The following is a 144,179-nucleotide window of genomic DNA, read 5'->3' as shown; positions in this document are numbered from 1 at the left end:
ACTGCATTTTTTCCAATCTTTCCAGCTCATAAGGCATCTAACCAGGTAGAATCCCTTTTGTGATTTAATCACAGGATTATCTAATTACTGGATTTTGAATGCGAAGCCAATCATAACCCAAATTATGAATTCATTGTTACTTTAGCTTGGTATCTGTACAAGGCTGAGTAAATCTAAACTCTGGCAGAAGAAACATACTGAAGTAGAATCAGTTGCAGCTACTCTCTGAAAGCCAATGGCAAAGGGCCAGCTTCCAGATCGTGACACACAGATGGAGAAGCGCAAGTTCATGGCATATTTAAGCTCACAAAAAAAAAACAGAGAGAGAACTGGAAAAGGGAAAATACAGAATAAAAATGTCATGAGCAGTAGAACTTTTCAGGTTTCTTGCTAAGTAAGTGCAGTCCAGCAAATCAAGTATAATCTGAAGTGCGGGTTCACTAGTTAATAGGTTAAGTAAATTCTTGGTTCGAAATTCCGCTAGGAACAACAGTCATTACGCACTGTCACCTACTGTAGTTGGTTATGATCTTAATAGAGGAAGAAGACATGAAGAAGTGGAAACAGACATGAGAATTTTCCATGATAAATTTATCTCATAGAACAGGAAGAGCTGCTACTTGCTACAGATTTTTGGCTGAATACTTTTCCACTTGTCTTTTTTGCTATTTCATTCCATACACACAGGAAGCATTTGCTGCTGGAGAAGAAAAAAATATTATTTATTGAACTAAACCAACATTTCATGTAGTTTTATGCCCTTTCCTTGGTAGTGGTCAATATGAGCTACCTTACCCTGAAGAGGATGGAAGAGGTAAAAAAAATCCCAACTAAAAATTCTGAATAGCAGACTCAATAAAGGAAACTCTGGCTTAAGCTCAGGATGAATATGCCCGGATACATAATTATTTATAATCATTTAAATATTGTACCCTATTAATATTTGTCAATTCTTTCCAGTTTTAGTTCTGGTAGTTTGATAATATTGAGACCATTCCAACTCATATATTTCAAAAGAGTATTTCACTCCTGTACAGCACTCTCCTAGTTCACTAGCACATGAGTTGAACCACTTGAGAAACAGGCTGCTTTCCATATGCTACCAAGAAAATGTGATATCATACATGAATTATATTAAAAATCTAGCTTTGAAGAGTTCTTTAATAAAGAGTTAGAGAACCATTACCACTATTTTTTTCAGATAAAGTTATTTTGGCTCACAGTCTAGTCTAATATTCCAAAGCACTCGTAACTACAGTCTGCATTTGAAGAGCAAGCTATTAGCTCTCTGTGTAACAGCTAGCTGGGTGTTTCAGTTTAGATTCCCAAAGTCAGATGCAAATCCTTCATGTTGCCTCTCTTCCTCTTGACTGCTCTGCTCAGATAAATTTCCCCATGATGACCACTTTTGTTATGTTTCCTACATCAGAAAAGAAGCATGGATTTGTAACATAAGCATAGAATCATAGAATCATAGAATCATAGAATAGTTTGGGTTGGAAGGGACCTTAAAGCAGTATGTCTTCAAACCAGTTAGTCCAACATAGGCAGTCATACAACTGGGTTTTGCATCCTATTCAGTGTTAGTGTGTGGGAGAGCTAGAATAACCTCCATTCTTCTGGAATTGTGAAAAATTAGTGGCCTACATTAAGTATTTTATCAAATAGGCTTTGATAAGATGGAAGGATATTTGACTAGTTCTGCATCTGAACTCTCCAGCAGAAACATCTCACCAGCTTAGCTCACATATTTCACAGACAGTACAGGATGAAATGTCATGAGGCTGTACTGGGTCATATGTGAGGTTTCCTGACTTAATTCACTTTAATTTTTCCTTCTTCCCTTCCCCTAATGCAGTATGCTCCAGTAAACCTAATATCTGACTTTCATAACTATTTTGAAAATTATAAATATCTTTAGCATGAAGCGCTATGAAAAGTCATTGCATCACAAGCCTTACAAAGAGATGCTGAAAAAAATCTTTCATTAAAAGTGCATTAGGTGCTAAATGAATCTACAAAACCACACTCAGAGACCCATATATTGCCCTTATGGGGAAAAAGATATATAAAGTTTGTGGCTGGCAATCTGTTATTTAAATGGAACATTAATGTAATAGAAAGTATCTGCTTGTATCAGCAAGACTACCATCATAAACTTTACAGAGTAATCTCTTGCTGTTAATAGCATTTCACAGAAATCACCACAGACAGCAGAGAAAACATATCCACTGTAGTTATACACAGTAATATGCAATGGATAGTCCTTGGTCTTCAACAAATTTAATGCAAAATTAGAGAGGCAGTTATTGAAAAAGTTCAGCACTTGATTTGATTCTGGATCTCAGAGCCCAAAAGAAAAAAGATAGGGTATCAATCTGATCCAGATTTTCTATTTTGTCTACAAAAACTGAGAACTCACCAACACTGAAATCTGGTACTAAGTATATAAGAGAAGAAAAACGTTCTCAGACATGGAGTGTGGTTTCTCCCCCTTATGTTAATGATATGGAAATTAGGTTATACTTAATGCATTAAGATGTGTAAATTCCATAGAAGTTTCTGAGCCAAATCCTTAACTAGTGTAACTCAGATACAGTTCATACTTAAATAACATCAAATTAACAATACGAACTACAAGTGAGTAAAACCAATCACAGTATGAAGGAACAAATTACTTGACTGTGTCATTTCACTTACTAAATAAAATATGAGGTTTCAGCAACTTTAGCAGAAGCAAGGCTCCAATAGCAGTTAGCAAGATGCTTCTGGAAAAAATATATTTGTTATTCTCTTGGTCTCTGAAATAATTGAAGATTTTTTTGTCTTGATGTTGTTTCACCTTCTACCACTGTAATACCCACACAGAAAAATAGTGTGATGTGTGAAGGTTGACCTTCATAAGTGAATGGTAGATAAGGGCTTTTCTGACCACCGTGAGGTCAGAATTAGTTCATGTTTTTCTGTCTCCACATCCCAGTACAAGCCTGTGGTGTTTCACTCTTAAAAAACACTGTGATTCATTACAAATATATTTTTCTTCCTTTCTTACTAATCGGACCTAAGTAATATGGACCGAGCATGTTCAACCCAATGAAAGAGAGGAGAGGAACTCTCCATAGAGTCATTAGAATATTTATTTTAGATAAAATAAATAGATTTATTTTAGAAGATTGAAGAAGCTTCATCACATTATCCTTCTCTCTAAATTGGAGAGATATGGATTCAATGGGTGGTCAGTATGGTGGATAAGAAACTGGTTAGATGGTCGTATTCAAAGAGTAGTGGTCAATGGCTCAAAGTCCAGATGGAGATCTGTGACTGGTGGTGGCCCTCAGGGGGTCCGTACTGGGACCAGTGCTGTTCTATATCTTTATCAATGATATTGACAGAGAGATTGAGTGCACCTTCAGCAAGTTTGCGGATGACACCATGCTGAGTGGTGTAGTTGCCACACTGGAAGGATGGGATGTCATCCAGAGGGACCTGGACCGACTGGAAAAGTGGGCCTCTGAAAACCTCATGAGGTTCAACAAGGCCAAGTGTAAGGTCCATCACCAGGGTTGGGGTGATCCCCATTTTCAGTACACGATGGGGGATGACGTGCTTGAGAGCAGCCCTGCAGAGAAGGACTTGGGGGTGCTGGTCGATGAGAAGCTTGACATGAGCCGGCAATGTGCGCTCACAGCCCAGAAGGCCAACCGTATCCTGGGCTGCATCAAAAGAACCGTAGCCAGCAGGTCGAGGGAAGTGATTCTGCCCCTCTATTCCTGTCTTGTGAGACCTCATCTGGAGCACTGTGTCCAGTTCTGGAATCCTCAACGTAAGAAGGAGATGGAGCTGTTGGAATTGGTCCAGAGAAAAGCTACAAAGATGATCAGAGGGCTGGAGCACCTCTGCTATGAGGAGAGGCTGAAAGAATTTCACTTGTTCAGACTGGAGAAGAGCAGGCTTAGAGGAGATCTTATAGCGACCTTCCAATACCTGAAAGGGGCCTACAGGAAAGCTGGAGAGGGGCTATTCATAAAGGCTCATGGGGATAGGATGAGGGGGAACGAGTATAAACTGGAGAGGGGCAGATTTAGACTAGACATTAGGAAGAATTTCTTCACTATGAGAGTGATGAGACACTGGCACAGGTTGCCCAGGGAAGCTGTGGCTGCCCCATCCCTGGAGGTGTTCAGGGCCAGGCTGGATGGGGCCTTGGGCAGCCTGATCCAGTGGGATGTTCCTGCCTATGACAGGGGGGCTGGAACTGGATGATCTTTAAGGTCCCTTTCAATCCTAACTATTCTATGATTCTATGATTATAAAACTTGGGCCTATTGACACTTCCAGTATGACAGTATCCCACTGGAAACAGCAAGACAAGTGATTCTGGAAACAGGAAGACAAATGGTTCTCAATCCTTCCTTGGAAGCTCTTCTCTGCATTAAATTAAAAATATTGGTCATTAGTTTGAGGTAGATTCTTGGAATTCATATGGCGTAAAAGACAATGAATTAAAGTCCTTGAGAAAGTATTTGTTTCTTAAAGTAGAGAGAAACTGAGAAGGGACATGAGACGGGGAGCTCCCCAAAGGCACTTGTACATGGGCTGTCCCCTCTTGTAGTCTTTCCCTATTACCTAGCTGTTTGTCTTTGCTGCACACTGACTGTTATAACTCTGGGTATTTTTAGGTAAATATTAGATCAAAGTAATGGATGACAGAATTTACCAACTTATCTCTGGGTTGTGAACCCATCTAGCCCTCTGGGTATGAAAAGTTAGGAATTATGTAGGTTAGTACTGCAACAACAGAAATCCTCTTGAGAATCTACCCTCACTGTTTCAGTTCTGTGTAGCCTGAAGAAGGGCACAGGATAGGTTATTCTGCAGAACAAAACACAATACAAACAATTTTTTTTGCCATGTAAATCAGTGCTGCTTGAGACAAGAGGCAAATTGTAGTCTCTAATTGTAGGTTGTCAGAACCAAGTATGTTTCCCAGTTCAGTGTAACAGGGAACAGTAATAACAAACTGATCTCACATCTAAAACCATGACTTACTCTCTTCTTTTCCTGACTTTGAAAAGACTGAAAAGCCTTTCTCTTATTAATAGGGCATACTTTTTTAGATGTACAAAGTACATATTTGACCAGAATATTTCTGGATTAGATTCCAGGACAGCCATAAATCTACATTAGAAAATATCTTCACAAGCAGCTACAGTTTGATTGTACAAAATGCCTCCAAGTAAAACTTAGCAGATTATGTTGCAAAATTTTAAAGGCTAAAATCAAATCAAATCTAATAAAAAACAACTCAGCTGCACTTCCTGGAGGGAGGATAGGCAGGTGGTTCACTTATATGACATTTTACTTTTTTTCTAGGATATTCAGAAATATGGATGCAATATAGATATGCTCGCACTCCAAAGCCACTGAGCACTTGGAAAAGCCATATATAGTAAAAATTTAATAAGCACATTGATATCTTAGGAACCTAAATTCCCCTTTTGAAAGTGAGGCAGGCACTGACAAGCTTAACTCTTCTAAAAATATAAGTGACTCAAGACCATAATTCCCCAATTGTAATGCACGTAACCAATGTGAATTAAGCTTTTTATCTTTTAAGGAACAGAATTATTGCAAATGGCAACTATTTTTCTACTGATATTCAAGCAAATAAAGAGACTATGTACACTTTCTACAGACTCTATTTTTATGTCCAAATCTGAAATTATTTTATCTTCGAGTTGGATAAAGGTAATTTTTTTCTGTCTTGCAATTCAAGAGAGATCACTTCCACTGCTGTGGGCAGTTTGTAGTAGACTTCTCAAACAGCATCAAAACAAAAGCAGAAAATATAAATGCTTATTATGAAAATGTTTATATGTAGAACAGGGGCAAATATTTTAATTAGGGTTTTTTTTCCATGAGAAGAGATTGCTGGAAAAGGAAGAAAGTAGCAATACAGGTGTTCACACCTCTTGGTAGCTGGGAAAAAGAAAGGCAATTTCAGCTTCTTCCTATAGACCCATTCTAGGTAGTTTGCCAAAATCTTAGCGCAAAAGACCCATTCCCCTTCCATCAGGTAAGGGGGCAGCAAGGGAAGCAGTGCACTCAAATCCATTATTTCCTTCCCTTGCCAAGCACTGCAATAAATGGTTCAGCTCGCTGCCTCCTCAGCCTCAACAGGAGCCAACTGTCGGTGACTCGCCTTTCAGTTTTGCTTTTTCCTTGCATCCAGAAATATATCTTCAGTGCCTTAATTTCTCAAGAAGATTTTCCATCAGCTAAATATTTAAAAAAAAATTCCCCAGACATTTTCTAACATTCAGCAATCTGCTGAGTTTTAGAGCAGATGATTACTTATTTGAGCACAGGCTTTTCTTTTTCTTCATTTTTGTACAGTGCTTTGCACAATAGGGGCCTGATTATAGTAACGTTCCTTTGCCTCTAAAGTCTGCAGCTTGAAAGGATCATTTCAGAGACTTGGGCATTTCCATCTGTGCCAAGTCACTAACAAGCTATTATTTTGAAAAAAAAAAATTCCAATCATAAAGTACAAAAATATTTAAGGATCTAGCAGATCACTAAGGATCTACTTGAGACAATGATATAAATATATAACTCATGGAAACCAAACCTGTTGTGTGAATTGACACTTTGTTTCCAGACAGTATCAGACATCTTGTCTAAAAGAACCGCATTCATCTAACCTGTTGATGATAACCTTTTCCCATTTCATATAAAACATATATCATGACAATCTCATATGAGTATTTATGCCTGAATTTGGAAGATAGATAGTTAGGACATGATGTCTGCAAACTCAAGAGGATCTCTAAAGCACTAAGGTACTCAGCCATAAAAATACACAGTAAGGGACCTTAAATTTGTAAATAAATGTTATTGAAGAATACTCCTGAGAGCAAGTGTGGAAAAAAAATGGTTGTCAGTAGCATATTTTAAATCAATGATCTGCCACAGTATTGGAATTTAGAGATGCTTGTGTTTGCCATGCTTGTTTTGTCTGATCAGAGCCTTTAATCTTAGCTGTTGCTGTATTTCAAGCTGTAGATTAAACAGCCTGATGAAGACTGAAAATACCTCTTCAAAATGCACTGCAGGGTTTCTCAAAAATGAACCAACAAAACTTTGAGAAAACTCTGCTGTAGAATGAAAAGCAAGAGAAAACTCTATGCATCACAAGCGTAAAGATATTTTGACATCTGGGAAATAGGAGGATAAAAATGGAGGGCAAATAATTGTCTAAAATTTAGACAAGAATCTGTGCACAGATGTAAGATTTCCCAACTAAAAGTAAATATTTGTCCTTTATTAGTTCCCCCTCCCTCGTTAATCCATTTTCTACAATGGCGGAAGGACAACTAAACCTGATTCTTTGCTGTGGTCTTCACTAGGAGATATAAGGGTCACTTACTTCAATTGCAGAAAATCACTTGGTGAAAGTACATAGCAAAATTTTTCTGTCTCAGATGAAAGGCTGGAGGTTAGGGGAACAGAAATTGATGATGATCTCAAACTGATGGTTTCATGGTAAGGAGACAAATAGGAAGTCTTCTGTAGCATCATGCTACCAGAAAATTAGGACATTCTTTCTCAGGAGGGTTTTCTGATACTTTATTATTGGTGACATTTCTGTGAGTACCCTACGTGCAAAAGATGGAGCACTGCACTATAAAGCCTGTCAGGAAAACCAATCCCAACCAATGTTGATTTCACTTAAATGTAGCAACATGGAAAAAAAGTGAGCACCTTTTTTGGCTATATATGGAACTTCCTTAACAGGAATGGTGCTCCAGAAAACTTTTTTCCCTCTTTTTTTCATTTGCTACACCTGTAAAATAAGACAACTGCCAGCATGCAGCAATCAGTACTGCTTTGTAAAACAGATGAGGAAACAAACCTACTTGCGATAGCAGAGAGCTGGAACCAATGATGGAGTTTTCCTTCAGTGCTGCATACCTACAGATGGTCAGAAAGTATTAGAAAAGGAAGTCTTATATGTTTTATTCCTTTTTGTATTTACTTAAACAGAAGAAGTTTAAAGTTTCAAGCCTTGTGACCCCCATCAAGAAAAACTTCAATAAAATAGGAAAACAACTTGAGCATTCTGAATGATGTACATAACATAGTAGGTAAATTACAACTTGGCACCTCGGAGAAGTATTGTGAAAAAGCAATACACCATCAATCGTGCCTATAGACAAACTGAATTACAAAGCAGCCAGGACAGCATCTGCAACATCCTTCTCTCAAACAGCTGGTCATTACCCAGGGACTGAGCCCGCTCGTCACACACATCACAGAATCCTAGAAACATGGAATCATAGAATGTTTTGGGCTGGAAGGGACCTTAAAGATCATCCAGTTCTAATCCCCCTACCATGGGCAGGGACACTTCCCACTAGATCAGGCTGCCCAAAGCCTCATCCAACCTGGCCTTGAACACCTCCAGGGATGGGACATCCACAACTTCCCTGGGCAACCTGTGCCAGTGCCTCACCACACTTACAAGAAAAAATTACTTCCTAATAGCTGATCTAAGTCTCTCCTTTCATCCTTCACATCCTTTCCCTCCACTCTCTGATAAAGAGCCCCTACTCAGTTTTCCTGTAGGCTCCCTATAGCTGCACTGGAAGGCAGCTATAAGGTCTTCCCTGGAGCCTTCTGTTCTATAGGTTGAAGCCTAACTCTCAGCCTGTCCTTGTACAGGCGGTACTCCAGCAACCTTGTGGTCCTCTGGAGTCACTCCAACAGATCCACGTCCTTCCTGTGCTGAAGACACTTGTGAGCTCCCTGCAGCAAAGACCTCCTTGTTCTTCTATGTATTTTTACTACAACACACTGAGCAGAAAGCAGCCTCACTTATGACTGAGGCTCTGGGATTCTCTGGTGCAATTATTAATAAACAAGCCCACCAAACAGCATGGCACACAGCTCCCACATCCTTCACGGCCTCATCTGGAAACAGAACCCACACTGTATACGATGAGCAGCCTTCTCATCATTTCCCTTTTCAGCCTGAGAAATGAGACAAGATTAGATAACTACTAGAATTTGAATTATTAATTATGGCACCCTCTCCTGGGTGGAAAACTGGTTGGATGGCCGGGCCCAAAGAGTGCTGGTAAATGGAGTTAACTCCAGCTGAAGGCCGGTCACAAGTGGTGTCCCCCAGGGCTCGGTACTGGGTCCAGCCCTGTTCAATGTCTTTATCAAGGACCTGGATGAAGGCATTGAGTGCACCCTTAGCAAGTTTGCAGATGACACTAAGCTGGGAGGAAGTGTGGATCTGCTGGAGGGTAGGGAGGCTCTGCAAAGGGACCTGAACAGGCTGGACCGCTGGGCTGAGGCCAATGGCATGAGGTTTAACAAGGCCAAATGCCGGGTCCTGCGCTTGGGGCACAACAACCCTATGCAGTGCTACAGACTAGAGCAAGAGTGGCTAGAAAGCTGCCTAGAGGAGAAGGACCTGGGGGTAATGGTTGACATCCATCTGAACATGAGCCAGCAGTGTGCCCAGGTGGCCAAGAAGGCCAGTGGCATCTTGGCTTGTATCAGAAACGGTGTGACCAGCAGGTCCAGGGAGATTATTCTCCCTCTGTACTCAGCACTGGTGAGTACATATATACTGTGTTCAGTATACTATATATATATATATATATATATATATATACACTGCCTTCAGTTCTGGGCTCCTCACCACAAGAAGGATGTTGAGGCTCTGGAGTGTGTCCAGAGAAGAGCAACAAAGCTGGTGAGGGGGCTGGAGAACAAGTCTTATGAGGAGCAGCTGAGGGAACTGGGGTTGTTCAGCGTGGAGAAGAGGAGGCTGAGGGGAGACCTCATTGCTCTGACTATCTGACAGGAGGTTGTAGAGAGGAGGGAGCTGGCCTTTTCTCCCAAGTGTCGGGGGACAGGACAAAGCTGCACCAGGGGAGGTTCAAGCTGGACATCAGGAAAAAATTTTTCACAGAAAGGGTGATCAGGCACTGGTAGAGGCTGCCCAGGGAGGTGGTTGAGTCACCTTCCCTGGAGGTGTTTAAGGGACGGGTGGACGAGATGCTCAGGGACATGGTTTAGTGGCAGACAGGAATGGTTGGACACGATGATCCGGGAGGTCTTTTCCAACGTAGTGGTTCTATGATTCCATGGTTTCTACGATTCCTCATCCTCGAGCCACCTCGGGACTTTTAATTATTTCAAAACAAAAGGAAAGGTTTAGTTTGACGCTGCTAAGCGCGAGCCTTATGTGTGCTATGTTAAGAACGAATCTTAAAGACATCCTTCACCACCTCCCCCCCCGCTGCCAGGGAAGGGGCGAAGCCAGCCCCGGCCCCGCTCCGGCCGCGGGCTGAGAGCGCCCCCTGCCGCCCTGCCTGAGAACCCACCCGAGCCTGCCGAGAGAGGAACTTCACCCACCTGCATACAAGCATAGACTCATAGACTCCTAGAATGGCTTGGGTTGGAAGGCGCCTTATAGCCCATCCAATTCCAACCCCCGCCTTGATCACAGAATCCTAGAAACATGGAATCATAGAATGCTTTGGGTTGAAAGGGGCCTTAAAGATCATCCAGTTCCAATCCCCCTGCCATGGGCAGGGACACCTCCCAGCTGACCAGCCTGCTCGAAGCCCCATCCAACCTGGCCCTGAACACCTCCAGGGATGGGGCAGCCACAGCTTTCCTGGGCAACCCGTGCCAGTGCCTCACCACCCTGATCGTGAAGAATTTCTTCCTGATGTCTAATCTAAATCTTCCCCCTTCCAATTTAAAACCACACCCCCGCATCCTATCACCACAAGCCTTTGTGAAAAGTCCCTCCCCAGCTTTCTTGTAGCACCTTTCAGTACTGGAAGCTGCTCTAAAGTCTCCTTCTCTTCTCCAGGCTGAACAACCCCAACTCTCAGCCTCTCCCCAGAGCAGAGGTGCTCCAGCTCTATCTTTGTAGCCCTTCTCTGGACCCATTCCAAGAGTTCCCTATCCTTCTTATGTTGAGGATTCCAGACCTGGACACAGTACTCCAGGTGGGGTCTCACAAGAGTAGAGCAGGAGGGATGTTGAAATATGCATATTTTAATTTTATAGATGCACAATTTCATATTCTTGCACACGCTCTGTGATTTCAGAGTCACTCACTGAACCAGCCTGCCAGGTACCATGTGTGCGACCCCAGGTGCCCAAGCTAACCATCACTGCTGAGGAAGCACAACCTGAACCTGTACTTCAGAGATCCCGGTTAGCATCCAGCTCTTCCCATGCTCATGCAGACACACACTCACTGTGTTTTCTTTTGAGTTTCCCGCCTGCCAGGAGAGGATTTTAAGTAATGCCTGCTTTATAGAATCATAGAATCATTAAGGTTGGAAAGACCTCTAAGAGCATCGAGTGCAATCATCAACACAATACCACCATGCCTAAAGCATGTCCTGAAGCAATATATCTACACAATTTTTTGAACACCTCCAGGGACGGTGACTCCACCACTTCCCTGAGAAGCCTGTGCCAATGCTTCACCACTCTTTCAGTAAAGAAATTTTTCCTAATATCCCATCTAAACCTTCCCTGGTGCAACTTGAGGCCACAACCCACAGCTTCACTTGGGAAGCATGATGGAGACCCTGCTTGACCTGGAGGGCTTTGTAGCTGCCCCAGTCCCACTGCCCCAACAAGGAGCAGGGCAGCTCGGGGGACTACGGCAGCCCCAGTCGCAGGCACCTTGGTGGGGATGGGCTGAGGCCAGTCTGGGACATCACCCAGTCTCATCTTGGTGGATAGGTTGGTGGGGAGACAGGCATAGGCAGGCGGGGATGATGGTGACCTCCAGACCCTGGCAAGTTTGCTTTGTGTCTTCTGAGTCCTTAGGCTTCAACATTCCTCCCAGCTCTCAGGTTTCTTTACTTTCCTGCATTTATAAAAGGAGAGGAAAGGGATTGTACTCATCTGGAGATGGCAGGGGAGACAGGCTGTGGAAGAATGGCTTGGTGAACGAGGGCATGATTTAATAGCAGTGAACAATCCAGGGTTTGCTGTCTGTGGCTAGGCCTGACCTTGAGATAAGATAAAAGGGAGCAGAATACAAGAATGTGGAATTCAGCGCTGGAAAGTCCCAAAGAGTCATGAAGCCGACGAGAACTTTGTATCTGCCCCTTTCGCGTGCTTGAGAGCATCTAACCAATTATGTAACAGCACAAGGCGCGTGAACAGTATGACATAACCAATTATGATTTGTTTTGTTAGTGCATGCATTATTAGGATAAGTATATAAGGAGTGTTAAGTGTGTGAATAAATTAGAACGATCATATTCATATTGAGACTCCATCGTTACTCAGGGCCGGCCTCCCACTCTGACAACAGGCTCCCATGCAATGTGGAGGGCAGGTCTGCATCGCCGTGAGTGCAGGGCTGGTTCTTGATTACTAAAGCTGGCAGATAGACCACTTGCTCTTTTTGCCTGCCTAGTATGCAAATTAAACACTTCCTTACACCATCCACAAAGAGCTTAAACAAACCCTGAAATGGATTAAGCAGCTAAGAAAAGGAAAAATTCCTAAATTTAGCAGGATGGAATGAAGTTTTTAAAAATATGAATAAGAACCTTAAAGCAGCCACAATAAATATTTAACTGCACCATCTCTAGACTGCTCTGGTGCCCAGCAAAGCCCATAAATTAACATCTCATAATCAGAAATTTTTAGCACTTATCTCATGGCACAAATTTGTATTGAAATCATCTATTTTAGTAGTCATGCTTAAAGCTGTCATTTTGTTTCTGCTGCAGATATATTTTATTTTTTTTAAAATATGAAAAAATAAAAGCATGGTTTTATGGAGCAATTATGCAATTATGCAACTTCAGAAATAATCCCTTAATTAGTTTCCTTGGGATGACATCAAGTACCTAAGAAATAACAGAGTAAAATAGAAATTTGGAAGGTCTGAGTTCTGACAGGACTGCTTTCACTTATTATAAAAAGATCAGAACAAATTTCCCAAAATGTTTAATGTCAGTACTTGCAGTTCTCCTTTCACAACAGCAGGAGAAAAAAAAAATTGTCTAATGCCCAAAAATGACATCTGTGAAAAAAATCTGTGCTAAAAAGGATGAAAAGAACATCTAGTACAATTTATTCACAGAAATGCCCTTAATAGACTAAATTTACACCATAAAACCCTTTCTCTAACCAGTTTGTATAATAAAGAAAATTATGTTATTGATACGAGTCTTAAAGCAGCTTTTGTGTTGTATAGTAAATCACACTCATGCTATGCTTAGCAGATGGACACATTTCTGCTACGTGCTAGGGACTATATCAGTTATCCAGTCTTATCAACACATTCCTCCCTGTCATCTAACTTTAATTTAAGGGCATCACTAAAATCAGCAGATGAGATTTAAAAGGTTGAGAAACAACCAGATCACCAGAATGCTCTTTTGTTATGCAGCCCATCTCAGATAGCCCTTGCCACAGATTTGAAACTGGTGCCGCAGGCAGACGGCAACAGAGTGAATTTGAGTCGCAGCCATCTTCCCAGAACAGCATTTGAAATTTCACTTGAGGAGGCATCTCGTAACATCAACGAAATTAACATTTTTACCATTATTGACACTACAAGATTTATTACTCCCTGTTCAATTTAAAAAGATTCCCTGGGGAAATTTTTAAGGGGTGCTTGCTTTATTAGGTGTTATTGAGTTGGACCATTTGACAGCTCGTGGGGAAAGTCTGAATAACAAAATCCTTGCTAGAAAGAGATCAAGAGACCCCTGGTGAATGATATGGATGACATCGATCTGATTTTAGCATGATGCATTTAATTTCCATTCTTAAAAGAATATAGTGCATTAATTTATAGAATGAATGGTAACTATACGAAATGTATACACAAAAGAGTCTGACTAGGGCTGCGATAGAACCTGGAGCCCTCCAGTGCACGTAGCTCTAACCCCCCAGTAAGCAATAAATTTCAGCTAGATTACTATATAGAGCTGGATTACTGCAGGGAGGAAGCACTAGGGCTGAACTACTACACTTCGTATTCACAGAATCACTTCATTAATGTATTATAGTGGCTGTGAGTTGGGGAGAGGAAGAAAGACAGGTGAGGAAGATTTCTTTCTTTTTAAAGCTCATTAATAACTCTCTTCCAGCATAAATATAAAGAAACCATGAAACATTCCTGTATAAGCAGGATGTTGAAACAATAGAAACGCTGTGGCAAATACAAAGACAGGATGAATTAGAGTCACACAGTCATGCAGTTTAAGAGCTATTCTTGGTGTTGAAATACAAAAGACAAAGCTAGCTAACAAGTAACAAAGCACAAGGTTAAGCACTGACAGACTGGAATTATTTTTTCTGAGTGGTTATGAGAAAAACAGAGAGGGTCTAGGAAAGCGGAGGCAGGAAAGGCCATGAGTTTAATGAATTCACCCAGACACTAGAGCATTTATAGAACTATGCACAAAGATATCAGCTTTCTCTAATATGCTGATAAGAACTTTTGGGAAAGCAGAAGTGCATCAAGTTTACCTGATTACATCACCAGCATTGTTTTCTAACTGCCACAAGCCATAAGTCCCTCACTTTAGATTTAGTCAATAGTCAAAAGTTACATTGCTATTGTCAAAATGGTTTTCACTCTCCAAAGAAAGGGTTGGTGACTATTCCTGCTATCCCCAGAAACAATAGTTATTGGAGGGACATAAGATTTGAGACGGTCAAAATCGGCTTCATTGAATCTTGAAGTAAAAGCTGAAGATTCTTCACATGAACTTAAAATATGTCCTTAAAAAATGCCTCAAAAAGTCTGAGGTGTTTCAGTTACAGAAGTCTCTGCTGTATGGGCAGCAGCTATACATATTTTTTGACTAATAACTGGACTGAGATCTCTCTGCTGTGGTTCCAAGCTAGCTAAAAATTACCTAGCCTCATGCATTCATTTTCTACTCCCCCTCAGAAATCTGTATAGTCATGGTGACCTGGTTGATCATCCCTACAATTCCAAGTTGCAACCACTGAGAGCTGAGAGGCTGAAAAACTACTATGTGAGGGAAGCAGAGGGCTTTTATTCAGTCGCTGAGCATTTTGGAGCATATCAGATCTGAATTGTCTAATCCTAGAGTTCATCCAAGGCTTAATATGAATCAATAATTAACCCCACATCTGTGGTACATACTGGGCTTTGGCAAAAAAAAGTGTGCCAGGCAAATATTCTGATTATACAAACCAAAGAAAGCATGTAATCTGTTTCTCCAAGCACACCAAGGTGCAGGAATAGCATTTATCCCACTGTTTTTCCAGCCATCTATACTTTACTGCATACAGCTACTGTAATTATACTTAATCCTCTCTGTGTTACATATGCTAATGTAATTTTCCGTTCTGTGTTTGAGTCATTCATAATTCACTCCTGCCTTTCTAACAGAAAGCTTTATGCCTGTGGGGCTGGAACATACAGTTGGTTTTCCAGTATGCCAGATGAATGGCCAAACCAGTAGATTACAGTCAGCTTTCTTAACCTTGACTCTGTCGTCAACAAGTCTATAAACCAAAGCAGTTTTAATAGCAAGAAGTACCATGGGGCAGGAGATATGCATAAGCAGTAGCTCTAAGTCAACATTTCTGGTGATCTGGCATTTCTCCACTGACAGGTTGATATCTTTGTCATTGACCTACACAATTACCTTGTGCTAATTTTCTCTTGTTTTGGCCAGAACAAGAAAAATTCTTCTTCTAGAGCAAAAAGAGTCTCAGTAATAGTAAATTTCTTACTAAAAGCATCGACTTATAATGACTAACATTAGCTATTGAAAGTCAGTGTTAGACTGTCAGTTTGAATGATATGTCTGTTGTTCCAGATCTGAGACCCAAATAGTCAGTGGCTAGGAATCTGTAAAAGATAGCTAAAATAGACAGAAAAATTATTGCTGTGTGTTCCCTAGATGAGAGCTTTGCATGTCTACTTACAGAAGGAGCAATTCAAGGGAGCTCCATGAGCTACTGCAGTGCAATTCCATTCCTTACACACTGTCATATGTTGTGAAAGCCAGAGACAAGGCACGACACTTCTTGAAAACTTCTTTTAAAGTGCTTAGCAATGAAGGAAAGAAGATTAAACCAAATCAAAAGACCATGTTCAAGAGCCTAGCCACAGATGATTAAACCTAGCAAATTGGATGATCATATTACCCAGCTACAGACATGGGTATGGTACAGCAAGAAGTATCCTGCAACCAAGGAGTGGCACTTAAGATCAGCCTCACTGAAAGAATGATTGATTGCAAGCAAAGAAGAAAGAAATTACACAGGATAGCTTTTTCAGGGGACAGTATTCTTCTTTGTGCTCTTTAAACCCAAGACAAAGCCTCTGGGGATGCGAGATGCCAATTTAAAAGAAATGAAAATGATTTCTAATGTGTCATAACAAACCTTTATATAAAAGCATTTCTATTTACGGTGTACTGCCTGTAATGCCTAAAGATCTTCTCAGTTATATTTGTTTTCTGGTTGATTGTCCTCATCTAAGAAAGAGATACATTGCTATCTAAAAATGAATGCTTCTGACAGGCTTCTTCTCTTTTCCAATGACACTATAACAGTAACAAAAATCTCAAGCCATTAACTTCAGAACAAATTTTGTCTGGAAATGGAGAAACTAAACATTTTAGGATCAGGTCCACCAAATTACACCATCATTAGATTCTAATAGATAAATATTTATTCGCCGTGAATGATATTGTAACATTTCCAAAGGGACTGCATCTGTAACAAAGGACGACAGTAACAGCAACAGCCCACAGTCGACTGATGCCGAAACATTTTAAACATTCAAATGTAAAATGTCAAAGATATGCAGAAAGAGAGACAGGGATGCATTCAAAGGTGACATAAAATACTTGCTGCTCCCCAAGGGTAACTGCTGGACACCAGGAGACTACTGTGACAGCACCTATCCCCCAAATCAGCTCTGGTTTAGACAGCAGGAAATCTGGTTTTGTTAGGAAGGTAAAGGGAGAACATGTGGCTCTGTAGGAAGAGCAGGTAGCCACTAGTCATGGAAGCAGCAAAAATCCTGCAGTTGTCATACCCTCATTTCCTTCTTAAGGGAAACCCTGCAAAGAGGAAAGGTTGTTCTGAGCTGGCTGGGAAGTGAATAATAAATGAACGTGAAGGTTGGAGGGAAGGCTGATTAGGGGAGGAATGGAAGAAAGAGGGATATCAGAAACAGGTGGAAAGGCAACCGGTCTCGAGGTGAGTAATAAGAGTTGGGTTGTACCAGAGGGACATGAAAAGAGAACAGAGATGGAGAACGCAAAGGCTCTGGGAAGTTTAGATACATACCAGAGGAATCCTCAGTAAAGATAAAGTTTGGGAATCACTCACACAAAAAAAAATTGTACAAGATAAAGCAGTAAGCCTGCATGAATTATTATTCAGATTACACATCATTTTCACTCTGTGTAGAAGTGTGAGACTGTAACAGAAAAAGTACAAAATAAGAGTTGCCAAGTGTGAAGGGAAGTAGAGAGGGGAGAACTTGTTTTTCTTGGCTATTTTTTTTTTACATACAGAGAGGAAAACATTTCTACTCTGAAATATTAAGAAAACAATTTAAAACCCACAAAGCCTCCATTAAAAAAATAATACCTTCGGGATTGATTCACAATATTACACTTGCCCAGGTAGGATTGGGATAGCTTAATGGAGACTGAACAGACTCTTTTGTATTAGGAAGTACTTCTACTATTCGTGATCTTTTCTATTATACAGTATTTCAATCTTGCTCTTTCATTTTGCAAAGATAGGCAAATAAGAGCATATACTATACTTACTACACAATTACAACAGTCTGAGAAAATTCTCGGGAACATTGTGAAATACCATTTCACGTATTTTTGCTTTGGAAAGCAAAGTTTATGTGAGGGAAATTTCAAACTGCATGCTAGGCTAGGTCTTCTGATTTTGCACACAGACATTTTGTTAATACCTACTTCTCCACAGGTATCACAGAATTATTAAAGGCTTGTATATGATTTTAACTTGGATTGCTTTTATTTCAGAAATTAACTCTCTAGAGCTGTGTCAAGGTTTAGCCCTGGCCTGGCTTGACTAGCAACTACATACAAGCAGTTGTGTGTGATCCTCAGTCCTCAGAGAAGCAGGCTCGTGGGCTGGAAACTAAAACTAAAACCGAAACATCTTTAATTAAACAATAATAATAAGGAAAATACTATCAATAAGAAAATAATAAAATATATACAAATATAAGAAATCCCTCTCCCATGACTACATCGCCACATCACTGCAGAGCAGGCACAGGGAAAAAGTCCCAGGCTGAATGAGGCAGAGGAAGGAACTGGACTCAGGAACTGGATTCAGGAACGCATGGATCCAGGATCAGGGGAAAAAAACAGATGAGGTCCATATTAGACGCCATCAAAGAAGAGAGCTTTAACCTCTCAATCCCTCAGTTTTATACCAAGTATAATGTACATAGAATGGAACACTTTGTTGGTCAGGTTTGGATCACCCATCCTGTCTGCTGCTCCCTGCAGATGTGACCCTTTTTCACCCCTTTCACTTAAGGCATTCCACCAACTTAAGGATGACCTTCATCTCAATAGGGATAGATGTAAGCAGTGGCCTTTCTGCATACCAACACCCCTGTTTTCACTTTCTACTAGAGACAGACGCTGCCTGAAAACATGCAGTTAACTTTCAGAAAATGAAGCTACTTAGATGAGGCTAAACTGAAGAGTTTAAACAAGTTGTTTGCACATACATCTTGCTCTGTGGTTTGTCTTACTGGTTACTTTTCCTTCTCCCAACTGTACTTTCAACATCTAAATCTGTATTTTACATGAATATGCCTAATGATCCCTAGCTATTAAGTATACCTGTCATATACAAGGATCATCACCCTCCCAACTCATATCAAAGTCTGATTCAGGCTCTATACTGGGAGACAGCTAAATACGCCCCTTGCCATCAGAAGAAGGCCTTACTTCGAGTCATGTACGCAACATAGCAGGCTAACTAGAAGTTGGTTTGGAAGTGAAGCTTCAAAAGGACAAGGTTGACAAGCCATATCAAAGCAGTGCCTTTTGAATTCACAAGACTGAAAAATTAGAAAAGAATTAGCAGAGTACCTTAGGGTTTTATACCTGGGAGACATTAAATTGTATGTGACACAGCTCAGATTTTAGGATAACCTAAATAGGTACAAGGTGGGAGAGATCAAGGTACAAACTTAGGTAGGAGAGAAAATCTAAGCTAAGGTCAGGTTACCCTGTCAGGAGTTAAACACAATGCTTTTATGGACGATTGTACTAAGGCAATTGTCAATCCCTTGCCTCCTCCTGACTTCTGCTGGTCACTTTGCATTTTGAAACAGCAAAATGGGGCTCCAGCCAAACCGTTTGTTTGGATTTGGCTGAGATATGTCTACAACCTGCTGAAACAACTGATTTCACTGGCAAATTGATAGTAGCTTGAAACATATCACTGGAAATTCTTTGTTGCATGAAGCTAAGCTCATTTGGCCACATTTACAACAGGGATAATGAAACTGAGGCAAGTCTCTGGTGAATTTTTGATGCAACTCGGACAGGCCTCTATATCCTGACATACCCCTCATCTGCTAGCTAAGCAACTTCTGAGATGTGTAGTGTAAAAACATGGAACAACATTCCTATTGTTAATAATTCTATTATTGAAATTTGAGTTGATATACTATGACTGGACCGTTTTGATCAAAAATGATGAGTACTGACAATTGGAACTGTTCTGAAAAAGCAGTTGATGAAAATGGTCATCCCATCACTGTCTGGGCCTGTTTTTTTGTCTGAATTAAAATCAGCAGTGAAAGGGTCAGGCAGTTTCAAATCTAGCTTTTCATATAGCATGCAGTCATGGCAATTGTACTTAGTGCACCACTTAATCACAGTGGGGAACATAACTGTGTTTCAGAGCTTATTGTGAGAGAAAAGCAATAGAAGGAATCACATCATTCTATGTGTCCACTCTAAAAAAATAAACAATGGCACCACCAACAACAACAAATTAGTGAAAGCTTATAACAGGTTTATCAAAATTTAAAAGAAGAGGTCATGAAGCAGCATGGGGAGCTGACTATATTTCAGAATAGGATTGTATAAAAGTTGCCGGTCTCTGGAGGAGGAAGCTCTCTTGTATGATTTGGTAAGATGTACCATAGTAAAAGAATACTAATAATCAATTCTCTACTGTCTGATAGCACCATTAAAAAGATTAGCGTTAAGAAAGGTGGATTAAATCAAGTGCTGCAACTGCTATTGACCCTGACAACATTTGCAATTGTGCTGAATTAGAGAATAGGAGCCCCAATCTTGAAGCAAAGCACAATCTTGAAAATGAATTCAGAGCAAAGATTATCAGATGTCTGATTAAAAAGCATTATAATAGAAGAAGAAGAGAACATGAGTTCTGGGGCATGCAGATAGAAAAACAATGATGGACTCTTAGACCCTTAGCATTCCTTAAGGGCTGTGGTATGGAGATGTTAAACCATAAGCAAACAGTCAGAAATATTTAAAAACAGCATGGATGCTTCTAAGTGCAAGGTAAAGAGAAATGCTCAGTCTGATTCAGCTTTCATTTGAGTACGACAGGAAATGTGTGGGGAGGATATCAGTTTTACAAATAGAAAGGGAGGGATGAAGCTTAATAACTTCTTTACTCTGTGAAAGTACAAAGGAAATGGAGAAGAAAGCTGAAGAAGGCCAAGGCAACATTAGAGGATACAGATGGTGCCTCATTGGCTAATGATTGATAAGAGAAGTGACTACAGACAGTTTTAAAAAATGTCATTCTATTTTAATTCTCAATATGTCAGATCCAGGAAAATTGAATCACGTCAGAAGCCACAGACCTATTACTAAAAGGCCAATTTTTATGAAACTTTTCTTCAATAATTTTAATGGAGAGATTAACTAAAGCCTGTTCCATTAACTTGAGTCAGGCAAGTTTTAGGAGAACATCAGACAAAAAATGGACTACAAACTGTTGTATTTACAGATACTGCACAAGACTTTGCTTCTATTTCCAAAGATCACTTGGAAATGAAAGAGTAAATGACCTTGATACACACAGTAGTAATATAATTCAAGACTTCTTTCAAAACTTTGTGTTCTGACCTGACAAAAGAAAGAATCATTTAATTAAGTCTTAATTAACGTAGGATGGATCAGGAAAAGCCAGTATTACCTCTCCTATGTAAAGTCACATGAAGTCTTCTAATGCAACTGTTAGAATGGATGGGACAGGGTATAAGGGCATTCAGAGTCAGATCACTACACTTGCATATCCTGATGATGTGGCTTCTTCAGTAAGTCATGGAAGAGCATGGAGGAAAATACTGTGATTACTGAGTCTTTATGCAATTTACTGGTTTTAAAATCCAGGTCAAAAAATGCCATGTGTTTTACACTAGCTCAGTTCTTGATTCATGCACAATTTAAAATTGTGAAGCACGGACCATGCCTCTGTGAAGCTGAGTATGAGTGTGCTGGAAAACTGAGAAAATTAAAGACTAAATTTGATCCAAGAAAAGGAAAGGTTATTCTAGTCTGAAAGATCTGGCTTGAAAAAAAAAAAAAAAAAAAATTATGGGAATTCTTGAAACAGAGAACTACTAACATATTTGCAGTACCAGAGTTTATGAACCAGAGCACACAAATATCACTTTCTCTCACTTACAACAGAGAAGGCTATCAAGGACCATGTGCGTGTTCATCTTGTACATTTGATGATGAGGGTACGTCCAGTAATTTCAAGCATTCAACGGGTGTGCTAACACCAGCTCTCTTAGCAGACTGTCCACATTATATGCTCATTAATAGGAGAAGTAATGAATTCAACAATCAGGAAAAATCTTCACAATAAATACAGTAAGACTTGATGATTTCAGAAAGGATCCAATTAGGAATTACTGGATAAGCATCTACCATGGTACCTTCCTGTCTCTTTTCACATTTGAACTGAAATGTGAAACAGTAGAACTTCTAAAATGACGGAAACAAGAAATGACAAATGAGACTCTTCCTCAGATATTATGCACTTGAACGGATATCCAAGAAGGCATAGTTAGAAGGCACAACTAGTTTGTCTTCTGATAAACAATACAATTTACAGTTCATAAGAAGAACTATATTACAGACAATAGCAATGATCTCAAGAAAAGCGATTTGACTTTTATAAGAGATGGCACAGCTCCTCCTGCAAATTCAGCAGTCTGAATTAACATGCTGAGAAGCATCCGCTGAAAATGTGTTCAAATAGCAGACTTGCTCCGCAGAAATTACAGAATTATGTGCTACCCTATTTGTGTTACGCTTTGGCTTTCCTACCTGAAGCCAGAGCTAAACAGCAAAAAAAAGAAATTCTATTGTTAACACTGGTGGCCCTCTTTGAAACCAGATGAAACAAAGAAGCACCTTGCATTTTGAAGGCCTTTATCTATTCCCCTGAAATTTTACATATACTTCCCAGGTAATGAACGCTTTAAACTGATATTAGATTCTTCTTATTTATTGCTTCAATTCTTTTTCACTCTGTTCCCCACAGACTCTGTTTTTTGCTGTACAGAATGCGTACTTAAATTATTAAATTATATTGATTTAATCCTATTATTTGTACTTCTTATCTTACTTTGAAAGTACTGATTTTTAGATACATCTTTTACGCTTAAATTTGTCACTACTTTTCACCTGATCTTTCCAATTCTGTTTGATGTGGCTGAGGGTGCCCAAGTGTTTGATGGCTCCTGCTGCTCCTGGATGCTTATCATGTTCACAGAGCTCACACAACTAATCTGTATGCTCAGCCTGTGGCTGGCATGGACAGGCCAGCTGGGGCAGCCCTGACAACTTTGCACAAGGGCTCCCCTGGGTGGAGAGATAAGTGCTACATCGTTCAGACAGGATCTGGGGTAGGGATCAACTAGGGCTAGAGATTTGGGAAAGGCTGGAAACCATACGGTCACTATTATCTCACACGATTGAGTGGAAAACCTGTGAAAATGAGACGGAAACTGAAGGGCTGCAACAACCAAGAGCAATCAAGTCCCTTATCAGCTTTATTAGAATTAAAAACAAGACTGTATCAAGTGGTGCTGGATCAAGACTGATGTAATCCACTACTTAATTTACCTCTTATGAGAAAGGCTTCCTTCCAGCATATATTAGTGTTACTATATCCATCAGGGTACAGGTCAACACAGATATCCACATCTCCTGATCACAGCATCTTGAAGCACAGAGCTGGTTTGTAAGATAACATTAGCCAGTACACAGCCCCAAAAATCCAGGAAAACCTTTGTGAGCTTAGGTAAGGCTGATTATTGCAGAAATACCTTAGTCACCTTCCGTTCTGCCTATGACCATCACACAGACCTCCCTAAGGGAGGCAGCCTGACACACCCGCATCTTGCTTGGGGTCTAGGACAACTCTCTGCGGCTCACTCTTGCGGCCAACTCTCCATGGGACACCTCTACATAGCTGACTCTCTACTGCAACAACTCCACGTAGGAGCCCCAAGAACCTGGCAGTGAGTGGTCTGTCAGATGCAACTGGTCCTCCCTCCCCAGTGTATGCTGAGCTCTGCAAAGCCCCTGAACATCAGAACAAGCTCTTTCCAATAACTCAGGGCTCTTCATGCAGAGTTGTCCCTGCAGAGAGCTGGCCATGCAGAGATCTGGCTGTGAAGGCCAGCCTTTTCCATCTTATTGCTCCTATAAATGCTATTTTTAAACTTTTTCTCCTCTCTGATTCTTTCCTGCTTCCACAGAAAACTGAATATTGTTTTCTTTCCTAGCCCACCTATTTTCACTAGTTTCTGCTCAAAAGTGCTACCTGCAGTCCTACACCTAGACCATTCTGTAAGGTCAGAGGCCTTTGCAGCTTCTTCTCTCAGCTTTTGCATGGAAGGATGAGAACAGCACTGCTAGAAAATTAGGAAGCTGCATGAGCTTGTGAAGGATGGAAACATTCAGCCAAAGCATTGTAGCTAACATCAAGAGTCTACCCAAGGAGATGAGGTAAAACAAGATGCTGCAGATTGATCATTTGGTATCAGAGATGCTGACATAGACAGACGCTTCCTTTGTTTAAGTTGTTTATAGGGATGCTCTATATGTGCACTGCAATGAATGGAAGCTTTGAAAACTAAGCTTAAGTCTACCAAATACACAGAGTTTAACAGTAATTCATGACAGGCAATGTGAAACATTCTCTTAAAGCTTACAATATAACCACTGTTATTCTTCATGGAGAACACTACAAACAGCAGAGAAGAATACAGTCACTCAATACTGCCCATAGAATTCAACAACAACTTGCGCTACTATTTTTATCATTGTTACCAGTCTGCCAGCTAAATAACTTCTGCTGGAATAATTTCCCTTATTAATATGCATACTGAAGGGCTTACATTTTCCTAGAATTTTTGACAAAGCTGCTAATCTCTTGATATAATTTTTATACAGTTTGTAATAAAATATGTAATCAAAATATGTACAGTTAAAAATGTACATGTGAGAGATGCACAAGACATTAAAAGCTTTGTACAGAAATGATAGTTAGCAAATTTAGTTGTGATGACACAGAATATTATTTATGTGCATCTCATATAGCTGCAGTTTTTTGTTAACTTTTTCTTTTATGGTATCTTTATCACTCAATTCTGCTTTACTGGCTAAGTTGATTAATGCACACTGAACTGAACTGGCTTTGTTAATATTTTTCCTAGAGCTACTGAGTTCCCCACAACATTTCAGTGCTCTGCCTTTTACACATCAGCCTCATTTACTCATTCCGCAGTCCTCTGCATTTAAAAAAATAATATAATTCAACTTTATTTAGAAATAAATTCAAAGGATGAAGCTTATTTAGTGTCACAGGAGAAAACACTTCCACCACAAGAGGGCACTAAACGCTGAGAAACTCCGTCTATAAAAGGACAAGACAGAAAATTCATGATTTCACTAGAAGCACACAGGAATTTACAAAGATGATGCAACTTCTTATCTTAACGTTGTCATTTAAGTGCCAGAACTGATGCAGTAGCCTTATCCCAATCCTACCACATTCAATACTCTTTTATGTGAGTATACCTATCAGTGCACAACCCATCAGAATTAAATACTGATCTTCACTCATGCTGTTTAGGAGCAGTTTAGCAAAATCAATGGAACTGTATCCACAGAGATATGATGAGAGTGAAGAATCATGCCTCAGACATAGTTAGCGAATAGATTTTGTACATATTCAAGCGTCCTTAAGAATGTCTCTATCTGCAGGAAAGAGACGCATTCTTTCTACTCCCCAAAACACATCAAAGTAATTTTTTCTTGTGGTGTTTTTTTGTGGTTTCTTTGGACTTCTTTTTTTTTTTTTAATGAAGGCTTTGATGGCAGCTGTAAACCGGGAAATCCAGTAACAGGGAGTGTAACTGCAAGATTACAGAACTAAAACGTCTGACTGCTTGAAACTGGATACAGGCTCCTGTTAGGAATACCTTGATCTATAGCAGCTCTCTCAAAACCACTGTTGCTCACGCAGAGAGCACGAAGCTGGTGTCCCCATCTCAGGCTTTCTTCCTCCAGCAGCCAGCACCCTTGGGACGTGGCTGGGCTTAGCTGGGACCACGCCCATGCAGTTTCCTTGCCCTGAGGAGAGTGCAAACCACACAGTTGATTTAAGTACTATTGCAACTGTGTAGTCATTCTGGCCAAGAAAAAAGGTAGATTATAGTCTGTAAAGTCATCTGTTTGTTTAGACATCATAGGTGTCACTCTTACCTGCACTGCTTTCTGCAAACAGCTGTTTTAAAAGTGACAGGGTAGGAAAAAGTTCATCATTGCAATGAGCAATGATGAACTTTTGCATACTATGCAAAACTTTCTACTTCCTTTGAGAAGCGTTTGCATTCTGCCACCTTGTACCGCAGCCCTTCATTTTTCATTTCCTGAAGGCTTTAGGGCTGTGGGGCAGCACACACAAAGATTCAGCTGTCACAATATACAAATTCAAATGCCCATCCTATCAGAAAGAGTTGCTGTATTTCCTAGCGCCTGACCCAGTAGTGGTCAGTAGTGGTAGTAGTGGTATTCAAGCAGTTGGGTTTAGCCTTCGGAACTGTGTACAGAGGGAGAGGAAGAGTTGGATGTCAAACAGCCTTTGAGCAAAATGCAGGAGTTTAGGGAGCCCGTAATGAATCTCCAGACAGACCTTCTGGCCTGTGGCTGTTACATTCTTTTCTTTACAGTGGCAACCTTCACGCACTTCCTCACCTTCCCCGTTTTCTGCCTAGCTGCTCACTCCCTCCCCACACCTACCCAAGCCTGCGGGCTGGTGGGACAGCCTTACAGCAAGAAAGACTGAACCACCCACACTCGCAGTAATTGACCTGTGATCTCCCACACTCTGGGCATGTGTTGAAACTTTAACTGATGTTATCGCCTGGGATACACAAACTGTGCTCCTTTTGTGATAATGGAATGGCATTTTTCATATCACAACACTGGATTTGGGCATCTAGTTTCCACCTGAGTGTCACTTTACCTTTCTAAGACTGTTTGGTATCTGGCCCTACTGGTCTCTACAAGATTCATTTCTATTACTTATACTCTAAAGGGCTAATTCAAAGACAGGGAAAGAAACAGGTTAGCTCTTCAACTAGACAGCCTCAATGGCCTTGAATTGGTTGACAAAAGCGCACTCCTGAAGATGTGGGAGGCAGCAACATTTACTTCTGGGATGCAGCCTGCGTGTGCTGAAATCTCAGAGCAAAGCAACCATCCATGGGGTTGTTCAGCCACCAGAGGAGAAAAAGCAGGCTGAAGAGGCTGGGAAAGAGATATATTACTTCCCTTTTGCTTCTGTTCCAAAATCATGTTTTGTTATTTCTAACTTGTGCTCACAGTCTGATTTGAAAACTTTCTAAAACTCTGAATATACATATACAAGTTTTTAAAACAAAAGGAGTGTACGCAGTACACACCTTCAATCACAGAAAGCTGCTGCACCTTCTGAGACTTTGGCATAGGTATGTGACAGGCATAGCGCAAGGAATCCTGAAGGCATACCTGATTTGAACAACTTATAAGTAGGTCTCCAAGTAAATGCAAAAACTTTATATACCAGATTCCTTCCCAGAAGACAGATAGTAGACAATTAATTTTTTTCAGAGCATCTAACTGATAGACACAGAAGCCCCATTTTCCACTTCATTTAGGACTCGGGGTCATATTTTCACAGATCCTACAGTGCCAAAAAGTTTAGACAGTCCTCTAACAGCGCTTTTTAAAGTTCAGATCTCAGGCTGCAAGTTGTGAGTTGAACAGGCCTTGGGGTACCTTCCTGAAATAACAATGGGCACAGAGACATATTTGAAATCTGATCCTCTAATCCCAACAATTCTCTGTGTTTACGTAATTTTTTTTTTTTCAATATGAAGGCCTGTAAATCAGTTTCACGCCTCTGAAAAAACTCATCATGGAAAGGAAGACTTTATAAGGGCTACAAACTACCTGCTTTACTGCTGAATTTCCTAAGTATAATCACTGCTAGTAGTTTTTGGTGTTACTTGCTACCAGACCCACAGACCTCTAGGTAATTTTGTTATTTTTTTGGTTTATATATACACTGTATTAGAAACACTGTTTGAACTCTAGACCACCAAAAACTATGGCATGCCTGATTATTGGATTGATTATTTCAGGAATAAAATGGTCCTGGCATTGTGTGGTTCCTCATTTCCTCCTTTTTTTCTGGCAGTACTTGTTGCTTGCATTGAGTCACAGAACTGAAAACACAGAAAAGAAAAGATCAGCCAGCTTACCAGGCTCACCTGACTCATTGTATTGCCTTATGACTGATCAGCACTGAAACTACATGGTGCGAGGGATAAAGGTCTGTGCCTTTTGACAGAAACATGGCCTTGGATTGGTCAAGCATACCGTGAAACCACCAAGTCAAAGAATGGCTGCTTAAACTCTGAATATACAAGAAACCTCAAGGATGAGTATTGCATGGACCTCCTATGTGCCTGCCATGGACACGAGGCCTTCCATAGATAGCTCCTTCTGGGATAGCAGACTTTTGTCCCGTCCCTAACACAGGCCACCGTGTAATTTACACAAATTCAGTGTCTCAACAAACCATGAGCCTGTCCAATTACAGAGGTCTCCAAAATCATCTTTGGCATCCTAGATGTGGTACTTACAGAGTTTTCAGTATGGCTGGCTTTGCCACCACACTTGCTGGGTGGAGCTGAGAAGACTGAGTGTGTAATTAGAAAGCAAAACCCAGCAAGGGTCACTGCAGTTCTTGCTGATCCTGGCTCCTGCTGAATACTGGCTCTAATTGCCTTCTGTGGGCATAAAAGCATTTATCCAAGATACATAATGCTGTGAGGAAATTAAAGGCTTAGAAAGTACAATTTATAAACTAAACCTTGTGGCCCGTTGGATTGTATGCAGGTACAAGCTGTTTAATGGCATCCTTTGATGTGTCATACCAGTCCTCTTTGTGCCCGCTGCATGATGAAATTAAAACCCAAACTCAGCATTTCAGATTCTGGAAAGCAACCAGACACATTTTTAGGTCTTGCTCCTAACTAAAAATATACTTCTTGAAGCAGTAATGCAGCACAATATGAATAAAGGCCTAATACCGCATTTAGAAATGAACACCAGCCCAGCATCTCCACTGAGTGACTTTACTTGGTTAACTTTATGATTAAGAAATCTTGTCATGAAACCACTGCTGCATTACAGTTGCCCAAATAACAGAACTCCTTATCAGTCTGGTGCATAAAATGGTTACTTAGGCCGTAAAAGCACAATATGCCAAAAGTTAATCTGAAAGAAGGCCTAAGATGATATTAATGAACAAAAAATATTGAAATATATGTACTGAACAACAGCCTGTTGGAAACTACCTCAGATTATTGAGGGGAGGGATGAGGAGATGGGGCTCTTTGAGATACGGAAATGATGCCAGCTCCGGGAGAAGGGACAGCAGCTGCAACTGGAGCCTCACATCCTCTCCAGCACCCTTGGGCTCTGGTCCTGCAAGTTGGCTTCTGCTTCAGAGTTCTCGAGGAAGCCTAGACTAGAGTCAGCCAGACTGATGGACTAGTTTCCTTTCCAACACTTGGAATGTCTTATATGTCTTTTCCCACCTTCTCATGCTTCATTTCCCTTTTCTCGGGCTTTATTCATATTTCTTTCTCTATCTCATCTACAACTTATAAAGAACCCAGGATTGTTAGCCAAAACAATGCTTTTGCTAGCTCTGAATCTGTAGTCTGGACAGCAAACAGCACTATCATTTATTGCCTGGGACCAGTTTAAATTTGCCCTGGAGAACTGCTGTTCTTAACATCCCTGCAAGGTCAAAAGTAAGATCAAATTTATACTCATTAAAGAAGAATCAGTGACTATACTGGTTTTGGCAAGGATAGAGTTAAATTTCTTCATAGTAGCTTGTATGGGGCCATGTTTTGGGTTTGTGATGAAAACAGTATTGATAACACAGAGATGCTTTAGTTATTCTCTGAGCAGGCTAGGAGTGCAGGAGAAGATAGGAGGGGACGTAGACAGGACAGCTGACCCCAAATGACCAAAGGGATATCCCATGCCATATGATATGCTCAGAAATAAAACTGGTGGGGGTGGAAGCTGGCAAGAACTGCTGCTGCTCAGGGCATTGGTCAGTTGATGGTGAGCAGCTGGTTTCTTTTGCATTGTTTTTCTTGTTTGTTCCTTTTTTCTCATTTAAAAAAAATATTAAAAGTGTTTATATTAATTCAGTAGTTTCCTCAGTTTTCATAGAATCATGGAATGGTTTTGGCTGGAAGGGACCTCAAATAGCATCCAGTTCCAACTCCCTCACCACAGGTACCTTGCACTACATCAGGTTGCTCAAAGCCCCATCCAGCCTGGCCTTGAACACCACCAGGGAGAGGGCATCCATGGCTTCTCTGGAAAACCTGTTCCAGTGCCTCACCACGCTCACAGGAAAAAAATACGTCCTAATATCTCATCTAAACCTCTCCTCTTTCAGGTTTAAACCATTACCCCTCATCCAATCATGGCACTCCCTGATTAAGAGATCTTCCCCAGCTTCCTTGTAGCCCCCTTTAAGTACTGGAAGGCTGCTATAAGGTCTCTGTGAAGCTTTCTATTCTCTAGGGTAAACAAGCCAAACTCTCTCAGCCTGTACTTGTACAGGAGGTGCTCCAGCCTTCTGATCATCTTTGTGGCTCTCCTCTGGACTCACTCCAACAGGTCTATGTCTTTCCTGTACTGAGGATTGCAGAACTGAAAGCAGGACTCCAGGTGAGGCATCACCAGTGCAGAGTACGGTTTTAGTCTTCAGATTCTTCCCCCCGCAACCTACAGCATGGGAGGAGTGAACTGGAAGCTACGTGGGACTTCAATGCCAGCCAGTGCTAAACCACAATGCTGACCCACAAAGGGAGTATTCCTCTATCTCATTTTGCTTCCCCTCTTCTCTCCTGGGAGATCAAAATGATGCTGAAAATGCCAGCAAATTAGCTCTCCAAGACTCGTTTTGGAATTTTATAAAGCCAGCACCCTTTATCAGGCCTGGGCAACAGGAGGGAGTGATCTCCACCGATTGTGTGCAATGAGACAAGAGCTGGGGACAGAATATATTTCCCACTAAGGTGCACATGCCAGAAATCTTATGCATATTATATTACTTCCCAAGGTCTAATTGTAACGTTATTATGAGCTTCACAATGGTCAAAACTCTTACTAATTTGAAGTTTTGGAGCCAGCTCTCTGTCTGACCTTGCATTTGAGATAGGGAAAGGCTGCAAACAGAGCTCATTAGAGAAGAAGACATATCTGTTCAGCACAGATCACACTTCACACAAGACATTATCTTCAAAGAATGAACAGTGTCTGGAAAAAAACACTGCTTTAAAGAAAACTATCTATCAAAAACTATCTAAAGAAAACACTATCAGGGGAACATTCTGTCTAACTTTCAAAAAAATATAATTCCTTAGATCATAGAATCATTAGGTTGGAAAAGACCTTAGAGATCATCAACTCCAACCATACCTATCTACTACTACTTCACGTCCCCAACCACCTCATCTACCCACCTTTTAAACACCCAGGGATTGCGTCTCAATCACCTCCCTGAGCAGCCTCTGCCTGTGCTTGAGAACCCTTTCGGTGAACAAATTTTTTCCTAATGCCCAATCTAAACTTAAATTCAAAGCTATTCCGCTTTCTGTAACAGTAACTACTTCTTGGATGAAAGTCTTAGAAATGATGCAGATAGGAAAAACAAAACAAAACAAAAAAAAAACCCCAAAACAAAACAAAAACCACAAACAAACAAAATAAAAAAAAAAACCACAAAGCAAGCAAACAATTTGTTATATATAAACGAAGAAATCCAAGTGTGCTAAAGGGCTGCTTTTCCAAAATGCCACCAAAGACTGGGAGATGCAGTCAATAGTCACTTTTGGGGTGCTGTCCCAGTTCGTTTATGGGGCATTTCTCGCTACGTAGCGGAAAAGCAAAGGGTTTAATGCACGTCTTACCCTCCTCCCAGGAGGAGCATCCCCGCCCGTAGCTCCCCCGCCCCTCAAAGATCACCGCGCCCGTTCGAAGGCGTCCCCCGCTTTCCCCTCCTTTCCCCCGTCCCCCACTCCAGACTCCGCCTCTGCGGGCAGTGCGCATGCATGGGGCGGCAGCTCAGCTCCTGACTCACCCCTTCTTCACCCATCCGCTCCCAGGAGGAATTCCCCCCCCTCCCCACCTTCTTCTCCCCCCCTCGGGCGAGGAAGAGAGAAAAAGCCAACGCCATGAATCGTTTGGGGAAGAAAGGGAATGAGACCTTTATCGAGATGGCTTTGTCGGCGGATGGTAGGAGGCAAAAAGGGAGGGGAGAAGGGGGATCTTTCCCGAGCTTTGTTCCGCTTGGCCCCGGGGAGGGTGCGGCTGGGATTCCAGCCTGGTGGTGACTTGGAACCCAGGGAGGCGTTGTGGGTGGGAGGGAGGCAGAGGAGTGTCCCGGGCGTGGGGAGGTGGTCGGGGGTCCCAGGGTTCAGCGGGCAGGAGTTTGGGAAGTGGGGTTGATCCCTGGTACCTCCTGAATCTGTCTTGAATCGTCCGTCTTCCTCAGCGGGCACCGAACGCCTTTGGGTTACCCTGAGCGTGGTTTGATGGTGTCTTTATAACCCCCAAATAAACCTTGGGAAAAATGGCTCCTGCGTGAGCACACAGCTCAGAACAAAAACTAAAGATAGCGCTTGTTTCTTACTTCTAAACAGGCTTCAAATGCAAAGGGTCTCTTTACCCAGCAGCAAACTTTTAGCCTCGCACCAAGCCCTGGCTGAGTTCAGGCTGATAAACCATCGCCTTCCATTAGCCGACACTGTCATTACAAGGAGGTTCATTGCCCAACAGCAAACTTTTAGCCTTTCACCAAGCCCTGGCAGGGTTCAGGCTGCTATAAACTACAGGCTTCCATTAGCAAAGGCTTGCCATTACAAAGAGGTTCAGAGCAGGTGAGGTCACCCGGCTTGGGAAGGTGGGAGCAGCCCCTCTCCTGCCTCGCTCCATCCAAGATGCAGCGGTACCCAGCAGCGCAGCCGGTGGGTTTGTGTTGCGGCCTTGCTGTTTTGCTATAGCCAGGTTACTGTTTCCAATTCACGTCAGTATATAATGGAATTATTTATAATAAATGTGGTAATAGTATGATTTTGTAAAACAGCGTGGTGCAAGTGCTGCCTCTGTGTTTATCAGCGGTTCACCTGGCAACGTGAATCAACAGAAATATCTTCGGAAAGAATGTATAGACGTTTAAAAAGAAAACCACAGACCTAGAAACATATCTTTATGGGAATCATGCTTCACCATCAGTTCTAGAAGATCTTAAAGCAAGACAGAACCACTAAGAGCTGCTGGGTTGGCCTCTTGGGTTGTTTTCCCTCACAGCTTGACTACACTGACTCTTTTAGAAAAACATGTAATAACATTTCAAACACCTTGAGCACTAGTGCAAAATGATAATTTTCAAAGTCTGTGACAGTCTTGTTTCAAAATCTGACAGCAGCTAATAACTATGAAAACTTATCGAGAAGAAGCTGTTTGTGGTGACAGCAAGGAGCGCTGTGCCCCTGCAGCGAGGCAGACAGCCACAGCAAGTGTCAGACAAGCATTTGCCCTCTTGGTGAAAGCCGGGCAGAGCTGGCAGCCTGGCTCAGAAGCAGATGGGTGTCGGAGGCTTTTGGCCAGCGAGGCATTTCCAGAGTCTTGTGGGGAGGCCTGAGTCATTGCCCGTCCCGCTGCCTGTGGGCAATGAAAAGGGCTTTGGACTGAGCTGCCCTAACTGGTGGTTGTTCTGAAGTAATTTGAGACTAAAAAATATTTATGAAAGATGCACCATTTAGGAAATGATGTTAGAAGTCAGGTTTGTAAACGTTCTGCAGCATTCAGGTTTTTTTTTAGCCGTGTTATTTTATAGTTGGAAACATCATCGAATATAAGGGGATTTAAGGGGTTTTAGTGAACAAAGATGAACACATAACTGTCTGTATAAAGCCTTGCACCAGTTCAATTCATTTTTTTTAATCAACCACTTTTCTAAAACAGAAACAAATGGAATATGAGGTAAAGTGAGTAGGCGTTTTAAAGTTTATGTTAATTTGTTGTCCAGAATCTCTCAATGTTAAGAAAAAAATAAAATCTTTCTTAAATACTTGAACCATTCTTAAGATGGTTTAGGAACGTTAACAGCATGCATAAATTCCCACTGGGACTTCTCATAGATCTAAACATGGGGTTTGTGCTTTTGAGGAAAAGATATAGAGGTCTGATGTCCACCAGCAGAGTCTGTGTGAGTCACTAGGAATGAGGCAGAAGAAAAAACATCTGCTAACTTATTTCCCTTAAAGATGTGTTCATATTTAGATAGTACGTGTACATTTAATTCCGGTTTACTGCTGCATTTCATTAAACTTGAATGCTGAGGAACAGGTTGTGGGGGTTAAAAACTATTTAGCAGTAGTAGAAAGTTTAGCTCGCAGTCTGTGTTTAGAGACTGTGTGCAAAACTTCTACCTTGAAGGAAGCTTTCTGGCTTCCTGTTGAATTACACCCATGTGAAGTAATAACTTCCATTTTTTGTGTGCATGATTTTTGCTTTCTATTTGAAGATGCATGGCTTTTGCCTCAATTATTAATAACTAAGAGAAGTGACCTTGCAAAATTTGAGTGTAAGTATCAGAGAAAGATGATCACAGTATGTTATTAGGAATGTTTCTTTATGTTTATGCTGTCTTTCAGCATTTTTTTTTCTGGCATGAAGTGTTAATGCTTGAGTAGCTCTGTTGTGAGATGTATCCCCAAGACTCTGGATCTGCTGGAAACTCATAATTGGCACCATGCCATGGTTTTACATATGCTACTTTTGTACACATGGTTCCTTTTTCAAAACTTCCAGGAGTCTGATTTGAATTCAAAACACACTAAGACTGGTCTAAACTGAAATGCTTACTTCGGTTGGTTGTCATCTTGCTTGTATTCCCTTTGAGAAAGGCAGCAAAACACTGGAAAAAGCTGGTGGTGTGACTTGCAAATGGTGCTTGTGCCAGTGCATTGCCTTCTCGTAATCCTTCAGCATTCAGGGCCAAACACTGCTGTTTAATAGACTGATACTTCACTTATTTAATCAGAATTGTTATGATTCGTACTAGTAACATAAACTACAGGCCTCTGTTCAAAACTACATCCGTCTCTAATTACTGGAGCAATGTATGTAGTAATTTCTGATCTATTTGTGGAAACATTGAATGGGGTATCGTGTTCCCACAGGGCTAAACCAAAGGGTTTGTTGACGTGGAAGCTTTTTTTAACGATTATTCCTAGGTAATAAAATAAAAGCTCCAAGAAATTTAGACAGTTTGGAAAATACAAGCCAGGGGAGAAAATACTGCTTTAGAGCAACCAACATGTAGTTCCTGAGTGGAATTTCTTTGCTGGCTGCGATGCGTCACTGTGGGAGCACAGTGTAAATACAGGCTGGTTATCGGAACGTAAACCTCCTTTTAATGGAAAACTCCAGTTTGGAGAAGAAAAGCCTGCTTTTGGAAACTGATCCCAACAACATGATAATATCGCCTTATGTGTTTTCTTTATATATATGATGCTAAATATGGATTTTATCCAGAGGTTGTGTCAGTTTTTTAGAAAAAAAAAAGTTGCTCTTGGGCTAGTGACTGAGACACCACTTTCCTTTTAGATGAGGAGCCTGCCTATGAGGTTCAAGTCACTTTTATACCCTCTCCCTGCAGCCCGGTGAGTGGCAAAGGGGAGCAGCTTCAAAGAAGGGATTAAGAGTCTCTTGTGCCTTTCAACCCAGTGGCAATTATGTGGGAAGTTTAGGTCATGCTTCAGAAAGCTGGGAAATACAGCTAAATTCCCTCAGGTAAAGAACTGAGCGACTATTCTGCCCAGCGCAGGTTTGGCCTCTGTTTAAAAAAAAAAAGCATCATGTTTCTGCTGAGAAAATGAAAGAAAATGCTCTGCAATTGTTTATTCCTTGGAGGGCTTCCTGGAGGAAGGGATTGGATCCAGCTATGGGTAGAGGTTCTGGCTTGGGAATGCCAAATAAACACTAAGGAGCCAAATGAAACTCAACTGCAGTGTAAGGCAGAGAGATGTTCTCTCAGCCTTTCCCTCGCAGGCACCTTCCAGCTGAGGTACTGTCTGGTCTGGGGTCCCATTCCGAGATGCCTTATAGGACTAATGGCAGGGCAGGTTTCCAGTACATAGAGGTTTCATTTTCTTCTTCTTTTTGTGTGTTTGGGTTTTGTTTTGGTTTTTTTTTCTTTTTCCAACTAAGAATTTAACTTTGGATATGAGTAAAATTCAGTTTTGAAAGTATACCTACAGCTGGAAACTTTCCAGTCTTTGCTGCTGGTCAGTGAAATTGTGTCCTAAGTATGATGTCACACCCTGGAAAGCTTTTGTAGATAATTCTTCTCAAATTGCAAACAAAATTCAAAGTTAATTTTCTTTTCAAGCTTTTATTTAGCAGGTGCATTAGTGTCACTGAAAGCTGTGTTGAAATACAAAGTTTTGCACTTTGGAAAGTCTCTACGGAAAGGAGATAACTGTATGATAAAATGGAAGGGCACTTTGGTATCTGTGTAGAGATGATTAGTAATTACTGTGACTCAAGGAAAAGCTGTGATAAGATACTGAAAATGTGCTTTTAAAATTATGCCGAGAACTTTTGACATATACTCTGTAAAGAAAAAAACAAAAACTAACACCATTGTCTTCCTATTTAGTATTCTTGATCTAACTAGTGATTTGTATATGTACATGGGGAAGAACTACAGTCACCTAATAAAAACACATAATTAAGAAGCTATAGTTAATGTAAAAATGTGGTGAGAGTTGCTGTGTCAAATGCTGAGTGGCAAGATAAAATGCAGTGAACTTTTCCACTACTTTTTTTACTGTTATCTGGGCATTGAACTGAGGAGCAACGTAGTTGCCAGGTTATATTTCATTATCTAGCAGTATTTTCATTCTGTTTTCACATGCATAACTGCATAAATGGACAAAGGGGAAGGAAGATCCTTGTGTCCTATTGGTAGGGATAGTTCTTGCAATTCTAACATGGTTCTGGAAGGATTTTGAGGTGTTGGCTATCTGCAGAAAGCAAGTTAATACATCAGGAATTATTTATAGATTAAACGTTGTGTGTAGCAAGAGTTAGTTCTAGGTTGGAACTTGGTTACTTGGATTATACTATAGAGATCTGTGTTTTATTTGAAGGGCCTCCGGCAAGAACCTGTCGTGTTCATTGCTTTAGTCTGATGGTTGCCAACCGAAGGTGTGCTTGCGGACTAGTTGACTGCTGCTGATAAAAAGGCCAGAATAAGGCAGGATGCCCGAACTGATGCTGGAAACTGCAGGGCTTGTGCAACTGTGCTGACATGCATTGTAAGCACTAATTACCTCTCTTAATGTAACGTAATACAGCTCTTAACTGAGTAGGCTAAGGAATATAACATGGAAATCTGTGTGTAATTCTCCAAACAGCTGAGAGAATGTCTTGATTCCATAGCTGCCGTGCTAATATTGTGATAATCCAATAAAGGCTTCAGAATTGATTTCTATGTGTTCAGCATACATCCACGTGTAAATTTTGGTCACTTTTTACACCACATCAATACAGAACTAGCACGTACTCTCACACATTGCAGGCCTGCCTTCAGTCTCTCTCTTTAGCCCTTGCTTTCATCATTGGTTTCTGCTAATGTAGGGTTTCTGTTTTTGTTGTAACTGGTGCTCAAGAAATAAGGAGAGAAATTTTCTTAGGTCCTGTTTGCACAGTTGTAATCTGGGGTTTTGAATAGGTTCTTTAGATTAAAGAGTTATGGGATTTGCTCTATTTTTTTTCCTTTGTAGTATAGTTGTCTGTTACAGATCTGATCATTAAGAATAAATTAAGAATAGACATTTGATGTTTCTTGTGTTTAAATATTTCATTCTAGGCTGCTGTTTCAAATCAGACTTCTTTTCCAGTGCACATGGATTGCTCATTTCCACATAACAGTATAATATAAGCAGCTCATTATTTCATCTTGTTAATTTGTTTGGATCTTTTGGTACAGTCAGAGCCATTCCCCACTGGCTCTCAGTGAAGACCAGTAGAGGTAGTGAAGTTCCAAATGCTATTTTTTAGGAAGTGAGAATATATTTGGGTGAAGTGCAGTCTTATAATTGGAAATCCCAAGTGATTCCCATGTCTTCTTTAGCAGGCTCCCAAGGGTAAATGTGAAATTTGAGGCCTTTGGCAAGATAGCAGAACCCCAACAAGCCGTGTGGGTAGGGCTCGTGATGCAGATGTCTGGCCTTTAATTTTCTGCGCTAGCCCTAAGTTAGAAAGGGCCTTTGGGGTTTGTTATTCACAGCACTTTTCTTAACTATCAGGTAGGCAATCAGAGAGCCTGTGTTTGCATGATTTATACTGTGCCAGAAATATATACCATGCTAGTGAGTAGGGACTGGCAGATGTGGTTTTGAGGCCATTGGCAAGCTGGATGCCTTTGGATACTTCAGTCCTGTTAATTGACTGATGCCTACATGGAAGACTCTAAGTGATGGGAGCTGTGGTCCATTGCCACGCTCATTTTCTTGATTGATGGGAACTGTTTCTTACATGACTTCTAGAGTTATCCTGCCATCTTTAAAGTAATTTGGGCAGAAAACATGAAGTCTTGCAAACTCATACTTCAGGGGGAAAAAAAAAATTATGGATTTGTTTACAAAAAGTCTTTCTGTAGTGGGATATGTTTATGTTGTTTAATATGAGAAAATTAAATACTTATCCTAGTGAATACAGTAGCAAAATTCTCAATTGCACTTTTCCTTGGAAACGTAACCAGAATAGTATTGAATGAGTTAGAGCATGAGGATCAGGAGGAACAAAAAATTACAGATGAACTTGGCCATCTGAAATTACATGTCCAGATAGCATGAAACTGTGGACTACTTCCAGCGGACAGTAAATTCAGGGTGTAGTTTTTAATATACTGCTTTTTACTTTCTTATTAAGTGTACAAGACATATATGTTCCTGGTTTACGCTGAACATCTTCCCACCATTTTTCACTCTTTCCATATCATTAGTTCCCTGTTCATGTAGTATCTGCGGAAGATCTCATACAGGGATGGGAATGTGTTGTGTATCCATTGAATAGTACATTGGACCCTCCACAACTGTTGAAAACTTAGAGATGCTGAAAGAAATCAGAGATTGTGTTGCTTCAGGATTACATCAGATTTCGTTGGAAGTTGGAGAGATGCATTAATAAGTGATGCTAGAAGATTTTAAGTGCTCCTCTGGGAACACTAGGAAATTGAGCCTATACCTAACACTTTTTGATGTGCTTGTAATTCCCATGGGCTGTGATGAAAAGCAGCACTGTGGTTCTACTTCCTTCATCTTTTCTTGAAGGACATGTGAGTGCACCTGGCTCTTCCACATACCCTCAAGGCCATGGCTCGATTGGTCTGCCTCTGCACCCAGGTAGTGCTGATGAAATCTGCCCTTGCACATACAAGCCGTCAAAGCCCAAACAAGCACAGCCACAGTGCTTCATGACTTGTCAGGACTCCTGCAGGCCGGTATTTTACCAGGCTGCTCTTCTGAGGTTTATTTGCCATCCTATTCCCCCTAACTTATGTGCATCTACACAATTTAAAAATACCTGACTTTATCCAGTTATCACTGGTCTGGGCTTTCTTTTTTAATTGCATTTGAACCAGTTAATCGGTTTACATGTGTCATTCTGCAGAATGATACCCAAAAGGTATAAATAGTAACTTCAGGGCTCACAGCATGCTTTAAGTTTTGTCTGTACTGGTACATACAATATGACAATGATTATTGCATGAACCACATCAAAATGCTGTTCAAGTTCTGTGTTACAACACTATGTTTGTGGTTTTTCGCTAAAAACAGATTTACACAAGTTTTTTTTCTCTCTCTCTTTTTTTTTTTTTTTAAAACCAGTGCCTTATAATCAAAAGGGGAGGTTTCATGGTTCTTTAAAAGGAAAGTGGCTAAGGATAAACTTCAAGTTCTGGTTTAAAACACACGTTTACTTTACTAGAGATTAGAACTGAGGACTTAAGGTCTTTTCCAAATGCTAAATGAGATTTTCATAGGAGCGAATTTCTCTTCCATGTATTTATGCCTAAATAAAATAGTTGCTTATCCTTTTACTTCTCATGTGTGATAAATTCCTGTTCTCTGCAACTGCTTGTTTAAAAATAAAACACGTACTGAAAATTAGTATGAGCAGCCTATACTGAATGCAATCTTTTCTTTAAGAGAATCATAAAATTCTTTGTAACTGTTCTCGATAGATTTTCTTCGAGTTACTGAGAATTTAATGTTTTCATTATTAAGAAAAGGTTTAAAATTTTAGGAGCACTACTGAATGTGCATAAACCACCACTTCAGGCATAATCTTGAGTTTGTGTCTTTGGCTCAGCGGTGATGTTATTACCCTTCAGATGATGCCAGGTGAAGTAATAGCACATATTTTACTTGTGCAGGAGCCAGCAGACTAGGTGGGTGATCCAGCTCTGGGAGGATATGGTCAATATACAAATAATTTTAGTTAATCAGTCATCTTAAAGCTATGTTTTTCTTAGATATGGAAGCACTCACAATAGTTATTATGAAGCTTACTTTGAATGGGTGACCTTATTCTGGAGAGATCTTTGTCAGTATGCATTTTTGTTAAGTGACTCAGTGTTGACTCAGACTCCTCAGCAAAGATGCAAATCATTTAGGGTAGATTCCACTACAGCAGGAATCCCCTGATGATCTTTTGGGAGCAAAGGACTGTAAATAGCTCATTGATAAATAATCATGTTTTAAACCAAATTATTTTTCCTGTCAGGCAGGCCAGGTTATTGAATAATTGAGATGGTAACTTCAACATATCTAGGAATAAAACTTTCTTTCATTGCTTGGTCAGGATGAATATTGGAAAGTTTTATTTGTAGTGCGAAGTAGCTGCCTCATAACAATTGCAATGTAAGTTTGAGTTTTTTTCCTTTTCATTTTACTCGCACCATCAAAATTTTGCTTTAGGGATATATGTAGAATCATAGAGTCATAGAATCTCTATGTTGGAAAAGACGTTTTAAGATCATCAAGTCCAACCATACCTATCCACCACTAAATCATATCCCTAAGCAATATATATGTATAATATATACCTATACCACATATATGTATAAACTGGTATGCCAGAGACATTGGACATGTGCAGAAGAGTATGACAAGTCTGAAAGTTGTTTTTAACTGCTTGATTTTGTTGACTGAAAGGGATACTGTGTTTAAGAAAACTGTGGAAATAAATGGAAGCAGTATTGTGGCAACAATAGTGAAAGTAATGGCAGGACCAGTAGTAACACTGTCTTACTGCTGCAGTTCATCAACATCTGCCTGAGAATCCTGGCTTTGACATGGCATTTGGCTCTGTCAAAGGTCTTAGGTGTGCAAGTACAGATGATTTTCTAGTTTAGTAGCAGAATGGAAAATTTTGTTCCCTGAAATTGTCAATTCAGCTGCCACTTGGCTTTAGAAGCATTTAATAAGCTAACATTTTTCCTAGTAGAAACATATCTGACAAGAGCTCTACTTGATGCAGATGAATGAGAGTGAAAGGAAGAAAAACTTAAGCCCTTTCTCTGGCTCTGTTTTCTGATGCAGACCTGCTCTGAGCTGTGCCAGTGTGCAGCATCTCCATACCAGCTGGTCTGTGCCTGGCTGCACCTTCAGTGCAGCAGCATCAGCCAGGCTTTTTGCCTGCAGACCTCGGTTTACTGTGGGTGCTGAAGTGACATAAATCATCATCTCCTAGGGAAATTGCTGGCTAGGTACTGTTCAGGATGCTAGAGCATCCCTGGCTGCGCCTGTGCTAGTAATTAAAAAAAGGCAAGGATTTTTCATTGGCCTTAGAGGACGTCGCCCACTCCAGCCATATCCATGTGGCTAAACTCCTTTCCTCCCCACGTGGGGCAGACTTCTCTATACTGTTTTGGAGAGCAGAATTTGGCCTGTGGTGTCCTCCAGGGTGTGTTCCTGCTCTGTCTGGCAGAGGGCTAGAAGCCAAAAACTGTTCAGGAAGCGTGCACTGAGTTGAGTGAGCAGTCCTGTGGTTACACCCATGTTGTGGACCTTTTATTTTCCAAGTTGAGGCACAGCTATTGTGACCTGTGGTGGGTTGCATTTATATCCCAGAGAACCAGCAGCTCATTTTTGGTGCAGATGGATACATTGCTAATCCAGTGGTGTCACTGAGCCTTGCTGCTTTCCTTGTACCAGCCATCAGAAAACCGGGTGCTACTGGAAGCCTTGATTTATGACAACATCATTACGTTTTTTGCAACAGTACTGAATACATTTACCTGTGTTTTATGAGAATTTATAAATAAATTTAAGCAAAACTTGTCAAAATAAGCAGAATTTATTTTGTTCTGCTTGTTTTCTTGCAGGTGACTTTAATTCTTAATTTTTTAAAGTCTGTATTACCATTGTTGTCATCAAAGAGAATTGGTACGTAGGTTGTGCATGTTGTCTTCGTTTGTCCAAGTTTAAATACATGACGGCCAGTGCTACTTGAATAGCTTGTGTGCTGATTCTGTGCATTGCAGATACAGTAGTGTCTTGGGAAGACTGTAAGCATATTGGTGTCCAGACCACTAAGCATTTTTGTCTTCCATTGTGGGAAGAATAGGAAGATTTTGAAGGACAACTTTTTGATTCCTGAAATATTGATCATATTAAAGCACTTCTTTTAACCAGTGAGTCCAGATGTTTAATGAAATTCCTTTTCTCTTTTCCCAATTTGTCAGTTTTCCCATGTAGAAAAAGAAAGTAGTTCAGGCACTGCGAACAAAGTTAAACTGTTGTCACATGACTGATCATTTTATTACACAAGAAGCTATTTTTCGTGCTTGTTACAGAACTCATAAGATTGCACTAATAGAAGTACATTTTTTTGTGGGGCAAACTGCTTATATTCTAAGAGCACAAAACCAGTCTTGATTGTATTCTCCAGTCTTCAGTTCTGAATGTTGGTTTCTGTGAGCTGTTTTAGATTCCTGTTGATCTGATCATCCGGCTCTGTAATTGAAATGGAAATGGTCTGTAATTCTTAGGGGTGGCCTACCGAAAGCTTATAAGTGGGTTGCCCTGTGGAAGGTTATAGTTCGGAACAACGTATGTTAATACTGTGAAATTATAGGCCATTTGTAGCTTACTTTCCAATAATATGCAAACTCCCAAAGATACATATGTTTAAGGAGTTAGAAGTAGCTGTGTGCAGAACTGTAAGGCTATTGGGGATGACGGCTAAATCAGAAAAGAGGCATTTCTTTCAGCTAGGAGGTGTGTGTGCCCATGAAAGGCCAGTGATTTAAATAAATATTAAAATTACATGTCTGAAATATTTTTAAGGATTTTTTTTATAGTCATAGTGGTGTTCTGGAGTTGATTTTGAACAAATAATTTGCAAGGAATGATTGCTATTTGTACAAATGAATTCTGTATTGAAGGGCCACTTGTGTTTAGTAGATGTCCTCTTTCTTTCATCTTGGTGTGTAGATTTTTCTAGATCTCTTTACATACAATAGAACATGTAGTGTTGAAGAAAGAAGCCATTCCCTTGAATGTGATGGTTTTATCAGAATTATTTGGTTTATTCCATATTTAGATATGCAGTTGTAATTTCTTGAGGAGTCTTTAAAGGTGTGCTCTTGGCTAACAGAAAGTTGACAGTTGGACTTGATGATCTTAGAGGTCTTTTCCAACCTTAATGATTCTATGATACAGTATTGTGTTCTCTGTGCTGCTGTTGCGGGAAAGTGGCATCTTTGATTTTGTTGACAAATAAGGTGCCTGCGCTAAAAGGTGAATGTTGGTGTTTCAAGAGGAACCTGCTCTGTGCTTTTTGTGCAGGTCACAGTCTCTGGTTTACAGGGTTTATTCTGTTGTTGGATATGTAGTGGTTGTCTGTAAAGGACAGAGAAGAATTACTAAATGGGTTCATGTTAAAGATGGATTTTACTTCTGGTTCTTAGTAAAGTGTTTTTTCTTTTAAAGATGACACGGCGATTCTCACCGAGTTCAAGCGATCACGGTCAGAAGGTATTGTACTAGCTGGTGTTACATCTTCCTCCCTTTTGTTTGTGTCCTCTGTCTTTTTTTCCTGCTACTGCAGAAATCAGACATAAGTTCATGTGAATCATTGATAATGACAAAGGAGTCAGGCTTTTTTGCAATGTGATTTGCAAGTCAATTCTTGGCAATCTGTGGGCAGCTCTCTTACTTAAGAACTAATTGGGCATCCCCATTCGTGGTGCTTGTTGCAGTTCTGGGTTGTGTCTCCGCTGTACCTTCCTACATGACTTGGACATGGATTTCCTCTATGGCTCCTGCTTAGGAACCTGTTTATGTGTGTTTCGAGGAGTGAGTGTATTTAGTATGTTGTAGTTCTCATTTAATAAATGTTTTGCGTTTTCTTTTTGCCTTCCTGTGTGCTGCTCTAGGGTTATTCCCTGGGATCAGAAGTATGCAAATTGCATAAGTAATGAGTTACTGGTACTGGAAGAGCATCTAAAATGTAGCACTTTGAATCCTGCTTGTTCCTGAGGCTAAACTTTCACCACTACAGAAAGGGTAATACAGGAAAACAGCAAGGCTGGGTTTGGCTGTGAAATCAGTTCAAGTCCTCTCCGCATTGTAGGCAAATTGAATGTTATGGCTCCAGGGTGCCAGGTTGCTCCTGCTATGAAGGGTTGTGTGACCAAATGTTTGGGCTTTCTGCTCCTGGGCTGGCTACCTTTGGCCAGAGCTTCAGCAGCCACCCACTTCCCAGGGTGGTAGGCAGAGTACGCAGCAGCGTGTGATGGTGATGGACCCTCTCTTTCACAGGCAGCGAGTGGTCTGCTGTCCTGGGCAGCTGCCAGGTTTGCATGTGCTTAGAGCCAGTCCTGTATGAAGGTAGACACTTTGCTTAGGAATGTTCTTGGAAAAGCAGTTTCTCAAGTAGGTTAATCTGAATATTTTGATAGCTATGTTTTGAGTTACGACTTCTGTGTTCTTATCCTTTTCTCCTATCATGTGCCATTTGTTTCTCATACATGTTGAACATTTGTGCTGTGCAGGGAGGTGAAGTGAATTCGGTTCTGTGCTGAAGTTGTTCTTGCGAACTTTTTCTGTGTTTGTTGGTCTGTTTTACAGCACGGTCTCTGTAGCATTTATGATACATTCAGGTAGGCAGAACAATCCCAAATTATTTACTTCCACACTAACTTTTTAGAGATCACTCAACACTGATCTCATAGCTTATATCAGCATATGCAAACAGCTTTCTACAGATGCGTGAATAAAGTATGCAAATCGTATCAACTAATACAGATTTTGCAGGCATCATTTGCTTTAGCAAAATAGCATGCAAAAACTTTGGATGTCTCAGCATTCAGAACCTTAATTATATGTTATATACCATTATATTCTATTGCTCAGTTCCTCATCACATCGTATATACAGTTATAAATTACAGAGACTGTTTTCTTTAAGTGAACTTAGACACAGCTGAGAACATTTTGTTTCCTCTATTTTTGTTTTCTTTAAGTAACTTACTGTAGATTTTAGAAAAAACAGTTTAGATGCCGCCTTCATACAATTGTGATATCAAACTTTTTCAGGTTACTGAAAAAGAGAGAGAGTAGGTTGGTTTTATTGATAGGACTAATCTAACCATAGTTGTCTGACAGGGGTACAGTCTAAGCTGTGCTAGTCGGTCCAGCCTAAGCTATACCCATCAACACTTCCTTGCTGTTTGATGAAGAAGGGGGTGTGATAAACCCTCTTTTTGGAAGAAAGAGGCAACTTTATTAGATGCCTGCTCTGGATTCTGAGGAGCTGTTTACAAAACTACTTATCCATTGGTGGTAGAGTTACTTAGATGCCTGGTTTAGGAGACTGGTCTGTCTGTCTAATCAGCAGAGTTCGTTGTTTACAAAACTTCTTGAAGCAGGAGACTCGCTTATGTGCTCTGAATTGCTCTCCAGAGGGAATTGTTGATCAAATAGGTTCAGAGCCACAAACCCAGCAAACATCTCAGGATGGTTTAGGGATGCAAAGATACATAATGTGTTTTTTCCCTATAGTGTTACCCATTTAAGTTACACTGTCCTTGTTGGACTGACTGTATTTGGAGGAAAGTCATGTCAGAGTTCAATACTGTTGTTAAAATGAAGGTGAGGTTTTTGTTCCGTTGGTTTTTTTTTTTTTTTTTTTTTTTTTTTTACTTTCTTAACAGCAAGAAGCTTGGTAATTTAAGTTGACATTGCTGTTCTGGACCTGTCATCATATCTCCATTACGTGGGCATATGTGATCTTGAGGTTATGAACCATTAATCCTTTAGCAACAACAAAAAAAATCAATTTCTAGCAAGTAACCCAAATGATAATTGAACTTCCACTACTGAGGCAGCAAAGCTCCAGGCGTGAGACTCTCATCGACAGTCATTTATCAGACATTTGGGAGAAGAAAGAATTTGCCAACTATGTGATGCTGACAGATTTTTGTCTGTCACATTTAAAAATGTGTTTCTGTGACTGCAAGGTTACAACCAGGTAATACAGACTGAGTATATTGTGTCTCTCAGTGTTTTTTTCCTCCCAAGAACCATTCTTGAAGATTTTGTGTAGCTGACCATAATTTTCCAGCTTTTGCTTTTGCTTGTTCATAATTCCATGCCTTCAAGGTTCACTTCATTTTCAGATGCATTCCTTATTTTAAAATATGATTTTATTTATGTGAATCTTTCTTCGAATGTTCCTTAGGGGAAGACTGCAACGGACCTTTATGTGAAACTGTTTCAACTGAAGGATCAGAAATCCCAAGCAGCTCTGAGGTAAGGTCCAAGATGGTGTTAACATGCTACTGGCAAGAAGAAGGAGGAACAGTAGCTGTGAAGGAGAGAATTAGTTTCAAAAATATTTCATTTAGATTGTCTTATACTTTGTTTTTTGTCGATGTGAAGATTTTTTTTTCTCTAGTATTCTGAAGGAGCAAAACCATGAAATTAACACTGATACTCATTGAGTCTTATAAGAAAGAGACTTGGAAGCGTTAGTGCTGCAACACGGTAGTGGTAGTAGAAAAAAGTATGGGCTTGACAGTGTTTACAGTATGAGTCCTGAAATGAGAATCACTTAATGTTTTGGCAATTGAAAAAACAGAATGCTTTTGCGCAAATCCAACACTTTCTTTTATGCTGCCTATTATATTGCTGGCTTGAAGGGAAATCCAGGTACTCTTTGCTTTAGGAGCTTTTTTACAGTGCAGCAGGAACAAATGAAGATTTGAGTTTTAAATCCTGTTCCTTGCAACATGTGCAATCCAGATAGCATCATCAGCTATTCATTATTTCGTAGTACCTCATTGCTTAATATGTACAGTAGCTTAGATAGTGGTGTGTGGTTACTATTCAGTTAAGAAACAGATTAAAAAGAATATAGAAAATTTGCATACTTGAAATGGGTATTTTATTTTAATTTCTATTGTCTGATTTCTTTATTATGGTTATTATAAACTTAGAGGAAGATAGGAAGAGTGTCAGACATGTTAAGCATCAGAGTCTGAAACTCATTTGGTGATATTTTTGAGTGTCCCTGAGTAGATGGAGATGAGCTATTTCACCAAAGCCTGAAAGAATTCACTTCATGACTTGGGACTTATGAAAAGACAGGAAACATAGGAGAAAGGGTGCAACACACATGTCTTATGTATGTAGAGATACGGGATATGAATCTCAATTCAAGAATAAAAGATTATTGATAGCGTAAAAAAAGAGGCTTTAATCTTCAGCTTGTTTTTGACTGGGAGGTAGTCTCCTTATGAAAAATGTATCTGGTTATCCTCCAAAAATCTCTCCTTGGTAACTTTATGCTGCCTTTCCTCTTGTTTTTTATTTATGCATGTTCCTCACATAATTATTTTTCTTCACAATATGTTCATAAATATCCCAAAGTTTTGTCATACTAGCAACATGAGTCTGCCACTGACTTGACAACTCTACATGTTTTGTTTTATTTTCCTCTCGACCTCTAAAAAGAGACAGCTTATTTGGATTTAGATAGTATATATCTCCAGATCAGCCAGTTTTCTGATGCTTGCTTACATTTAAGTTGGTAGTTTTCTGTGCTTTGCTTTGTCCTATGCCATCTCCCCTAACACGGTTGCATTTATCCAATTTTTGCTTTCTACACATTAACCAGACATAAAGTTACACAGTTGCTCTGAGTCTTCTTGCCCAGTTTCACACTCTTATCAGCTGTGACAGTCTTAGTTCTTGATGATTAATTCCCTAGATATTCAGGTTAAGTCTGTCCTTAAAGTTTTTTCCATTAGTTCATTCCAACATTAAGATAGCCTTGGTTATTTTTTTTTTTATTCTATGAAGCTGATCCTTTATCTTCATGTGTTAGCACAACTTCAGTTTTCTTCTCTATACACTGGAAGGATTTCTTTTCTCTCAGTTCTTTCCTAAGCTGGCTTTTATCATCCTTGATGCTTTCCCATAGGAATTGATCAAGGTCATCTGTCCTGGTATGAAAGACAATCCATGGTTTCTCCTCTTTTCACGAAGACCCTTTTCAGCTCAGGTCAACATGCTTTGTTGTTGTTCTGACAGCTAGCACTTTTCTGTTTTATAATTTTACTCTAGTGATGTGTAGTTTTTGTGTTACTCAGTTTTGTTCATGTGATTGGAAAATATGAACATTTGGAAGTCTTATAATTCTAAACTAGAAATGGAATTAATTCTTAAAAGATGTAGATCGAAGTGTGGAGAGCAGAAAACATTAACTATCCGTAATTCATTGGCATTATTTTCGTTTGTAATCTATAAAGGAATATGTGATTTGTACATAAGAAACAAAACAACTGAAACAAAAATGAAGGTGAAAAAGCAGACTATAGTGAAGCCTGCCAACACATATACAAATGTTGGATGAAGTCCAGGACTGAAAAAGCAATTGAGTCTCCAGTGAATGCTGCATTTGGTCCATCCTTATGTTTTTTGCATTTGTACTCTAATCCAGTGCTTCTTCCCTATAACTTTTCATGCTTGTTCATTTTTTTCCATGCAGAATGGCGAGTTTTAGAGTAGAGAGAAACACAGAATCATAGAATGGTTTGGGTCGGAAGGGACCTTAAAGACCACCTAATTCCACCACCCTCTGCGTGAGCAGGGACACCTTGCACTAGGTCAGGTTGCGCAAAGCTTCATCTGGCCTGGCCTTGAACACCTCCAGGGATGGGGCATCCATGGCTTCTCTGGACAACCTGTGCCAGTGCCTCACTACCCTCACAGTAAAAAACTTCTTTCTAATATCTATTCTAAACCTCCCCTCTTTCAGCCTAAAACCGTTCTACCTCATCCTGTCCCTGCACTCCCTGATAAAGAGCCCCTCCCTGTCTTTCCTGTAGGCCCCCTTTAAGTACTGTAAGGCTGCTATGAGTTGTCCCTGGAGCCATTATTAAAATTATGCAGATATATCAAATCAGTTCCAAAATCTAGCAGCAAATACAAAAAGGCTTCTCACAGGTGTAGCTACAAAATACAATCTGTGGAATATTTTGGTGAGAGAGTGTTAAAGACTTCAGAGTGGATTTCAAAGCACAAAAGAGCAGCCCACCACTGCCTTCACCACTGCCAACCTTCTTTATTCTTGATTTTCTTCTCAACAAAATTAGACTGTTTGAATGTTTCTGATAAATACTGATAGATTCTTGGTTTGGGGATCATGTGTTATCAAGATAGGAGCTCCTTCATGCTGTACATGCATAGACTTCGGCATATAATGAAGAAGTGTCTCTTTACTAGAGTTCTTGCACTTGAAGTGTGCAGGAGAAGGTTTGACCAATTTCACGCTAGTTAACTCCTGTGACTTGAGCTAATTAATTTCAAACAGTTGTATTGAGACCAAGGTAAGTTTCCTAGATTAACAGGAAGGGATTTCACAAATTGCATAGAAATGCACAAAGGACTCGACCAGTCGTGCGTCGCCATCTCACAGTTTAGTGTTTCACTCAATGTATTAAAATTTTATCTCTACGTGAAGCAGTATGGGCTTCATATGAGGACCAGTGTGTGACTAACCCCCACTTTTACATCTAGTCATGGAGGAAATGGGGAGCTGTGGGTGGGAGGATTATGAGTTAGGGAGATGGAGGAAAAGTAAATGGACAGGGGCCAGCTTGGACGGGGGTGGGGGTAGGTGTGAAGTGTAGAGGTCAGGAACTGTAGGGCAGCAATGAAAAGCAAGGTGGCACTTTCATTGGTGTCAAATTTGCACAGTACTTTATATGGCAGGTATTTTCAGTGATTAATTGTAGGAAAACTTAAGCTTAAGTGTCTCAGCCCGTAGTTCTCCACAAATAGTGCAGGTTTTTCCACTTGCATCAGTGACGTGAGGATTAAACTTCTAAACCCGGTTTAGACTATCTTAGGGTAAGAGCACAGTGCAGCTATTTATATTTGCACTGTTTCTCATGTGGATTCCTTGCCAAAAAACAGATTGATCTTTGTGTTTATGGGAATGAAATCTCAGAAGGACATTTTTATCTTATTTAGATAAGCAAGTACTCAGAGATGGCATCATTAAGAAAGAATGTAAAGATGTGTGCATGCATTATTGGCAATGTAAACAGAACAAGAATACTGTGTTTGTATCACAAAATTACAGGAGTGGGTATTGAAAACCATTATTAATTTCAATAGCAAAGCCTGATCTTAAAAACCCTTTCTCATGCACTCACACAGTTGTGGGCAAGGACCCCCGAGAGCTTATGGACATGTCTTTGTAGGATAGCTGTGCTCTGCAGTCCTCTGCTGTTGGTATTCCTGTCATTCATGTGTGTAGTCTACACAGAGGACGTTGCAGCACCCTCCAGGCTGACAAACGGGAGAATAATAAGCACCCAGATCTTGTACAATTATAATTAGGGAGGAGCCTCAGCAGGCATGGATCAGAACTGGATGCTGGGAAGCCCTTACTAGTCTCATCAGGCAAAACAACTACAATTACTGCTACCAGTTTGTCTTGTCTACACTATGAGATTAATTATTTGTCTCCTTGCATTTGTTTTCATTCAGTGAATGTGGTATAATTTCAGTTTGTATTGAAAAAATAGGTAAGGAAAGGGCATCACATTTGTTCTGAATGCAAGCAGAGCCACCTATGCTCTCTATGTTTTTTCATACTAAACATAAGTACTGTTAAAAGTTGTTCTTCATCAGCTTGTAAATGGTAATCTGTGCCAAGTTGTTTAGACTTTATTTTTTATAATGGAAATGCTGAGGAATACTGTGTAGTTCTTATTAAAAATTGATACTATTAATATTTAAAAATCGGTGTAGGCTGTATAAAAATCAGTGCTGTAGACTAGAGAACCAGCTCTGAGGAAGTTCTTTAGACTCTAACTATCCAGACTGAAAATCCAGCTATTGGTCAGAATAGCTTTCCAAGACTTAAACCAGAAGCTATACTGTTTCTTCTGAAATAGCCTTTTATTTTAAAGCATCCTTTGCATCATTGCTAACAACATTGTTTTTCCCGCGATGCCACTGGCAGGGCCTAAACAGCACTGAGACTACTTTACTCATCCCTGATCATCAAGTGGTAAGCAGTAAGCAATATTCATGCTTCCCTGCATGAATTTGTGTGGCGTCTTCTGTACCATATGCCAAAAAGTCCCTCACCAGAAAATTTTCCAGTTTCAAGTAAGCCATCCTTCCAAAATGAATTGTTTTTCTATCACATAAACATGCATGTGGTTTTTGAGTTGATTAAGTGATGGCTTAGATGATAAATTCAAGCAAATCAAAAGGGTAATGGATGAAATTGAAAAGTTAAGTATTGGTGGAGTAAACTGGAAAGTTTGCTTTTCTTTCATTGTTTTGGTTTGATGGGATATAGGGTATATTCTCCCTATGGTGTTATTAACAGATGTGGGGTTCCTTTTTATCATAATAACCTGGAGGGCTCTCTGAGTCAGCATGATACTTTAAAATATTTAAAAGAGGAAGAAACAAACACTTCCCTTTTAAATGTAACCTTTTTTTTTATTTATTGTAGTAAGTAACAAGGAAAGGCACAAAATATCCTCTCACTTAAATTCACAGACAAGATAATTGTATTAATTGTCAAATTAGAAGTAACCATTCTTCTTTTATGGAGAAAAAAAATTACAAAAACTCATTTAAGATAACCAAAGAAGTACATGCTGAGGTGTAATAAATTGTCTGCTTGCTTACATTGGGCTCTGGTGTCTTACATTAACAAATAGGCTCTCCTGGCATATTTTTATTTTTCTTTGTTCTATTTTTTAATGTGTTCTTTTATCCAGAGAGGCTTTTTTTCTGTGCACTCGAACTTTGGTGCAAACATCTTGGTGTCTTAAACTGCTTTGACATGCATGTTTTCAAGCTTTCAGGGTTTAATGTGGTTCAAAATTGAAACACAGGCGTGGTAGAGGTGCTAACGTAGCTTGCAAGTTTTAACTATAAGAAATCTGTGGAGTTTTGTGCTTCTTTGAATGGGAAAGGTTATAGCTTTGTATGCAACTTTTTAGCCTGCATGAAGTATAACTGAAAGTTGGGATGTGTGATGTTAAGAGAGTTGTTAATATACTGCTTTGAAGTGGGTAAGCACTTCAGTTGCGTGGATTCCTCCAAGGAAGAATAATGAAGAGAACGTCATACAATGGAGAGCTCTGGTATAATGGGTATTGAGCTTACTGAGCATAAACCAGGAATTTTCCTTTTGGGTTTTCAGTAGAGTGCCTGTATGTTTTTGTATGTTGTGTAAATGCATTTTCAGGAGCTTTTTGCTTTTGAAAGTAAATTTTGTCAAATGTTTATACTTAGCACAGCAGTACTTTAATCAGCATGTTTTTCCTATAGCTGTAAGCAATTATGGAGTATTTTGTGTTTTGATTCAACTTTCAAACCCTGATATCTTCGTCCACTCTTGTACTCTGAAAATTTTTCTACAGGGGATTGTTAATACATAAATTAACCGATTGCTTTATAATATAGTTATTTTGGTTAGTTACATTGTTTGTGTTAAAAACTGATTTGCCTGTATCATTATTAAAGTTATGCAGTAATACAATAAATATGTGATTTCTAGACTATATCTTGTAACAAAAAGCTTTCAAATGAATTTTATTCTGTAATTTCAGGCAGTTTTCTTGTCTAGTAATGCAAGACCGTGATAACATAGATGTGCTGATGGGGGATCATGTTATTGATGTAACTTCTCAGCATACCTGTTAGTCATAACTGGAGAGTCTTATTGTGCTTTAACTGTTGTGAAGCTTATCTCTTGGGTTGGTCCATCTCAGACTAGTGCTGGTTATTGCTTTGTTAATGAAATTGCTGCGCTAAACCACCTTCCCACTCTGAGATACAAAAAGCAGAAGGTGAAGGCCATTGAGGTCTGAACCTACAGTCCCAGCTCTGTGAGGTTTGACCCTTGTGAAACCTTGAACTCTGGGAAGATGAATTTGGGAAGGGTGTTTCTGAATATCCCTCTAAGAAACTTGCAGTTTTCTGACTGAGTATTAATCTGAAAGGTATTTCTCTAAGCCAAGTTCCTCTCTCTTTGAATTATGGATGTGGGGAGGGCTGAGATATTTAGTAACAAGGTGTATTTGGAGGAAGCTCCCTTGCCTGCAAGGAGAGATCTGTGCTAAGTGGCCTGTAAGGACATAAATTTCCGGTTAGGTGAAGGACCAGACATGGAAATCCCTTCGAGTCCTGTGAAAATATGCAGGATTGAGTCATTCGTGCCTGGTATAAACTGCAAAATATATTTGCTTTTCAGACACTGTGATATCATTAGCCCACCAGAGACTAGCTGACTGTGTTGACCGTGGTCAACTCTCTGTGTGCTTTGGTGGATGAGCAAGGCCACGGAAATGCTTACTGCAGCCTCTGTCCCTCAGCTTCTACTCCAAGTTGTTTCTCTGAAGTGCTTTCTGTTGCAGTGTCCAGCGGTTGATGCCACATCCCAGAGCTCGGTTTCCCCTTTCCTGTTGGCGGTGACTGGCTTGTTTGCTTTGGCCCTGCAGAAAGTGCCTGAGCCACCTCTGGGAACGAGGTGCCCAAGGCCTGCTCGTGGAGTATTTAGCAGTGAGAGAGAGTTTTGGTGGATTTGAATGTAATGTGCGACCACCAGCCAGCATTTACATGCTTTACCCAAACCAGTTTGGGCTGAACTGAAAGTGGGATGTTGCAGCCTTACTTCATCTTGAGCGGTGCTTTGTTTCCATACTGACATCTTGGTCTTTCCTGTAACCTGTCCTGTTTGACACAGGATTTCATACTGCATGACTGTAGTCCCTTTCTAACATGAGGGTTACGAGTTCGGGTACATGGAGAGTTGTTTGATTGAACATAGTCCAATACTCTGACCTCTGCTGGTTGTCTAGACAGAAGTTAGCAGTTATGGGGTAACTAGAAATGTTAATATGAATCTGTATGAATCCAGTAAGTTTTCACTTATGTAGCCACATGAAAAGAAAATATAGCTCTTCATGATAGACCATTGCAGCGTTCAACTGACACATCTGTCCACAGGCAAGGAAGTTGCTTAGTTCACACAGAGATAATGAGACTATTAAAACTGGGACATTACTACAGGAGAGCAGGAGGGCAGTATTTGATTTTGAACAAGTAGTTTTGGTAAACTTGCTTTGTAGCTGGTGTGTTTGTTCAGCTTTTTGGCAGTGTTGGTAAATGCAGTAACACCATTTCATAGAATCATACAGTTACTTGGATTGGAAAGAACCTCTGGAGGTATCTTGGCCAGCTTCTTCCTCTGGGCAAGGCCAGCTTGAAAGTTGGATCAGGTTGCTCAGTCAGGGCTTTGCTTGGTGAAGCTATGTGATCTCTGAGGACGGAGATTACGCAGTCTCTCTGGGCAGCCTGTTGTACTGGTTCCTGCTTAACCACACCTTCACATCCAGTAGGAATTTCCATTGTTGTAACTTGTGGATGTTACCTCACGAGTACGCCTTGGGGCTTCATCTCTTCTATAATTCACCACTGGGTGTTATTTAATTATTCAAAAGCTTCTGCCTGCTCTCTGTGGTTCATTGGGAAGTTTAAATTCAGTTACTTGTATTCCAGAAGTTACACGTCAGAGAATATCTGCTCTAATGAGGTGTGACTTCATTTAATAACTACAGGTTGTCTGAGATCAATTAATTTGAATACAGTTCTGGAACAAACTGTTAAGAAATAAGATGTGCTAATCCATAATGTTTTATGATTCACTGATGCAAACAATGCAAATTAGTAACATTTTATGTATTTTAAACCTGTAAGAGCACATGTACGAACAGAATTGCATGAAAGTGCAAGACTGAGCTTGTTTTTCTAGTGAAATCCAAATGCAGCAAAGTGGAAAGGAATAATTTATGGGTTTAATAAGTAGGCCTGTCACTATTCATGATGAATAATCCTATTTACGGAAGGAGAGGGAAGTGATAAGTATTCCCCTTCTCAAAGCAGATCCAGCGATGACTACTGCATCTTCTTAAGTTGGTAGTCAGACCTTTAATGACTGAGCAGGATCCTGATACATCATTAGGAAATGAGCAAGCTTTGATGGCACTAAAGATAAAGTATCACTTCAAGTGTATGGAATAATCTAATTATAACTATGTTACAAAAAGAATTTGGGACACTCCTCTGTCAGGAGCTTCTTTTGAAATAAATATTATTTATTGATTTTTATTTTGTGTTTGCGTGTGTGTATATGGGTTTTCTTAGTTCACTACAAAAATGTCTGTGGTTGCACAATCTCTGTTGTTTAAATTAGCGATTGGGGTGGTCTGTTTTTAGGCCAGTTCCCAACATTGCAAATTGTTAGAATGTACTTTGGGGTTCATTCACTGTAATGCTGAATTATACAGTTGTTGCTGTGTAGGTGCTGGCATAGTTCTGTGCACTATCCTAATTTGGTTAAATTAACATCTAAACAGTTGTGATTTGCTTGTAGTCACAATTATATTGACAAAAATCCCAACGTGTAAGCACAAAATAGAATTAGAAAAATGCTATTTCTTTTATTTGCTTCTGCTGGATTCCATGATTTTTGTGAGCCCTTCAGTCTTGCGTGATTATGTACTGCATTTGGAAACAAAAGCATTTTATGAGGAAGCTGCCGTGATTTCAGCTTTATAAAGCAGTCTAATTTATTTGCTTAAGTATTTCTCAAGAAGAAAAACAACAAAAAAACCCCAGCAAAATTGCCAAAGAGGGAAGGCAAAGAGAGGATTGCAGCATTTTCAGGAAATAATTTCTTTTAGCTTTTTTTGCATTACTTTGATTTGCAACACTGTGCTTTGTGGCCTCCCTGACACTAGGATAGCTTCAGAAATACAGGAATTCTCCGTAATGCATGGATGGTCCAACTAGGCTATTGTCTCGCTTTAGCAGTTACCAGTGTGCCTAGTTAAGACACATAAAGTTGTACAAAACTATTGAACAATAGGGATTTAAATTTTTTTTTTTTAATTAAATTTGGGCCTATTTGAAGATAAACTCATGTCTTGGATTATGTAGGTATCGCTGATTGTAATTTTGTCAGCTCTGGAGTTATGTGGTTGCTGTTTGTCTTTTTATGTTCCAGCGGGTGCTACGTGCGCTATTCATTCACCAGAGCTTGTTTTGTTACCTTTGCATTACATTTAAAGAAACTTTTTTATTGTTCTGTTTTTAAATCTGCTTAAGTGCCCAGATGATGTCAATTAGCATTATAGCAGTCATTTATAAAACACTTGAGTTTGTTATAAAAATGGATGACAGCACAGCTTTGCCTTTAATAAAAAGCCATTGCTTAAAAATAAAACGCATAATGTTTTTATAGTGGGTGCTTGTGTTTTTCCAGTAGTTGGAAGCTTTTCCTGGCTTTTTTAAGGACACAAATTTCTTGCAAACTTCAGTTGGGAGGAATGTGCTCGAAGCAGTTGGTTTGGGTCTTGGAGAGGAGGAGTGGACTTGCTAACTACTTGTTGGTTATTCCAGCAGAGTGGAAGGAGATATAATCTGTTCCTGAAGCGACGTCTCAGGGTAAAACAGTGATGAATGATACTGCAAGTGGCTTGGATGGCTGCAGTAATAACATGCTTCACTGTGTGATGCCTTTTGTTAACTGGGAGCAAGGCTCATGGTTATAAATATTCTGTGCTTTCTCAGAACTGTTTCACATGCATCCTTGCATGGTTTAAGGGGCAGAAGACAGAGACATAACCCTATGACTTATTGGTTTTGCTTCCTACTGTAATGAAATGGGAATCTGATTCAGTCTTATACCAATACGCTTTTTCTTATCAGTGTATTAAAAAAAAAACAACGACAATACCAACTTTCTTTGGCATGGAGTTGGATTTAGAATGGAGTATTAGCTTCCATGGAAAGTGCTTTGCTGTATAAACCTCTAGTCCTGTAAACAGTTTGGTAGAGCTGAATACCAATAGGATGACAAGTAATATTACCTACTATTATAACTTCCCCGGGAAAGTGAGGTAATAGTCTTACTGGCTTAACATTAATTGCTGTAGCCTAATCAGTGAAAAAGATGAATGCTATTAATGTGACATTCTGGCATGCTGAGAAATGAAAATATGACCTTTAATACACCAATTAGAATACCAATTACCCTGTTGAATTGATACCTTTAATTAGATATTTTTTTTCCCCTCAAGAAAGTAAATACTCAGTTTTGAAATATCATGCCTGTATTGTTTATGTGCCGGTTTCATACATGGTCATTGTTGGAACATATGTCTCTGTGATGGTTGTTTTAGTGAATCTTTTTATGTAAAAGAAAATGCATGATATTTAGTTTGCTACAGGCTTTGAGTCGTTGAACTGTGCCTCAGCTGCCTATTGTGTAGTGTGGTGCTCTGACTAACTGCTGAAAAATATCTTGCTGTAAAATAACGCTTGTGTTCCTCATTTATGACACACTGTGTAAAGACTGAAAGAACAAATGGTAGCACTGTTCACACATATTGCTACACTAACGTACATTTATTGTTCATGTTCATTATTCTTCATGTGTTATTTACCTGTGGTGTTTGTGGATATAAGCAGTTAATTTTGAAATTATTGTAAGTTGATATAGCCCTTGTTAAAACCAAGTTTATCTTCAGCTGTGAAGAAACTGAAGAATTGAGGCAATTTGAGGAAACTTCTTTGATTTCTATTATGTTTTAGAGCAACAACAATACTTGTTTTTTTTAATTGTATGCCTATATCTTCCACAGATTGATAAAAGACATCAAAGCAAAGATTCTATTTTCTTCAGGGATGGTGTCAGGAGAATTGATTTTGTTCTCTCCTATGTGGATGATTTTAATAAGGAATGGGAAAAAAAGTGGGTAAGTTTGTCTTCCTGAGGTCCTCTTAATTCTTATCTATCATAACCTGAATATACTGAGCCTTTCAAATCACTACACTCCATTAAAATAGTACTCAGCTAAAAATTTATAGCTTGTGAAAATGCCATTCCATGTGCTTTCTGTGTTATTTTCTGTTGTGCATCAGACACAATTTCATTAGATTTTTGGGCCTTTGTTTACTGAATTGATCACCCTCCATTACTTAGGCTGGTCAAGATGTTATACAGTCAGTGCAAAGTAATCCAAATCATTTGCTTTCTTCGTTTAACAGTCTTATAGTTAGCTGTAGCTTTGGTGAAATATCTGTAAGTAGTGTTAAATGCATTATCCGAATGAGATTTAACAATAACTTTTTTTTCCTGCCCTTTGACTTCAGATGGAGCAGAAATAGATTCTTAGATCCAAGAATCTTTTTTTTTTTTTTAATATATGCTGAGTAAAACAAACACACTCTCTGAGCTTTTCCATGTGCTCTACATGCTCTCTACAAGTGTATTCATTCTTCTAGAAGAATATTTAAAGTGTCTTTGATAAGAGACCTCAGATGTAACAGAGCATGAAGTACAAACTGTCTCTGAAGTGCAGTTAGTCAGAATCCCCGAACTTCCCAGCAAGGCCTGGTTACCCGAATCGTAACTATAGGTCAGATGGAATCAGTAAATTATTTGTATTTGTTGCTTGCTCACACTGACACTTGAGGTCTAACTTAACTAACACGTAAATTCAAGCTATTTAAAAAATCCAGTATTATGAGATGCAGTCAAGGCAAACAATAAACTTTATCTAAACCACAGTATTTTTAAAAAATAGTACTTGTAGGGATTTTAATTATTTTGTTTTCTCTTTATTCGCTGCCTTCTTTTGAAGCCAGGAGAGATTACATTTTTAGACTAGTCTCTCCAGTATATATCTCCAAAGTTTGTTTATAATACAAAACATTTTAAAAAGGAGAGCAACACCAAAAAACCTTCATTCTCTTGTAATCATATTATTCTGAAAGATAAGGATATTTGAAGAAAACTAATTATACCAAAGCATATGACAAAGTCGTGGTAAAAAGTGAAGGTCTGTGAGGCAGAAAACATTTCTCATCTATATCTTGTCATATAAAGTGTTTCTGAATTAAAAATGAGTATTTTCTTTGAACAAAAACTACAAGATTGGGCTGTTCAAAACATTGCTTACTGCTTTCATTCCTTTATGGAGGAAATACTGTTTTCAATAAGGGCTTTTGCTGCTTATCCTTGCATCCAAATATGATCCAGTCTACAATACAGCCCCTGCATCTTATTTTTGTTGACATTAAAAAAGCAAGAATATCTGTTATTGTCTCTGTTTGGTGTTTTTACCAGCTTAAGCATCTGACAGGCAGCTTTGCTCCATGAGCCATGTTCAAGAGATTTGATTGGGTGACACGGGTTATATTATAGCTATGCTACCATAGGTTTATATAGAAGCATACTTTTTCAAACCAACACTGACTCTTTGTCAGACTGTATGGAAAGGGACAACTCTCCGTGGTGGTCAAGTCTCTGCGGGACATCTCTCAGTGAGACACCCTACGTGGCCAACTCACTGTGAAGACAACTGCACAGGGAGCCCTGAGCGCCTGGCTAGAGCCCCCACCAATGTTCAAGAGCTTTGAGGAGGTTAAAGTGTGCCAGGAGGGGAAAGACTGGCCTGCTTGCTGCAAGGTGCTCAGGATTCCCTGGTTAGAGTTGTCTCCATGGAGAGTCAGCCATGTAGAGGTGTCCTAGACCCCAGGCTGTAATACTAGCTGGATTCTTTCTCCCATAAAACAAATCACATGTTAAAAAAAAGATAAATAAAAGGAAGAGGAGACCAGTCAATGCAGAGAGAAGAAAGAAGCCCATGCAAAATATGTGAAAGCTACTCTTAAAATAAACTTTTCCATTAGTCATATTACAATAATGTAAGGAAAGAAATGGAGACTATTTAGGTAATGTTTCAAGTGAGAAGGAAAACGAGGCAGGTGCTCAGTCTAGTTGCTTGTTTGTATTGTTCACAGCAATTTTCTTCTTGTTGCTTTATGGGTCATTAGAGGGTAGGAGGAATCTGCCAGACCAGAGACCATGTACACAGGTGTCCTTATTGGCTGAAAGATTCACATGGGAAAGAGCCCAAGAGTTAGGAGCTAATATTGCAGTAGTTCTTTGAAGTAAAAATGCATTTAGTTTGGATCTCTGTTCTGCAAAAGGATACATCATCTGTATCAAGTTTCATGAGACTTAGTTCTGTATATATCTATTACTTGGAGAAGGGTTTATGGCCTCATGGAAGGCGTTTGGTCTGTGGTGCTGTAGATTAGCTCTGCGGTTGCAGGGCAGACTGTCACGAAGACATCACAGTTACAGTGCGTCAGTTTTCATACAGTTCCTGGGGAATCTACTAAGAAAATGAAATTTGCCCTATATTTATGTCCAGCGTAGACCTTTATGCAGTGAATGTGCCCTTAAATTAATGCAGACTTCTTAGCATGGAAGTACTGTGCTGATGTCTTTCTGGGAAGATTTAAATAATGATGCGCTGCAGCCCTTGGAATTCATCTGACATACTGGACTTGCTATCATACAGTTGTCACAGGAAAGAAGTGTGCATTTCTTTTACTGTAGTCAATGAGACAGCAAAATGTAACAGCTAAGAATAGAAATATTCATAGGAAGAGAACAACAGTTGTGACAAAGGGGGTTGTTTCCTTGTCTCAAGGAAACAGCTTTATTCTGCATTTCTAAGAAAGAGATGAATAATTTCTTTGTTTCAACATGGCCCTGATACGGATGCAAGAGACAGTCTGTTCATCTTCTCCCTTTAGCATTGTGCAGAACAAATACATTAACTGCTTTGATGTTCCCGAGAAACTTTCCAGCTTAAACTCTGTTTTGAGCTTGCCTTCTATAAGCTATGTGAATAAATCCTAACCACAAAGTCTGGGTAAGCAAAAGTTTGGATTACATTTTTGTGAGACAATACTTTATTATCAAAGCCTCCAGCAGATAAGTGGAAATACTTTACCCACATATGAAATGCATGTGAACATGGAAAAATCAATATAATTTTAAAAAATATCTAACAAATCATTCATGTATGGCCAAGACGTGATGTTTGTTGTCCATAAGTGTGTTTCTTCACAAGAACCCCCAGATCATTAGAACTCTGGGATCTCTGTGCAAAGTAACTTGTTCCTATGTTTACTGGAAGCAAGTGGTCCCCAAACGCAGTTGGATGTGGACATACAGAAAGGAATTTTATTTTGTCCTTTCCCACTGTTCATCATCTCAGACAGAAAATTCTGCTTTCTCACAAGCACCAGAGAACCCAAAGTGAGGGAGCCAGAGACAGCAAAAAATTGGATGCTTATTGCTCCTGCCGCACTCTGCTTCGCTGCCAACCGTGGGAAACCATGTCCCCAGCTATGCAGGAGCGGCTGAACACTGGCCTTGATCCAAACTGGGCACCTGTCCATGCTGCTGTATGGCAGCTTAGCTGGTACTTGCTGAAGGAAGGCATTTGGTGTCTCCTGCGCTTTGGAGGGCAGACAGAGCCCCTTTTCCAGCCATGTGGGCAGTCCCTGCAGCGGTGCCAGTCATGTCAGGCCCCTGCTGTCTTGGCTGCAGGTGGGCGAGAGGTTGAGGGGCCTTTCCTAAATAAACTCCTTCTCACCTAAATGTTCCTGTTAGGAAGCTACGTGGGCAGCCTGAGCTCAGACGGAGCCTATTAGTCCTGTGAAGGGAATTCTGTTTTCTCAGGTCACGGATAAGAGTTCTTATATACTTTACAGTGGCATGTGATTGTTCCTAAAGGCTCTATTTATTTCCAGTTATCCTACACATGACTGTAATTAAAATAAGCCTGAGCATCCTGGTACGTAAAAGGCTTTTGTAAGGTAGGAGTTCCTTGTGTAAAGGAAGGGAGAAAGTGAGGAGCATGGTTAAAACATATTGCATGGTTGCCTCAAAACTATTTTATTCCCCTGTTTATTGATTGTTGTTACTAGCAGTAACAACATAACGATATTGTTACCAAGAAACAGGTTTATAACAGTTATCTGTCTTCCTTAGATACCTAATCATGCAGTGTTGCGTCTGCATTGGGCGTATTGGTACCACTGGACTTTGGATCTTGCTTTGTTAATCTTATCGAGATGGTTAGATACAGCCAAGCAAATGTTAGATGGTAAAGTTACCGTTTACGAATATGTGGAATATCCACAGCCATGTTTGGAGAGGTGAATGCTCTACTAGCTTCTTTCTTATGTAGGCCTAAGTTATCTCAGAAAATGTAGTTTCATTGTTTTGCAGATGCTTTGGAGGGGCTTAAGGAACATACTTAAGATGTAAAGAAGGGCGTTAGCCTACTATTACTAGTCTTCGCTTATGTGATTATTTGTGTTGCTTCCTCCTGTGACTCCAGAGTGGCATCTATAGCAGATTCCCTGATATATGCACCAGGTCTAGCATTTTAGATTTGGGACAGTAAACCTAAAATTGCTACAAGTACGTATTAAAACAAAATGGCACTGGTCCAAGGGTACATTTTGTCTATTTGAAGCCTTTAATGGCAACGTGAAGATGTATATTTTTCAGTATTTGGCTAGAAAGGGAGGGAAGTTGGGTATTTTTGCAGCAAATTGATTTCTTTTTTAAGTTGGTCATTTCAAGTAACTGGAACGTACGGTAGATTCACCTGGGTTTCAGACAAGGTGGCTTATGGGAAGAGAGCAAAGGTGGTAAAAAGTGTAATTGCAGTTAGAGCACTGCAATTTATCGCACTAAATATACAGTAAGGAATGATCAGTAAGATGCAGCCAGACCCTTTGGCTCTGGCTGTTATTAAGCTGCACAGCTGGAGCTGGCTGGTATCTGAGACTCCTCTGAGCTGACTCGCTTGACTCTCTTCCAGTGTTTGTTGGAAAAAGAAAGCATGCCATCCACCTGTGGAGAAAATGTAATCCAGAGTAGCACATAGCTTTGGATACCAGGCTTGAATGTCAGCTTTTGTATAGCACTTCCAAACGTAATCATAAATCATCTTTTAGTTGTATTGTTCTCTATTAGATCAACAGGTCAGCGAGCAGGAGTTCTCTGATGTGTTTATACAGGTGCAGGTGGAGGCAGGTGTGTGGGATAGATTAATTTAAAAATAGTGCATGGAGTTGCACCACCATCTGCTAGAACTCGGAAATTATCATAGTTGAAAGTTTGTCTAGCCCAGTGCCTAATTTAACATCTAAGAATATTTGGCAAAATCAGATGTGAGAGGTAAAAATGAAAAGCCCCTGACGCACCAGAATGTATTCATACCTCTTAACATAGATCTCAGGGCCATTAAAGCATTATTCTGTCTGTACTCGTAGTTTATGCAAACTGAAATGCAGACAGGGTAGACTGCTCCTCAGATGCTCAGGAAAAGGAAATTGTATGAGAACTGCAGTGTTTTTTTCCTTAAGTGTGTTTGAAAAATGTCATTTAAGACCTTTCAATAGAGAAAACATCAGACAGCATTGCAGGTTTTCGCTAGAGATAAATTGGCAGTCTGACTAATGCTTTCTAAAGAGGATAGGGCTCATTATTTAGCTTAACATGTCATTGTTCTAGCAGTTCTTCAGCAAATTTTATATCATTAAAAGGAAATTAATTCAGTCCCCCAAGAGGAACAAATATTCTACAAAGAAGGAGGGGAAGAAAATGATCTGGCCCAAAGACACGATGTAAAAATTACTTGGCAAAATAAAGTGACCAAGAAGGGTTCAGGGTCACAAACTCAGCCATGATGCGCTGCCACAGGCAGGTTTGTTTATCTCTGCGCAAAGTTCATGCTGGCTTTATGCAAGCTAAGTATATGTAAGCTTACGTGTGGTGATTTCTTAGTCCTATCTATTTTTATGGTTATGGTTTTCATGAAGCATACTGTTTGAATAGTCTATAATCAGTACGTTAACATCTGTATCAGGCATGATTGTTAAACTGGTAAGTAGATGTGGCCGTAGGCAATCAGTTTTCTGCGTGCTTCCAAAATTTTTTTCATGTAGTTTTAGCATTCTCTTAGAAACACAGCTAAACTTGAACAATAACGCGCGGACACACACACCAGCCTCCTTAAGAGTCAGAAAGTCTCAAAACACATAACTTTATTGAATTCTGTAGTTAACAAGAATGGACAGTTTATGAGCCTATTCCTAGTTAATAAATAGGTTTCATGTTGCTGGTCACTAGGTTGGCCATCACTTAGAATTGGTTAAGTATCCATCAGCTGGTTTCTTTCTCTTGATCTTTCTTTTACAAAGGTCCTATAGCATTAATGGGGGGTCATCAGGGCAGTAATGAGGAGTGAAGCTCAGTGAAGTCATTAATAAGTGATCAGTTAGTTGCTAACTTCATCATTTAATAAAGTGTGCTTATTTCTCTTCAGGAAAGAAGAAAAGAATTTGAGAGCAATCTTCAAAAGGCTGGTTTGGAACTAGAAACAGAAGACAAGAAGGTAAAAAAACCGAAGAAAATTAGGAGCAAAGTAATAGGCCTGTAAATTACTAATTAATGTATAGTGCTTTGTTTCTTTGATATAAATTATAAATTATTCTACCAGATTCCAGCGAGGTATGGCTAATCGAAGTGAAACAAGCTTAATGTGTCTGTTTGAGTTATTTTTTCAGATACGCTTGTAAAAACCGTAAAAGCAAAGTGATTTTGATTCAGGAGGAAGTTATGACTTTTGATTTTGCAACCAAAAGAAAGTAGTTCCAAAATAGCTGTGGCTTCATTTAAACCCTTGTAAATGGGAAGTGTGCTCACAGCTGGATTTAATCCCACCCAACAACTAGTAGTGTGTTTGAAAGTCAGTGAATGGATTAGTATTTGCCCACTGGGTATTGTAATTACAACAAGGAAGGACTCTGGTGTAACAACGTGAGGATATTTGATTAGTGTTACTCTTGTTTGGTAAGTGGAGAACATGGGATGTTGACTACTTCTTCAGTCGGCATGCTCTTTGTTTTTTTTCTGCCAGAGACTGACCAAGGCAAAATAACATTTGATGAAGATCAGACTCTGGAATAGATGGGTATTGAGCAACACATTAAAAGTACCTTCTGATTGCCATTTCCTCCAGTATATGCAGAGGAATGCTAGAACATATACTGTGGGGTGAGGCCTGTGATAAGATTAGCCCTTATCATAACTGTGAGGCTGTAACATCTTAGCTCTGATTGATAACTGTTTTGTGAGGAGTCCTGTATGCTCCTCTCTGCTGTGTGAATGCTCTTCTCTGCTGTGTGAAAGCTGCCCCCTCCAGGAAAGGGAACAGCTTGACAGTTCAGCGCAGTGGCCTGCAGGATGCGCGGGCTGCCAGGTGTGCAGCTCTTCACAACAAAACCTTGCATTTCCAATGATCTCAGTGTGTAATGAGAGTTTTCAGCCCTCGGTGTAGAAGATTAGTGTACTTTAAAAGTTCACAAAGGCTTTTCAGTAGTGCAAAGATTATCTTCATGAACAACCAACCACTCAGATAAGCTTTTCAGTTAAAAAAATCTGTAAAAAAAAAAAAATCCCCCTACCTTCCCTTCTTTTCTTTTTTCAAAAATATGTAAAAGGCAATAAATTTCATCTAGTGACTATTCTTTTAAAGCTTGCAATTAAACACAGTTTAGTCTGCTATCTAATTTATCTTTCCTGGAGCAGGAATCTGAAGATGGCAAGATTTATTTTGTGAAGATCCACGCCCCATGGGAGGTTCTGATCACTTACGCAGAAGTGCTGAACATTAAAGTTCCTATCAAGGAAAATGACATTCCCTCAACGGTGGAAAACCCCCTGGACTGTATGCTTACTCCATTCAGGCTTCCCGAGAAGGTGATGCACCCTGAACCAGATTATTTCACAGCCCCATTCAGCAAGGATAAGCAGGAATTGTACCTCATTAATGATGAAAACACTTTCTTCTCACCGTCCATGAGAAACAGAATAGTACGTATGTGAATTTGTCTGTTTTTATTTACATGTAGATTTACATGGTCATGTAGGAGTATTCATGCAAGGAAAGAGTGATATCTGTGGGTAAATACAAGGAAACCTGAGTGCCTGTGCATCTTTCTTACAAATCTGGAGTAATATTTGTTGAAATGGATCTGCTGGATGTCTACAAGGCAAGTGTGCCCTCAGTGGTTTCATACAGGTTAGGAACTATCAAGAAACACCTTTTCCTTTGCTTGTTGTCCCTGCAGGTTATACACAGTGCACAGACATTATAAATTTCTGTTAAATCGCCTTAAAGTAGAAAAGGTCTGAAATTCTTGTGTTTGACTCTCAGGTTAATTATATTCTTACACGTTGCCCATATGGAACAGAAGAAGGGAAGAAAAAATTTGGAATAAAGAGACTGCTAAATAATGGCACCTATTCAGCTGCATATCCTCTTCATGATGTAAGTATTTTAGCTTTCTGCTCCTTTGTGCCTTTCCCAGTGTTTTTACTCTTTTACCTGCTGTGACATTTGCTGTTTCCAGCAGAAATGAACATGTACTCAAACCCTTCCATTTGTCCCAGTAATTGATTCTGTTTTATAACACACAAGACGTATCTGCCAGCCCTACTATTTGGCTTTTATGTGCTGAAACATTTCTTTCTGTGGATTAGTTTCTAGGATATAGTTATGTGTCAGCCACATAACAGTATATTCCTGTAGTGTCTATGATACAGATTATGCAATAGTACATTAGAAAGATTGTAACCAGGAAGGAATAGTTACTTTAGATGCATACCTTGAGCAGTGTGTGTGTGTGCAGGGTGTATACATACACATACTCTAGTCATACAGTCGTGCTTACTACCGGTAGGGAGGTAAATACTCCTGGGATCACACCATGTCAGGACTGAAGTCGGGCGAGTTGCCTGAGCAACCCTACAGTGTGGGGTGATCACTTGTCCATTTCATCTAGGGAGCTTTGGTGACCAACTGCAGTACTAGAAGTGTGGCAAGCATAGTAAATACTGGTTTTTAGTTTTGCTTTAGGGTCAGTTTTTAATACAAAATATGTGGATTTAGCCCTAGAATCACATATTCATAGAATAGTTTGGGTTGGAAGTGACCTTAAAGATCCTCCAATTCCAGCCCTCCTGCCACGGGCAGGAACATGTCGCACTAGATCAGGCTGCTTAAGGCCCCGTCCAACCTGGCCTTGAACACCTCCAGGAATGGGGCAGCCACAGTTTTCCTGCCAACCTGTTCTAGTGCCTCACCACTCTCATGGTGAAGAAATTCTTCCTTATGTTACTATATTTTACATGTTGTTTTTTTAGATTCTTTTTCCTACTGAATTATATGTTCAATTCATTGCTTAAACCTTAAATTCTCTCCTTGTTTTTAATATTTATTTCAGATTTGTCGCAATGCTTTAGTGAATTTAAAATGCTTGTTTTTATCTGTGAATTCTACCACAAAATATTTTCAAATACTTCATATTGATTGATATTTTTAAATGTTCTAAAATATCTTTTCCTCCCTTAAAAAATGAATAGAAATGGAGTATGGACATTCTTTAGGTTTTCAGAGGGAAAGTTTAACTGATCAGAGTCTAGGCTGTAGGAGACTAGTCTTGGCTGTGAAGCAATTTTTATTGTTGGGACTACCAAACGCACAGAAAGTGGTTGTACAAAAATCTCTTCTATACAAGTACAGCCAGCTTTAAATGCTAAGAAATGGTATGAAAATAATCCAAAATCATGAGGCGCTCAGAAATCATTGTCTAAAAAATAACTATTTAACCTTTTAAACTATTTAAAAGATGCAAACTTTAGGTTGTTTAACTTTCTTGCTTTCCATTAGAAACCCATTTTCATGCTTTTCTTTGTGATGGAGAGGCATTGAGGAAAAAAAGGAAAACCAAGATCACAAACTGAATATTTGACATAGTCAAATATTTCTAAAGGCAGAGTTTTGCAGCAAAATAAAATTACGAGAGATGTCAGGAACTGTGGTTATTTTGTGCTGTTTAATTTCTAGAAAACTGATGAAGTTTGAAAAATTTCTCAGTATTTCACAGGTAGGTGCATGATAGTGATTAACACCACTAAAGTTAATTAGTGTCAGAATTTCATTTTGCAAGTCCCTGTATTACAGCTGACAAACCACAGCACAGAGTATGTTACAGTGCGATGGTTGAAGGCAGGAAACACCTTTAATTTATATTCTGTAGTTTACATGTCTGGGCTTTTTTATTGGGCAATGAGAGCGTGATTCAAAAGTACAGAACGGGATTTAAATTTGCATTATTTTTAATGAAGCTGGAGTAAAGTGGTGGTTTTCTTCTTTAAGGAAGCGTGAACTTCTGCAATGCAACTTCTGCAATAGCACGTGCTGCACCCCAGTATAAAGGAACAAACCATTCCGTGCAGTAATCTGCCAGTGCAGATGAGTATGTCAAAGCAGCACAACACTGGTGCCACGTAACATAATGTGGTTATAGTAGAATTGATTGAATGTCAGAGATGGATAAATGTTTTCTGGAAGTGTTTATTATCTTAAAACATTGCATACGTAAAAAGAGTTCTATTTAAATAAAGTGGTGAAGTAGAGTGCTAAGTTTAGATTCAAATTAGTTTAATTGGCATAATCTTAAGAGGGGTGTGTTGTCATCGTCATTGATGTTCATTTATTTCAATGTACTATTTGAATCTGTTATTGAGGTGTTTTCCTTTACTTTGATTTGCTTACAGTGCCAGTACTGGAAAAAAGCCAATGATCCGAACTGTGACAATGAGAGATACACACTGTATATGGAGTGGGCCCGTTTCTTGCGGTTCTACAAAGAACAGCCTTTGGACCTCATCAGGTAAAATACTGCCTGTGTTTTATTATTTTTACTTAGTTTTCACTGTAATACGAGTGCCCATTCATTTCTGGCTTGATCATGCTGGAAAATTTTTACTACTTTTAAGATCTGATGAAAATCAGATACTTAATTGGGCACTGTGTCCTTGGAGGGCGCAACACAGGTTTTTACTAGCAAAGGGACAAATGTTTTACCTCATATCAAGCCACTTTCAATCTAGCCAGAGCTCCTGGGGTCAGGTATATGACAGACAGTTTGGCTGTAGAGGAACACAGTGGCATTTTTTTTACCAATATCTGCCACAATTTTTAAAGACTGATTTGATTTTTTTTGAAATGTCAATAGAGGCTTTTATCAGAGACTGATAAGATCAGTTCCTGAAGCTTGACTCCTAATGCAGTACTAAACCCAAATTTGAACTAACCTTATCCAAGATTTCTTTGATTCAGGCCATATGACATAACAAAACCATTACTTTATTCACGAGTTACAGTTGCCCTATTGTAACACAGCGGGTTGTAATTCTGTGAATTAGGCTGTGTATTTCTGTCATTCTGTGAATAACTGTGGGATCAGAACTGTTGTGCCCATTTCATTTGTATAATTCCTTGGAAAATTGAAGAAGTAGATCTTCATTTACATTATGCTGTGGGAAGGGGACAGAGTGATTTTTAAAGCTGGAACTTCTACTGAGAGGAAAAAAGGGTCAAAAGAGGCCATATATTTTGTTCATTCAGCTTGCTTAGTTTTCACAGCTACCTTCAAATCTCACCTTCCAGTGTACATCAGTGCATTTACTATTCTGTTAAATGAGAATTTTGCCAGCTGTTTTGTTTTGACTCTGGCCACTTTTCTCTATTGCAGTCTTAAACTTTGTTTTGTATTCCTATTAATTCCTTCTTTTTTTGCATTCAGGAAGTACTATGGTGAGAAAATTGGAATCTATTTTGCCTGGCTAGGATTTTACACTGAGATGTTATTCCTTGCAGCAGTTGTTGGCTTAATCTGTTTTCTTTATGGCTTGTTTACAATGGATGAAAATATGAGCAGGTGAGTGTAATGTTGAAAATCTTCTGGGGAAAGCTAAGCGATGTGAAAATTTTGTTCTTGCACAAAACCAGGTAACAAGCTTTTAAAGCTTGTCAGAGCACACAAATTTATTCTTCAGCTGTCTTTATTGACAGAAATGGTGGTGGACAGCTAATGCAGAACTTCTGACTATTAATTAGTAAGACTCAATTTGTAGATGAAAAGCATTTTATTGCCTTTTGGCAGTAGCTTTCTATATTGGAATACCCGTGATACATAAAGTCCTAAGAGTACCACTGATACCTCTCAAAATTGTTTGTTTCAATTGTTTATTGTTACCTAGTCTTTTCTATTCTAATCTGTCTCGCAGAGTAGTTTGTTGACCTTTTTGTTTAGGTCATCATGTGCACTAGCTACCAAAAGCGTGAGTGCAGTACAGATCAGCAGTGTTCTCCTGTCAAAGAGGGATCCAGTATCTCGGAAATCAGAGTTTACTTTCTTTAAAATAAGCATTGTATTTGTTTCTTCAAGGATCCCAAGATTTATTATATTCAGGGATTTGGGGAGGTTGGAGTGGGGAGAGGAAAAAAGGTTGACATTTAATTTTTCATTCTTTCTTATAAGAAGTCTTCCAGAATATATTTAGCTTTAGGTATAAAAGGTTAAAATTCTCAGCCATTCTATTGAATGATGTCATTATGGGACTTAAATTTTAGCTGCATTCGGAATTCACCTGGAAACACTGCTATACATGTTCAGATTTCTCTGGTTACTGCAGGACTGCCATAGGATTTTAAACTTTGCCCACTGTAGTAGCTAGATTAAAGTAGCAAATTCTACAGTAGACAGCAAAGCTGAATTAATACATCTGCTATTAGAAAAGGTATTATGAGCGCATTAATAACCTGAGGAGAAATAACATGGTTTATATCTCATCTGAAAGCCGGGCATATGCAGCGCAGCTCCTTGCAGGCTTATGATTTATTACTGATAGAATCAGAAAGCCCGGACCAAGTGAATTGCTAGTTCTCCTTCTTGTGGTAGCTGCTACATTAGTTTAACCTCACTGACTACAGATTAACACCAGTGAATGTGACAAGACTTAGTGTCTTCTCTGTTAAGCTATGAATGTTGAACTTTGAACAAGGAAGCTCTTAATTTTTTTTTTTAAAAAAATAAACTTATTATAGCAGCTCCTAAGACGTTATGAAAACAGATACTGTACAATGGTTTTCTCCTCAGCAAAGAAATCTGTGATCCTGCAATTGGAGGAGAGATCATCATGTGTCCTCTTTGTGACCGAGATTGTGACTACTGGAGGCTAAACACCACCTGCGAGTCCTCACAGGTCTGTATTTGGTTCTCCAGCCACATCATTGTTATTAATACTGAAAACTGTTTCGGTATTGACCTGTTCCTGTCTATTCTGTTGCAGTATTCACATTTGTTTGACAACGTGGCAACTGTTTTTTTTGCCATTTTCATGGGCATATGGGGTGAGTAAATTTCATAAGTTTTATGTCAAGCAATAAGGAGATCTTTGCAAAACTGCTAAGCAACACTCGAGGTGGGAAGAAGGGGAATAATGGCTTTGCTTTAATATCCTGCCTCTGATGCAAACAAGGTGAAAGAATAAAAATAATTTAAAGCTACAGAGGAGTAGGGCTTAACCAAAACCATGCAAAATCTAGCAGGTTTCTAGGATATCGTAAGCATTGTATTCTCTATCTTTATTTGTTTCTTCCCTTAGGAACCTAAGATAGATTGCAGCCTTATGCAGTCCTCGTGAGAGACATCTCTACTTAGCACTGCAAGTTATCAGTAGCCAATGAAGGCGTAGAGAGCTTTTGTGTCCTTTCACTGGGTAGTTGTACAGCACTGCCACTTTATTAGCATTTTTAGGATGAAAATTAGTTGGCTTCTACTGCAGTGAAGTTCTTACATTGTAGTATGTTTTGGTGATGCAGGAATAGATGGATTTACTGACTCTTGTCTACAGGCATGATTTCACACCAAGTGATGCTTGTTCAGACTTTAAGATGGTATTGTCTTGAATACATGTTCTTTTCTTAAACTCTGTAAGGGTTTATAGATGCATGATAGTGTAGTTATCGCTCATTTCTTTAAATGCTTTGTCTCCTGTTTCAAACTGTTTATATGAAATATCATAATTAAACCTTCAATTTGAATATAGATATTTCATTAACATGAAAGATCTGTGTATTGATAGAAAAATCTGTGTATTTGTTATCAAAGGATCTGGCCACAAACATTTTCATAGAGAATTCTCAAAAATATTTTAATAAGATAATGCTGCATGACTGTTATCCTAAACTTTTTCTTGATTTTAAGCTCTAGTATTTTAGTGAGATGGATTAGTCATTCAGGAAGTACCAGCGAAAGATTTTAGAACTGCAGAAGATAAGTTTTCCTGTGTTTGTGTAAACCATAAAGCCTCTCCAATTCAAATAAGAACAATCAGATTACTAAAGGTTTACACTTTAAAGTGGTTTATAGAGGGCTTGTAAAATGTTATATAGTATTATAACTTTTATAATTGTTTATTTTATATATGAAATCAGTTCCCTCTAGTGTCTTAAAATTTTCTAAGCCAACCTCGCTCTTGATCATATGAGAAGCAGCAGACATTCATCGTCTTCAAAATGACCATGATACCAAATAATCATCAAAGAGCAACTAAAATATTTGAACATACTACTTGAAAATAGTTCTGCTAATTTCTAATAGTTGTTCATGACTAAAAGGTGTACACATAAGCAATTAGTTGAATTATCACAATCCTTTGTTAATTCTGTGTTGCTATGTGCATGTGAAAAGTGGTTAAACTGTAACTGAATGTGATTGCCATAACCACAGAAATACCAATATCCTGTCTTGGCATCTTCCTTGTCATCCACTTCTGGAATTCAATTAGCTAATAAATTACTTAATCCATATTATGGCCTTAGCTGTGAACTTTAATAGGTAGTCAATAAAAATAGATGGGTCACATTGTGAGGGTAAAAAGCAGATCACAGAACAGGAGACAGCACAGAAACAAATTTAACTTTGTTCATCAACTAGTTCATTTCTCCTTTAACTATGTTTTAACATGTACAAATTGCAGTTACTCTTTTCTTGGAGTTTTGGAAGAGGCGGCAAGCTAGACTGAAGTATGAGTGGGATTTGGTTGATTTTGAAGAGGAACAGCAGCAACTCCAGCTGAGGCCTGAGTATGAAGCAAAATGTACCCAAAAGAAGAAGAATCCTGTAACTCAGGTAATGAGCCTGCTGGGTTTACCTGCATGCAATTCCAGTTGTGTGCTGAAAGATACTTTGATAATGTGCAAGTTCTGCCTCAGGAGCAAGTCTGTATGTCATTGTTAGGTAAAGATTTATGTGACACACAAAAGCAATGCCACATTTGTATTGGAGCAGGGCAGGCCCTCAGCTATTACATCTCCACAGAACAGTGAGTTTGGCTGTAGAACATGATGTAGAACATATGTAGAACATGATGCCAACCACGACCTCACTAAACACAATAGATTGCATCAAATAGCAAAGCAGAATTTGGTACCTTGTTTTCTTGCTTAAGACATCCAGTTGATGAGTGCGAAGATTTTTGCACTTTTTGTTTGACCAGTGTTAGATATAAACGCTTTAGCTGCTGAAAGCAGCATGGGTCTATTAGTGTCACTAAGTTCTGGAGTCGATAGCCCTGTCTTCTAAGGGTCTTTTTTCCGTGGTGCAGGGCCTGTGTGGTGTGGCTGTCCTACTTTCCAGTCTTACAGTGAGTTAGGGCTATCAACATTTCAGTTTCCTCTTGCACATGCCAAGCATGCCCTGTCTCTTAGACCATGGCTCTTGCTGCAGAAATCTTGTTATCTCGGCTTTTGACACAGGATAAATGAGAAGGTAGGGGTTTTGCCTAACTTTTGGAGTGTGTGCCTAACTTTCATTAGGTATCCTGTTCTGATTTTAATTTCCACAGGAAACCAATACATTAAAACAGGAATACAAAGGCTAAAGATACAGAAGTGTGACTAGCTGTAGTTTTTGCTTCTGACATACAAACCCGTTGTTCGGGGAATGCTAGAGAGACGAAAGTTGCTGAAGCCCTTTGTCTCAAATCTAATTGAGATACAATTAACCACACTATTTAACTCTGTTAAATGGTCTCTGTAAATACTTGCTAAATGTTAATTGTCTTCATTTAAATTTAATTTAGGTAGGTATTATTTGACGAATTTAAGGATCAGATGGTTGCATTCCAATAAAAAATCTACTACCTCAGTTTGATGTATTTTTAAATCACCCTTCCTCTTCCTAGATAACACAGTCTTCAAAAATGGAGTAGAATCTTAGCCAGAACATGGGGAGAATCATTGTTATATGGACAGTAGCTCTGTCTTTGGGGGATTGTCTCCTTAATTATTAGGATATATATAACCTAATCTAATTTCTCATGACAGTGTTTTTCTGCCTCTCCTTCTTCTGTATATGCAACATTAAAGCTGTTCTTCTTATACCTATACCTTACACTGTACAAGTTACAGAGAGATCTTTGATAACCATGGACTATGATTTTGAGTGTAGATCTGCTGAGGTATTGATTTCTGCATGCTCAGGAAAACAGTTTCAGGGAAATCAATTTTTGGCTACCTAGTTCAGCTAATTGAAAACAGATGCCTATTTTGCGTTATTTACTAGTTCGCATCCCTGTGTCTGCTTAAGCTCAAAATCTCCACTTTCTTAAATAGCTGCACTGTGACCAAAACCAGCTGAAACGCTGTGATTATGCTGCAGTTATAGAGGAAAGAGCAAAGGGAAATCACACAGGCAGTTTCTGGCCCTTAGGTGCTCTGAAGTAACAGCTGCAGCAGATGGCAATCCTGAGGATGAGGAATTGATGGGCTGACTTGTAGGCAGTGCTTACAGATGGCACGGACCAAAGCCTGTAGTCTGGAGAGGTAAACCAGCCACTGCAGATTGCAGCCAAAGATAACAGGGGTGAGATGCATTTGTATAACTGTCCTGAAGGAGAAGACTGTTCTCTGTAAATTCACGCAGATCTCTTAGGTAGGATGGTTTATTTGGACTTCTGTTTTGGAAACAGAAACTGGACCATAATATAATTTTCTTATCTCAGATTGAGATACTGCACTGTTCTGTGCTTTCTAAATATGCATCAACAATTACCATAAAAATTCAGTGACTGTACAATCCTTTATTTTACAACACATCAGTATATTACCTTGGTGAATTTTCAGAAGCTTTTGTGCAGCAGGGTTTAGCAGTGGTCCTTATCAATATCCAGTCGTAGCAAACCATGCAGGTTAGCCAGGCTGTACTGTAATTTCCTTTCATTAATTAATGTGCAATACTGAACATGTGAAAGGACAGCGATTTCAAATAAGTTAATTCTGCAGACTGATAAGGTAATATGGATACAGGTCACTGAGTTTTTTGCATCCCAAGGCTAGTTTTGCTTTGCTCAGAAAATTATTTCTTCATTATTCCTGGCCATGATTCAAATTATAGGTGCACTGAAACAGAAATTGCCCATCTTGAGGCTTTAATTAACACCTCATTTGCTCATGGTGCTATACTATCTAGGTAGATCATAGCTAAAATATGGCTTTGCTAACTAAAGTAGAATCCTAATTTACATAAATAATGAAGCATTCCCTTCAAACTTAGACTCTGTCATTGCACGTTATTCCCTACATTTTATTGCAAAGTGGAAGACTTGTTGAATAGCTTAGAGTATGTAAAACGTTTGTTCTTAGTATAGATTATACATATTATTTATTAATACAAAATAGGTATAACATGTTGTAAGCCTATACAAAGTCACCTGATATCTGTGCTCTTATGTTTTTCTCATCAATTTTTATAGTTCTGTTTATAGTGCCTTTAACTGTTATCATCATCAAAACACTTGTTGTGACTTGAGACTACAGTATTGGTAATTGTGTTCAGTAAGTATATTTAGGCAGATACAGGCAGTGTATCTCTCCTGAGAGAATAGCACATTACATTTCAAACAGAATCACGTTGGTGTGAGTGTGCTGATTTACTGAAGAATACCACCATCAACAAGCAAAGCTTGTAGAACGACTGCTGCTGCTTTCTTGTCTCAGGGACAAATGTGTAGCTCAGTTCTGGCCGTTGTATTTGGCGTAATTATACCACATTATGCCAGTGTGTTGGGCACATTCGGGGCTTTTCTGTAACAGAAAATGACCTCTTTCCAACTCCATCTTATAGGTTCAATATCATCTGTTGTCAAAACAAGCATTTCCTCCTTCAATATACTTATTGATAATATACTTAATATTGCACTCGCCTATAGTGATCACTGCCCCTTTGTTGAAGAGGAACTTAAACGTACTACCATGCCTTGCTCAAAGATTTATCAAATTCAGTTTATTTTTTCTAAATCTTTTTCCACTGGCATTAGTTCTTACATGATACGTTCTTAAGACTTGTCATCTGATATTTTAGGAATTAGAATTGGTTGCGAAAAAGAGAACTTTACACAAACATGGTAAATTGTTCATGTGCTATGTGGGGATACTCACTTGGGTAAGACCAAGCTGCCTCATGCTGCAGCAGAGATTGTCAACTAATGAATGTAGCCATTCCATTTCTTTGATTAAAGAAAGAGTAAATTGAAGGAGTGGAGGAAAGACTCTCTCGCTGTTTGAAAAAACATGGTACATCTGAGTAAATGACCATTTTAAGAAACTCTGACATGAAGAATTTAAAATTCAGTCCCATTTTGGACTTGGAGCTGTATGGCAGCTTACCTTGCATTACAATAAAAGTTCTGTCATGCCCATCTAATGAAGGAGGTGATCTTTTTCCTTCAGCTACTGATTGATTTTTTGAAAGGTCTAACCATTCTTTCCAATGCTCTCTTTGCTTTTAGAGAGTCATTATAGCCACTTCTGTCCTGATCCATTTTCCCTTTCCAGCACATTCAAAATACTGTGTTATCTGCCCATTTAGAGAGGGGCATTCTGAATAGTTTTCCTTGGATGTGAGCACCTCCACGCAGCTGATAGGAGCTCTATGTGCTGCTTGGTGTTAGAATAAGATTATGGATTTGTGAACAGTGCTGTGCTTGCTTGACTGTTTCAGGAGATGGAGCCTTATTTGCCTTTAACTAGCCAGGCTGTGCGGTTCTGCATTTCGGGAACTACAGTGTTGTTCTGGGTGAGCACCTTTTTGAATCATCATTTCAACAAATATCACTGTTGCTAATCATCACTAATGACATTAACACATGCTGGTTTCAACCGGGATACTAACATATGCCTTTATTATTGTCCCACAGATTTCCTGCTGTCATGCAAAATACGCTTCAACTCAGACTAAAAAAAAATAACCTGGAAATCTGTCATTTACTGATATTTTGATTGGACATTTGAGCACAGGAATAACTCTTTCTCTGGCTTATGTGCTGCTAGCAGACCATACTGAAAAGGTCTGTAGTAAATGAAAAAGTATTCACTACAGTGAAATATCTTCATATTCCTCTGTAGAAATATCTGCAGAGTGAATTTCAGAGTGGACAATACAATCTAATTTGTCCTTTCCATCTCCATTTCTATGAGTCTGTATCCTTCTGCACTATTTATTTTTTTTAATATTGGTATTAGATTGCCTGGTTTGCTTGTGTTAACAAAATAATTGTGTTGTATTTAATGTATCTAAAAGAATCAGAATGGTTTGGGTTGGAAGGGACATAAAAGATCATCCAGCTGCAAACCTTGCCATGAACAGGGACACCTCCTACTGGATCAGGTTGCTCAAAGCCCCATCCGGCCTGGCTTTGAACACGTCCAGGGATGGGGCAGCCACAACTTCTCTGGGCAACTTGTTCCAGTGCTTCACCATCCTCAAAGTGAAGGGTTTATTGCTTGCATCCAAGTTAAATCTACCCTCTTTCCATTTAAAGCCATTACCCTTTTTTCTATCACTACATGCCCTTGGAAAAAATATAACAAAGTATTTTGCCTCTGTACTTTCCATTTCAGTGCAGCTGAACTCATAATCGTAAAGAATAAAATTTAAAATGTATAGTGTATATTGTGTTAACATCTTATTTCCAAAGTTGCATGCGTATAGCTAGAGTGAGCTGTAAGTATATTGTAAATCTCTGTCCTTTTCTTAGGTGTCACTGATTATAGCTAGCATGATAGCTGTGATCGTGTATCGCCTTGCGGTGTATGCTGCCTTTGCCAGCCTCATGGAGAACATTGAAACTTTACAGCCCATCAGAGGATTACTGACCCCACAGCTTGCAACATCAGTTACAGCCTCTTGCTTGAATTTTGTCATCATCATGATACTGAATTTCATATATGAGAGGATAGCTATCTGGATTACTGATATGGGTAAGAACTGTACTTGAAGACAAAACTTCTGAGGAGTCACTAAAGGTAGAACCCACCTAGAGGTGCTCAATGTAGTTGTTCTCACCTCGGGCACAGTGGGAGCATTAGAATGTTAGTCTGTAGTTTGCAGCTAGGACTCAGTTGCATCCATGGCTGTACTGAATCTTTTCCCTGTGGCTGAGTAGTTACTGTAAGCTGGTTTCTTTTAGTGTAATGTTTGCTTGTATTCAAACTAGACTACGGAGACGACTGTAGTTCTGAACATATTGTAGTTCTGAACACATATTATGTGTTACATTAGTGTCACCAAAGCAAGATCAAACTGTGTTGGTTTAGCAGTATTTCAATTAGAAATCCTGAAGATCTGTTTCTAAAAATAGATCACGGCTTTCACAGCCATCTTTACAAGAAGAAGACTAAATAATCATGTCTCTTGTGTTGGAGGGGAAAGGTAGGAGGCTGGGGAATGGGATAGGACAGTATATTTTCCAGGTTTTTTTTCATGTCACTGTTTCCCTTAGCTATGGATTTACAGATTTGGCGTTAATACGGGTTGAAGGCAAAGATTGAGCCGGTTGAGAAGTTGGGCCCAAGATGTGTTATTGTGGCTGTAACCCTTGGTAGCATTACCTGCAGGAGGCTTGCTCCAGAGCTGGAGGAGCCTGCAGGCGGGCAGGCCCAGAAAGACCTATTGGTTTTGTAGCAGATTTTAGGTTTGACTATTGCTTACATGCTGGAAATATGCTTCCCTAGAGCCCCTCTTGCATATTTCTCCTTGTTTACCTTTAATGATTTATATGAACAAGTCCCTGCAGGTGCTTTGTAGAAAGAAATAATTGCAGAATATTCAGCTGGGCGGGAAAGCTGAAAGCATGAGGTGTTTGTAATTTGTACAGCTGTCACAAACGCAGTTTGGTGATTTGTTTTTTATGAAGTCTTACAAGTGGAATCAAGAATTGAAAGGTGCCTGTGGGCATTGCATTTGGTTTATTTTGGTTTATTATGGACCATCTTTGGTCTCAGAAAGTGTTTCTTTCACTTGGACAAATTAGACTAAAGAAAGACATAACAAGTAATAAGTCCAATTGCCCTTAGCGAAAAGAAAACCCAAATCAACCCAAACAAAGCAGAAAATCACCATTTTTTAATCTTTCCTTCTTGAAGGGCATGAATTATAAGCATGAAGGCTCAGCAATGTTATTTTGCTGCTTGCAAGTCTGGAGGATTAATTTCTTGAGTGTCAGCACTACCTGTGCTTCTCAGTTACAGAAGGAAAATAAATGTTTACTTTTATGGGACTGCTGCCCTCCTCTGGCAGCCGTGAGAGCTGCGCTCAGCCCAGGCTTAGAGTCTAGGGTATGAAATGTTGACTGCAGCTGTCAGAAGTGTTTGTTCTAACTCCCTTCCCTCTTGAACTTCTTAAAAAGTTTAGGCCAGATTTTGTTTTCAGAGGTGCAGGTACAGCCTTTCTCTGGTACTCTAGACATTTGGATGTCTGACATCAATCTTTGAGCCGCTCACTGCCAATACGTGTATTTTAATGAGCTGCATCCTAGGCCTTCAACCTCAGCTGAGAACTGCCTGCTCTGTAGCACACTCTGATGTCAGGTTCGCTGTAAACACCCTCTGTCAGGCAAACATATGTCAAGCTTAGAAACATCAGGTTATTTGGATATAAAATAACTGCACCATAGGGCAGGTGAGTTCAACACATCTGCCAGGTCCTGACCAATTTAGAGAGACTTGAATGCTTGTAATGTATTTTCTTCCCCTTTCTCCGAGGTCAAATTGGTTATGTGTTATCATTTAACAGCACTTTCTACCAATAATGTGCTTAGGGCTTCCTGCTACCTTTAAAAATGTGAACATAGTAGAGAACGCGATTACGAAGGCAGTAAAATCTTAAGCAAAGGCTTAGTGACGTTCAGTACCACCGAGACACTTGCATCCTTTTCTGTTCTTTCCCCTGCAATGAGTCTTGTCTTTCAGAGCACAAGACCTATCCAGTTTCTGCTGATTTCAATATAAATTACACACATACAGCATACTGAAAAAATCAGTACTATAATGTACACAAAGGGCAAAAACATTATCATGTACATTGTTAACAGCGGAACTTTTGCAGTCTAGGAGAACTTGGTGGTTAATGTTCGAGTTTGGTCTTGAGTCTCCTAAAAATAGTGTAAGATTTGGGGATGGGCAAGTGCTAGTGGACAGTACAAAGAAGGGGAAAACAAAGCTTTTAAGTAGTTCAGGATTGAATTTCACTTGCCTGCAGAACACTGCATTGTAAATTAAGGGTAGGGTGTCTTAGAGCTGGAGCTCCATCTGCTCAGCTGGTGGTAGGCAGCCTTTTTTTTCTTTTGGATGTAAGAGTACTGTGAGTGATGAATATTTGTGCATTTTATCCTTTTACAGGGAATAAAGGAAAATAAAATTACTGTGTTCTCATTTCACAGAGATTCCCAGAACTCATATGGAATACGAGAACAGGCTCACTATGAAAATGTTTCTGTTCCAGTTTGTCAACTACTATTCATCCTGCTTCTACGTGGCCTTCTTCAAAGGGAAGTTTGTTGGTTACCCAGGTGCCTACACATACATGTTCAATAGCTGGCGAAATGAAGAGGTAGGACTTTCTTGGTGGATATAATAACAATAACAATAATAATAATCTTAAACTAGTTTAAACTCTTTATCTCTTCCAACCTATGCAGTCATAAATAGACCGCTACAGGTTTGATCTGGAATGAGCTGGAGCTCAGCTGGCCATGCTGAAGCTGTTGAAGGGCTTCTAAGTATTCTTCCTGCCATTGCTAGTCAAGGAGACAGCACCAGTAAAAGTCTGTGGCTCACAGTCTCAAGGAGGAAAAATCTAAAGGTTTTTTTTAGCCCTAGTTCTCCTGAAATACAGGTATCATCACAGGTCTTAAAAGTGATCCTCTAGATTGCAGAAAGCTAGTATGAATGGAAATGGTCTCTGGCTTTTGGGTGTCTTTATAGGCTTTTTGGCACACTACATTTTCAGAGAAACCATTTGGAAAGTGGCACATCTTTAAGCTTTTGTTTTTCCCCCCTCATTTCATTACTAATTATGCTGTTGAAATAAGAGATGAAATAAAATATCTAAGGTGAAGCATTGCTTGGGTGTCAATAGTGGAGGAAAAACCATGCAAAACACAATGAAGTAACACAGTGCATTTACTGAGAGAGTATCTCCTAGTACTGATCTGGCTGCTAAACTCTTAAGACAGCCTCAGTTAGGAGCCAAAAGTTCAAAACTAGTGTTCTCAGCAAACAGTGGAGACCAGATACTGGCAGGTATTTAAATGATCATTATGTTTTGGTGTGTGTTTCATCAAGCACATTGAGCATTGAAAGGCCTTCTGTAACAGCCTTCCTGGGAGGGGATCTTAGCTGGCAGTCCAGGTGAATATGAAATATTTTCCTAACAAATTTTAAGATTTCTTCTTCTGTTTATGCAATAGTAGAATATGGTTTGTCTGGGTAGTGTCCATTATTTATGTCCATTAACCCGCAATTTGTCTCTGCTAGTGTGATCCTGCAGGCTGCTTGATAGAATTGACGACACAGCTTACCATAGTCATGGCTGGCAAACAGATCTGGGGAAATATCCAAGAAGCCATTGTACCGTAAGTTCTCTCTTACTCTGAGATGCCCATGTTATAGGCAGAGGAAATTCTTGGAAGTAGTGATAACAAAGATTGCCATATGAAGAGCTAAGAAAAAAATCTGTAAATTAAGCACAAATACTGACAAGTATAATTATCAGAGGCTTTTAGTCTCTTTTTATGGAAGCCATGCTTGTGATAGTATCATATATTGCAACAAGGAGCTTGCTAAGAGAAGGGGATACTTGATCTGCTTCTCTCATTGGGAACTTTTTCTGTATATCCAGCTGGATTTGTAACTGGTGGGGACGCCGGAAAGCCAGAAATAATCCAGAAAATTTATACAGTCGCTGGGAGCAGGACCATGATCTGCAGACATTTGGAGCCCTAGGCTTGTTCTATGAATATCTAGAAATGGGTAAGTTTAAAAATACACATTTGGAATTGAGGACAAGACATCTTGTACTGACACTTCCAAAAAAAATAGCTTCTCAATGAATTGTTATGGATTGATGCCACCACTTTCATCTGGTAAACAGTAGATTATCAGCTGCTGGAAATCGTTAAATAGGTCAGCCTAATTAAAAAAAAAAAAAAAAAACAAAAAAAACCGTCTGTGCTTGTTAGACTGCAGAGAATTTCACAGAAACACTGCAAAGACTGTTTGTTTCCCTCATTTGAATGGTGAACATTATTCTCGGTGCAGCCAGCTGTCTCTGTGTCTGTTCTGTTCTTGTTCCCAAGCATATTCTCAGCTGATGTCAGTTTAAATGGTAAGAATGGGATGTGTGCCAAATATCCTGTAAAGGTGTCTACTGCAGATATGAGATCTACAAACTGGATCAGAGAGAATCTGTTCAGGTTTAGGTTTGCACAGATTAGTGCTTCGATACAATCCGATAGAACCACCAGAGGGAGCTTGGGTAGCAGAACAGGATTTTTCAAAGTTAACATGAACAGTTCAGCACATGAAATTACTTCACAAAACCTGAGAAACTAAAACTAGAAATTGAAGCCAAACTAAATGTAGAAGACACTAAAGAAGTATTAGTATTGTCTATTAGAAGAACAAAATTTGTTGAAAAGAGATCCCTTGTGTTGTTTAATTTGTACAAAAGTAATTATTGCCTAGAGTTTTGCAACTGCATTATTGCCACTTCATAGACCTAAAGATATTTCCTACAGTGCTGATACAGTTCGCTCCAGCATTGTCCTGAGGCTTCTAAGCTAGTACGAATTTTGTTCTAAGATGAAGAACTGATCACTGACATGGTGGAAGAGCTGATGAGTGGTCTAGGGGAATTTATTTTTATGCACTGCCTAAACCAGACAAGATGTTCTATTTCCTGTCTTTAAAACATAGTGGCAGTATTGGCTCTGCACTGGGGACTGTCACAATCTGTACCAAGAAACATTTCATTTTAATAATGACTTAAAGGGGTTGTTTACGTATTTTATTTGTAATTCTTAAACTAATGTTAAAGACTCCCCAATGGAACTAGTACGCACAGAATTAGTATTAATTTTTTGACTAAAGCAATAACAATAGGTGGAGGTGAGGTTGTAATAACAGCAAAAGTATTTCCTCATTTTGATTGAAGAGTGTAGCTGATAAGTAAAAGGAGAATGGGCTTGCTCTGTACAGACTGCAGGAGAGAAAAACTAGTCTGATTTTTGTTTTGTTCCTGTCTCATAACTCAGAAATTTGATGTATTAGTACATTCCCTACAGTTCCGTTCCTGAGAGACCTGCAATGCGATGAAAGAATTAATATCCAGTACTGCTGGCAGCATCATTGACAGAATCTGAATGCCCCGTTCCTTTTGGTGCTGCCGAACGGCAGCCCTAGGAGACTAGAGAAGTCTTGGGGCTGGGGCAAGTTGTCATTTTTCTCAAGCCAGAGCAGGAGATGACTCCTCGTGCAGCCTGGCACAAGTTTGCCATTTGTCTGCCAGTGGGAATGTGAATGTTTCATTGTCACCCTTAAGGTAATTTCTAGGGGCAGATTTTGGCACTTTCCTTTTCTCCCTTGCAGTCATTCAGTTTGGATTCATTACTCTCTTCGTGGCATCCTTTCCGCTGGCTCCCCTTCTTGCTCTGATGAATAATATCCTGGAGATTCGAGTAGACTCCTGGAAATTAACCACTCAGTACAGGAGACCTGTGGCTGCGAAAGCACATAGCATAGGGGTTTGGCAAGAAATCCTGAATGGAATGGCCATCTTATCGGTTGTCACTAATGTAAGTACGTTAACTGTGCTAATCAACTTTGATTCTTCTATGTACTCAGAATTTGCATATTTAAAAATCAACTGATGCTTATCAACAGTGTTCACTTTGTGACATGCTACCCTATGGAGATACCGTCAAACCATTTGCGTCATTTGTTGATGATGTGCAACTCCCAATCCACATTTCATTGGACCATAATCTTGCATTCATTTGTCTGTGTTTTCCAGTGTTTTGAAATGGCATAGTCCATTCTGAAGCTTAGTCAGATGATGCACACTGGTTACTCAGAGGGGCGCCATAGGGGACAGTAGAGGTTGACTAATTCAGTTGGTCAGATGACATTTTTGTTTTATCATTATGAGGTCTATACTGTGGGAATTCCGCTCGTTTAGCAGCTTCTAGATGCCCCCATGGGGACAAAGGTTCACTGGAAACTAAATGCTATTCTAATATTTCATCTTAAGTATACAATGCTGAGCAAAAGACATGTCTTTTTAACATAGAATAGTAAACAGTATCAGATCTGCAAGTGTCTTAGGCAACAAACTCACTTGCAGGTATCACCTAATTAGTAAGGTACCTGAGCATCTTAAGCCTTTCAAGTTTCTTGGCAAAATGCACTGGTAGCCATTGTTTCCTTTTTAAATACAGTGGGAGAAAACAGCTCCCCTTCTTTTAATAAAGTGATCTCACACTGGAGTCAAGTTCATCCTTTCTCACAGGAATTCAAAACCACATCTCCTCTTACTAAGGAGTGCTGTTATCACAGATAGAAGAGTTTGGTGTGAAGGAATATTTGGGATTTGGTGCCTCTCATAAGGACTGTTCACATATTTTATTCACTGAGGGCTGGTCCTCACAGCAGAGGCCACAGTCATCATCTTTGCCAAGGTGAAGTGCCCTAATCATGCTCACCCTTGCTTAAAACATGCTGCCTTATGCCGCAGAGCCACAGTACCAAAACTGCTTTATGAATCTGCTTACAATTTTGTGTGCTACTTCTTTAATTTATTTTTCCAATTTGCTTTTCAGGCTTTTATTGTTGCCTTCACATCAGATATGATTCCTCGCTTAGTTTACTACTATGCTTATTCAGAAAATGAAGAGTCGCCTATGTCTGGATATATAAACAATAGTTTGTCGGTGTTTCTAATCTCAGATTTTCCGGATAGAAACAAGCCTAAAATGGTTCGAGACAACTTTGTCATATGCAGGTTGGTGTAATAATAAATATTCTATCACTTTGTTTAGAATACAGCATAAAGTGTAAATGCAGATTTAAGGAGACCACTAGAAATTGAATTATGTCATTCTTCTCATTCCGAAGTGTGAGAGGTAGTATTTAAGCTATTAACAGGGCAGTGCTTGAGATGGTAAAAGATCATGCCAGTAATGAAAAAACCCACCTTTTTGTGCTTTATAGGGTCTCATCACTAACGAGCAATTCAGTTTGTTTGTTTGTTTTCCTAATTAAACTATTTATTTTTGAATAATAGAGGAGATTTATGTCCCTAAGGTTGCAAACGTCAGCCTATATTTTCAAAAGTTTTTAGGCTGCAATGTCTAATTATGGCCTCAAACTGCACTAGGGGAGGTTCTGATTGGACGTTAGTCAAAATTTCTTAAACCAAAAGGGTTGTTGAGCACTGGAAGAGGCTGCCCTGGGAGGTGGTTGGGTCACCATCCTGGGAGGTGTTTAAAAGACAAGTGAATGAAGTGCTTAGGAGTATATTTTAGTAGTGGACAGGTAGAGTTGGGCTTGATGATCTCAAAGGTCTTTTCCAACCTAGTGATTCTGTGATTCTAAGTGAACAAGGAAATATCAGTAAGGATGGTTTAGATTTCAAAGCTGAAAATGAAGTGTGGTCAGTCATTACTGTGCTAGATATCACTGAGGATCTGGGTCATCCTGCTTTCATTAAAGAAAAAAAAAAAAAGTCCTTTCTCACTAGAAGAAGCATTAGAGGTTCTAGAATGCTTGAGAAAAAACTTCGGAGCAGTCCATGGTAAAAGAAAAGTATTGATTCAATGTGCAAAAAAAACAGAACAAACAAAAAACCCCAACATTTTAAGCAGCAGCTACATTGTATGGTGTTTTAGCTTTAAAGCCCCAGGAGCCCTTATCCTACTTATACATGTGAGTGTAGAGCTCAAGACTCTCCTTCCATTAAGCCCTTCCTCTGTCCAGTCCATCATCTGTCAATATCTGTTACATTTATTCAGTACTTGTCCCTTACTGTGTGATACATTCTATCACTGTCTTGTAGTATTTGGTCATTGCCTGAAAGAAAAGTAACCTCTGTACACAATTTCACTTCTCTCACATCCTCACCTCTACTCTGTTGCTGTGAATAGGAAGGTGTTTAAGCAAACATAAGATAGAAACAAATTGAGCAGCAACCTTTCTCTGCAAAAGGAAACAGATCATTTAGAACAAGATGAAAAGGTTCCTTAAGTGACAGCTGTATTTGCTGGTAAGTGTCACTGAGCTTGTAGTCTGTCTCAGACTGAATATGACATTTGACCTTTGCATGTCTTGCTATCCAACAGGTACAGAGACTATCGATACCCTCCAGATCACGAGCGGAGATATTTACACAGTATGCATTTTTGGCACATTCTTGCTGCAAAACTGGCCTTTATAATTATTATGGAGGTATGTTCCCTACAAAATTTCCTTCCAAAATTGGTACCTTACAGATTTTGTAGTTAGCTACTAATATTACAGAACTAGAACAGCTGAGAGTATGAAATATCTTCTTCCCTAAGCAATACCAAATAATCATGCTGCGAATGTTTACTGTAACTAGGTGATTTGACTTTAGGAAGTTAACATCAGAGTTAGAATAGTGAAAACAGCCGAGGAGACTGCAAGATGTGATTGAAAGACAACAGCAGAATTAAAAAAGTCTTTATGCAGCTGGAAGAAACATGAACCAGCAGGACTAGCGCTTTCACTCCTCCTGGTTTCATTAAAGTGTTGTATGTGAGGTCACTACATTCAAAGTCCAGAAAGCATTTTGCAGTGATGTAAATCGGCTAAAAGTAGCTAAATCAATAATGTGGATAACTAGCACTTCAGTATTAAGTCCCTGTCTTGCAAGTTTTGAAGGGAAAACGGCTTTTGGAATTAATGTTTCTGCATAAAACGAAGTGTTTTAATATTTGTGCGTAGCTCAGATACACATTAATTTGTTTTTTGTTTGTTTTTTCTCAGCATGTTGTATTCATCGTCAAATTCTTTGTAGCATGGATGATTCCTGATGTCCCAGCAGATGTGAAAGCCAAAATAAAACGTGAGAAATATTTAACACAGAAGATCCTACATGAGTATGAACTTGAAAAACTGAAGGAGAGGCTGTGTCAAGGTGATAAGCGAGCCACAGAAAAGGAGTACATCGCCACTGAAGGGAGAATGGAGTTAACTATACAAATGTAGCTGAAAAAACAGCTGTTTGGGATTTAGCTCATTTTAGCTCTTTTATCTGTGATTTGCTCAGTATGCATTGTCCTGAAAGCTATAGGATGGTTTCAACCCTTTGCTTTCACTCCGAAGATTTTAGACTTTTTTTTAGAAGTCTTACTGAGCGTTCTAGGTTAAGTAAATCTACTTAAACTGTATGACTTCAGCACTGTTTTCTATTTACCCACCACTTTGAATAATAAGTATAATCTTGTAATCCTAGAATTTTGATTCCCAAAGTAGGGAACATTACCCTTAAAGGGCTCGTTACCACCAAGCCCTCCCCCTGTTGCCAAGTGCTAAGTTCTAGGCTGTATCCCAGCTGAATGAAAGGGATATTATAGAGAACTCTTGCTGTGGAAAATGCTGAGAGTTATATTTTTATGACATGATCGTCTAAATAACGCTCCTGATACAAAAGTTAGGGTTTGGGGCTTTTTTGTATCCAGTGTCTTATGAAATGTTTGTTTGCAGCTTTGAACTTGTCTACTGTTTCTGGAAGGAATGGGGTTTTGAGATACATTGGCATGATTCTACTTGGAATTATTTATAGGCACAGTTGATACGTACCAGTGAAGGAAAACAAAACAACCCTATGATTTATTTCTGTAAAAGTACTGTCTGTTGAAGAAATTGCTCTTTAAATGCAGATATTGTGGAGTCATCTGGTGACAGTGTTTTTTTTAAAAGATGTGTACAATTTGGAGAAATAGAGCTAATTTATTTTTCAGTCTAAAAAACTGCCATTGGAAGATGGTGTTTGACATTAGTTTTGGCCAAAGCTGCTCCTTCGTTTCGTTTGGATTCTCTGAATGCCGGCAGAGGGCTAAAGCTGCGTGTCTGTACTCCATGCTATGGAGTATGACACGCAGTGCAGTGAATTGGGGGCTGGACTGCCAGGCTAATTGATGTAGCTGGATGGTTTGTACATGGATTTGTATTCAGAAGATTTTAAGCATGCTAAGTAATCAATGTTTACGTTTTTATTGTCCTTACATGTAAGAGCTGGGGGAGGTTGGGGCACATTGTTTTTGTTTTGTTCTCTTTTTAAAAGGATTTTTTTTTCTGTTTTGTCATGGGGCTTTTTTACAAAGTTATCAAGTTTATAAATATATAATAACTACTTGTGCAAAGTAACTACCAGCTGTTTATGAATATGCCCTCATTTTATAATTTGAGGCAGTTAGGCATTTTTATGATTTTGCTGTATATTTAAGACATATCAACACTTCCATGCTTGGTGCCTTGTTTATTTGCATTTGGCAAAAGATGTGAAGAGGATCACTATAGGGAAATGCGTATTTCCAAAGTGTGCTTGCAGGCATCATGATGTCGTGAACCTGCACACGAAGCTGTACAGTGTTAGCCAACCAGGCCTGCCTTGACACACTTTCTGTTCTAGTGCTACATGAACTGTTCGCGGAGAGCAGTTCATACCTAGACTGCAAAGATAACGTAGCACCAGAGGGTTGAATTCTCTCGTGTTGAAGTATACTGGCTAGAGAGATTAGAAATTGTACTACATTTGCACTTTGAAAGTTATACTTCCTTGCAAGTATGCACAAAAAGATTTAGATTTGTATTCCATATAAGCCAACTGATGTACTGTTTACTAGATCCACGATGTAAGGTTTCCATGCTTTGTTTAGCAGACCTAGCCTACGTGTTGCAATACTTGGCTAGTGACGTTAATGTTGTAACGGTTTTAAATCCGTGTTTTGGATGGAACTGTCATTATTAGCAAACATTTTAAATTGAAGTGCCTACCTCTAATGAACATCACATGGTTTGGCTGCCAGTCAAGGAGTTCAAGCAGATGTACATTTCTCGTTACTGTAAGTTTATTCAGCTTTGTTCTCTGTTAGCTTGATAAATCAAGCATATTGGCAATTCATGTTCATGATGAACTGACCATGTTCATGAATATTCAAATATATTTGAAGTAATAGGTTTATTGGAGGAATGCATGTATAAATAAATTAGCTCAGCTGCTTAATGTATAAGCCAAAGAAGAGTACCAGTCACAGTAATTTTGTATGTGACACAATGCAAGCACTTTGCCGCTTCTTACACAAATACTGTTAACTGCTTAGTTTAGATTTCACGGTTTTGTTACTGTTAGCAATGCAAACAATTGCTTTAAACAGTAAGGTGGCGTGATGCAGAATTATATTTCTATGCAAACTATACAATCTGATTGAAGCTAAAAACAGATTTGAAAATTAAGCATTCGATGTACTATTCTTGGTTACAGAACGTTAGTTTCTTCAGGTCCTGTAATAAAGTGTCATAATATACTACACTTGAAAACATATCAGTAAAATAAATGTAATGTGAATGAATAGTGCTTTTTAAAAGCAAGGTGGAGGAAAACAGGAAAATACTTCAGTCTGGGATACTGCATTGATATGCAGAAGCCCCACATGCAGATCCTGAATTTGAACTGATGTTTTGACTTCTTACTCCTTTCAAACTTAATTTTTGATATCACTTTAATACTATACAAATGGTTTGCATATGTTGTATCATACAATAGAAAGTTGAAAAAAATGTGGGATCAGTTTATTGAAATAGGTATCTTAAAAATATATCATTACACTTCATAGCATTACTTCATATATAAACTTGAAAAGAGAATGTGTTGTCATATTAAGAGCTAATATCACATAACAAAATTAGTCTAACACCTCTTTACATAGTAGTGTGCCTTTACGTGTCATTAAGCAGTATTTTGATAAACAAAAGGTTGATATGATTAGGACTATAATGGTCCACATACATGTATGTTTCCTGAAGTGTTCCTGAAGAGTGACAAAAATAAGAAAAATGAACAGGTTGGTTTGGGGATGTGCTTGTTCTTCCTGTTGGAATATGTGATCTTGATGTGTTTAATACAAGTATCTCAAAGTGTCCTTTAACCAAAGCAAAGATAGTTCTGTTTTGGAACTACTGTAATTTAAGCAACAAGAGATTGCTTTATTAAAATTAATTAGAAAAAGAAAATTGTCCTTTCAAATGTAATACAACGAGGAATGTTACTTTTTTTCCATTTAAAAGTTAGGTAGGATTTTTACCTTGGAAAGATTTAGTGTGGTATGTCCTAAGCAAATGACTGCAAAATAAGAGTGCTACTGTAAGACACTATACTTTTTTTTTTCTAGAAGATTTTGTTCTTTTGCTTTTACTTTTTAACGTAATACTACCAGATTGAGACAACAGAAGGGACTGAAAATAGATGGACTTTCCTACAGTTCTATGTTTACTGCTTGTTTTAACTTGTACTGTTGTGTAATCTGAGTGGTGTTTTTGTCTGTTTGTTGCTGATATATATGATACACTAATGTTGGAATAAATTTTTTAAACATTGCATTCTGCTAACTTATATATGTACATTTAATAAGATCTAAATCTGGCAAATAAAGCAGTGTTTTATTTTTAACGTGCTGTCAACTTTTTTTTGAAAATTCCAAGAATTCAGAGAGAAGCTTAGATATTAAAAGTTAAACACCCAAAGCACCTCATGGAGAAAAGTACTCACAGAGGTTTATCCAGTTCATCGCAGGATATTTAAGACCAGGTTGGGTGAAGCTTTTAGCCTCACAATCATGAGGCAGTGTGATCCAGTGGGAGGTGTCCCTGCCCATGGCAGGGGGCTTGGAACTGGATGATCTTTAAGGTTCCTTCTGACGCAAATCGTTCTATGATTCTATGATATTTGGATGTTGTATATGGATTTCCAGTAATCTGAGATAGAGACTTGTGAAGAAAGCTTTCATCTGACTGTCATTTTCCACTTGAAATGATAATCGCATTGTGTAATGGTTTCTTCTGTCTTCAGGCATTTTCTTAAGAAATTAATTACCAAGAAAACCGCGTACTAAGCTCTTCATACATTGTAGGCAATGTATGTGGACCAAGATGGCATGAATGTATGATACCCCATGAGTGTGTTTAGGTTTGCAAATTTCTTACATTTCAAGGCCACAATTCAGTGAAAAAGACTCAGCATTTTCATCTGCCTGTCGGTACAGTACACAGTGTGTTAGCACACGTTCATTTGCCGCCAGGCTGCTTTTCCCTTCATTCTCTAGGTACAGATTTTGTTCTTGTGATGCGAGGACCTGAGGTGACTTCTCAAGTTCTCAGTTTCTGCACATGCAGTTTTCACATGTAACACAAGCGGTTCACAAATGTGCACTTAAATAGCTTTGAGCACATACACCGGAAAACACAGTGGAGCTAAAGCTTTTCCAAGGGACTGGTATATTTCTACCATTCCTAGATACCTCATATTTTAGTCTTTTCTTGCAACTCACTTGTGGCACCAATGTAGGGCTTTGGATTAAATCACAGAGAATCTGGATTTGAGTTTATGACTTGCTGTCAATAGACAGCATCAGCGTGTTATCACTCCTGTTATACCACGCTCTCAGAACTATGGGAAAAGCATCACCTGTCAGACGTTGATGGGTCATTTCCTTTCTAATTTTAGAATGATAAATTAAGAGAGGTGCAGTAGCATCAATCAAATGAAAGCAATGTATGAGATTGTTTTATTAACCTTTTCTATATTTAAAAAATAATAAAAAGAAGAAAAGACCAAAACAAGTAAGATGCATTTATGCATTTATACTACTACCACTGTGTTGGTTAATGAGGTGAGATAGGTCACTCAATTAGGTATCAATAGGAAAAATGAAGTGTGAAGAAAGTAGAAGCAAAAGGGAAGTGAGGAAAGAGGGGAAAAAGAAAAAGACAGCCAGAGGAAGGTGCTGCTGCTGTGCAGGATACAGGGAATGTTTATGTATTATGGAAGTGTTAAAAGTTTTCAGGCGCATTCAAGCTTTACTCTTGGAGGGTAAATCTTGCCTCTACCCACGGTAAATGGATAATGATGTTGAAGTAGGGGTAGAATTTCATCCAAAATGAATTATCTTTTATAGGAAGGAGTAGTATGGTAACGTGTGGGACATCCACAAGTCCTGGGACATAGCTGTCCCCAGGAAAAGAAATTGTAGTAGCTCTTCAAGAATCTTAATCCCTTCTATTTACATACGCAATAAAGAGGTGCATCAAAATTTTGGTGACTGTACATTTTGCATTGGAAAAATAGGTGAGGCGTTTAATTTGTTCACTGTCTACACAGATTGAAGAGTCTTTCTACAAATAAGTCCTTGTTTATTCTATGCAAATATGGTTGGGAGAACTGAAGTAGGAGAGATGTTTTGAACATGTGCAGCCCAATCGAACTGGTGTGAAATATGTTCTCTTACAGGAGTAGAAAAATACATAACTGTTTCCCTAGTAGATCAGTGGAAAAGAATGGCAAGATTTGGAAGAGACAGCATCCCAGCGTCTGCACATTTCACATCTGTTTCAGATGTGTGGGCTCTGCAACAAATAAAGTCCTGTCTAATGGTCCTCAAAATGCACTGAAAATACATTGAGGTCAGCACAGCTGAACCAATGGCAGCTCCTGCAGTCTGGGAGCCCAGCTTGTAACTAGGAGGAGATGGAGAACGACGCACTGCTGAGAGAGACGGAGAGTGGGGTCAGGGTTCCTAATGTCTGCTCTGGCAAAGAGGTTGTACCAAGAATAGGCAGCCCTTGCAAAGGACTTATTTAGACATGAAAATCTTTCCTTCCCTAAACAGATGGAAAGAAGTAAACGTGGGGGGTGAGTGATAATATTCCTGTATGAATGATAATAAGATAATTTCCAGAATATTTGAATTACTTTGTTAGCTCACTAAGCCACAGCTACTATTTCTTGTCCCTCTTCCTGCGTGCTGAGTGTGGTCACAACATCTCTGCAGAATAGTTTTGGCATACTTGAAAAGGGATAGCTAAATTAAACCTTGTTCTGGTTTTAAATAATCAGTTGTCTCTACCCAACACTTACATCATTCAGATGCAGCTCAGGAAGTTTTTTTATGTAAGCATGTGTACTGAGAAATCTGCTGGGAGATGAGTAGGATGTGAAATTCAACAGCCATATCAATTTTTGGAAGACGCATATGCACATTCCTCTGCAATAATTAGTGACTATGCTTTCTCAGTCAGAAATGAGTCATTTTGAAACCTTTAGTAAGGGTATGATTCTTTTTAATTCTTTTTTCAACTCCCCAAAAAAACGGTGGGGTGAGCTAGTCAGAAACACGTTTGTATTTAAATTACTGACTGACCTAGCTTTGTCCTTGGGTGTTCTAAACATCCAATGCTATTTAGTTTTGGCACTGAAGGATGTAGAGGACATTGTATCTACTTCTGTAGTCAAGAGTCATTAAATAAACGAGCCTTTTTTTGTCGTGTTATGTCTTCCATGCCACAGTAGGTTTGAAATGCTTGACGTTGATAATATATCTATCTGGATCATACCATCCTCAGCAATGAAAAGCTCTGGTGGAGGAGTTCTGTGTCTGGTGGCCCCTAGTTCTGTGCATCTCCCATGCTGTGGCTTTTACTAATTTATCTCAACTAGTGCCTGGTGCATGTAATATGAAGCCAATGTTCAAACAGCATATGCTCCATGCTCACTGGCTCTTTTAATATGTTTTCAAAAAAGAATAAAAATACTCCAGACAGAGAGTTTTAGCAGGAAAAACTGATAGGAAGGCTTCATCACAATAAACAGTTTTGCTATTGGAGTCGAATAAATATTCCTGTTGACATCAGCCCATTAGTCAGCAAACAGTAATGCTACAGTTAAGGCGTTTTCTGCTTGTGGCATCTTATTCTTCAGATAAAATCCTAGCTCTATCCATACTGATGGAAATTTTGATATTATTTTTCAGATGTGTCCACGATTTCAACATTCCTGTAATAGAAATCCCAGTTAAAAAGAAAACCAGCTGAACTAGGTGAGCCAAGAGATTTCTGTGCACCTCACCTTATAGTGGCATTCTATTAATTTCAAGGTGTCTGGACTGCTGCCCTAAGAAAACTGCTAGTGCATTGCAATCAGGAAGGATTCCCCACTTTCCCTTTTCACGTAAGATTACCTCTGTGTCATGACAGCCTTTTTGGCTTCCTAAACAGCAGCTCAGGAGACAATGTGGCAGGAGCACCAAACACCAAATCTTAGTGTGCCAGGTCACACTTCCGCTATCTGCTTCCTTGCATGGGTTTCAGTTTCTCAGCTAGAAGTGAGATTCGTGTGCCTCCAAAGCATCCTCCCAAGATGCTGCAGAGCTTGAGGGGGCACATGCCAGGGAGATAGAGAATTGTGCTGGGGAGAAGGATATTCATGTTGATGTCATATTGCATGAACAGTTCAGAAAACATTCCTTGTGTCTTGGCCAAAATCACAGAGAATCCTGAGTTAATGATGATTCCTGCCACCCCAGCTCCACTGAGGCTGGTGTGTGTAGGTTCAGGCCAGCAAAACAATGAGAGATGATACTTTGGGGTGTGTTAGGAGTATTTCCTTGGGAAAAGACAAACATTCCAGCGCCCTACTCTTCTTCTTTTTTTAAAAAAAAATGGGACAGACGGACATATCACCACAAAGTTCTTCTTCATTACATTTTTGTTGTTGTGAAACATGAAAACAGCAAAATTACTCTGTGTCTACAACCAGCTTGTCACGAGGACTCTCATTTTAATTAAAAGATGCCACAATATGCTGAGACACTACATACCAGTAAGCAACATTCAACTTCTTCATCGAACGAAAGCACCCTCTGGAGGATTGGTAAAAAGGCAATGATCCAGTTAATGGGGTCACTACTGTGAGTACAGCTGAAGGAGGTGACGTGGGTAGAGGAAATCAATGCAGAAAGAAAACTGCTCTGTACTTTTACAGTAAGTTTGAAGTGCGGGTGCTACTCCGTTGAACATGTGGAGGGAACTGAATTCAGCAAGGAACTATGAAATCTTTATTAATGCCTTTCTCTTCAAAAGGGGGAGGGTGAGTAAATGCATAAAGGCTCGTGAACTTGAGTAGATAAAAAAACTGAGGCACCAGACAAACCTGAAGCCAGACCGTGTAGATAAACCACTGTGGAGACATGTTAATATTCAGATGTGTAGAAGAAGCCTTTAAACATAAATTCTAGTCTGTCAGAAAGTCTCATCTGCCTCAGAAAGAGGATGCAGTTTTGTTAGCTGTTAAGACAGGAATTGAAATGGGGCATCCAAGAGGTTGATTCTGCAGGGCAGGGAAAAGCAGGATTTCCTCTGGTTTTGCACCTGGATGAAATTAAATGCAAAGAATGCATTTAGAGAATTTACTTCACTTTCAGTGCTAGGATGAACTCTGCTTCAAATGCCTATGCAACTTAACCAGCCACCTCCCTGTGCACAGAGCAGCCTCCTCCCCATTTCCTGCGCATATACCACTGCTCATCAGTGATTTATTCATGCATCTGCCATTGCAGGGACCTGACTCATTCCTGGGCACAGAAACAGTCACAGGAATAAGTCTTTTCCAAAAAGCTCAGGATGTCTGATGAGGATGAGGCAAGTGCTGAGCAAGGTCACTTCAGTTTCTTTTCTGGAGAGAAAAATTGCAACTTCCTACAAGGCTGCCTTGGTGAGTTTCATCATTCTGCAATAAATGCCAAATATTTGGCACACAAATGCACAGAATTCTCAGTCATTCAGAAAGTTATAATTAAACCTCTATACTGGAAAACAGTTCATATGATTTAAGAAAATAAAAGCAAGTCCTCTCAGTGCTTAAAGGGGCCCTACAGAAAAGCTGGGGAGGGGTTCTTCATCAGAGAGTGTAGAGATAGGATGAGCGGTAATGGTTTAAATTTGGAAGAGGGGAGGTTTAGATCAGATACTACGAAGAAATTTTTTACTGTGAGCGTGGTGAGGCACTGAAACAGGTTCTGCAGAGAAGTCATGGATACCTCATCCCTGGAGGTGTTCCAAGCCAGATTGGATGAGGCTTTGAGCAACCTGATGTAGTGGAAGTTGTCCCTGCCCATGACAGGGAGGGTTGGAACTGGATGATCTTTGGGGTCCCTTCCAACCCAAACAATTCTATCACCCTATGACATGGGATCATTGTCTTTGAAGAACATGCTCTTCGTCACTTTTTAAAGAATGATGAAACAGCAGCTGGGCCTGGAGGCATTCTGATAGGGCCAATCCCAAGCAGTATGTAGGAATGGTTTCTGTAGATTTTAATGCCTTTGATCAGACCATAGTGATTTGTCAGTACAACATCGAACACCTAAAAAAATGAAGACAGTCCCACCATAAATCTCTTCTCAGGACTGGAAACAATGGAAATTGCAAGATGTCCATAATAACTATAACTCAGGGATGAGAAGCCTGTCACATTAAGTGAAAATGTTGTGCTTTATGTGCCTACATTTGGACAGAAAACAGAGACAGATTCTTGTGGAAAAGCAGATACCACCTTGGGCACTGTTAACAACAATCTCCCTCCAGGGACTTTTCTTCATCTCATCTGTGGGGCTAACCGAACATCTCTGTTCTCTGGATTTTCATCTTCCAGGGGAAATGCTGGTCTCAGAGAACATGATTTTCCCTTGCAGCCTGGTCATAGCTGAAACCATGTGGCTCCCAATTCTTCGGTTTCTGATTGCCTACCATTTAAGCCAACTTCGCTGTATCTTTGGAGAGGTTATTTGCAAGAGAACTGGGACAGATTACCATGTTTGCTGCTACAGTAATATCTAATTTGTCACACTTTGGAGCATGGATTACTATTTGGCTCTGATCCATCCACTGAAATCCTTGAGGATATTAAACAGTGGTGGGTTCTGATTTGTCTCCCCGTATGAACGACTACCCTGACCAGTGTGCCAGTCAACTCCATCACCAGTCGTCAGACAGGTCCAACCAGAAACACTGTATCATCTATGTAGTTTCAGCTTCTCTTCTCCAACAATTCTGCTTTCCTTGACCTGCGCAGCTTCTGGTTGCTTACTGCCCTTTGTTGATATTTGCTACTGTTAACTGTACCAGCACAATGCCAACAAATGGAGCCCTCTTTTTTTTCTTAACAGCATTAAATTCACCAAACTTAGGTATTCTGTCATGATTATTTTTGCTTTCTTTTGTTTCCCTTCACACTTGTGAAGAAAATCTTGCATCTTTTGAAGAGTATAGTGGCCCACTGCCAGGAAACCCATTGAGTGGGTGGATACTTTCTGAAGATGGCAGCATGCAGCCTAAATATTTGCATCAATCCTTTCTTCTGCTTCTTAGCTGGTGGGGATTTATAAGAATGGGATGCTGTCAGAGCGGTCTTCTCTTTTTGTGACACCACAATTCAGAAAAGTCAGCAGGAAAGGGCAGCGATATAACCAGTATAACTTCATCCTCCTACTATATATATAAAATCATAGAATCATAGAATCATAGAATAGTTTGGGTTGGAAGGGACCTTAAAGATCACCTAGTTCCAAACCCACTGCCATGGGCAGGGACATCCCACTAGATTAGGCTGCCCAAGGCCCCAGTCAAGCTAGCCTTGAACACTTCCAGGAATGGGGCATCCATAACATTCCTTGGCAATATATCTAAATATATCTAAATATATCTAAATATATCTAAATATATATATATATAAATATATAAAAATATATATAAATATATATAAATATATATAAATATATAAAATGGAGTGCAGTCATAGAATGAAGGGTAACGGGTTTAAGTTGAAAGAGGAGAGATTTAGATTAGATATCAGGAAGAAATTTTTTACTGTAAGGGTGGTGGGGCAATGGCAAAGGTTGCCCAGAGAAGTCCTGGATGCCCCATCCCTGGAAGTGTTCAAGACTAGGTTGAATGAGACTTTGAGCAAGCTGATCCAGTGGAAGTCGTCCCTGCCCGTGGCAGGGGCAGTTGGAACTAGATCATCCTTAAGATCTCTTCCAACCCAAACCATCCTATGGTATTAGCAGAGGAGGTAAAAACTTTTCTGCCATTGAAATCAATAGCAAAGATTTTCTGAGCCTGATTTCTCTTGAAGCAGCTACTAGCAGAAAAAAACTGAAGTTTACACTTTGGTCACGTATTGGTTAAAGTATCAGAATTGTGCCCAAATGTTTAACAACACGATCAACTATTCAGAATTATTTTAATTTTGAAGGTTATCTTTTACTGTCCCTCTAACCTTTTGTGAAATAATACGAATTAAATTAAAAAAGAGATTGGAGAAAAAAGTAATTCAGCTGTCCTGTATATTTCCCATCCCACTTCTGCTTATAGAGACATTCATTTAAACGCAGGGAAGCACTAGATCTGTAAACTGCTTCATACTTTGCTACAGGGAAATGGGGTAGATGAGGCATAGGATGATGAAGCATAGAGTATGCTGGAAAAAAGGAATAAGTGAAACAGAAACCCCTTTCATCCCCCACAAAAGGTCAGGTTATGGTCTACTTTCTGTCTGATAACCTGCCTATTGTATTGGAAAGCAATACCAGAATATGAATTATTGTGAGATTTCCTGCAGAAATGCTAGCACTTGTGAGAAAGTCTTGTATTTAAGGCCATATTCCTTAAGATGGGAGTTCTAGTAGATAAACTTGGGCTGTTTTTACACTGTCTGACCTCTCCTGTGCCCCACATGGACTTAACAGAGAACACCACTCTCACTTTCCTTCACTAGTTAAGTTTTCCCATCTCCGTTAGGCTGTAGGATTGGTCATCCATTCTTCTAGAGAAGAAGGATTAATGAGAATGATTTTGAAGTCTATTAGAAGTGTTGGAATGTACAGGGCAGCTTTCGAAAGACAAGCAAACAATTTTTGAAGCCCTTTGCAGAACACTAGTGAAGATACAAGACATGAGCAAAGCAAAGATGCCCATGTAGACCAGGAAAGTGTGCGCTGCATCAAGATCTTAGGTGTAATGTTAACCAGATGCAAAAGTACCTCTCGATGATTGATGATGTGCACTGATGATGGAGCACGTACCATTCAGAGAGTGATTAATATTCTTGTCATAAACAGAAAGAAATTGGCAACCTGCCAAGGAAATTTGTCTGTGAAAGCAGAAGACCAACTCAATTCACCAAGAGCCACTCAGTAATATGAGACTCATCGAACTCATGGATTCAGTGGAAAATATTGTTAAAGATAAGCTACCTCCAGGGAAAGGTGTTTCCATAAACCATTGGAGCCTGGTAGTAAAGGAGCATTTCGAAACAAAGATGTGACTGACAGAATGGATTTTTAGGGACTTTTTTTTAGGGATGCTTTCTGGCCATTCAGTTTGAGGATATTTCAGAGTTTTGATTTTCATATGATTATTCCTAATAGAAAGTAGAAAAAATTGAACCCTGTTTTTCCAAAGGCCACAAAAATCTAGCCTTTGTAATGCTTCTGATGTGTTCAGCCCTTCACAAAGCAGAAGATGTCCAGAAAAAAAAAGGGATATATAACAATATGTATGTGTTATGAATGTGAATGAATTGGCAATTTCAGACCAATTACTGGACACATGCACCACTCCAAAACCAAAATAAAAATAGGTACAACAAGTACCTTCCTTACCGAGTTCAAAGGCAGTCTACCATGGTAAGAGGGAAAAAAATGATCTGCACAGAAAACATATGGCATGATTCAGACCACTGTAAGAAAACTTAGATACTTTGTTCTGGAAATAGCCCCAGTGATTTTACTGGAGTTATATATAAAGCAAGACCTACGGTTTGGAACTGTAGGAAAATATTAAGTGAGAGAGAACAAGAAAACAAACACCCAAATTTAACAAGTTACGTGTTGCAGAATTTAATTACCTAGCTGCAGCCCCCAGGGTGTGATCTCAGGACATCTGGCAAAACAGCAATAGAACTGTACTCATAGCCTACCTTTGCTTGCATATTTATACACATCTCAGTCTTGATATTTGCTTGGCTGAAGTGTAGAGCATATTTTTCATGGATAAAGTGGGCTTAATATCTAAGAAACACCTGTTCCTTAACAGGGCTTTAGAACAACCGAATGGTAAGACATTTTTTAAGGGACTGGCATCACTTCTGAAAGGAGACTGTAGAGGATGTGAAACTGTGTTTGGAAGGGTTCTCAGCTAAAGATAGACCACTAGTAAAATACAATGTGTACGTTAAAGTTTGTTCCATACAGAAGGCCAAATTCTAAATCCTTTTCTTGATATTCTGCAGGGACATGCCTCCTGCTGAGTTAGGTAGGAATACAGCCCAAGCCGAGACTCTGGCATTTGTCTTTTTTCCACCTTTAAATTGTTATTTTCTGATGGATTGAGAAGTTTCTGTAGCACTAAAACAGAGATAAGTATCATTGCCTTATAAGAGCTTTCTGTCTATACTTCAGTATTTGGCTTTGGCAGACAGAGTGGGATTCATGGATCATACACCACAGCACATAGAGATAGCTCTAAAAGTAATACTGATCACTTCTCCAGCTGTAAGAAGAAAGGCAGTTAAGAACTGCCCATAAAACAGTGGTTGTTGGGTAGAAAATGGAAGCAACTAGAAAATCTTTGCCAAAAGGGGAGCCAGAAAATGCCTCGACTACAGAATGAGTTGTAATAAGCAGACATAACACAGTTCAAGTCCATGGTGAAGACCCAGTAGATGTTAGCTGTTTGGATGAGGGTTGTAGGGCTAAGAACCAAAAGACAGAAAAGCTTGTCTTGGCTTTCACAAAGAAAATGCCAACTTAAGAGACAGACAAGCAATCCCTGAGCCTGGTAAGGGCTGAGCATAAGACTTTTGAGCTGTTTGAACTTCCAGGTCTTGTAATAGAACACTATATATGTAATTAATATTCACCTCCACTGCAGGAGAAGTCCTAGAGCAGCTAAAGACATCACAAACATCACACAGAGACTGAGTCACAAAAGAATTGATGATCTCAGTTTGACTCACAAGGAACTGAATAAGCCAGAGGCATTCCTTGAAACATCTGAATTTCTGGCTAGCTGCATCCAGAGGAACCTGAGAAGGAAGGGGAAGAACAAACTTGGAAGTGAATCAGGACCATGCTCTTAAATGTGTGGATATGCCTGTCCTTAATCTGATCTATCGATATATAAAATTAAGATGATAAATAAGGATGTAGAAGCACTCCACCCGCTTCAGTTTGTGCCTGTAGAGCCTAATAATGCCAGAGCAGAGCATTTATTCCACCAGATCTGTGATGATTTATTTGTAACAAATAATAAGAAAAAACGTACTAAATATTTATTCTTAAATACCACATTATAGAACAAAAGACACACAAAGTCTAAATGATCTGGACTGGGCATTTCATATTTTTAGTTACATCTAGAGATCACAGATATTTTGAAATGATTGGGTAGAGTGCTTAGGTTTAAAGCTAGCTATGCGACACCCCAATCTTTCTCCTGCCCCATGGAACACAATGTAAGCACCACTGAGGTCATCAGCAGAACCCTAAAATAAAGAAGAAATTTTCCCGTCATCTTGAATTACGTGTTGCTCTAATGTTTCTAGGGGAGAAAGTACATCTTATGTAGTCAATAAACCAACAGGAATAGCTGTGCTGTGCTCGGATTCCCACAAAACCTTTTACACTCGGGTGTTCCTTTGAATCTTGCGGTAAGAAAAAGAACATTTGGACTTCTATGCCTTCAAACCTACGGACATGTTCTCCAAAGAAGGTATCTAGCACTTCTTAAGTATTTATTGTATAAAAGAGGTGAGACCTTTGTGGTTTATAGAAAGCAGAGGAAGTCTTACTCAGAAGATAGAGTAATATCAAAGACAACTTCCACTATTAATGAAACATGACATCAACAAAACCAACATATAATGCTTATTATTTCAGCCAAGTTTTCTGATGAAATTAGACACATTTTGTGTTCATTCCTCCTTCATAACCGCTTCTAAACTTATTTCAGACAAATTTGCCAGAAACATAAAAGTCCTAGAGTTGAGAGTTCCCTTCAAGTTTCAGAAGAATAGTTTATCAAAGGCAGTTTTATAAAGAAAAATAAAAGACACGTGATGAGGGAAAGGGAAAAGGCTTGCTGATGAGATGACAGGACTAAGGATGCTAATAGAAGAGTATTAGAGACCATGCAGGAAAAGACTGGAGTTCTCATGGACCTGAATGGGGCCTGGTGTGAGAAGACAGTAGTGGAAAGCTGGGGTTACTGAAGACAAGAAGTCTAAGAAAGCCAGATGCATTAATTCTGATGCTCATGGAACAAGTAGTATTTGATTATATATTGTAAATAAAATGATGAGAGTCTTTTGATTAAAATACTAGTCATTTGAGGATATGCTCACATTGCTTGCTTGGATTAGTGTTATCTGATGCAGATGTAAACATATGACAAAAAATACCACCCGAGATTCTTTATTTTCCTGTTGTGGATCCAGATTTGAGACAATTCTATTAGGCTGATTCCAAAGAAATTTAAGAGATGAAATCTGATCTCATTCAGTTTTGAATTCACGTGATGGTTGTCAACTTGCCAAGAAATAAAACTAAACGAAAAATGGAATAAATGAAAGGCTCTCCCAGTGGAAAGCACAATTCTTTCTTGAGAAGACTTAAGAATCACTGATACCTTTCTACAGACTCCACTAACCTCAAACATCAAATAGAGACATATGCTTCCTCCTTATTAATTTTTTCTCTACAGTTTTACACACTGTCTCAGTATCCTTCTACATAGAAAAGCTATGATGTAGCTGCTGAAAATATACAAGTGTCCTTACATCACTGGAACCTGTTCTGGCAGAGTCTAGTGGTGAAGGTGAAACACGTTGGCTGTCTGTATCACCTGCAAATTATACTTTGTGGACATAGATTACGACTTACAATTCTATGTATGTGGTTTTCCTTAGAGAAACCACTTTACATGTAATCGAATCTCCATACATTCTTCCTACGTGGTATTTTATATACTTTGGTTTAATTTAGTCTATTGACAAATCGATATTTGTCCTAAAGAAAGATTATTCTCCCTATTTCATATAAAAAAGGAACGAAGCATGGAAAAACTGAGTGAAAAATTTGGTATATTTACCCCAGACCCAATACTGCAGTCCAAGAATCTGCCTGCAAACTGCAGATATCAGTTCCCTGTTGTACTAAGCACAACTATTTTCCAGATATCTGAGTTCTGCTGGGTTGTTTTTCCCCACCAGGAAGAGGCTGCTGATCAAATGATGTATCTGAAGTTACCTTTGGTATCTCTTTAACAGTATTCCTGGCAAATAAATATTTCTAATAGATTTAAGCCCAGTTCAAGTCAGTGAGACTTATATTCTGAATCAATAGAAATTCCTCCCCAAACTTCTCTTAATACATCTTAAAATAATGAAAAGAGAAGAGTCAACAGAAAAGAAAGGACTACTGCAGCCCTTAGAAAAGCTGGTTCTGATTTTCTGATTCTAGCAATGAAAAGGCACAGTAATACTTGTACATTTCCCTCAAGGTTTTTCATGCAGTGAAAAGAGACCTGACTGTCACGAGGACCAAACTGAGCCTTGCTTAAAAGCCTTGCAGAAGCTGTTAAACAGTCTAATAATGGACATCATGAAACAATGAAATAATGATGGATTAATGGTGTAAAAGATTGTTAACCATCATATTAATAAAAGATAAGACAATATGCTGGAATCCTTGGCTAAATTTCATTGTGGGTAATTGCATCCCACTCACCATGTACTGCACAGCTTGCTCGTGTACTATGAGAATCGTTACTCTGGCTCACCCCCAGAGGCAGGTGCATTTCTGTCTGTGTAACATGACAGATGGCTTGAAGTCCTTCAGGATCCTTTGCATTTAACTCATGGAGCAGTACAGGAATTCAAAGGAACAGATGTTCCTGTAATATCTGGGAACAAGGTAAGCACCCCCATTTACTTTTAAGACAAATATATTTGATACTGTCAAATTTCTCCACTGATGCACGAAGGGAAAAAAAAAGACTTTTAATATGAATATCATTGCACTTGCAATTTAAAAGATATTTGCCACTGGGTGGATTTTTATTAGATTTTTTTAAAATCTAATTGCCAACATTAAAAAGAAACTGGATTTGACAGGAAAGGGAGGATGGAGGAGATAAATAAAGAAAACCTTAAGTAATGTAACAGGAAAATTTCTTTCCACGGAGTAGTCATGTATGGTAAATCTGCAAATCACCTAGAAGATTTTTTTCACACTATAGCAGAACATAAAAATTGACTGTACTTCTAGTGCCTTAATGGCTTTTACCACTAGAGGGCTGAAGCAACAGCTTGAACTCAATAATGAGCATGTCCTGTTAGACGAGCCAAACACACATCGGATTTTCTTAAAATTAGAGACCAAGCATTAGGAATGCATATGCTTAAAAAGCAAGATGTTCTTCAATACAAAAAAGTGCAGCTTTCAGATACCCTTATGCCTTTCTTTCCTTATTTTTTTTTTAAACTGGTCGCACTGAGGAAGAAATAACAACTTTCCAAATACTAGATTTTGAAGTAAGTCATTAGAGTATTTCATTATCTATGTTAGTGAAGAGATTTCTAGGCAAAGTATCTCCACTTTGACTTAAAACTAAAAATCACTCTGAAAAATCGGAGTGCAACTTCTGCCCTCTACTATGTTCTTGTGTTCATTAGGCTATTGGCAAAGATGTTTTAATACCTGAATGGGGGCATATGAAAGAGAATAGCCCAATTTACAGGCTCTAAGCTGTCATATATCACACTGAGGTGAGATAGTTGGAAACCTATGCAACTTTGCTTGGCAAAATCCGAAGTCATAGTATACTTCCATCTGCAGCCAGCTTCCTGCTACATTTCCCAATGTGTCCCTGTGGTCTTGGCCCAAAAATCCAAATTTCTATTTCCAAGAAGCACAGGATGCTTGAGAGTGACCTTCCACGTGAATCTATGTGTTCTACTGGGATGCAGGCATTCTTTAGTGTGTTTCAGTTCAAGCCTTTTTGGGGCACCAAACGAGAAACATAAACAGTCTTTGCACCGATGCAGAGCTGAGACCTGATCCAACAGTTCAACTTCTGCCATGTTCATTTTACAGAGTAGAAATTACCAATCTAGCGCACAGTTCAGGATATTAAAATGTCGTTCAACATGTAAGTGACATAGGTCAGGAGGAAACAGAAAGAACATCTAGTGTTACAGTACAGTACAGCTAATTCTTTCAACAGAGTTGTGTAATACACATCTCAACAAGTCGTAATAACCACATTGTGCACACAACCTAAGTCTGAAGTTATATGTACAAAAGAGAACAAGGCTGTTCCATAGAACATATCTTTAGCCACTGATGGATATACCTCCAAAAGGCAAAATTGTCTGTAAAGTATCGTTAACCCAATGTTGTGTAGTTTTAGCTGGGATCCGGGAATCTCTGCGGGTTGGAATGTAGGATTCAGCATAGACATATCTTTAATGTGTCAACACATGGACACTACATCTAAATCCTCAAAGTGTTTGATTGTGTGATTTTTCAAGAGACATGTTCACTTGTTGCTGAGAATCATCGTCACACTGGAGGATAAAAGAAAATCCCACTGAAGCTGTTCCAAGGAGTGACCTTCACCAACTTTTAGGGAGAATGACAAAGCCCCTGGTTTAAAACAATCTCCTTGTCCTCCTTTTCTGTTTCATCAGTCAAGGGCTTGGCACATGATTTTATTTCAATATTTTTAAAAAATATTAAAATATTGAATATTTATTTTAAAAGAAAAATTTACTGAAAAATAGTTTAAAAATCTGTTTCTTCTTCCACATGGCTTTCTTTCTGGTGGTCTGAAAGGAAACATCATTATTTTGGAATTGCTTTGGGATTTTGCAGTTCCATAGTTCTAAAGAAGGTAAAAAAATTACTTTGCTCCTAAGGTGACATCAGATTCCATCGGATTCAATGGAGAGCTACCATAAAAAAAGAGTAAGAATTAGATCTTATTTTTGAGGCATATTGGTGCTATCCTCAGTCCCAAATAACCATTTTACAGACATGCATTTAACGGCATTACTAAGATTTTAAGCACACAATTTATTTCTGAAGATGATACTGCATCATTAAGAGCAGTATTTTGTCACTTTTGAGCAGATGGGGAAAACAAAAACTCTTAGATTGCATCTGTATGTTCATATGAATTTAAAGTAATGTATATATGTTTATTTTTCAAAATGGATCATAAAATGCCATTTCAATTAAACTCTGCATGCATGACACTCAGGAAAGAGCAAATACATATTGCAGTGTAACAGCAGTAAAGATAAGGTAAAAAATGGAATTTAAATAATTTATGGTTTAAAATCACTGATATGTATCACTGATGAAAATTTTAACTTAGGGAGTTGTTGTCCCAGCAAAACTAAAACTTAGGGAAATGTACATTGCTGCGCTGGCTTTGTAGTCTTTTAAAAGGATTTTACTATATTTAGATGCTATTATTGTTATTGTAGAAAATGTTGAGATCAGCTATATAGCAATAAGAAAAACTGAGCTAAGAACCACATCTGTAATTCTTCGTCTTTTTCAATTAACTTGTTGGAAGAGCTCAGTCAGAAACTTGTAAAAAGGAACTATGTATAGAAACAAAAAGGCAGGTAAGGACTCAATCCTTTAGCCTTCACACAAGCAAAGGGAAAAGAAAATCTTATCAGGCAAAGAGAATTGTAGTTAATTACAGGATTTCAGCAATAAATAATAAGTTTTCTATGTGAAAAACTGCAGGCATCTGCAGCATCCAGCATCATGCCATGCCATCACACAGATATTCTTAGTGCTTTCTCAGAGCTGTAGTTTTTACTGGGTGACTCCTGGTTAATACTTGAACCACTAGCAGTGGTATCTGGACTAGACGTTTCTGCGTAACATCCTATTTCACCTGCCACTGACACTGGCGAAAAGAACTCACAGTGATATGACTGAAGTTTGAAGTAGCCATTTTGTGAGTGTCTGTTTACAACAGGTATTCCTTACTGAAATAATTATTGATAACAATTGTGATGACATATGTTAATCCTATGTGTTGTTTCTTCCAGAAATGGCTCATTCTACTGAGGTTAAATAACTAATATATGATGTTAAAAAAGCTGAAAAGCCTTATAAAATTAGCTTTCTACTGCTCTTATTAGTGCCTCATGTGAAACCAAAGCAGCTGAGCTCTACCAGGATGTGACTCAGTAATTTCCAAATATAACGTGTGATGGACATAGAATTTCTACTTTAGACGGCTACAACAGGAGCCTAGTCATTATAGAATTCTACCAGGATTGTTTGCTATTTTGCATATTTTATCCAATTAAGGACTAACTAATTCTCGTCTATTAAAAGTCTATACCCAGGAATGTCTCATCTGGCCTGTAAATTCCTTTTTGTGAGATATGATAAATTATTTATCTTTCCCAAATCAGTCACCATTTGCTTATTACATGCTACTATTTTACTAATTATTATAGCTGCTATTAGTAGCTGTAGCATCAAAAACATGCCAGAGCTTAGCTTTCTAAAATAAAGAGGGCCAGGGCTCCTTGTTCATAGTATGGAAATAAACAATATACCCTTGCCCTGCAGAATTTACAGTCTCAAATTCCAGCTTGCATTACAGAATCTAATCCCATTTCATCCCTGCTAAACTATTTCCTGTTCCTGCAGCCCATCAGAAAAAAAAAAAAATCTATTAATATAGGTTTCCTTTGAGCATCTGCAATAGCACACTGGAGCCATGAAACACTGGGAAGACTTGCTTACATAACTGCGCAGCTTTGCATGTACTGGGAAAAATCCTTACTGCAGCGCAATGGTAGTAAAGACGCTGTACTGAAATCTATGCTGAAAATCACATTCAGTATGTACCACAATTTAGAAATCATCTCTGTTATGATGCTAATTAGCAACATTTTAATTACATATAGTTCTAATTTATTTTCTACTCCAGTACTTAGTAGTTCTTTTACAGCTTTAAATGAAAATATTAACTTTCTGCAGGAATTAATCAGAATGGGAATCTTAATATTAAAATAATTGGTCTTGTATAAATGTGCTTTGCTGTTACAAAACTTAACCCTCCAGCAGAGGGCAACATCAGAAAAAAATATTTATATACATCCACAGAGCAGTTGTTTTTAGGATATTGCAGCTGCAGCACATGTTTTCATCAGGGAATCTCACTTTTAAAATATACTGTTTACATTTTGTCACCAAGCAGGCAAATGAAGGAGCTTAATAATTATAAAAGGATTTGTTTAGAGCACAAGTTATATGTTAATTTTTTAATTGACAAATCTACAGAAAGTTTAACATGAAACCTGGGAGAAATATTACAGTTGTGCCTTAGAAAGGAATACTATGTTTTGCTTCTTCAATCTACTTGAAGTCAGAAAATTACTACGAGATTCTGGAATTAAAAATAATTCTGGAAAGAAAAATAATTCTGTTTGGAATGTGCCCAGCTCATTCCAGTGCTGTAAATACCACGAATCAAGTCTAAATGTTACACTGGCCTACTCAGAGGCATGAAAGCAGAGAACACAAAAGTGATGGAAAATATTAAATGCTTAAGAGAAAATATCCCTAATGGATGTTTAATATGATATAAGCTGTTCGAGTACTATAGATATAGAGATAAATATACCTTTGCAATAGATGTTATCTATTTATAGCAAGAGCGGTATTATTTGCAGTTAATGCACTGTTTCCCCAGAAGTGCGACTGTCTGCGCGAAGGCGGTGTCCTTTCTCCACACCAACGGTACAAATAGAATAGAGACACTCGCCCCGAAGTGAGGCGTTGCTCCCGAAGAGGGGGCGACGATGAGGACACACGTACACACACACACACGTGGCCCCGTGGGCGCGGGTGGGAGGCGAGACCGCGTCTCCCCGTGGGCTGCGGAGCTCGGTCCGCCCCCGCGGCGCGGAGTGGGGGTGGCGCTGTCCGCGGTGCTGAAGGGGTGCGGCGCTGTCCGCGGTGCTGAAGTGGGCTCGGCGCCCTGAGGGTGCCTCTCGCCTCCGCCGCCGCCTCAGGGCGCGACCTGCGCGACCGCGGGGGCAGCGCGCACACGGCAGAGCTCCCAGACGTCCGAGGGATTCAGCCAGGGGAGCGGGGTGCTTCGCAGCAGTCTGCCTACGGCGGCGAACCCCACCCCTCCCCCTCCAGCCCTACAGCTGGGGACACCGCCAGCGCCAAAACGAGCTTGCTTTGAAACGCAAAGGGATCTCCGTCCCCTCCCAGCCGGGCATGGCACTGCCTCTATCCGCCACCACTGAACCCTGCCAGGCCGAGAAGACTTTCTAACCGTGCCTGGCAACTCCGCGCTGACGGGAAATCCGGGGGCTGCCTGCAGCGCTCTCAGGCTCCCCGCTCGCTGCCGCACACAGGCGCGCTCCCTCGCCCTCTACCACCCCCCCCCCACACACACACACTCCCGCCCCGGCTCCGTACGCCGTCTCTCCCTCTCTCTCTCACACACACATACGCTCGCACGCTTTCTCTCCCTCTCCCTTTACCCGGAGGTTAACTGACAGCCATTTAATGAGGGGGGGAAAGTTAAGAAATTGAACCAATATGAACCATCGTTGCCCTTAGCGGTGTCCTATCCAGAGCAGAGCAGAATCCAGCGAGCATCCCTGCAGGAATGGAGTCGGTAAAACAAAGGATTTTGACCCCTGGCAAGGAGGGATTGAAGAATTTTGCTGGAAAATCGCTTGGCCAACTCTACAGGTAAGACTGAGATCTCTTATAGGACTCTAGTTCCTAGAAATAATTGGAATCTTTCCTTAACCGCCAGCTGCTGAAAGAGGTCGAATGCTTTGGGGAGGCTGGTGGTGGAGGGGCTGGGAGCTGTTGAGATACTGCTGATATAATCTGAATCCTGGAAACTAGTGTTGAAGCCTCTCAATATGGCACCCTCGGAACTTCTCTATCTGATTCGTAAATGGTGTTAGTCAATATATAGCAAAAGATTACCCCATCTTTCACCCACAAAACCAGGATCCCATCGTGAAATCATAATCAGGAGAGAGCAGCTCACAGGTTTTTGGTTTTTTTTGTTTTCTGTTAATTTTGCAATTCTGTCATAAGATCTTTCCTCCTGCCCTTACCAACCATTAAATAATAATAATAATAATAATAATAATAATCTTTCCTGGTTTCGATTAGACTTTTCCCTTGCGTAATTCTTCGTCAGAGGAAGATAAACATGGAGATGTATAAATAATTGATACCTGAACGATTTTTTTTCTCCTGAAGCTGAAACATAGAGAGGGATGTGTTTAATTATTTATCCATCTCCACTGAGAAACATCCACTTGTTTTATAAGTAACATACATCTGCAATTGCTAAATTCAAAGCATCACTCGACAGTATGTTTCTGTGCATACAGAACATTTCTATAGTCTCTGAGCCCTGTACACGTAGAAAAACAAGCCCAAATTCTCACATACTTGAAGTGTACTCGCTAAAGTTGACATATGGTGCTCTATCCAATCTGGCGACTTTAGTGACCTCCAGGACGTTTGCGAATAGTCTGTGAAATTCCGACGTGTTTTCCATTGTCTCCTCTGCTAGAAATTACCCCAAAGGTTGGTTATGTTTTTTTTTCCCCCCCCCCCCCCCGAATTACAGTCTAAAGATAACTGCGGATTTATCTGCCTAGGGCAGGTCACGTAAAAGTCTTTTTTCTATACCTATGCGGCAGTTTTGGGCACAGACACAAGGCTGTTCCACGGCATGAGTCACAACTTGTCGTGCCATTTTCAGGGAAGAGGACATATCAGGGAAGTGATAAAGACAAAATTAAGATTTCTATTTCAGTAGGAAGGATACAATTTCAGAAAGGCTAAAGCAAAACCAAAGCCGTCAACAATGCAGCGAATATTCTACAGGTTTGGGGTTGGGGGGTTGGTTGGCTTTCTTTTTGTGTTTTTTTTTCATATTTAAGTGATTTTCAATAGTCAGGGGAAAAAAAGATATAACTGATAATCAAGAATAAATACTTAAAATATTATCAGGGAAACAAATATCTTTCTCGCCCTAAAAAGACTCTACACTATAGAAATAAAACGATTGTGTCTACTTCTTTTATATAGCAAATAGAGGAGAAATGGTACTTGTATTTTCAAGTAAAACTCCGTTCGAACTCCCTCCTTCATTAACAAATCCGAGATTTACTAACCTTCTTCAGTGTACTGGACTGAACTATTTTGTTTCCGATTCTAAGAACTGAATTAGTTTTTTCTATCCCTCATCCCTCCGTGTCTTCCCAAAGACAAGAAGCCCATTCAGGGAGAAAACACTTCTACTTCATTCTTTATTCGCACGAACGAATTGTGAACATAAACCCACACCATTTTATTTTATTCGCAGTTTTAAGGCATTCCTTAATACTGCCGCCTTAAAGTATGGAAATAATACTTTCAGCAACGAAAAATCTGGAGGATTTCAACTGAAAAACTATTAGAGAAAATGCCTGTATTTTCTCCAAAGCGCGGAGAACATTTTAAGCCTAATTCTGCTAATTGTTACTGCCCCATTAGCCGGATGAGTTAACCTCAAAGGGATGCACCTCAGAGGAGAATTTCTGACGTGAGAAAACACTCCTAGAGCCGGGGTGAGTGCGGCTGTAGGAGAGTTCAGTGTGTTGGGAAATGTTCACATATTTGTTCCTCAAAATGAAGGAGCTGGGATGAAAGCAGTTAGTTCTTCTGTCTTTCAAACAACTCAGTGACAGCAGAAGATGATGAAGAGATTCAACATAGGACACTTTTTTCGATAAACCCGATCTTTCTTACTACCGACTCGGCATTTTTAAAGCCTGTCCAGTAAAGAAGAAATAAAACGAAATGTTCTAAGTCACTTTTCACAGATGGATTTTTTTTCGGTGTTTCTATGTTGATCCTAAATAGCTGCAAACAACTGTTCCCATTCAGATTCCTGCACATTGTTATCTAGGCGATAGGATTGTGATGTAAAAACAAGGGCGTGGGGGCAATGGGTTCGATCTGGGAAGGTTAAGCCTGCGAAGCCAGGTAGCTGAGCAGCGCGATCTTTTGGAAAGACTTCTCCGGAGAAGCCAGTTCTTTAAAAACGATCGGGTTTTCTTCCACTGCATGTGACAGCCATTTTGCAAATCTAAAATAAGTAGCAATATCACCTCCCCCACCCCCTCTTTCTATTCACATTTCTTTTGTTCCCACACTAGGAGCGAGATGCACACCAAGATCATCTCCCTTGGTGTTTCTAATAGAGCAAGGAGGGAATAAAACCTTCTCCAAAAGACTTGTTTCTTTTTTCCATCCTGTGTCTCTTGGGCTACTCAACATGGCGCCTCTGCAGTGGTTACAGATGATGTCTTCTTAATGCGTCCTACATATTTAAGCACAAGTCTTTAATGATAGATGAGCCATTCTCAGCTAGAGCTCCTCCCTGGGCTTCTGCGGCGGGTGGCGGGGGAGCTGGGCATGACTAATCGTGACTCCCACAGGTCACTGCCAAAGAGCAGTTGAAGGTGAAAGGAAAGCAAGGAATAAAATCCTCAAATCAATCCAAACCAAACCAAAGTGGTGAACTTAAGGCTCCGGCTACACGAAGTGGCTGTGCGCTCGGGCTGCCAGGGCTTGACTTTTCCTCCTTGTGTCGAGCAGAGTCCTAGAGAAGAGGCAGAAGCCCGGGGACACCATCGAGCTAACGGAAGATGGAAAGCCCGTGGAAATGCCCGAGAAGAAAGCCCCGTTGTGCGACTGTACCTGCTTCGGGCTGCCCCGGAGGTACATCATTGCCATCATGAGTGGACTGGGATTCTGCATTTCCTTCGGGATCCGATGTAACTTGGGAGTGGCCATCGTGGATATGGTCAATAACAGCACCATACACCGAGGAGGAAAAATTATTAAAGAGGTGGGAACCCTTCCCTCGTAAATCCCATCTCCTCCCAGTACAACTCCCAGGTCAAGCACCTTAGTGCAGGCGAGGTGGGCTCTGGCGGTTTCCCTTCCCCGCTTCTGCCCAAGATTCTCCTGGCCCGGCCGCCACCCTTTGTACGACAGAACCCCCATTCCTGAAGGAGAAACAATTTCTACCCATAATTTCCCATTTTTCAGCTTCCCAGCGCAACGCCTTTCTATGGTATTAATTTGCGGGCAAGTGCCGTCCCTCTCCCCGCCTCCCGCTCCCCCCTTTTTATAGACAATCTTAAGAAACGGAGATATATCGTAAAATAAATATAGGGGATGAAGGAAGGAGAACGCAGAATAAGCTGCCGCCAGCGGATGCTCCGCGCTGTAACGAAGAAGGGAAGGTTGAGCAGGGATGTTAGAAAACACCTGAGGAAAAGGATTTGCCTTGATAAAAAGGCGTTAAACGCTAAGATCCGCTTTAAAACGGGTTATAGGCTCTCGGAAAAGAGGTGAATGCTAAGTACAGATAGTGTTAGACATACAAGCCCAGAGACAACCCCCTTATTCCTTGCATAAGGCAAGAGGTAGGTGCTTACAGCCACAGCCGTGCGGGCAACCCGTCCACCTCTGCTCTGTCCGCGCAGGGGTGTATTTGCAAGCCCAAGGGATGTGTTTGTAGCCCCAGGAGATGCATTTGCAAGCCCAGAAGTGCCGGCAGCAGCAGGCGGGTGTTGTCACGGGCTCTCCGGGGCTGCGCTGCCCCAGCCGAGCAGCTCCGGCCCCTCGTGAGCGACCCTGCCCCTCTCGTGTCCCACGGAGGCACGGGTGATGCTATTTTGATTGCTGCTATCGATTTGGGTTTGCTGCTTATTGATCTGGCGGGCAGCCGGGGTATTTAATGGAGAGGGCTAAGGCAAAGCGACTGCCTCTGCACCCCGCGTCCTTGTCCCTCTGCCACCGCTAGAATCCTGTTCCGACTGCCTCGTGTTGAAGTTACGGTGGGTGAATGCTTTAATCTGGCACAATTACAGCCTTCCTCTTCTCTTTCTCTCCTTCTTCTGCCGGTTCCTTGCGTTGGAAGAAAGCGAAGTTTAATTGGGATCCTGAAACGGTTGGCATGATCCACGGCTCTTTTTTCTGGGGGTACATAATCACCCAAATCCCCGGAGGGTATATCTCGTCCCGGCTGGCAGCTAACAGGTAAAGACGACCTAAACAGCCCCAACGTCCTATACTAGTCCGAGAGGGAGGTGGGAGGGAAGCACTGAGCCCCCAGTTTGGAGCCGGAGGCTCCCCACCCGCCCAGGGCTCAAGGGCTGTCGCCTTAAGTAAAGAAGGAACGGAAAGGTGGATGTGATGATGCATTATCACTCCTCTTCAAACTCCCTTCTGGTTTCGCCGGGGGTATCTCCTGCTGGTTTCATTTTCCTTTAAAAAACTCATTGAAGGATGTTGTGGCAATGCTAATCAAGTAACCTGTATTCAGAGGCAAATTCAAAGATTCATTATTTCATCAAAGCCTGAGAGATCTTTTTCTCATGATTCAATGAAAGAATTTTATAATTTTTGTTTTATTGAAAAGGAAAATAACATCAGCAGGATTTTTCCATTAACACACAAATGAATTTAGAATGGTCGAAAAAACATGTTTCAATGAGACTTCCACAATGAAAAGAAAGTGCAGATGGTGAGGCGACTTAAGGACTCGTTTCTATGGTGTCTGGCAATTTTTCAAGCACCCAGGGTGAGATTCTACCTGTTAATTAGATCCACTGAGTATTCAAGACACATGAGGCTTTCACATCCATGCTTAATGCCACAGGCTCAGCGTCTGCAGAAGCAGCAAAGGTCCTAGTGCCACTCTTCCAAACGATAACAAACTAAGTGCAAATGGATACTAAAATCTGCAATATACACCTTTAACTCTTCTCAGGAGTTTGCAGCTTCAAAGATAGGCCTGGATAGGCAGAGAGGCTTTGCCTGGCAAGCAAGCTTGCTTGTGTTTATTTGAGAAAGAGAGGGAAGCTACAGTAAAAATACTCTCTCCAAGGAAAATATCTCTTAGACAAAGACCTACATTAAAAATAACGAGTATTTACTAATGGAGATACGCTCTGTAACTGAGATAACGCTAATATCTCTCCTGGTAAAGCAAATAAAATAGAATACAGCATTTTTTAAACTGAGGTATCCATATCCGGTTTGTTTACTAGTGCCATCCTTCTGACAGTGGTTCAGAAATGCAAAAGGTTATTTCAAATAATAATTAAAAGCCAGTTAAAAGACTCTTCTCCTTTTCTTCCTCCTTTGAGGATTTTTGCATCTTTACACATTCTATAACTCCTCAGGATTAATTAGATCTTTGCTTGAGTAAAGACTGAAGATTTTGACTCAGAGAATCAAAAATCTGCCTTCCTTCACCTGAGCAACATCAGTAAAAATATTTGATTCAATACAAATTTAAAGTGATGCAATGACAAAAATTTGCAAGACAATGGGAGACACATTCCCAGGAAAACTCAGTAGTGAAAACACACAACCTGGCATATGTGAATCAAATATTCCTCCTTTTCATAAACATTTACAGCAGTTCCAGTTATTAACCTGGGTATATTTTAACTCAGCAGTTTTCACAGATTAGTCATTAGTAATTACTATTGTGGAAGCCTCTGAGACAAGTCTGAGAGAAGGCAAATGACTATGTAAATCATAGAATTAATTAAGGAACTGGCTATGACATACATGCCAGTAATTGAAAGTAGTAAAATAAGGAAAGAGGGCGTGATTTATATTCAGTTTGTAGGTAAAAATGGCAGAGGGCAGAGCTCTGTATTGTTAGATCAGTGGCTGGAATAACAGGGCACAGAGGATGCCAAAACCCAACTTAGTTCCCAAATGCAACAAATAGATTTTGACATCTACATATTCAACTTGAAACGGACAGGGTGACTGTAGGGTAAAGTGGCCCCCAAAATAGGGTGCAAGTCTTGAGGTCCTTACCCTTTCCAAGCAACTGCATGAGAAAAAGTCAGAGAAGTGAGTACGCAGGCCTAGAGGCTCACAGCAGCAACAGAATATGAGCTACTGTGAAAGTCTCTGCTGATTTACGTGTCTCATGCTACAGCCACAATAGGTCCCTTCCCACTCTGGTTAATGACAGCAAAGTAGCTTGTTTTTTCTACAAACCTTACGAACATCATCGTGGCATCACTGGTTTCCTTTGCATTCAGAACAAGCCTTAACTTTTACAGAAAACCAAAATGAAGGTGTGCTGAGCATAAAAAATTATAGACCCTAGAATAGCACCACCAGATTCAAGCTGATCTATGATGAAAAAATCATCTGAGCTCCAGAAAAAGGGAGATTTTTAAGAGATTAATTGCCTGGAAGGGAAGGAGATAATGGTTACATGGAAAAGAGTATGAGTAAGAAACTGACTCTGAATTGCTAATAGTGTCATAGAATGGTTTGGATTGGAAGGAACCCTAAAGATCACTCAGTTCCAGCTCTCATTAGATCAGGATGCCCAAGGTGCCATCCAACCTGGCCTTGCACACTTCCAGAGAGGGGGCACCCACAGCTTCCCTGGGCAACCCGTGCCAGTATTTCAACATCCCAATTGTGAAGAATTTCTTCCTAAAATCTAATCTAAATCTTCTCTCTTCCAAATTAAAGCCATTACCCCTCATTTTATCACCACAAACATTTATGAATAGTTCCTCTCCAGCTTTCTTGTAGGCTCCCTTCAGGTACTGGAAGGCCGCTATAAGGTCTCCCCAGAGCCTTCTGTTCCCCAGGCTGAGCAATCCCAACTCTCTCAGCCTATCCTAATAGCAGAGGTACTCCAGCCCTCTGATCATTTTTGCAGCCCTCCTCTGGATCCATTCCAACAGTTGCATAACCTTCTTGTGTGAGGATTCCAGCACTGGACAAAGTACTCCAGGTGGGGTCTCATGAGAGTGGAGTAGAGGGGGAGAATCACCTCCCTTGACTTGCTGTGTCAATGAAGGAAACTGGGAGAAGGGTTAAGGTGTGCTTTATAAGATTAATTTGCTGTTGACAGGGAGTAGCTCAGTATATGGCACTGAGTTTGCTTGACATTAAGCTTCAGTCTAGCAACCAATTATAGAGATTGAGTTGACATAACTTAGAAGTTTCTCTAAGGTATAACACACAGAAGAAATGACCCTTCTGTGGTAACAAGAAAACATTTCTACACACAATGCATTAATTTCAAGCTGGGCTGAAACCATTTATTTTGATTTTGACCCTGTTTTAAAGTACTTACTGCCAATGAAGAATTAGCAACCCGGATCTCTGAACTTTCTAACATATTTTCTTCAACCGAGTCTGTCTATGGGCAACATTTTACTGAGACCCTTTGCTAATTGTAGAACTCAAGGCTGCTGCTGCATGGTTATTCTGTTCTGCCTTGACCCACTGCTCTTATCACACAGAGCTCCCCATTACTTCTGACAGATCAGATTTAGTGATTTACAGATTTACAAGTAGTAGATGGAGTTTTTCAGGAATTGGCAGTTGATTGCTTGGATTTCAATTTATGTTATATTGCATCACCAAGAATTTTCTGTTATAGAGTATTTTCAAGCCAATACTAAGAATAATGCTTTATTAAAGAAAGGTGTATTTACACTGCTAGTGTATCATCAAGGTAATAAAAAACTGTGTTCAAATATTCCAGAGAATGTTCAGAAACAACACATCTCCTGAGCACTTAGAGGTGGTCAATAGAGCTTGGGCTAGTATGTTACAAAGGTCAGTGCTCCTGAACACTTTCAACCTCTATTGACTTTCAACCTCTAAGACAAAGAACCTTCAGAGAACCCTCAGAGAACCTTCAGTACATTGCAGGACAACATAATTTTTCAAAAGATACAGTTTGGGCCTCAGGTGTCCCCTCATTTGCAATCAGGGAAGCTTTAAACTTCTCTCCCTTGAGTAGTGTGTGAAAATAGAAGAGGATTCCCTTTGGCTAGAAGGCTAGAGACCTCTTCTCCCAGAGAAGGATCCACCTGTTGAAGATGCTGGTATGAAACCACTATGCAACGAACCACAGCAGGCTGAGGGAACAAAGGAAGCACAATGTGGAGTTCCATGGGTAGTGTTTATTACAGTTATATTTTTTCTCAGGGTTAAGTCTTCAAAGAACAATGAACAATTAACCTTGCCATCGATTAAGCATGACACGGTGGTAGAAGAGACTATTGAGCATGCTCTTGTGGTTTAGAGAGGGCATCTTGGCACACGGACACCCAGATTTGCAGCTAACCTGGGTTACTTCTGTTTGAACATATAGACAGCCTTGCACTAAAAAGGTACTCTTCTCCCTAGGCTGCAGTACACTGGGTATAGAATTCATGGTCCTTGCAGAGATATTTATGTAACTATATTTATTGAGAGAAAATCAGCTATGATTCAGAGCTTTTGAGAACATAGGGGCAAGAATAGACAACTAGATTCCAGAGACATGTCCAAGATAAGATATATATTTATTGGTTACACCCCTTTCTGACTAGTATTAGCAAAGCTTTCTATCTAAACAGTGAATAAAGAGTGAGATGTTTTTTCTTTCTGTCATTTTTGGGGATTAAACGCTATATTTTTCCTGAAATCTCAGTGGATTTTGACTAGTGTGAGCAGAGTTTTCAGGAAGGAGGAGCTGAATTGCTTTTGGATTGTTTAAGAGTATTTTTCCTTCAAAAATATAAAACATGAAAATTCAAGTGTGATGCCCCAATACCATGTATCCACACCACTTAATCAGCTGAGCTATTACTCATAATGACAGTTAATGAAATTTAAAAGCATATAAATCTCATTTGAATGCTTTTCAAATACAGGTTTTAATGCCAGCATTACAGAGGCTCCCACCAGAGGGGTTGTCATTATATGATTATGATGCAATGCGAATAGAAAGAGTATGAAATGCTGACAGTCCCTTAATCACACCTAGTCTTATTTCCTGCTTAATCCATGAAATGAACTTTGGCTAGGGCTGATCAGAATTCCTCTCATGTTTACAAATTTTAAAAGACAATCATCATTCTCTGAGACTGAAATCTTATTAAAGGGAAGAAAAAGAAATTTGTGGTTTGGTGGTTCTTCAGCTCCATCATTCAAAGTTTCATTTAAATGGGATGCAATGGCCAAGGTGTTTAAATGTTCTGAAAGAAAGCAAGGAATACAATATTCCAATATGTAATCCATAAATTTCATGTGTAAGGACCCCAGGTTACTTGGAGTGTTTCTGCAGGTCATCATATGCTGTGATGACAACCCTTCTTATTGTGTTTACGTAACCAAATGACTGCCTGTAACTGGACTGGTGATATTTATCACACTGGGAGACTAATGATTAATTGGCTAGTGTTTATGAATCTTTCTAAGTCATGATACTGTTGCATAATCCTTAAGCAATATCTACTGTGATTTTCACATTGCATCAGCCATTTTGGGGATATTTATGAATGCTGATAAACTTGTGGGTATAAAAAGGACCAGATAATCAAATGATATTTTAAAATATCATTTGATAAACTGGGTTCTGTTCAATACATATGGCACTGAAGTGCAAAGTAACATGAAGGAGTGGGGAAACCACCCTGGAAAGAACTCATGCTGAGTGGGATCTTCAGCCATGGTGAACTAGAAACCCATCATGAATTTCCAACAAGGTACTCTAAGAAGGAAGTCAATGCAATCCTAGGATATTTATTTTTCTGGTTTTACTGCAGTTGTAACTTGGACTGTTACAGGTAATTTGGGTACACGCATATTAATATGAGTGTTAAAAAATTAGAGATACTTTCAGAGATCTTTAATTACTTAAAAGATGATGGTATATAATGCCACATAGTGAAAGAAATACCAAGAACTATGTATTCAGTGTACCAGTATATAAAAAAAAAATACTATGATATAATATGATTACAAAGAATGCATGTAACTCCTTTAGAGAAAAATGCTGGGTATAAATATATTTTTTAGTCCCATAGGAAGATAGAGTGACAATCAGTAAATGAAAGCTAGATACATTAAAACAGCATAAACACTGAATAGTCACTAGAGAAATTACATGCTAGATCATTCTTTGGATGTTAAAGTCCCAAATTGGAAGTTATACTTTAGCTACTATAAACAAATGCTTTCAGTACAGGGATAATTAAGTAAAATATGAGGGTTAATGAACTGAAAATAAAGGTTACTGCCATAGTGAATATCAGATTAGATGGCCCTAAAACTCTGCAATTGTTTTGTCTTCAACCTAGAAATAGGACAGTTTTATTTAAGTTAATATTTCCTATTCCACCTTCATACTATTGCAAAGCTGCAGCTGTCTATGAATATACTACCTGCTGTGCTGTCACACGAACATGGGAAGGTGTGAAACTGTACTGTTTTTTACCACCTCATCTCAGGATAATTTAGATATCATTATATTTTAGCTTCTGATGCACTCTATAAACGTCCTTTAAAAAACATGCCGGAAATCTGTAATTTGCTCTATCAAAAACCTTACCAAAATGCCATGGCAGTATTTCTTCACTGATTTCCTAAGTAAACAGCTAGAATACTTACTGTAAATCAGGAAAGATTCTCTGAAATGAATGGGTCATTGTTCAATTACACAAGATAGGAAATTAATTTCCAAATTTGCAGTAATATATTTAGAATAGAAATGCAGGTATTGACTGTACAAGCCAAGTACTGTTTCAAAAATTGATCTGCAGTAATCACAGACTTTATCTGGTAAAACAAAGATAAGTGACCATTTTAGCTCATTTGTGTGCACTCAAACATTTAAAAATGTTCTTACACAAAGAAACATGTAGGGTGGAATGGAGTGATAACTTAAAAAAGAATTAAAGTCACCTTATAATTCTAGGATAATGTCATATATTTCTCATTATCCATTAAATCACAAATCCTGACACTATTCACATTAAGAAATGTCACTACATAAGTATACTAAATTTCTCTACAATGTAATTATCTCTCATCTATGTTCAACTCTTCATCACTGTCACATTCCAATCTGAATGAAAATGTATCAATCAACCTTTCACTCCAAATTTGTCTTTCTTTTTAAAGTGCCATTTATCTTGTTATTAGGGGCTAAATCCTTCCCAACGAGTAATCGGATAGGATTATTTGCATGAATAAAGTGAATGATATTTCAGACAACATCAATGCACCTCATCTCTGAGTCCCAAAGATTTTCACTTAAACTCCGACATTAGTGTGTCAGTGAAACCAGAATATTTCTCTCTGACTCAGTCTTAATGACAATAAGCATAAAAAATGTAAGGCAACATAGTGGTTTAGAAATACAAGTACAAAGATTTGCTGGAACTTTATATTCTTCCCTTTTTCTGTTTTAAAAAGAGAAATTATTCACTCTCCTTTAGCCAGTGGAGTTATTATATGTTTTTCTGATTTGCAAACAATGTATATTTCACAGCGTGATCAGGGCATTTCTACACTGTTAGACGAGAGCCAACTTCTGAACTCCTGAATGCATAAGCTGACATTACACCGTAAGAAAAAAACCCTAAAGGTGTACTTGCCAATCCCACCTTCCACATTCAGTTCAAGATCATGCAGATTAAACTGGGCTCTGATCGCAGGAGCTGGTGTTGCGTTTGTTTGCTTCCAGGCAAAGAAGCCAATATTGCACGGGAAGCCCAATATGATTTTGTCACCCTACTGCATTGCAGTGTCTTATAAGCACCAGTTTGTGCAAGGAGAGGGCTGGGGATACATCTCTGGGTGGCTGGTACTGCTGCTCCCTCTGCCATATGGCTCAGGGTCCTTCCATTTTTCTGTCATGAATGATGAAGCTGTTTTCACAATTTAATGATGCACCAAGGGATTTGGATGGGGGTTTTGGTTGATAAAAGGGGGGCTCAGATGTGTGACAAAAATTAATAATGTATCCAAGCCCTTATTATACTAGATTAGATGGCGGGAGGTCGGCTTTTACATATTAATGCTTCATGAAGGGCTTATAATAGGATTTAGTATGAAGGGCACACAGACACAAATCCCCCTCCTTCCTTGGACACATATGAATGGAAATAACCTCTTTTATCACATTTTCAAAAAGCCAAATAAAGGTGCTATACTATGACTTCTGGCCACAGACCATTATTAAAGAGGATCAGGTTTAAGCAATCCTCTCATGAAGCATGTTCAACCTAAGACTGACACCTGGGAATAAGTGTTTCTCCCTAATGTCCCAGGTAGCTTGATCTATCTGTTTTGCCAGGCAGCTGAGTTCATCAACCACTCATATATTCATGGCATAATCCCACCTTTGTTAGCTGTATGCGATGTTATGCAAATTCTGATTCAGATAAAACTGATTCAGATAAAACCACTACATTCTGTCTATCATTTATGAAGCCATAAACTGTCAGGATGGGCATTTCACAGGAAAATGTCTGCAGTAGAGGGGTCAGCAGAGTCATAAGGAAATTAGTTTACACTAGAGAAAAATCAGAATGATGATATATCGTCCCAGAATAGCTAAACAGTGTCTCCCCACACTGGATTCATTTTCATTTAGTCCATTTCAAATGCATAAACAGAAACATGAGTTGTCCCAAGAAGAGTAATAGACATGATTACAGACTGAAAAGATAACTAGAGCAAGAGAAATATTACCAGGACTATTTAGATTACAAAGGTGATGAGCAGGTGACGTAATAAATGCATACTTAATAAACATTAGTATTGATAATGTAAATATTCCAAATGAGTGACTACTCACAGTTCACAGGCAAGGAGGCAACCACTGATGCAGAGCAGAACAGCTGAAAAACATGCAAAAAATTGTCATGATGAGTCACCAAGGAAAAATAATCTTTTCAGAATTCAGTAAGAGCACTGTTCACATTTACATAAATTAAAAGCAAGTAAATCATTATTAATGGTGGTAAATTTATAGCTTCCAAGCAAAACTCAAGCAAGTACATCATAGGGTAAAATATTATTTTCTGTGTTACTGAGAAGCACCTGTATTACTCTCAGTTGACAAATATGGACTTCTATAGCTACTTGGACAAGAAGGGTGGTGATCCTCAAGACATGAGTTGCAGAGAACTACATTCACTCTTAATGAGTTTTTTCAGGACTAAATATAAAAATGTCAGAATTTAACTCTGCTTGTTCAGATAAAACTAACAAGTGTAGCATTATGTCTAAAATTTGGACTTCTTTTCACATTCCATCCTCCATTGATCCAAATCCTTTGAAATTGGTATCTGTAGTAAAATTGCTACATGCATTCAGCAGATACATTAGTATCTGTAGTAAAATTTCCAGATCAGATACTTTCAGGCCAAGCTTATAAAGAAATATTTATTTGGATTATGTCATCCAGATATGTCCTGCATGTATGATACCACATAATCAGAGTCCCTTTCAGAGAGGAAAAATCTAATCCTCTGAAGCAAATCTCACACATGCTTCTGGCATATACCTACAGGTATCCTTAATCACCTCTACCTGCTTTGACACTTTGCCCCAATACAATATGCACATTGGATTTCATGCAACAAAATACTCTTTAGATTGGTTGCATAAAAACACTAACGTCACTGTCACTTTGCTCTGAAGGAGTCTACCTTTACCCTGAGCATTCCAGATGCAATCAGCTGTAACATGCAGCCTGTGTGTCAGAAAATACTCCACAAAGAAGTACAGATGTAGCTGTTGAATCCAACACATAGCAATTACACTCCCAACCAGCTCCACAAAATATTTTAAAGTTAAATCCACAGGATTTATTTGATAACTCTATTATATTTCTCTAACTCAACAAAGGCATTTGTATCACAGTCTAAGACCTGGAACTCAATAAGTTAATTTGAATGAGCAGGTCTTGGTTTGAAACATGATCTAGCGGATTACATATTTAAAGAGGAAGCCATCCCAAAGCTAATGAGCTAGATCGAATGAGTCAGAGTTTTATCTAGACATATGCGGATATAATGAGTTGTAAAATGAAACCACAGGTTTGAGAGATTCCCCAGCTGAATTCAAACAGGAGACACAAAGGGTTGGTAATAGGGTGATCAAATGACTGAAGAACAAAGAAGATGGGATGATGAGCACCTGACTTGCTTAGTGATGTGAAATTAAGAAGATAGGATTGCTATTAGTGTAAACTGCAGAGATTAGAACTGCTAAAATAAAACAGCATAGGTACAAGATATATACTGGATCTAGGGAGTAACAAGGTGGAAAGGCCTCCAGAATAAGTAGGGCAAGTGATAAACGCTTCTGAGATGGTACCTTATCTGCTCATGAAAGAATGATGTAATGCACTTGCTGGTAAGAGCAACAATCAGAATTTAATGGCCCAGGAGCCTTCTAAATTCAGCATCGATTGTCACAATGCTGTCATCCAACGGTGCCCAAGTTCTTCATAAAGTACACTCTGACATATCAAAAACAGGTCTGTGAACAGGCAATGGAAGGCATAGACTGAAAACTGTTTATGATCTTGGTTTGATTTGTATGAATCTGTGTATTAGTGGGTCTTGGAGAAAGCAGAAGGCTAAAAGAACTTTGTGTCACAGGTGCACATTGGCTTAGTCCCTCCACAGCATTTCACTCTGGTGCTTGATCCAGTCTTTTTATGGTACATTTTGCAAAGAGCTTTGTGAATATTTTGGGATCTATTTATCTTCAAAGCTGGAAGATCAAACCATGGCAAATTCATGTCATCAAAATGTTCATGTTCTGTATCAAAGTCTTAGGAGGCCTTCATCACACCTGATCTGGGTAGATACATACTTTGTAAGAAGGGAAGTGCTAACTGGCGGCCAAAACCCTGAATTTTCTATACATTCAGTCCCTGCTTAACTCAAAGAAAAAAGATGTTAAAAATGACAATTGCAAATAGCTGTTGCTAGCAACATTTGCAGAAGGAAGAAAACTGCTACATGTCAACAGGCATTCGAGCTAGTTCCTGACCTGTTTATCCCTAGATATTACATTTTACTCAAAAAATTAAGCATTTAATCCAGCATTCAGCTTTGTAGTTCTCTCAGATGAGAAATTTTTGCGTTGCATAAAATATAACATAATCAGTTCTATGTTGCACTGTTGGCCTTTTGCAGGAGGAGGTGTGTAAAAAATGAGTGACAGCAGGTAGAGTCAGAGTTAAAGATAATAAATTTTAGAGGTCTCGAGCTGACAGATAATCTAAAATCTCATTTTGTGCTATACATGTTCAGCTGCTCAGAGCTGCTGTTGCTCCGAAACTCTCCCAGATAAGCACTGTTCAATAAAAAAACCCGTAGCAAAGTCAATGTGCAGTTTATTTTTTATATACATTTGAAAAAGTCTTCACTCAACATATTCTATGTGTTTTCTGTAAGGAAAAGGAATGGCAATAATCAGCTTACCAACCTGAATCCAAATAAATGCCTATTTTTTTAATGATCGAGTTTTCATCTCATCTTTAGACTACACTGGGAAACTTTTGCAAGGAAACTTGTATTTTCACTCCTCTTTAGTTCCCACCCATACCTAACAGAAGAATCTCCTCTAAGACAAGGAAAAAATATTTTATCTTTGTTTACAAGTAAATTATTTGTTCAATACACATACTTTGCCCAAGGAAAATAATGTCCTCTACAAATATGATCCGTATGACAGCAAAATTATCAAGTGCAGAGGTTGTAACCCCCATAAAAAAACATTGGCTACATTGTCTGTAGGCTCCTGTTTAGAGTCAGGATAAACCACATTATAATATTTTGATTTAATTTATTGTAGCAGTATGAAATGCTTTCACAGACACACAGAGTCCCCCATAACTCCCTAGAAAAATAAGAAAATAACCAGACTTTCCTATTCTGTAGATAGGTCTTCCATGAGATGAAGATCAGTGGCTTTTGTGAGGTAAAAACTATTCAGTTACAGTCCTGACTATATTTTCTGTTGAGGCCATTGAGAACATTTTTAGTTGTCATGGACAGTGATGTGAAACCTTCTATGCCTGCCCAGTTGTTATTGTAAATCCATTAAAATATCTGCAACCTTGTTTTGTAGTTGTCAGTGACCAGCACTCACTGTTCTTTAATTATTTTGGATTTCAAGAAAATGGCATTCATAATTAATCAATACAACATATATTTAAGAATCTTGAACCTACACTACTTTGTCTTTTAAATAAATATTTAAAATGCTATGTTAAACATACAGATCTAGTCTTTGATTTTTATTTTTTTAAAGGATAAACTTCAGTTAAGGTACTTCAGATGGTTTATAACAGACATACTACTTTATTTCCATAACAGTTTCATTTTCAAAGAGTTGGATCATTTATTTAGAGAATGAAGAGATGTAGATAATTGTGGAATTTGTCAATTATATTAAAAAATCGGCATAAATAGAAATACACAAGATTCAGACAGCTGAGGAATTGATTTCTACTTATACATATATGAAAGGGATTTTAGTTTTATGGAGTAATCGCAGCCATTTTCAGTCACTGGGGTGAAAGGATGCTTCAAACCAGGACCCCTTCCTTTCAGATATCATACGTGTAACCCAGTATGTGACCCATCTGGCACTCAGCATTTGGCTTGCATCTGGCTCCCACTGTTCGGTGCTTAGTTTTTGAGCTGGCACTTCTTCCAACTGAGTAACAATATCCACAAAACACTTCCATGCGGAATGCTCATGTAATATGAATTGCTTGGAAAAAGTAGATGAGAACAGTGGGGCTGTACAGAGATTAGAAATCCAGAGATGAAAATAAATATATTTCTTTCTTTTTAGTTTGTCCCCAATGAGAAAAATGAGTCAATTTGCTTAAAACCCAAAAAGATTAATTCCTCCTGCAACCTCATTCCATTCTAAGAATTTTTCCTGGATTGTCAGAGTCATTTCCTTCCTCAGCTCTCATCCCAAGTGCCTCTTAGTCAAATATGATTTTGCTATTATTACTACTTGTATTACAGGAGGACAAGTCACAGCTCATGACCCTCATATAATGCCAATGTCAGTAAAACACTAGGATCAATGTTAGATTTTGTCTTTTGGGACTGAGTCAACCAAATCTGGAAATAGAAGTAGATAAACAAAGCATAATTCTTTGTTTCAGGGCTTCTCCTGGTCAGTTCTGAGGGCCAGGATTTATCTTTTTCCCCTTTCCTTGACATGGTACCACTGTATTTGTTCATTAGTCGTCTTCTGTGTATGGTTATTTTTTATTTTGTTGCTTATACCAGTTGCTAATTTGGGGTCAGAAAGGAGTTTTTCCCCAAGTCTGAGGACTGCTGGAGGCTTATCTGGGCATTTTAATTTTCTCCTAACACCAGGCACGAGAATGTCAGCAATGTCATTGGCCTCTCCTGCTCTGTCTCTGTGGCATTCTGTAATTTTCCCAGAGCTTGCCTTCAATCTGCCAAAGCTCTCCAATTTGTGCCACCACATTAAAATATGTTTTGTGGAGTTTGGAGTGTGGCCTGCATAAAATGGATCTTCAGGGATAGCTTTGAATGAAAATTCAACAGCATAGCTAAGTAGATTTCCTAGGCTGAGGTCAACCCAAGGAATACCATGTAGCAGGGCTTGGCTCATTCTGGAAGAGACATGAGCTCAGGTGGCACTTGTGCTTGAGTTATAAACCCTTCTTCACAAGCCCATGCCCCTGTAGAGGTCATGACTGAAGAAATGCACCAGAGGGTATGGCAGCTTTAAGACTGTGTATCCAATAAGGACTAAATTTGTCTCTTTAAGATGATATCAGAATATCAAGAGGACAAAAAATACATGTGTAAAATAATGTAGTGGGGTGTGGGATAGGAATAAACACACCGAAACAGGCTGAAAGTCTTATTTTAAAAAGAGAAACATGATTGTCTGAGGCTGAACATAAAACATCTTCAATTGCAATAAATACAACCATGCAATCCAACCAACTTACTGTCAATTTGTCATGGAAAAATAAGGATCTTAGAGAAAAACATGATTTCTTTCCTATATTTGGAGTTAACATTCCAGCAAAATTGATTGAATGAGAATTGTTTGAGAAGTAGAAATGAAAGTAAAGAGCATAACAGATCATAAAATCACTAGGTTAATAAACAGAACAAGAACATAAGCACAAAACCAGAATGGCGCAATTAGGGGTTAGATGTATGGTTCACTAAAACACCTTAAAAATGCTTTAGGAGTAATGGAATATTCCATTTCACAATTAAACACATCAGAAACTGAGCAGCATTCAAATATACTTAGGTTTATTGTAGCTGAAAATTATTCTTCTTTGATCTAAGTGACAATAAATACAGTTAGCTGAGGTATTTAAAACAATAAAATAGGAAGTTTGTACAAACCTCAGAACTACATCATAATATTCTGTTAGGAAGAAGTATTTAGAATTTAGTATTTATGGAGGTAAAATAAATGTAACAAGATAAAAGATCACAAAGGCAAAATACTGATTATATTTATGTGTACCGGGAGATGCAAATCAAATGTAGGAAGGTGCATTGGTCTTGCCTGAAAATTATAGAGGAAACTGACTCTCTAGAATAGTCATCCACTAAATTCATGGTGCTGCTTTTAATATACATTCAAGAAAATGAATTAAAAAAGCCATTGCTGACAATAATCATAACTCTTCTTTTGAGAAGGCTGTTCCTATAAAGCACAGTTCTGAGAAAGAATTGGCTTACAAGTGACGTTGTGGAATTATTTCATTATCTGCTCCTTGCTATAACTAAATATTCACTGGTGTTTGTGTGTCAAAATACAAGGAAGATTTTCATTTGGAAGATGCATGTCTGTGATCATTCCTTATATTACAGTTTTCTTTTGTGGAAGGAACAGACTCAAGAAAACAGCTTCTCTTTTTTGAATACGAGAACAAAGGCAGCTCTGGAAAACAAAGCTTCCAGTTGCAGCAAACAGAAGTTGATTTCAGATACAGGGTTGAAAAACTAGAGCAGATTTCCTTGAAGAAACACATGCCATAACAATTCTGTAAATCTCATCTTTATAAAGAGACGATGTTTCTTAGTATTCTATCTTAGCATGATTTTAACAGGAATAGTAATGTAGAAAGAGCTGCACACTAAGAATCTCCTCCAGCAAGTTCATGTATAACGACAAATTTAAAACTGTATTTCTGCATTAGGCATTTAGCTAGATATCTGCTCAGAAAAGAAGCAGGAAAGGCTACAAACCAAACCGTTTCCTGCTTAGAAACAGATAAGGATTTTTTCAATGAACTTTTAGAACATTTATAGTCTAATGCTCTTCAAATATTGCTAACAAGAACATCTAACTTTTTAAAAGAAGCTAAGCTCATATGAGTCTCAAACTCTTATCATTATAAATAAGGAAAAAAAGCAAATTAAAACCAAGACATCATTGTGGATTATGTGAACATACAGAGGTACTAAATTGTAAGGAAATGACCTTACATATAAAGAAATTAAGAGAAAAGACAGAATTTAGTCCAAAATACTTCATATGGTGCAACATAAACGCACACACCAATCAGTTCCAGTAAATGTCTTGAAAATACTGCCAAACAAAACCAGAAATATGCTATACAGCCAGCTATATGTTGTTTAACACCAGATGGGGGTCACAGGGAACACAATGAGGATATCAGATCTAGAGATATTTAACAAAGCTTCCTTACTGTGCCAAGAAGCTTTTCTTCTGTTGCCCTTTACTATTTGTCAAATAGAAGTGGAGTATACTCAGACAGCGATTTGAAGATTCATTTCAGGCTGTAACACTAAACAGAGAATGCGAAACATAGCTGTCTTTGAGGAGTATTTTTGTCTTCAAATTTATCACTTTCTCCTGCTTCTTTAGCCCAAGGTCTGTTTCTCGCTAACTTCTGGCACTGTACCAATTTCTGAAGAACACATGCTAAGGTTAAAGGTTTCTGTCAAATCAGTTTCACATCAGACACCGTGATGTCTTATGTTAAGACATCTCCAGGATTTATCTTAGCGTCACATAGTTTTGTATAAAGAAAGTAGCCAGTCATTGCTAGTGGCTTCATACCTTTGCATTGTTCCACTGAGAGGAAAATGGGGGGAAAAAAACTAATTCCACAATAAAGAAATGAATGAACCTGAAAAAATGATGAAATAATGCTTGAGAACAGGCTTCTCCTCCAAGAGGTAGATGTTAATTGAGTCAAATTAAATTCAGCCAAAGCAGTGGCATTTCGAAAATGAATCATCACTTCACACATTTATTTAGGCCTTGTAATGTGCCTTATTTGAAGCAATTCCTAGGATGCTGTTTGAGTCAAAATCAGCAATATTCAATGAACAGCCTGTGAAAAAACAGCAGAAAGAATGAATTGTTTTCTATGGGTATGTGTTTCCACATTGATTAACTCTTGTGTCCAAGAAAATCCCAGCTCTGTTTGAAATTCTTCCTGCTGCTTTGGCATTTGTGAAAGTGGATTCTCTTTTTCTTGTAAGAAGTGAATGCATGGTGCCACTTTCTTATAATTAAAGGACTAATAAGAAAACTTTCCTTTACTTGGCCACCTGTTTTAGTAAACCATTTTGAATCTTAATTTCAAATTTCTGTAGAGGGTGGTGAATTCAATCAGATTTGGTTGAAACAGATGTGAAAATTAAGGGAGAACTGAAGAGCAGGGATTTATAGGGAGATTAAGATCCATATCAGTGATCACATAAGATGTATTTCCTCAGGAAAATATGCTAAATAGATGTATATGTCCCTGTTTGGTCTGGGTCTTATCAGACAGGTTATTACACCAGATGGAAATAGACACTAATCCACTCTGGAAGATAGTATATCCCCTACTATATGTTTTAATACATCTACATTGATATGCAAGTGTATGTGGAATAAATCAATTGGGACAACAGTGAAAGTTACTTCATTTCCTTTTTTCTTCCCACCTTCGCAGAGTATTCGGTGCTGCTATACTGCTGACATCCTCCCTCAACATGTTAATACCATCCGCAGCCAGGGTGCACTATGGGTGTGTCATCTTTGTTAGGATCTTACAAGGCCTTGTAGAGGTATGGAACAATTACAAAATAACCAGTAAATGCAATAGATACTTGCTAGATTTAAATCAGTGATGGTACATTTTCAGGCGAAAATACTTCCAGTTTATTACTGATTTTGGATGTAATGGATTTCAATGTATGAACTACAGTTATTTGATTTTCCATCATATATTACATAGCAAATTTTTTCCCTTGCTGAGAAGCCAGGGGGATATTTGACACTGAAGTTTTACTGAAATCATGTACTGCACAGGGCTTATACTGATGCCGTTCTCAACAGTTACTTGCTGCCCAGCCTCACAGGCTTATGATAAAGAATTAAGCTTCTATGACAGGCCCTGACCATGCTCTTGGTGTGAATGAGAGATTTACTTTGGTTTAAGAGAGAAAAAAAATGAGCCTGCACTCTAAATTTGTTTGTTTGTTTGTTTTTTACCAAGAGACAGATTTTTGAGCCTGTGATCGCTGATTCTTTGTTCCTCAGGGCTACACACTTCTGTTATATGAGCTGAATTTAACTTCTGTGCTTTATTGTACAAAAAGTCTCAAAAAGAGGCTGCAGAATGTGCATGTAAGTTACATAACTGTCAATTAAGTTTTTAAGGTATACATGTATTAATATGGCTCCATTAATGAGGAGTGATCTCCTTGTACAGAGGTATGCTTGCCTACAAAGACAAGGGGAACAGCAGCAAGTGGGTAATTACAAAATTAAATAGCTGTTTTAGACCAACTCATCTCTGTGATACTTTTCAAAGGAAAACTTTTTCCTTCCAAATAGGACCATTTGAAGAAGGTTTAGAATAAATTATGACAATCTTTGTATTATGCCTCCAAAATTTTTACAAAACTCTACCAAAAGACTGAAATGAAGCCAAAATTGGTGATAGGATCTCCTTTTGAAACAGAAGAACATATTTTACAACCTTTTGTATATTGAGATTGATAATCCCAAGATTTATGATAACCTCAACATTTGTAAAAAGTTCTTGATTTTTTCTGCTTTTTGCACAGGAAATAAAACATCAGAATAAGAGAAAAGTGACTCTACATAATTATGCATACATCATAATAATTCTTAAGCAGGAATTTTGTGGGAAAGTACTGTACATTTCATATTAGGTATTCTAAAATTTCAACACTGTGGGATGTAATGGTTTTGGTTTGCTTGTTTTTGTTTTTCTAGTATTAAGTTAAAAGCTCATTTTGAAGATAGACCTAAAAAGTAACTTGTTTAAAATCAAACTGACTAACATCATTCAATAATTTGCTTTAAGTGCTCAGGAGGCCCATTAAAGGCAAAGACAGTGAAAAACTTCTTGCTTAACATTAAATTTTTAAGCTCTTATTGATCTTATTTTCTAGGTTTAGAGAAGTGGAACAGTAATCTGTGTTTCCTAAATTATACTTTAAATGTTGATCAAAAAATGGTAGGACACCAAAAGTAAGGGTTGGGAAAATGAGCCCAGCATTAGAAAGACTCCACACACCATCTGTGTTTGCATCCATCCTTTGACTCTGATATTTGTGTATTAAGGTTCTCTCTTTTCAATCCTTCACAAATTTTCCTGGAAGGAAGAAGGGGAGTAATAGGAAATAATTATGTTTTCTATCTGTTTCATAAGGCTTATTTAATGGCTTGGAGGGGTACAAAAAACCCATTTCAGCTTTAATAAGAACTGAAGTTTTTCTGTGGCTATGCTCAGACTTGTCTATAGAAATGCAAAGAATTCTAACCTTTTTGTTTGTAGCACTTAAAAAATATAAACATGCAAAGACAATGAACTGAGTGACTGATCAGCATTAGCTAACTTGTGGCACACCCATTCCCCAGGGGGTCACCTACCCTGCCTGCCACGGTATTTGGAGCAAGTGGGCCCCCCCATTAGAAAGAAGTAGGTTAGCAACCACTTCCTTTTGTGGTAAGTAACCTTGTATTTTCTTTTTACTTTCATTTGTAACTTGAAAGTATTTTGAGACTAAGTTTTGCTCTCTTTTCACCCACACATGTCTTGTTTTGTAGGTTCCTATGCAGGAGCTGTTATTGCAATGCCTTTAGCTGGAATTCTAGTGCAATACACTGGGTGGTCTTCTGTGTTCTATGTGTATGGTATGCATTTTTTATCACCTCACTCCACTTTTGTATGACCTTACTCTACCTTTTCTAAAAAAGTAAAAGCTATTGTTAAGAGGCCAGAAGAAAAGATAAGTGGATCTGTAGAGCTAAAAATACAGTCTAGGGAAAAGGACAGTGGAAGAACAGGGTTTAGAGGAGAGAGTAGAAAAGCAACATCATTAATTAGGAACAGAAGCTAGTTTAGAGTAAAACCTTCATGATTTCTAGTACAAGTAGTGCAAACTGCCATGCAGATCTTGTAGACTCAGATCATGTAACAGTTCTCTTTCATTTATACAACTGTAAGTTTAGAGTGCCTGCCCTAAGATGTTTTGATTTATATTTGAAGACCTACATAACTTCATTCACTCTAGTTGTGCTACCTTTAAATTTGACTGATGGAAAAAAGTGTCTCAAAGGAGTTCATTCTGCAGCCTAACAGTGACGTGAATTAAGGGGAAAGGTAGAAATTTAATAAACTACTCAGGAAACACATTGCTGTCTTGAAAACAATGCCACAATCTTGTATTTTGCAGGTAAAAAAACCCCAGTGCAGTAGTCAAACAACAGTGGCTTAAAGCAGAATGGAACTTCATTTAGAATCTGGTGAAATGGAAGCTATTTCATTGCATTGTACAAACATGTTAAAATATCACTGAATATTCACTTACAGTGAAATCCTTCTGTAAATGGAACAAAGAAGACTTCACTGTGGTCCATCTCTGCATATATTTTGCATAAATATTGTTATTGTTTGCAAGATCCAACTCTTTGTTAGGGCAACTCAGAAGAGAAGCAGTAACAACAATTGCCATTGAAAGTTGTTAGAATTATTCATAGATCTATTTCATTGTTTGATGCTTTACTGTGCATTCCCTTTTAAAACCTTTCTTTCCATCCCAAAGGGAGCTTTGGCATAGTCTGGTATATGTTTTGGCTTTTGGTTTCATATGAGAGTCCTGCAAAGCATCCTACGATCACAGATGAAGAAAGGAGATACATAGAAGAAAGCATCGGAGAGAGTGCCAACCTCCTAGGTGCAATGGAAGTAAGAATATTACTCACACACTTGTTTCCTATGATAAAGGAATAAAAATCAAAAATACTCAAATAGAAACAAAAAGAATAAAAATAAAACACCTGTCTTCTTTAAGACAGAAAACATGATATGGAACTATGCCACTTTTCATACTTCAAAGTATAAAACCAATCTGCAGCTACCTCTGAAATTGCAGCTTTCTTGAGACTTTAATAGTACCTTGAGTTCAAAGGGGTTAATTTCCTTCCTATATGATACCTTCTGGAAGGTTTTCCTCTTCCTAGAAGTGAACTGGAGGTAAAATACTACCCAGTGTCTCTTGAGGTCCTCAGAAGATTAGAAAAATAGCAAATCCTGATATTCTGTTCATTTGTAGGAAAGACTGCAAGTCGCAACGGAGTTTGCTAGGACATAAGAACATTTTCCATTATTGAGGTACTTTTGCTAGAAACATGTTATCAAGTCTCTCATAATCTGACTTCTTTCTGTATTGTTTAGTTCTCAAGACCTAAAAAAGAGCTCTGAAATCAGAGAATTTTCAAACCACTTAATAATCCCATAATGCCAAATCATAATTCTCTTATTTCTCTAACTATTTAAAAGCTTAAAAGAAACTACTACCATGCTTACTAACTCAAGCATTCTAACACTTTTGGTTCTGAAGCCTCATTTCATCTGCTCATCCATTTCCAATTGGCCCTCAATACCACTGCTTATTATGTTTTCTAATTGGTCAGATTATTGGTTCTTGACTGAATTCAAGAATAAACCATTTTTCTCTTAATGAAAAATTTTTATCCAGATTAAATACAGAACTGGAATTATTATAGAGCCATTTCTTTGATAGCTGACACTCTTAAGCGTTCTTGAGGTAGTGTCTGGGTTGACATTTAGCAGCATTCAGCATTGTTCACAGCTTCTTACACTTTTAAGGGCTTTTAAAAATCTTACGTCAAACGAGATATTTCAAAGGCTGTTCATAATTCTAACTTGGGCTGGATATTTTATGTCTACTTTTATTGTTGCTTTTTAATTAAACATTTTTTGGAAGTGATTAGTTTCTTCCCATAATATCAAGATACCTTTTCTGGCTGACTTCTCATTAATTAGGTCACACAAACCTCAGCCCTCACTTAAGTGTACTTTAATAGGTGTACAAGGTATTGCATGTATCTATCTATGGGCTGGTTTTCTTTGAAGAAGAGACAATATCCAAGTCAACAGCAGACCAAATTCAGCCTGAAACCTTGCTGAAGCGATTTTCAAGCACTCATCTGGGTCTAGATCCTGTGTTTGGATCAACACAGATGGGCATAATCAAGATCTCAGGGAGAGGTGCTAGGACTCAGCAGGATTGTAGTTCTCTCCATCTGTCATCTCTCTTTTTATTATGCACCTCATTTTAAAAATACAATAAAACAAATAAAAAAAAACTATTGACCAAGCAGTTTCAGCTGACACTAAATAAAAAAAAATTCAGAAGTGCTTAGATTACTTGAAAATACATGCTTAAAGTAAATACAGATGAAATAGTCCATTTACAGTGTAAAATCTGACTGCTGCCTTAGATAAAGCAACATTGTCTTTTAAAGGCACATTATTTTGGATTTAGTATATTCACATCTATATGATCAAGATAATGGCACTTGTAGATAAGTGGTGTGATACAGCAAAGTATCACTGAGATTCTCCATTTGTGTGCTTTGTAGTAATTTTTACTTGCTTAAATTTTTAACTTCCATTTTGATCACCCAAACATGTATGCAGGTACTTTAGGATAATTGAAGTCATTGGTATTTGGATAGACAAACTCGTGCTTATATGAGCTTGATCAAGAATACATGAATCTTGATGAAAATGTCAAAATAACAGATAGGAAAAGGCAATAGATATAGATGATGCTGGTCAAAACATTGACTGGATCGCCCTTTCTATATTTCAGAAATATAAAACTCCGTGGAGAAAATTTTTTACATCTATGCCAGTCTATGCAATAATTGTTGCAAACTTCTGTAGAAGCTGGACTTTTTACTTGCTGCTTATTAGCCAGCCTGCTTACTTTGAGGAAGTGTTTGGATTTGAAATAAGCAAGGTACGTAAGAATCATGTAAAGCTTTCATCTTACCTAAGCAAATATCAGAGTCACAGTTGTGGCATTTTTTAGGGAAGGAAAGCTCAGTGTTTTGTGTCTTTACCATAGGTTTAAAAGTTTTAAATCTTCTCCCTCCCAGTTACTGGTCCCTTGACCAGTGCATATGAGTGAAGTAATAACAGTGACAAAGGATCGGAGAGGGGGAGGTCAAGCAGGATGAGATCTATCGATGGGTCCATTTTGCAAAAAGACCTTCAGTTAAGTGCCTGAAACCAAATCATGCAAGATATTAGAAAGGTATTGAAAGACCCATTATGCTTCTGTCCCTGACACCCCAGGGGATGCAGGATCCCACCAAAGCTATAAAGAAATCATTGGCATGTGGTTCTATTTTTCCAGGTGCACTTTGCAAAACAATGACACCTGGTTTTAGGAAGGATAGTACAATTTATCACCTTTCTACATCCCTCTTTAATATGGTGAGAAATGTTCCCCCTTTTTCACTTAAGAAGCAAAACCAGATGGTGGCAAAAAAAGAGACCTAGGGATGATCTAAGGTTCCACATAACTCATATGAATTTTGGATCAGAACTGTAATGCGAATATGGATACATGCATATAAGCCTTCAGAGTGTTTACTGAGCTTTCTACTAATACAGATTTCCTTCTTGTGAGAGTGATGGGGGCTGGTGCTTTTGAGAGACCTGTATTCTTTTGGCATTGTTCTGTGAGATACTATCACCCTAAATCATGGTGTGACAATTAGATGGGGAACTTCCAAAGTGTTGCTGTGTTACGAAGTATTGTTAAACTTATGCAACACCATCTTGCATTTAAAGTTGGGCTTTCATCTTTAGCTGGAGTTATATCAAGAATCTTTGCCATGCTTGAAATATTATCTGTTATGCATACAATAAGAATGGCCACATCCTGTAGAACTGACATGCTCATTTTGCTCTAGAAGATTTTTCTTAGAGCTATTCAAAGAAATGCAGAATTTTGTGAAATAAATCTAGCAGTCACAACATAGTTGCCATATATATAAACTTCAATGAAACGCATGATTTCACAACTTTAATTGAAGAGTAGAGACAATTTGGGGTTTTTTTCTGTTTTCATAGAGTCTGTCTGCTTGGCATGCTGATGCAACTCCAGTCAGACATGAGGCCAGACTGGTGCACTGTTCAGATAGGAAATATGCAAAAAACCCTGAGTGCAAGCACATATTCAGATATACACAGTAATCAGGATTCCATATTAGAACAGAATACCACACACGTTGAAAAAGTCTGCCCTCAGGGCAGTTATTTTGACAGGAGTTAGCAGGTGACAGTCAGTGCCTCACTCATAGATACCCTATCCTGCTTTCAATGAATGGTCTTCAAATATGTTGTTCTATGTTGGGACAGTAATTACAAAATTAGTATGCCTTATTTTGTTACTATGTATAGTATTTGGAATATTTTCAGTGGATATTTAGTGCTTTATCTTTCAATACGTATGGAGCTTCTCAGACATAACTTTTCCCCACGTGAAATTTGAAGCTTGAGGGATGGTCAGAAATCCAAGGCAAATGGCCATTGTGCATGTGAAGATGATCCCCAGGGAATCTGTCTAGTCAGGTTAGGTTTGTTACGCAACGTTACACCAAACACATCACCGACAGAAATGTAGCAATTCAGTTTGACTCATTTGGTCCTAAATTTTCTAAAAATAAAGGGCAAAGGGGGTGTAGGTCAGGGAAGAAAAGCCATTAGCTTAAATGTATACTGTGAAAACAATCTATAAACAAAAAGTGCCACAGCATCAGAGATTCTTGAGAACTCTGTCTGTCCTTCATGAAATAAAATGACAACTCCAGATCATGAGTTTTGTCTGTTTAGTAACCCAAGATAAGATTTTTAGTCGTAGCACATAGTCTGAAATGGAAGAGAAACCATTAATTACCTGCTGAATGCTTCAGAAAATGAAAAATCAGTATTTTCTTACAGTTTATACTCTGCTACTTCTAATGATTGTTTTAGGTGGGTATCTTATCTGCTGTGCCGCATTTAGTGATGACAATTATTGTTCCTATTGGGGGACAAATTGCAGACTTTTTAAGAAGCAGGCAGATTCTTTCAACCACTACTGTGAGAAAGATAATGAACTGTGGAGGTAAGTCTTCATATTTTATTAAAAACCTGCTTGTACAGATTAAATGACCATATAATATGCTGTATATAGTAAATGAACAGACTGCATGGTTTTATGCATTTGTGAAGGAATACTTTGTGTATTTTTGTGTATTACAGATGTGGTTACTAAGGAAAAGTAAACATAGGTGCTCTTAGTCCCAATTTCATTCCAGATGTCTGGTATTTTAAATAGCATTTAGACTGTTAAAGAAGCAGATGAGCTTTCAGAGGGTAATTTGCCTACCCCTACCGACTCACTGAACCTTAGCTCCTCATCTAAGCACTCTCTGAACTAGAGAGCCCGGACAACTGCTTGAGTTTACATATTTGACTTCTGAGAGGCTGAAGTTGTGTGACCTGAATCCTGGATTTTACAAAAGCTACAAAATTCTAAAGCAGGTCAAATATATATTCCCAGTTGGGCTGGCTGGAATGGCCTAACCAGGTCTCAGGTACCTATTTTATTCTTAAAACTGACAGAAAATAATAAATTAGTATAAAATAAGGATTATTTGAGACAGCAAGAACAGTTGTTCTTTAGGGCTGGAAGAAATACCTGATTACATTCCGTACGGAGGCAATATTTTGCCTCTGTCTTCCTATGAAATATTACCACATCCCAAGACCTGCAATATTTGAGAGGGAACAAAATTTGATGCTGGATTTTCTTTATGATTTCCACAGGTTTTGGTATGGAAGCAACTCTTCTTCTCGTGGTGGGATATTCTCACAGTAAAGGAGTGGCTATCTCATTCTTAGTGCTTGCTGTAGGCTTTAGTGGATTTGCCATATCTGGTAAGATTACACTACCGCTCCTAGTAAATTACTTTGGTTTAAGAGGTGATAGAAAATCTTATTTGTTTTTTTATTCACTTACAGTAATTGAAACAAACCTTGGAATTTCAAATTGTATTATTTATGATCACTACGAAGAAAAGTACAATCGGTACTGCATCTTCTATGTTAGATTATTTCTGTTCAAATACTTCAATCTTTTCCATATCATTGCAGTAAATTAGACTTTCTTTTCAGTGAGGTGCTGTTGTACACCACAGGTTTTTCTTGAAATTAAGCATATAGCACAAATGGTCTTATATTTGACAATGCTACCTGCATTTACATGTCTTTCTTCAAATACAGGCCTTTTAGTACTTTTTTCCCCAGTGTGTATTAGCTAATGTTTTGTTAGTATTGCATTTTTTAAATTACTTTGTAGCCTAATTACTGGCAATTTTTTCTGATTTAAAATGCAGCACTTCTCCTTTCCTCCTGATATATCACCCCTTTGCCTTTGCCTTTACCAAACACAAGTCACCTGGCCTTTCTTTGTTTTCCTGCTGTGATTCTAGTATCCTCCCCCATGCTGGTTCCTTATGTCTAAAACAAGCTCTCTTTTCTTGTGTGCCAAACATCTAAACTCTCCTTAATCAAATGTGTCCTTAATCCTGTGTATTTTGCAAGGCATCAGGATTGTTCCTTTAACAGTAATCCATATCATACTGCCTGCCTTTTCCCTTTTACCATCTTTCCATGTCTGAACTTGGTTTCTGGTTTCACTTACTTAAGTGCTTATTTGGGGGACAATGTTTTCTGCCACTTTTGAAAAGCACATGTTTTTTTCTAAGATTTTTTAAATAGTTACTGCATAAATTTGAACAGAATTAAGCATTAAGTTGCTGGAACTGCAAGAGAACAAACAAATATTTTAAAAATAACTAATAAACCATTTATGGATACTATTGCTTTACTTCCACTTTACCACTCAAGAAAAGAAGGGAACTCCTTTCTTCTGCTTTGTATGAAAAAAAAATGTGGTCAATAGGGAAGAAAAGGTGTACAAGCTGAAAGAAGAAATGACTTGCTATTTAGAGCATGAATTGGTCAGGAATGACACAAAAATATGAGCTTTCTCCCTGTCTAAATAGCTCATGTGTTCTCTACTCCACTCAGTCACTACTGTTTTGGGTTTTTTCAAACAGCAATTTTGTGAAGAAAATATATTCTATGTCATTTTGTAATATATTTTTGAAAGAAAATGAAATTCCAGAGTCTTTTGAAGAGTATTTAACAATCATTAACCTTTTAGAGAAAAAGAAATGAAATTAAACAGCCCAAATATGTCATAGCAAAATTGTCAAGTGATAGCATTACTCTCCAAAACTGAAGTAATGCTCTGCTTTTGGTGTGAAAGCTTGCTGACCTTTGTATTGCAGGATTCAATGTCAACCATTTAGACATTGCCCCGAGGTATGCCAGCATCTTAATGGGAATTTCTAATGGAGTCGGGACCTTGTCTGGAATGGTTTGCCCTATAATTGTCGGAGCAATGACAAAGAACAAGGTAAATGGCGATACAGTTTTCAAATCTTCCTGTTTAATACTATTAGTTTCAAGAAAAGGACCTTTCCACAGTACACCTTGCCAGGATGTCCCTATTAGTCTGGGACCTCTAGGGGATAGCGCTCAGGAACTTGCAAATTTGAAGCATGCTCACTAGGTCAATGCTTTGGGAGGCTAACGAATAGTGATTTTTCAAAGGAGGATGGATATAAATAATAGGAAACTAAACGTGTAAATATTTTAGCTGTGCTGACTGTCACAGACTCAATCCCTGCTTTAAAACGTTCAGCTCAGAAGAGCCAGGTAAGTCTATGGGCTCATCTGATTTAGCAAAATTCTTCTTTACAGACACGTGAAGAGTGGCAGTACGTCTTCCTCATTGCTGCTTTAGTTCATTACGGAGGTGTTATCTTCTATGGCATATTTGCTTCAGGAGAGAAGCAACCCTGGGCAGACCCTGAACAGACAAGTGAGGAGAAATGTGGCTTTATTCATGAAGATGAACTTGCTGAAGAGACAGGGGACATTACTCAGAATTATGTAAATTATGGTACCACCAAGTCTTATGGTGCTACAACCCAGGTCAATGGTGGCTGGCCTAGTGGTTGGGAGAAAAAAGAGGAATATGTACAAGAGGAAGTACAAGACTCATACAACTACAAGGAAGGAGATTATTCATAACAAACCTAAATATTGGGTATATTTTGTAGTGTTTGTGATTAAATCCATTGTGATTGTTTGCACACAGAAATAAAATGTGGTATAAACATGTAAACACATATCAAACAGGAAGGTCTTACTGTAAAAAAGCTCCATTAAAGTGCAATCTGTATGAGTTGTGACATGTCATCACATTCATTAGGTTATATTTGTTCTATAAACATTAGAGTTTTAAGGGTTTACTGGTCAAAACTATAGAGACAATTAGATACTTACAGTATACAAGAGCTAAAACTCATAACTAAGGATCAAAGCACAACTAAGCAACTGAGCTGGCACATCTAATGCTCTTTTTAGAAAGCCAAAATTACTTGACCATTAAAAATGCACTTATATATTTGTTACACTGTATTGAAAGAGATTGTGTTAAATACACACGTTTACTCAGTGCAATGTAGGAATTGTGTGTTTAGTCTAAGACAAGATCTTTCTTAAAGAAGAAAGGTTGTCCTAGGCATTTACAGAGGATTGATCCAGTTCCTTTAGTGGTAATTGTATCAAGCCTAAAAAACCAATAGGGCATACTGTATGTTTATCGTGATTACATGCTGCAGGCTAATCTGTGATGAATAAAGGAGTTATTTAGGAGTTTTATACTGAATGTTTGGGCACAAATTCTTATTTCTATTCTTTACAGAATCTAATGTAATTATAGGCATTGTTATGTTCTTCCCTTCATTTATCAAGGAATATAAAACCAATATATAATGTTAAGTCTGAATTTTCATGCAGATTGTCAAATCCCTTTATCAAAAAACAAGCTTTATTATTCTTTTCTTTGCAGTATAGTGCAACTTTCTACTGGTGTCTTTAGAGAAAGAGAAAAAAATATAATCTAGAAAAATATATAGTCTTTTACAAAATTCCAAAGAAAAATTTACTATGAGGACTAGCCCTGTGAAAAGGATGTATTTCTTTTGCAGAATATTTTGAAGCCAATAGAAGAAACAGAGAATAATTTAACCCTTATTCTTCCCTTAATAGCTTTCATATTTTTACACATCGTGCCACAGTTGTATACACAGATATAAGTTTATTGAAGATACTGTAATTATAGAAATTGTTGCTATTTTAGAAATCCCTGAAATAAAAAAAAATGTATTTGTCTTTCAATTAAGCCTAATAATAATGGACACTGAATATGAGTAACATATAAACTCACAATAAACCAAAGTGGCAAATAACTAGTGTTGGGTTGAATGAAGCCAACAAGCATCATGCTTGTCTTTTTAGCATAACTCAACAGTGACTGCAACATTAGTGTACCAAGCAATAAGTGCAATGCATTACAAAGTGCATAATCTTCTAGACTATATATTAACCTTCATTTAGCTTGTTGTATATATTTGGGGTTGTTGGGATTAAACCAAACTGAACCAAAATGAAGTTAGCAACACCAGACCACTTCTTAATACTCTAAAATGACAACAACGATCCATTTCTTAATTCAATCAAATGATTATTATTGTATGTAATAATCCATTCTGGATTCTTGGTCTGTTCATTGTATTGTGCTAGTGATTGGAAACCCTGCTACCGCAATATACAACTTGAGGATTGTTTCTTCTCCTTTTTTTTAATGCAAATCATACCTTGACCTTAAGAAAAAAAAAAAATTTTGCTTTGTGCCTCAAAGTGATGTAAAATGTGACCATAGCTTTTGCTGTGTTTAATGAAAAAGATGTGGACTGTGTCACTTTTGTTGCTGCAAAAAGTGTTAATAAAATGCTCTATTTATCCTTTTGTATAAAAAAAGGACCGTTGTAGTTTTTTGTCATTTTTGTAGATGCACTTTAATATAGATGTCTAAAATTATGGGCATTCCAGAACAGATTGTGCTATTGACATGGAGTTAATAAATTTATGTCCCATCCTGGAGGTATGCTGAGAACCCAGCATCATGCATTGTCTACTCTCTCCTCTTGCCACGCACAAATGTGCGGTGGGAGGAGCACCTCGATCTATATTGCTGTTCCTCCTCTCATAAGGATGTCTGGAATAGGCATGGAAGAGAAAGGAGTAGGAGTAGGAGGCAGCCAATGCAGCAAAACTTGGAAAGACAAACTAATCTGTGGTAGC

The 144,179-nt window shown here is 38.9% G+C and overlaps 2 protein-coding genes across 8 annotated transcripts; both read left to right on the top strand.

Annotated features, from left to right (window-relative positions):
- Positions 1 to 31,767: 31,767 nt before the first annotated feature.
- Positions 31,768 to 91,185, top strand: ANO5 (anoctamin 5). 7 transcript variants are annotated; one of them, XM_054067845.1, is made up of 23 exons: positions 31,768 to 31,967; positions 43,748 to 43,792; positions 46,499 to 46,569; positions 51,296 to 51,343; positions 56,764 to 56,805; positions 58,005 to 58,118; positions 64,569 to 64,637; positions 65,834 to 66,118; positions 66,462 to 66,575; positions 68,867 to 68,982; positions 69,898 to 70,032; positions 71,254 to 71,359; positions 71,447 to 71,507; positions 73,139 to 73,290; positions 77,161 to 77,235; positions 78,197 to 78,419; positions 80,879 to 81,048; positions 81,975 to 82,072; positions 82,339 to 82,469; positions 84,087 to 84,292; positions 85,316 to 85,497; positions 86,834 to 86,939; positions 87,501 to 91,185. In XM_054067845.1, the coding sequence occupies exons 1-23, from the start codon at positions 31,907 to 31,909 to the stop codon at positions 87,720 to 87,722; spliced, it is 2,832 nt and encodes a 943-aa protein (XP_053923820.1). In that variant the 5' UTR covers positions 31,768 to 31,906; the 3' UTR covers positions 87,723 to 91,185. The 7 variants fall into 7 exon arrangements, with proteins under 7 accessions (XP_053923820.1, XP_053923818.1, XP_053923822.1 ...); XM_054067843.1 differs by having other exon boundaries at positions 56,761 to 56,805; XM_054067847.1 differs by lacking the exon at positions 43,748 to 43,792 and having other exon boundaries at positions 56,761 to 56,805.
- Positions 91,186 to 109,594: 18,409 nt separating this feature from the next.
- On the top strand, positions 109,595 to 142,752 carry SLC17A6 (solute carrier family 17 member 6). The gene is made up of 12 exons (XM_009564185.2): positions 109,595 to 110,380; positions 113,303 to 113,555; positions 114,636 to 114,754; positions 131,511 to 131,625; positions 133,451 to 133,538; positions 133,640 to 133,726; positions 134,638 to 134,780; positions 136,714 to 136,863; positions 138,888 to 139,020; positions 139,725 to 139,835; positions 141,254 to 141,381; positions 141,729 to 142,752. The coding sequence occupies exons 1-12, from the start codon at positions 110,295 to 110,297 to the stop codon at positions 142,059 to 142,061; spliced, it is 1,746 nt and encodes a 581-aa protein (XP_009562480.1). The 5' UTR covers positions 109,595 to 110,294; the 3' UTR covers positions 142,062 to 142,752.
- Positions 142,753 to 144,179: the final 1,427 nt, after the last annotated feature.

The sequence above is a fragment of the Cuculus canorus genome, chromosome 5 (assembly GCF_017976375.1).
Source record: "Cuculus canorus isolate bCucCan1 chromosome 5, bCucCan1.pri, whole genome shotgun sequence".
NCBI lineage: Eukaryota > Metazoa > Chordata > Aves > Cuculiformes > Cuculidae > Cuculus > Cuculus canorus.
This window is presented reverse-complemented; position numbering and strand designations above follow the sequence as displayed.

Excerpts from the sequence above, each read along its gene's own strand:
- ANO5 (XM_054067843.1), top strand. The coding sequence starts at position 31,907 with ATGAATCGTTTGGGGAAGAAAGGGAATGAGACCTTTATCGAGATGGCT. Across the intron at positions 78,420-80,878 it reads TATCTGGATTACTGATATGG|AGATTCCCAGAACTCATATG; the intron begins GTAAGAACTGTA and ends CTCATTTCACAG. Across the intron at positions 81,049-81,974 it reads ATAGCTGGCGAAATGAAGAG|TGTGATCCTGCAGGCTGCTT; the intron begins GTAGGACTTTCT and ends TGTCTCTGCTAG.
- SLC17A6 (XM_009564185.2), top strand. The coding sequence starts at position 110,295 with ATGGAGTCGGTAAAACAAAGGATTTTGACCCCTGGCAAGGAGGGATTG. Across the intron at positions 134,781-136,713 it reads ACCTCCTAGGTGCAATGGAA|AAATATAAAACTCCGTGGAG; the intron begins GTAAGAATATTA and ends TCTATATTTCAG. Across the intron at positions 136,864-138,887 it reads TTGGATTTGAAATAAGCAAG|GTGGGTATCTTATCTGCTGT; the intron begins GTACGTAAGAAT and ends TGATTGTTTTAG.